The 114,908-nt window shown below is 44.5% G+C and overlaps 1 protein-coding gene across 10 annotated transcripts; it reads right to left on the minus strand.

Annotated features, from left to right (window-relative positions):
• Positions 1–5,180: 5,180 nt before the first annotated feature.
• ARHGAP17 (Rho GTPase activating protein 17) lies at positions 5,181–108,283 on the minus strand. Of its 10 annotated transcripts, XR_008514446.2 has the most exons (22): positions 103,377–108,283; positions 64,926–64,965; positions 63,177–63,281; positions 56,465–56,538; positions 54,619–54,730; positions 54,309–54,385; positions 50,161–50,272; positions 45,580–45,648; positions 45,340–45,421; positions 40,292–40,419; positions 38,614–38,725; positions 37,969–38,050; positions 35,057–35,137; positions 33,024–33,137; positions 29,649–29,740; positions 27,874–28,030; positions 25,246–25,479; positions 21,351–21,520; positions 16,654–17,274; positions 15,487–15,534; positions 13,578–13,626; positions 5,916–6,053 (listed from the first exon to the last, which is right to left on the minus strand). XR_008514446.2 is itself a non-coding variant. In XM_054533668.2 (21 exons), the coding sequence occupies exons 1-20, from the start codon at positions 103,427–103,429 to the stop codon at positions 13,619–13,621; spliced, it is 2,523 nt and encodes an 840-aa protein (XP_054389643.1). In that variant the 5' UTR covers positions 103,430–108,283; the 3' UTR covers positions 5,916–6,053; positions 13,578–13,618. The 10 variants fall into 10 exon arrangements, 8 of the variants coding, with proteins under 8 accessions (XP_024088942.2, XP_054389640.1, XP_054389644.1 ...); XR_010137734.1 differs by lacking the exon at positions 25,246–25,479; XM_054533668.2 differs by lacking the exon at positions 15,487–15,534.
• Between the last annotated feature and the right edge of the window lie 6,625 nt (positions 108,284–114,908).

Genomic DNA, 114,908 nt, shown 5'->3' on the forward strand with positions numbered 1-114,908 from the left:
CAACTCCTGGGCTCATGTGATCCACCTGCCTCGGCCTCCCAAAGTGGTGGGATTACAGGTGTAAGCCCCCACATCTGGCTTTTTATTTATTTATTTATTTTTGTTTTTTACAGACAGGGTCTTGCACTTTGTCACCCAGGCTGGAGTGCATTGGCATGATCATGGCTCACTGGAGCCTTGAACTCCTGCCTCAGCCTCTTGAGTAGCTGGAACTACAGGCATTTGGCCACCACACCTGGCTAATTTTAATTTTTTTTGTAGATGGGGTTTTATTATGTTGCCCTGGCTGATCCCAAACTCCTGGCTTCATGCAATCCACCCACCTCAACATCTCAAAGTGCTGGGATTACAGGCGTGAGCTGCTGTGCCCAGCCAGCTGACAGATTTTAAATGTTCTCACCACAAAAAATAAATGATAATGGAGGTGATGGATATGTTAATTAGCTAGATTTAACCATTTCGCAATGTATACATATACAAAAACATGTCGTATACCATAACTTTTATCAATTTAAAAAACCAGTGAAGTGCAAATACAATTTACAGATGTGCATAGAAACTGAGTTCAGGCCAGGTGCAGTGGCTCACATCTGGAATCCCAGCACTTCAGTAGGCTGAGGTGAGTGGATCACCTGAGGTCAGGAGTTCAAGACCAGCTTGGCCAACAGATCAAAACCTCATCTCTACTAAAAATACAAAAATTAGCCTGGCATGGTGGTGGGTGCCTGTAGTCCCAGCTACTTGGGAGGCTGAGGCAGGAGAATGGCTTGAACCTGGGAGGTGGGGGTAGCAGTGAGCTGAGATCATGTCACTGCACTCCAGCTTGGGTGACAGAGCAAGATTCCATCTTAAACAAACAGAATGACAACAAAAAACCCCAAATTCAAATACAAGTAGAAAGAGTGAAAACAGAACCCTGATGTTTTTTGTTAGGTTGGGGGAGGTTCTTCCTTGTATCAAATATCCCCCTCCCCACATGTCATTTGTGATGATGTTTTGTGTGTGAAGGATAGACCCTAAGGTGACCCTCAATCATCCCTACTTCCTGGGAAGTGGATCCTTCCCCAGCCCAGCCTCCAGATGAGACCCCAGCCCTGGCTGCTGCCTTGACTGCAGCAGATGAAGATCCTGGACAGAGGACCCAGAGAAGCTATGCCTGGACTCCTGATCCACAGGAGCTATGAGAAAATGAACGTGTTGTCATAAGCTACTAAGTATGTGGTCATCTGTCATGCTGCACTGGATAACTGACATGAGGGGCATGGTATGTGAACTCATGTGTGGATGTAAAGGAGCGGTTGGCTGGAAAGGGTGTGGGTGGAGGACAGTTGCCTGCACAGCTGTGTGGGGTCTACACAGCCATGTACCTCCTTTGGAGGGTATCGAGTAGAAGTAATTTGGTTGCCAGTAAGAGAAACAAACCCAAAGAGGAACATTTGTGCCAAAAACAATCAAGCACTTTATTGTGAGCATACAAAAGCAAGAAATGCAGAATGGCTTCAGGGACACAAACCGGGAGCTGGGAGGGTTTTAAAAACCAAGCCCTGCACTCTCTCCCTCTTACCTTTTGTCTCTGCCTCTCCACACATCTGCTGACTTCTCCCTCTGCAGGCAGGTTTTCTCTACTCCACAGAATCCACAGTGGCGGCAGGAAGGCAGCCACAGCTCCATGTTGGGAGACGGGTCCTGCCTGCTGGAGAAGAGACTCAGGGCCCACACCTGAGCGAACCCATGCGGGACAGGGTGGGGCTGGCCACGTGTGCAGCCTACTGTGGGCAGGAGGGAAACTAAGAGGATCCTTGACTTGCTCCCCTCCCTTAGCTGGCAGCTCAAGTGGTCTTGGTCACTTCTTGTCTTCTGGCTGCACCAGAGCCTGTGGCTTCCCCAGACCAGCACATCTCCTCCTCTCTAGCTCCACCGATGAGATACGAGGAAAGTGCAAGCCCTTGGCTGAGAAGCATCCCTATGAGTGAGGTGCTTGCTGCCCAGTCTGATGCAAAACCCTGAGACTGTAGGTCCCAGAGGCCAGAGGCGCTGGAATATGGTGGGGAAATGGTGGGAGGAGACCTCAGGGAGAAACCAGGAGGGTTTGTCTTAAGACCTTCAAATAGGAGCACTTGTGGGACTCACTGGGCTTGGGAGAGCACTGAGAACTGCAGCCCCAACAGAGTAACGGGAGTCAATCCACGGAGCTCCCAGAGAACCAGGGCCATCACAATGGTCCAGGGATGGGGTCACTCCAAAGGCATCTGATTTTTTTTTTTTTTTTTTTTTTGAGACAGAGTCTCGCTCTGTCACCCAGGCTGGAGTTCAGTAGATGATCTTGGCTCATTGCAACCTCTGCCTCCCAGGTTCAAGCAATTCTCTTGCCTCAGACTCCTGAGTAGCTGGGACTACAGGCGTGCGTCACCACACATGGCTAATTTTTTGTGTGTTTTTTTTTTTTTTTTTAGTAGAGACGGGGTTTCACCATGTAGGCCAGGCTGGTCTCAAACTCCTGACCTCAAGTGATCCACCCACCTCAGTCTCCCAAAGTCCTGGGATTACAGGCATGAGCCGCTGCGCCTAATTTTTTGTGTGTGTGTGTGTATAAACACACACACACACACACACACACACATATAAATATATAAATATATAATTTTTTTTTTTAGGAGATGGGGTTTTGCCATGTTGGCCAGGCTGGTCTCAAACTCCTGACCCCGTGATCCGCCCACCTCAACCTCCCAAAGTGCTGGGATTACGGGCATGAGCCACCACGCCCAGCGCATCTGAACTCTTGGAATGACCACAGGGTGGAACCTGGCAAAACCAAGGCAGCCAGGGGTCTACTCTGAGCCTCTGCAGTCTCCACAGTGCTGGGTGCAGGGCAAGCTCCTTCCAGAATGCTAGGTGAGTGCTAAACCGCAGGGTGTAGTGAGAAGAACCAGTGCCTAACCAAGGAGGTTTGGTGCAGGTGGGGGAGCAGGGACAGGAAGTCTGAGCGCAAGGGCCTAGAACTTTCTATGAGAAACTACTGTGTAGAGAAGGGAAGGAAATAATCTGAAGGGCAGATGGCCAGTGCCCTTCTGGACAGCCAGAAATAGCCACTATGGGTTCAGATTCTCTACCTCTCTTGATGGTGGGCAGGCTGGAAATGGTGTACCTAATGTGCAGTGCCAACATAGTACAACGCCTCCAGCAGAAGGAATCCCAGGCCACAGGAACGGGAAAGAAAGAGGATCCAGGTGCCTCTCCTGGCCCTGCCGGTGGGATGCTGAGCCATGTATCCCACCCCAGACAGTTCTGTTTTTTGTTTGTTTTTTTTGTTTTTTTTTTGTTTTTTTTTGTTGTTGAGACAGAGTCTCACTTTGTTGCCCAGGCTGGAGTGCACTGGCTTGATCTGGGCTCACTGTAGTCTCTGTCTCCCAGTTTCAAGTGATCCTCCTGTCTCAGCCTCCTAAATAGCTAGGATTACTGGCACTCGCCACAATGCCAAGTTAATTTTTTGTATCTTTGGTAGACATGGGGTCTCACCATGTTGACCAGGCTGGTCTCGAACTCCTGACATCAAGTGATCTGCCCGCCTCGGCCTCCCAAAGTGTGGTCTTTACCTTTGACACATACACAGAGTCAAATGACTTCCATTGTTTTGAAGTTTGCAGCTGTCAGGGTAGGAAGATTGCTGCGAACAATAGGAGAGTAAAAACTGAATGAGGCTCTTAAAATAATGAGGTATGGTTTGCTGTATTTCAGAATCAGCAATGATGAACACATGCCACATTCTGGGCAGGATGTCAGCATGGATGTTCCTCATCCCCAGGTGCCAACAGCATCTCCTTGACAAGCGCCCACGTCCCTGCTTCCTCTGGAGGACAAGCTCAGGCATCACCATGGGAGCATCTCTGAGGCTCCATGGAGACACCTGACCGTGGACAGCCAGGCTCCTGGAGAAGGTGCTCAACATGGAGCATCAGCCTACACAGAGGATTCTTTCTCTGCAGGGTTTGTTCTGTGGCTAAAGGAGGGTATACAAAATTAACAATACACAGGTGGCACAGGGGAAGAGTGAGCCTTAAGCCAATGAAAATTCAAGATATGGGAGCAAATGGGCTTACAGGAGCATATTTTCAAGGTAATTAATAAGTATAGGGAGTACTTTGAGGGCATAGGAAACTGAGTAAAGATGAAAATGTGGGCTGGGCATGGTGGCTCACGCCTGTAATCCCAGCACTTTCAGAGGCTGAAGTGGGAGGATTGCTTGAAGCCAGAATTGTAAGACCAGCCTGGGCAACACAGCAAGATCCCTGTCTCTAGAAAAAAAATTATTTAAAAATTAGTTGGGTGTATTGCCATGCACCTGTAGTCTCAGCTACTTGGGAGGCTGAGTTGGGAGGATCATTTGAGCCTAGGAGTTTGGAGGCTGCAGTGAGTTATGATTGTGCCACTGCACTCCAGCCTGGGCCATGGAGTGAGATCTGCTTCAAAAAAACAACAAAAGGAAACTGTGGTTCCCCTTTTTAAATCAGGCTTAAGTCAGTTCGTAGTGGAAAGAGGCCCAGTGTCTTCTAAGCAGTGACTTAGACACTGACACACCTAGCAAACTCAACTCAGGGCAGCCAACTCTGGCAGCGTGTCCCACTCTGTTCCCAAGAGAAAACGGCCTTATCTGGACCAAGGGGTCATGCTATCGTGAGACCAGCTGTCCAGAGCCTCAGTCTCGCTTTGCTCCAATTCCCCATAGGTTCTTCCCTAGTACTTCAATCCTGGGAGAGACGGGATAATTTTCACGCCTTGGATAGGGCATGAAAGCACCAGCCATTGGAAAAGGGGCTCTCTACGGCAATTCACAACTGCTGACAAACGCACCAATCCGGTGGGGCTGAGCTCCTGTGAGCTGCCCCCGGGAGTCTGAGTATCTCTAGATGGAAAGAAAGGGATGCCAGCACTGGAAGGACCAAGGGTGCAGCCTTGACCAGAACCTGCACTGAGGATGGCCAGGCTAGGAGGTCTCTGGGGCACCTGATGGCCTTTTTCACTGCTGCAACCTTGCTCTCTGTTTCTTCAAACTCCTACAGCTACAATTAGACCCTCTCCCCCAAGATGTCCCAGCCACAATTCTATCTGGTTGAGTGGCAACACACACACACTCATACACACACACACACACACTCCACAATTTGTCTCCGAGAATTATGAAGTTTTCATATAAACCACAGAATATATTTAATTCAAATTAAACATGAAACTAGAATAATGTTCGGTCCTTATCAAGTAGCAATTACATTGTTTAAAAAAAAAAAAAAAAGAACAGTACATTTCTGCCTAGATTCCGACAATCCAACAAGGCGGCATGGGTCACATCCAGTTTGACGAGGTGACAGAGCCAGCAGTCACCATCCATGGGCATGGTTCTGAGGGGACTGGGGAGACACAGACCATACATGATACAAAATGATTCTGCAGCAAGTCTGAAGGAGAGCGGCCTCCCTCCTAATACATAAGAATGAACGTCCAGGTAGCAGAGAGTAGGCGACTTGCATAACGAGCGCATTTTATTAAATAGATAGTTAACGCACTGCTTCTTACTCACTCCAAGTTCCTGTAGGTGCTGCCCACATTAACAGAGGGACAAAAGCTTCCTACGCGCGTTTCAGCAGGAATACTCTCTCCACTCCAGCTATTTCTTTGTTTTGGATTTTTTTGGCATGATTTCCTTCCCACGTAAAGAAAGCCAACTTCTTCAAGACACAGGTCATTCAGCTTTAGTGGTGGCCTCCAGGTTCTCCTTGGGCCGTGCAGAAGGCCAGGTCCCGCACAGTGAGGCCCTCCTTTGTCCTCCACTGAAAGCTTTTCACTGTTTGGTCTGCAAAGGAAGAGGTTCGCCTGCCCCTGCTCCACTCACCAGGGTGGAAGGGGTGGAGGGCTGGGAGAGGGCTTTCTTCACAGGGCAGTGCTCTCGGTGTCATTGTCTATATCCAGCAGGATGCGGCCAGGCACGTCTTTGCTAGCTGAGTCTGAGTGCATTTCAGGAAAGATGCTGCGATGCGGTTCTGAAACCCTGGAATTGGAGTCTGGACAAAAACACGAGGAGACATGATATCAATGAGGGGTAACCCCCGAGAGGACACCTGAGGGTGCTCTGAGAAGAAGAGAGGCTGGGAAGTTTCAGGGTCAGCCCATGCACACAGGGTCCCTTGCGAGAGGCCTCATCAGCTCTTAGAAGCCAAGTGAAGCCTTTGTGACCCCAGAGAGCAGCTGAGTGGCACAGCCTTGCCTCTGGGCTCTGATGTTGCTTGCTATGAGCCCAGAGCAGCCCTTGGAGATGTAGCTTTTAAAGGATTTGCTTGCTTTGCTGGAGGAAAGGAAGCCTCATTCTTCCCAAGGCCTCTAATGCATGAGATGAACCCTCCTGATGGCCCCTGGGCTGCCCTGGGAAGAGGTCTCTCCTCGAGACTGCTGGGTTTTCCTCCTGTTACTAACACTAGGACCTCACCCTCAGCACCAGCAACATTTGGGCCTGAATTATTTGTTGTGGTTGTCCTGTGCATTGTAGGTGTCACCCAACAGATGCCAGTGACATGCAGCCTCCTCCCTCAGTGTGACAACCGAAAATGTCTCCTGTACATCACAGATCACTGGGGAAGTTTAAACTAAAATGTCTCCAGATGCTGCCGAGTGTCCCCTGGGGAATCACAATCACTGCTGACTGACATCACTGAGGCAGACCAAGTCTCCTGCAAACATTAACGTCCCCTTCTCTGTCTAATACACCTCGAATGCCATTTTCATGTCTTATTATGTTGGCTGAAATTCCTTCAGCAAGGTGGCAAACATATGGTCCTCATGCTGTTGTCCCCCTCTCGTATGCTCTTCCCAGAGGCCAGTGGGTCTCAGATTCATTTATGCATAAACAAATATTTACTGAGCACCTCCCAGGTGCCAGGCACCATTCTACCTGCTGAGGATGCAACAATGAACAAGACAGGCACAGCCTCAATGAAGCCCACCGTCAAGTGGGCGAACCAAGGGGATCCTAATTAAGACAAAAGGGCTGGCTTCTCTAGTAGATGTGGGTTCTGGCAAATTATGAGAGCCTCATTAGGTATTTTCGGGCTGGTGTAAGAGAGAAGAGAGATGTTTTGTAGTTTTGCTTTGCTGGGTTAGAGGTAGCCATGGCAGGCAGCAGTGAGGGAGTGGGAGGAGGAGGTGGTTTGCAGGGGCGTTTCACAGTCAGGCTTGAGAGCTGTTTTCCCCCACTTGCTGTGGTGCAAAATGACATCCTGTCTGTCCTTGGCGGGAGCTAGTTTTGACCATATTTCTGTTCGACCTGCTCCCGTCTATGCAGGCATAGCTTGAAAACGCTGGTTGCACTTTGGGGAAGCTCACTGCTTGGAGACTTGTTCCAGCTCCCACCCCTTCCACCTTCCTGTCCCTACAGTTCTGAGCTGTGAGATCTATTTACTCCCTGGGACATCCTTTTTCTCACAGTTACTCCTGGGTTGTCCCTCAAGGTTTCCTACGCACCACAACTAAGAGAAATTTCTAGATTTATGGAGGTGCCAAGGTGTCAAAGAGTTCAGGTGCTGAATGTCATTTCAGACAATTCAGGCCTTGTGATAACTATAAAACCAATGACACTGTGCAGAATTGCACCAGCCTATGGTGCAGTCAAAGGTGGTCTGTATGCACAGAATAGGGGCTGTCTTGGATTTGTCCTAAGCAGAACAGAAGTCAATGAAGGCAGGGACTGTGTCTGTCTTGTTCACAGTGTATCCTTAGTACCTAAAACAGTGACTGGCAAATAGCAGATGTTCAATAAATTTTGTAGCTGCACACTTGGATGGTTGGATGGATGCATGAAGAGTCATCTAGAGCAACCATCTTTCCAATCCTCCATTCTTACATCCTCAGGCAAAGAAGTAGCTGTGACTTGAAGACGACATATAAGAAAATCACTGCAAATGCAATCCTTTCCCCATTATCTTGGCCCCCAAAAACAGAAGGGGCTACCAGCCCGTGTCTCTTCTCAGCCCAGAGTTTACCAGAAACTATGGAACCGACATGACTTGGCGGGGAACGCATGATGCAAAGGCACTGTGTATACGGATGAGATTTCTACTTGTTAATATCTGTATTCACATGCAAGCTAACGCCTATCAGCCACCAAGCCCTTCTACAGCTGCTCTCTTTTTCTTATACATCACACACACATAATTTTTAGATATGTGCCTCTCTGAATTTTTCTATTTATGATCCACATACATTATTTATTCAAGGGGAAAAAATGTGTTTTGGGGCATAAAGGAAATCCCTTACTCTGCCGCCCACCTGCCCCATCTGGTTTCCCCAGCCCCTCTCTACATGAATCAGTCCCTGAAAGAAACAATGACTTTGTTTACACACAAAAAGTAGAAAGAATTACGGCAACCTGTACAGAACTAGTTTTCAAAAAGAGACTTCATCACAGTAGCTAACATTAAAAAAAAGAAAAAAATTTTTTTTTTGAGATGGGGTCTCGCTCTTTTGCCCAGGCTGGAGTGCAGTCACGCAATCTCAGCTCACTGCAGCCTCCACCTCACTGGGCTCAAATGATCCTCCCACCTCAGCCTCCCGAGTAGCTAGGACTACAAGCATATGCCACCATGCCTGGCTAATTTTTTTTTATTTTTGGTAGAGACAGGGTTTCACCATGTTGACTGGGCTGGTCTTGAACTCTTGGCCTCAAGCAATCCTCCCACCTCAGCTTCCCAAAGTGCTGGGATTACCGGCATGAGCCACCATACCCAGCCTCGGTAGCTGACATTACTATAGAGCACTTACTTACACCAGAGACTGTACTATACACCCACACTTTATCACATTGTCTCACTGAACCGCCACTAACTAATCCTAAGGCAGCAGAAATAAGAAAGGGAGACTCAGAGGCTCTATTCCTTGCCCAAGGTGACACAGCCAGTGTGGACCAAAGAGGATCAAAGTCAGATCGGTTGCACTCTGGCTCTTCACATTACATTTTCCCTCCTCCCCAGAGGAGTCTGTAAATCCCTGGGTGAGGGCCCTCAAAGACATTATCTGAGATCATTGTTTCAGTCTTAAACACTCTGGGGTTTGTTGTAAAAAGGAGAAAATGGTTATTTCAGAAAGACACCTGTAAGAACCTGGTTTGTCTGAAACACCTCTAAATCTTTCTGGCTATGAACTCGTATATTTACTGCACTCCAGGAAGGGCTGGTTTCTGAGCATATGCTTGGAGCTAAGTTCATACAAAAGATACTGTATTTAAAAAAACAAAATAGGCTGGGCGTGGTGGGATGATGGTGTGAGTCCAGAAGTTCGAGACCAGCCCAGGCAACATGAGACTCCGTCTCTATAAGAAAAACACAAAAATTAGCCAGTTGTGGTGGCGCATGCCTCTAGTTCCACCTTCCAGCTACCTGGGAGGTTCACTTGAGCCCAGGAGGTCAAGGCTGCAGTGGACTATAATCACACCGCTGCACTCTAGCCTAGGCAACACATCAAGACCCTGTCTCTTTTTTTTTAAAAAAAAAAAAAAAAAAAAAAAGAGAAACAGAGGATGACCTCCAGTAACTAGCCTCAGCCCAAAGGCAGAACTTGATACAGTTCATCACAGATTTCGGGCTCTGACAAATATAACCCAGGTTCCTTCCTGAACTGAGTATCTTATCCAGGAAACAGAAGTGGATATTTAAGAGCTAGAAGTGGAATGTTATCACTAAGGGTATGGTTCTAGAAGATTTACTTATTACTTCAACAATTTTGAATGTGTGCTTTCAGTTGTGAACCCACCCTTCAAGAAGTCCAAGGTGATTCTGATAGCCACTTTGATTCTGATAGCCACTTTGACAAGTAACAGATGCAAATATGCCCTTGAAAGTAAGCGGTGCAGGCACAACTGCAGGGCGAATAAACTCCCTCCCCCTCTCCACCACCCATCCCTCTTCTCAGACCTAGGGTCTCAGGGAATGCCTTCCTTCACCAGTGAACACTCTGGTTGATTGTTGTAAAAAAGAGATAAAGGTTATTTTAGAAAGACACCTGTAAGAACCTGGTTTTCTTTAAACACCTCAAAACTTCTCTGGCTATGAATTTATATATTATTTGCATTCTAAGAAGGGCTGGTCTTTGAGCATACTGCTTGGAGCTAAGTTTATATGACAAGTATTATATTTCAAAATAAAAAAAAAAGGCAAAAAACCAGACAAAAAAGAAACCTTTTATTGGAGGTCTCTTTTCTGTTTTTTTTTTTTTTTTTTTAAATAAAATATCTACTGTATGAACTTAGTTCCAAGCAATATCCTCAAAGATCAGCCCTTGGAAGGCAGAGAATATATAAATTCGCAACCAAAGAGGTTTAGGGTGCTTTTAGAAAGCAGGTTCTGGCTGGGTGCGGTGGCTCATGCCTGTAATCCCAGCACTTTGGGAGGCCAAGGCAGGCAGATCACCTGAGGTCAGGAGTTCAAGACCAGCCTGGCCAACATGGTGAAACCCGTCTCTACTAAAAATACAAAAATTAGCCGAGCATGGTAGTGCGTGCCTGTAATCCCAGCTACTCAGGAGGCTGAGGCAGGAGACTCGCTTGAACCTGGGAGGTGGAGGTCACAGTGAGCTGAGATCGCGCCAATGCACTCCAGTCTGAGCGACAGGGTGAGACTCCGTCTCAAAAAAAAAAAAAAAAAAAAGCAGGTTCTAACAGGTGTCTTTCCAAAATAACCTTTTTCTCCTTTTTACAATGTAATACCTGTCATATAAACTTAGCTCTAACCAGAGTGTTTAAGACCCAAACCATTATTTTCCTCAGATAATGTCTTCACTTTCAGGATCCTCACCCAAAGATATACACAACTCTTTTGGGAAAGAGGGAAAATGTTAGGGTGATTAAGAATGATGGGGCCGGGTGCGGTGGCTCATGCCTGTAATCCCAGCACTTTGGGAGGCAGAAGTGAGTGGATCACTTGAAGCCATGAGTTCGAGACCAGCCTGGCCAATATGGCGAAACCCCGTCTCTACTAAAAATACAAAAATCAGCCGGGTGTTGCCACACCTGCCTATAATCCCAGCTACTTGGGAGGCTGAGGCAAGAGAACTGCTTAAACCAGGGAGGCAGGGGTTGCAGTGTGCCAAGATTGCATCACTGCACTCCAGCCTGGGCGTCAGAGCAAGACTGTCTCAAAAAATACATAAAATAAATAAACAGAAGAATGACAGTCCAACCAATCTGGCTTTGATCCTCTTTGGTCGAAGTAGAATTGTGTAATTTTATCAGGAACTGATGATTTCTCGTCAGTTTTCTAGGGCTGTGAGAGACTTTGAGTCAACTATTCAGGAGTGATTCTGTTCAAGTCTCACTGGATGTTATCTTGACACAGTTCTGATTATCTACTTATTAAACATAAACTGCAAGTAGAAACAGAAGCCACTTAAATATCCAACTAGGAGTAACAATACATCTGGTTGATGAAACATTATGTAGTCACTGAAAAACATGGTTCTAAAAATTACATTATCACATGAGAACGAGCATATCATGTAAAGTAAAATAAAAGGATCCAAATCTGTCTATGTCAAATAATTATGCTCATGTACCTCCTTGCCTTTTAGAAAAACTAAAAGAAAAAAAGGGGCAGGCGTGGTGGCTCACGCCTGTAATCCCAGCACTTTGGGAGGCCGAGGTGGGCGCATCACGAGGTCAGGAGATCGAGACCATCTTGGCTAACATGGTGAAACCCTGTCTCTACTAAAAATACAAAAAAATAGCTGGGCGTGGTGGTGGGCGCCTGTAGTCCCAGCTACTCGGGAGGCTGAGGCAGAAGAATGGCGTGAACCCGGGAGGCGGAGCTTGCAGTGAGCCAAGACTGTGCCACTGCACTCCAGCCTGGGGAACAGAGCGAGACTCTGAAAAGAGAAGCGAAGAGAAGAGAAGAGAAGAGAAGAGAAGAGAAGAGAAGAGAAGAGAAGAGAGAAAAGAAAAAAAGTAGAATATAAATGGCAGACATTTTCAATTGTATAGCTAGAATTGATTTCTTATTATTTCCATTTCTCAAGAGTTTTAATATCCATGCTTATTTTTATTTATTTCAGACAGAGTCTCACTCTGTCACCCAGGCTGGAGTGTAGTGGCACGATCTCAGCTCACCGCGACCTCCACCTCCTGGGTTCAAGCAGTTCTCCTGCCTTGGCCTCCCAAGTAGCTGGGATTACAGGCACCTACCACGACACCCAGCTAACTTTTTGTATTTTCAGTAGAGATGGGGTTTCCCCATGTTGGCCAAGCTGGTCTTGAACTCCTGACCTCAAGTGATCCCCCCGCCTCAGCCTCCCAAAGTACTGGGATTACAGGCGTGAGCCACTGTGCCCCAGCTCATGCTTATTTTTAAAAAGGCATTACTTCCATGACATAAGAAGGGTGAGAGTTTAAAAAGCAAACACTATGAAATTAGCCAGCAAGGTGTCCAGGCTTATGGCTACTATGTGAGTGATTTGGTCTATCTGTGGTACAGTGGACTAACGCCTCACAGACAGTCTCAGGCTCACTAAATTATATGAATGTATTTGTTATCTCCTTCTGCAGAGCATTGTCTTTTTAACCCATGAAAGAAGTGAGATTCAAAAAACCAAGTGGTGCATCAGAATCAATATATGGATACCTGGGTTCCACCCCCAGTCTCCTGTGTTTGGGTCCTAGAAGGCCGAGTCCGGGCATGTAAGTTTTTAAAACCCTGACATGTGAATCTAACATAGAAATCTGATTAAAACTATTTTCTTCTAGATAAAAATGATAAATAGCAGGCCAGGCACAATGGCTCACGCCTATAATCCCAGCACTTTGGGAGGTCGAGGCAGCTGGATCACCTAAGGTCAGGAGTTCGAGACCAGCCTGGCCAACATGGTGAAGCCCCATCTCTACTAAAAATAAAAAAAAAAAAATAGCCAGATGTGGTGGCAGGCGCCTATAATCCCAGGTACTCAGGAGGCTGAGGCAGGGGAATCGCTTGAACCTGTGAGGCGGAGCTTGCAGTGAGCCGAGATTGTGCCATTGCACTCCAGCCTGGGCGACACAGCAAGACTCCATCTCAAACAAAAAAAAAGAGAGAGAAATAGCTAGGCTTCATTTAGATCCACTGTATATTAAGAACTGTAACTGGCTAACAGAATAACCTTGGACTTTCTCTTACTTGATCTTCAACAATTTAGACAGATGTCACCACTTTACAGATCAGCCAGGTTGTGCCTAGCCTATGTTATACCAAGAGCTGAAATTCTAACTCAGTCAGGTCTGACTCCATAATGTGTGTTCTTTCTACTATACCTCAAGCTTGCCTAATATGGAAAATAATGGAAATTAAAGAAGTAACAAGGCCAGCCCTGTGACCACCTGTTCCACATCTGGGTACACACTTAGTATTCCGAATGACTGCAGCAAGCATCAACAAAGCCAGTCCTCCTTCAGTGCATGCACTATTAGTAGAGATGCAAGCAGGCAGGGTTAGGGTGGCCGGTTAGTAACAGGCATGAGTGCACAAATATGATCATCAAGTAGCAAAAATGCATTGGCCAATCAGGTGCCTTTTCCTTACCATTAAATATTCCAATCTCAGTTCTTACTGAATATGGCAGGTCATACATCTAAATTATTTAATAAAATGTTTAAATTAGAATACTCTTTGCTAAAATCTATTACTTCAAAAATAGCAAGATGTAAACTCTTTTACATGGGAATTAAAACTCTTACTGCTCTCTAGAGTCACAATTAACAGGAGACTCGAAATGACGCCAGAATCCCAGCATCCTCCAGTGCTGGTGCTGAGCTGTGAGAAGTTGGCTGCCAAACCTGCTTGGCAGCAATAATCTCCCCCAAGAATTTATCTTAATCCCATTAGCCTTAACCCAACTCTTTAAAACTCTGATTTAATCCAAGTCTAAAGGAATAACCTGTTTTCAGGAATTTGTCCATCTAAAGTTTTCTAAGTGAAAACATTATGTCATAATAAAGGACCATCCTGTCCAAGGAAGTTATATATTTTTTCCTCCTTGAAAAACCCAATGGCTATACCCAAGAATGGTTAATAGCAGTATGATCAACACTAGCAGATTCAAAAATTCTAAATGTTGGCCTTCTGTGTACTTTCAATGGCAGGCCAGGGGATTTTAAGATAGTACAGGGTTAATTCTGTAATATAAAGATAACTCTGGTAACCTGGAATTTCTTGAGTTAGAAGAATTCATAGCATAGACTGGCTTTTAAACAGCTAGTATCTTAGGGAACCACATTTTTAATGTAAAATTTCACTTATCTAATAATTACAGGCAGTACATTACAGTGTTGCAGCAGATCAGTAAACTAAACTTGTGGAATAAATACACCCCGGGTAACAATGGTATTAAAAAATAGGCGTTAATTCTGGTTTGGAATCTTTCATTTAAATAAAAGGAAATATCTGAGAATAACATTTTGGTGGGTCACAAGCATGAAATTGTGGAATCGCACCCGGGCCTCCTCCCTGTTTTGAAGGCTACGCTCTGGTTTTCCACTTCTGGTTCCTACAGAAAGTCTTACTCAGACCTAAGCTGTGAGCACTCTGGCTAAGGGGCCCACAATAGGCGTAAGGCTCAGGCCAGCTGATTAAAGCAGCTGTACACATAATGGGGGCCTTACGCTGTCCACATGTAGACCCGGCGGCAGACTTAGATGAGCTCACAGTGCCTTTTAAAAAGCTCATATGGTTTAATAAAGCAAAACGTAAGCATGCTAGAATGCAAAGGAATTTAAAATAATTCAGTGTAGGGTATTTGGGGGAAGATTTTTTTTAATTTTTTGGTCTTGAGAATTTAAAATATCAAATTAAGAAGCTCCATGCAGTTAACTTGCACTTAAGACACAAAAATTTAAAATTAAAGCTCAAGACACAAAGGACACAATTTCCTCCCGTGCTGACTGCACCCGGGTCCTCTTTGGTTGGATGCTGGTGAGCCCATCAGTGACAGGTAAATCACACTGGGAAGAGTAGACTGCTGCTAAGAGGCTCACCAAAAAGAAGATATTCCTTTTTTTCTTTTAAAAAGAGACAGGGTCTCACTCTGTCATGCAGGCTGGACTGCAGTGTGCAGTGACACAATCACTACCCACTGCAGTCTCGAACTCCTGGGCTCAAGCAATCCTCTTGCCTCAGCCACTCAAAGTACTGGGATTAGAGGCACGAGCCACTGTGCCTGGCCCCTAAGAAAGAAGATACTCTTCAAGAGCAGCTTGAAATCAGGCTCTTGATCTACTGACATCTACTCCTTGAATTTGAAGCACTGCAGCTCAAAGTGCTTCCGATAAAAATAAAGAAATGTCAATATGCTACAGAATAGATGGCCCATTGGCTGTCAGGGCACACAGTCAAACGGCTGCTCCTGAGCACACGGTCAAAAGCACATATGCAAAACACGGCTAAGCAGGAGCATTTGGAGCTGTGCGGCAAGCTGCTCGGGGCCATTACAGACCTTAGTCCTGGAAACCTTCCCCACCTGTGAGGGCACTAGGAAGGGCATCTATTGGGAAACAAAACAAACAAACCAACATGGCTTTGCTGTTTTCAGAATAAAAGCTCTGATGTCATCAGAAAAAAAAGTTATTAACCATTTATAACATGTGCAAATTATGTATTATATTCCTGAAAAAAGTTATTAAAAGATGTTAGAATCAGTTAACCGTCACCCTTTGGGTTAATGGAAACCTTGGCACATTTTTAGCTGCAAAGTCACTCAATATGGTTGGAAAGCCCAGAGGTATATTTCAGCTTCTTTTCCAAAAGTGCCTCCACTTAGAACAATTTAAACTAGGCTGCTGTAAGAAATTATTTGAGGCCCCTAATTACCATTTTTTAAAACACACTAGAAACCCCCATATCCATCCTTAAATTAAATAATAAATTAGAGCATTTGGGATGGAAATATTCTTGAAATGTTAAATAAAATGGTCATGTTCTAGACTATTAAAAATATGCCATTAGGTAGCCCACTAAAACCTGTACAATCACCACCACTTCCAAACAGGTTCCCATTGGATCTACAGGAAAATCTTGATTCTTCCCTCCCAAGCCATTAGAATATGACAGTGCCCTGAGATCTCCCTTTTGGAGCATTCAATTTGGCATAAATCATGTTTTTTAAAGTTATACCTGAAATTCTGTACTTAATATGAACATTTTTACTCTTAGAAGTACTGTTTAAGCATTTTAATGAGGAATTCACTAAGAAATAAAGTTCATGCTCGTGTTGTAAAATACCTTCCACCTGGAATAAAAGTCATTATGTTTAGAAAAATGTAAACGTACATAGGTCTTAAACACACAAGCAACTATAAGTCAGGGGTCGGCAAACTTAAAGGACCAGGCAGTAAATGTTTCCAACTTTGTGGGCCATAGGATCTTTGGTCACAACTACCCAACTCTGCTGTTTTAGCACCAATGCAGCCACAGACAATATGTTAACAAATGGGTGTAGCTGTGTTCCAATAAAACTTTAATGACAAAAACTGGCTGTAGGACAGGTTTGGCTTGCAGGTGTAGGTTGCTGACACCTGGCATAAAACAAAGCTTAAATAAAATGTAGTAGTACAAAAGCAATGTAGAGCAGATGAGGAAATATGGGCATTGATGGCCTACTTACCTGTTACTATCTTGGAAGCTGTTGGTGCTGTGCTGGTGAGGCTGCTGTCCCCAGCTGAGTGGACACCAGGAGGTTGGGGGGGTGGGGGCACGCTGGGCCGGTTCCTTGGCTTTGGTACTGGTCTCGGTCTCGGTAAGGTTCCAGCATGTGGCTGTGCAGTCTCAGGGTTACCCCCCGCCAGGGTCTGAGGAGCTGGCAGACTGGGGTTCTGTTTTCCTAGGGGCGGAGTACTGGGAGGCGTTGGAGTCTGGGGAGGGGTGTGAGATGGCTGCTCAAGTCCATGCTCACTGGGCAATGCCATGGGGTTGGGAGGGCCCTGGCTATTGGGTTTGGTGTGCATCAGTGGCGTGGCCTGCGTAGGGGGCTGCGGCGGCGGGTGATTGGGAGCTTGGATTGGAGACAGGCTGCTGGAGTACCTCCGGGGTGCTGAGAGCTGGGAGGGGGCGGAGGGCTGGACTGGAGGCTGGCCCGTGTGCTGGGTGGGAGGAGAGGGGCTTCGGGTGGGTGGCTTTGGTGACAGACTGGGTGGATGCTGAGATGTTCCTGAAGAACTCTGGCCCCCGGGGTGTCCAGGAGGTGGGTTGCCTGGTTTCGGAGGTGCTGGAGCGGGTTTTTTAACAGCTGCACAAAAAGAGAAAAAACACCTTTCAGTAGGAACAGCGAGGCAGCAACCAACCCTGGCCAGGAGCCCAAATTTAACCTCGCCAGTAATAAGCTATACCAGCATCATGTACCTCTGATGAGAGGTGGTCAGGAGGGCACCACACTGTGTCTTCCTCCCCAAAACCCATAACCCCAGTCTAACCATCAGAAGAACATCCGACAAACACAAATTGAGGGCCTTTCTTCAAAATGCCTGACCAGTACTTTCCAAAACCATCAAGGCCATAGAAAAGCACAGAAAGATGGAGAACGTGTCACAGACAGCAGGAGACTAAGAAGATATGATGACTACATGCAATGTGGGCTCCTGGATGAGATCCTGGGACAGAAAATGGACACGAGTGGAAAAACTCGGGAAATCTGAACAAAATGTGGTGTCTAGTTAACGGTAATGAACCGCGAGGTGCAGTGGCTCACGCCTGTGATCTCAGCACTTCGGGAGGCCAAAGCAGGCAGATCACTTGAGTGCGGGAGTTCAAGGCCAGCCTGGGCAACGTGGCAAAACCCCAACTCTACAAAAAACTACAAAAATTAGCTGGGCGTGGTGGCATGCGCCTGTAATCCCAGCTACTCATGAGGCTGAGGTGGGAGGATCACATGAGCCTGGGAAGTCCAAGGTTGCAGTGATCACACCACTGAATTCCAGCCTGGGCAACAGAGTGAGACCATTTCTAAAAAAAGGTGGGGGGTGGGGGGACTGGCCCAATATTGATTTCTGAGCTGGGGTCAATGTACCATGGTCATGTAACACATTAACAACAGGGGAAACTGAGTAAGGGGCATATGAGAACTCTCAGCATTATCTTTGCAACTTTTCTATAAATTCAAAATTACTCCAAACAAACAAGTTTATCTTAAAAATTAAGTACATTATGCACATTTGAAAGGGGTTTAAAGGCCTATCGTTTTGAAAGTTCAATAAGAAGAAAACTGTTAACAGAGGCCACCCCAATGACACGGAAGTGCTGCCCTCAGCCCACTTAGCAGCCTCCTCATTAGGGCCCCATGGGAAGACGCAGAAAGAGGCAAGAACAGCCAGGAGGGACCACCAAGCATGACTGGTTCACCCTGATATAACATGACCCCGGACCCCAAGCCACCTTCTCCTTGAGAATTTGATTGGTTTGATTGGTCTTAATAACAGAATTTCTACCAATTCCAGAACCATTTGAGTTAATAGATATGTCCTGGACAAAAGCATGAATAAATCTGGAAGAGTTGCCTTAGAAATATTTCTCTAAAGAGAGCTGAATCACATCACTCTCCTCCCTACCAGCTGAGATCAGGGATGGGAACCTGGTACTGAGGAGGGCAGGAGGGAAAACGACAGATCTGGGGCTCTGGTTTTGGGCTAGGAGGAGTAGGGGGAAAGGAGAGACTTTAGCCTTTTTCAAACTCTGCTAAGATCCTACTGGTTCCCCAAGAAAAAAAGAGAAGGAAATGAAGGAAAGAAATGAACATGTATCACTCTTCACTTATCACCAGTACCAAGTAAGGCCTTTTATATAAATTATGCACATTATAATTTATATAAATTATCTCATTCAAGTCTCATAAGCTCATTGCAGGGCAAGCTCTGTTATCCCCATTTTCAAAAAGAAGAAAACTGAGGCTTGAAGAGGGCCAGTGTTTGGTAATAGGTCACACAGCTAGTAAGGGGCAGAACAGAGCCTCCTGCCCATGACATGTGGACTCCCTGAATGCTTTTTCCTCTTCCTCCTTCCTCTATTCCCCGGCTGCCTGTTCACAGGGCCCAGAATTCAGGATTAAAAAGGGTAAAGTCTCAGTGGCCCACGCCTGTATTCCCAGCACTCTGACTGGCTGAGGCAGGAAGATCACTCAAGACCAGCCTGGGCAACACAGTGAGACCCCGACTCTACAAAAAAATAAAGCAGCCAGGCATGGTGGCGTGTGCCTATAGGACCAGCACTTCGAGAGGCCAAAGTGGGAGGATCACTTGAGTCCAGCGGCTGGAGGATGCAGTGAGCTATTATCACGCCACTGCATTCCAGCATGGGTGAGAGAACAAGACCCTGCCTCTAAAAAACATAAGAAAGGAAAAAAAAGAAAGAAAAAAGGGTAAAGTCTACTCTGCTACACTGGTCTGGAACTTTCAATCCTGGAACTCAGAAACCACCAACCAGCTTACATTAGCTGTACCCCGGACTGCCATCGGCATTTAAAAAAAAGTCTAGTTTTCTGTTCTAAGCAATACTAATTGTAAATTCATACTGAATAAAAGCTCGTTCCTGGCATTTAAGGGTGTGAAGAGGATGAGGAGAGGAAGCATGGGAGCAAAGTGTCAGGGGGAGGGGGCTGGGAGAAACGGAGGCCTTGTGTGAGACCACCTCAGAGGCGCAGGGGGTGGGGAAGGCAAAAAGAATCAAACCCATCCTGCGAAGAAGCCTGGGAGCTGTGATTTCGGGAAGCATGAAAGACTCTGAATGTGGCTATGAGGAAAAGAGTCTTCTTAATCCAAAACCAGAGTCACACCTGGAATCTAGGTACAGAAGACGAACTTCCCTCAAGGATCAGCTGAGATCCTGATAAGATGACAGGGCCCAGAGAGGCAGCCTTAAGAAGGATAAAGTGGGCGTCTGCAACCAAGCAGTGGACCCAAATTTGCCTCCCTGCCTATAATTTGTAGAAATTCCACTAACATTTGTGTAGTGCTTTATAAAGACCATGCTTTTATAAACAGACAGTGAATTTAATCCATTTTTTCTTCTTTTTTTTGGGACGGAGTCTTGCTCCGTTGGCCAGGCTGGGGTGCAGTGGTGCAATCTTGGCTCACTGCAACCTCTGCCTCCCAGGTTCAAGCGATTCTCCTGCCTCAGCCTCTTGAGTAGCTGGGACCACAGGCGTGCAGCACCATGCCCGGCTAATTTTTGTATTTTTAGTAGAGATGGGGTTTCACCATGTTGGCCAGGCTGGTCTTGAACTCCTGGCTCAAGCGATCCACCCACCTCGGCCTCCCAAAGTGCTGGGATTACTGGTGTGAGCCACTGCGCCTGGCCTCTCTTCTTTATTATAGGGATGGGGTCTCACTCTGTTGTCCAGGCTGGAGTGCAGTGGTGCAATCATAGCTCACTGCAGGCTCGACCTCCTGTACTCAAGTGATCCTCCTGCCTCAGCCTCCTGAGTAGCTGGGACTATAGGTGTGTGTCACCACACCCAGATAATTTAAAAAAATTTTTTTTGTAGAGGTGGACTCTCACTATGTTGACCAGATTGGTCTCCAACTCCTGGCCTCAAGCCATCTTCCTGCCTCAGCCTCCCAAAGTGCTGGGATTATAGGTGTGAGCCACCACGCCCAGCTGGAAGAAGTGATTTTTGAGGTGAGACCTGAATGGTAAGAAGAAACCATGTGAAGAGATGGGACAGAATGTTCTGGAAGCCCTAAGGAGGGGATGAGCTTAGTTCATTCAAGGAACCAAGAGCAGAGTGTTTTGAGAGGGGGCAGTGTAAGCTCTGGGCTCAGAGGTAGGCCCCACCAGAGCACAGAGAACCCAGGGTGAGAAGTTTGCATGGAAGCCACTGAAGAGTTTAACCAAGAGACGACATAATCTGCTTGGAGTTTTAAAGCAATTCTCCTGGCTGCTGGGTGGAGAACTGCAGGGAAGACAGGTGGGAGCAGTTCAGATTCTGTTAATCAGGACCTAGAAAGCCTTCACCCCAATTCCGAGGCAAAAGTGCTTCCCAGACCCACAAAGCTGAGAAGTACAGAGGCCGTGGTAGTCTCCAAAAGGAGCGAGGGCTTGGGACACCAGGAAAACGGAGTATTTCTGCAGAACTGACTGTTTGTTTGTTAAGCTTTGTCACGCCTAAGGAAAAACTAAATGTCTGCTTTTCTGTTCTCTATTTTTTCCTTTCTCTTTAATGACTTTTCTCTTGAATGACTGAATTTTCTGCTTGGGATTTTACAATAGACATAGAAAAGATCTGGCCACAAGCCTCACCATCTGAATCCTTGCACTAACTTAAGGAGGTCTGCACAGCCTTCCCTGAGGGCAAGGACGACGATGGCTGCTTACCTCTGCGCAGTGTATGCGGGCTGGGCCCTGCAGCATTGTGAGGTTGGCCCACAGAGAGCTGGTGGGAGCCAGCAGCTGCCTGGGGCTGGTTTTGGCCAGAGGCTATCTGACTGTTGTTTCTCCCTGGTGCTGGCACAGCTGCAGATACAGGGTCCTTCGGTTTGGGAGGACTAAGAGGAGTAAAAGTCAAGTTAGATGTCAGACAATCCCAGCTAGAAAATCTGAACATACTGCACATAAAACATAAGATTCCAAGCAGAGTTTTCACTTTGGCAGGCAGGAAGAGGATATGAAATTCTAACTAGCTCACACTGAGCTAATATTTACTTGGTGCCATATAAAGAGCTAATGTTTACTTGGTGCCATTTTTTTTTTTAAGAGATGAAGTCTTGCTATGTTGCCCAGGTTGGTCTCAAATTTCTGGACTCAAGCAATCCTCCTGCCTCAGCATCCCGAGTAGCCGGGACTATAGGACTATTTATTTTATGAGATTCATTGCATCGGACTGGACTCCAACGACTCTGCCACTCCAGTATCATCAGAGAGACCATTTCAAAGCAACCAATGCGCAGTTTTCAGTTCTACCGTGTTTGGACTTAAATTGGGCAGTACCATGAAAGGGCTTTTACATGTTGACATATACACTGTACAAAACTAAGCAAAAGCCATGGAAAAATAAGTCCCTAAATGATAAAGGGCTTGATTATTATCAATAACTTAGACTGAAGAAGGAGAACTCAGAGGCTAAATGACTACTTGAAGTCCAGAGTTGGTAGTAGCAGGACAGAGATCAGAATTCAGGCTTCCTGTTTCCCGGCCCAGAACTTTTTATACCAAACATTATAGCTCCATTTTGTCAAGGTCACCAAAGAGTGAATAACATTAGTGTAATGTACATAAAAATACCTACAGAATACAGTATAAAAAACAAAGAGCAGGCCAGGCGCAGTGACTCACGCCTGTAATGCCAGCACTTTGGAAGGCTGAGGCAGGTGGATCACTTGAGGTCAGGAGTTCAAGACCAGCCTGGCCAACAAGGTGAAACCCCGTCTCTACTAAAAATACAAATATTAGCCAGGCGTGGTGGCGCACGCCTGTAGTCCCAGCTACTCTGGAGACTGAGGTGGGAGAATCGCTTGAACCCAGGAGGCAGAGGTTGCCGCGAGTCAAGATCGTGCCACTGCACTCCAGCCTGGCTGACAGAGCGAGATGCTGTCTCAAAAAAAAAAAAAAAAACAAAATAACTGACATTCCATTTGTCCTTCTGCGTTAAGACCATTATTGTCTTAAATAATACATTTAGCCTTGATTAAACAAATGGAATGTCACGAGGAAATGAAAATATGTAAATTGGCTGGGCATGGTGGCTCATGCCTGTAATCCCAGCACTTTGGGAGGCTGAGGAGGGAGGATTGCTTGAGACCAGGATTGAAGACCAGCCTGGGCAACACAGTGAGACCTTGTCTCTACAAAAAATTTAAAAAAATTAGCTGGGCATGGTGGTGCACAACTATAGTCCCAGTTGGGAGGCTGAGGTGGGAAGATCGCTTGAGCCTGGGAGATTAAAAGGCTGTAGTGAGCCATGATCACACCACTGCCCTCCAGCGTGGGTGACAGAGCAAGACCGTGTCTGAAAAAAAAAAAAACAAAAAACAGGCTGGGGCAGTAGCTCACGCCTGTAATCCCAGCACTTTGGGAGGCCAAGGCAGGTGGATCACTTGAGGTCAGGAGATCGCGACCAACCTGGCAAACATGGTGAAACCCCGTCTCTACTGAAAATACAAAAATTAGCCGGGCATGGTGGTCCACGCCTGTAATCCCAGCTACTCCAGAGGCTGAGGCAGGAGAATCACTTGAACCCGGGAGGCGGAGGTTGCAGTGAGCCGAGATGGCACCACTGCACTCCAGCCTGGGCAACAAAGCGAGACTTCGTCTCAAAAAATAAATAAATAAATAAAAATAAAAAACAAAATAAAAAAAAAGAAAATAAGTGAATTCACTTAGACTTTTTTCCTTCAAACAAAATAATTTAAACCAAAACAAGTACATGCATAGGGCACAATTATTGACAAGCTAACTTGGAGCCTATGACGTGCACGGGAAGCCCTATGAAGTCTGAAGTCTTAATTTTTTTTAACCCCAAAGTAAACTTTCCCAAGGTGAAGAAAATGGAATTCAGGAATGCACAAAGCATTCAGCATTCAGTTTTAATGGTGAAACAAGATTCCTATCTCATGAACAGCTTCACACACAACAAGGCTCTCCCTTGCTCATTCCAAGGACAATGAGAAAGGAGTTCTTTCAAGGCAAATTCATCTCTCTGTGTGGGAAATAAATGTGTGGATAAACAGCCTGTCCTTGTTTTGTGCACATTTATTTTACTTCATATATGATCATTCAATGTGTTGTGGATGGCCAACGCAGAACATATGACAACAAAAATTTTGGCACACATGTATGCAGAGCTAAGCAGCTGTCAGTTCCAAATCACAAGAGATGCCACCTGAAGTAGCCTCTGGTGGTCATCAGCCTGGATCAATGTGGAGAACTGAATTAATGTCAATTAAATAAAAATCTCAAGTTCTGGCCGGACGCGGTGGCTCACACCTGTAATGCCAGCCTTTGGGAGGCCAAGGCAGGGGGATCACCTGAGGTCAGGAGTTTGAGACCAGCCTGACCAACATGGCGAAACCCTGTCTCTACTAAAAATACAAAAAAATTAGCTGGGCATGGTGGTGTGTGCCTGTAATTCCAGCTACTCCGGAGGCTGAGGCAAGAGAATCACTTGAACCCGGGAGGCGGAGATTGCAGTGAGCCGAGATCGCACCACTGCACTCCAGCCTAGGCAACAGAGTGGGACTCTGTCTCAAAAAAAAAAAAAACCTCAAGTTCAAGGTGACTTTTCTTAAAAGTTGCTATCCATTTGCAGCCCACTCCAGGTGGCTTATCCAAAGGTTAAGCAACTAAAAGAGCCTTTTAAGAAAACCTACCAGCCAGGCATGATGGCTCACGCCTGTAATCCCAGCATTTTGGAAGGCTGAGGCAGGAAGATCACTTGAGGCCAGGAGTTCGAGATCAGCCTGGGCAACCTAGGGCATCTATGTTTACCCCATCTTTACAAAAATAAAAATATAGCTGGGCATGGTGACAAGCACCTGTAATCCCAGCTACTTGGGAGGCTTAGGTAGGAGGATTCTTTGGGCCTAGGAGGCGGAGAGTGCAGTGAGCTACGATCATGCCACTGCACTCCATCCTGGGCAACAGAGCAAGAACACAGTCTCAGAAAAAAAAAAAGAAAAAAGAAAAGAAAAGAAAAAAGAAAAGCTACCATCTTATTTTCCACCTTGGACTCATGGATCAACTGCTCTACAAGACTGAAATCTGGGGGTGTGGAGTGGAGTCTTAGTCACCTCATGTACCTAGCCCAGTGCCTAGCACCTATCAGTGACTCAGTAAATCTGTTTGACTGAATCAATCAATGAATGGGTGAATAAATGCCAGGAATACGAAAATTTAACTAACTTGCCACATTCAAATGCTTCCTGGTTAGCACACTGGATGACAATGAACAGAAGGTACATGAATGCTGACAGTATACATCCAACAGGTGACAGAGGCTAATCACACTATGAGACACCCACTGGCTTCTGGTTTCCAGCACCAAAGCAGTGTGGCAAAGAATGCAAACCAATGTTGCTTTCTTTGGAAAACATAAAAAGAAGCGAGCCATTCATAGTCTTTTTTTCCATCTTTTGCCAACCAGAGGAGTGAAAGCAAATCCGTTCACTCCATGCTGGAGCAGTTCTTTGGGCGTGGATGCCGTGCTCAAAGGCCACCACCTGCAAGAAGGCTGGGGCATCCAGCCTCCACTGCCAGCAGAAGTCAGCCTCCTTACCTGCCATCGCCTGGGCTCGGCCCCTGCTCCAGTATGCCCGCGGAGGAGGGGACAGTCCCACCCCCAGAGCTGCTTTCAGCCCTAGAGCTCTGGGGAGGGGGCTCTGGGCCAGCGGGCACCACGGTGCTGCCATCTGTGGGCGGAAGTGGCGGCTGGAAAGCGGGGGATATGTGCTTTCTATTTAGAGTGCCACCCCGCCGGTGGGCCTGGAAGTCCATAAGCTTCACACCAAAGCTACACAGAGAGAAGAAACAGTCAACACACCACGCGAGCAGACTACTGAGACAGAAGCCCATCGGTCCACATGTGTTAAAACCACACATGGGGACAGCCACCCAAGCTGCCCGGCATGCAGTGAAGCGGCAAGGACCAGACTAATGGCCACCCCTGATACCAAGGCAAGCAACTCCACTCGGCTTCGAGCCTGAGCAAAGCCAATGAACCTGGTACTGTTCAATGTCTTTGATCAATTTGGGTGTGAGCAGCTAAAAGCAAACAGGCAGGCCTCATCTTGAATGACATCATGTTAGTGTGTTTATCCCCATACTTCCTCTGCCTTCTTTTTCCCCCTTTAGACACATGGTCTCACTCCACCACCCAGGCTGGAGTGCTTGGCACTCCAGTGGAGCAATCATAGCTCACTACAGTGCCAAACTCCTGGGCTCAAACAATCCTCCAGCCTCAGCCTCTGGAGCAGCTTGGACTACTGGCACACATCACCATACTGGGATATTAAAAAAAATTTTTTTTTTGTAGAGACGTGGTCTCACTACATCGCCCAGGCTGATCTCAAACTCCTGGCCTCAAGTATTCCTCCTGCCTTGGTCTCTCAAAGTGCTGGGATTACAGGCAAAAGTCACCACATCTGGCCTATTTCCATACTTCCTAGTTCCCATCTCAAATCTGTTTTTGGGGAATGACACAGAAGTCCAGAAGGCCTACCGATGACAGTGTAAGGTTATCACACCACGCTGCCTCTTAACTGAGATGAGATGTAGAAACAATCCTATGTGCTTGTGCAGACTACATCTGAAAGGTACACAAGTCTGGAAAAGCTGGGTGCGGTGGCTCACACCTGTAATCCTAGCACTTTGGGAAGACAAGGTGGGAGGATCGCTTTAGCTTGGAAATTCAAGACCAGCCTGGGAAACATCGTGAGGCCCTGTCTCTACAAAAAACTTTATTTTAGAAAATTAGCTGCGTGAGGTGGTACGTGCCTGTAGTCCCAGCTAGTCAGGTGTGTGAGGTGGGAGGGCTGCTTGAGCCCAGGAGGTGAAGGTTGCTGTGAGCCATGATCATACCACTGCACTCCAGCCTGGGCACATAACCCTGTCTCAAAAAAACAAAAAACAAAAAGACTGGAAAAAATTGTTGCTTTGGGGAAGGGAATGGTGGCTGGATGTGGCTGGATAGGGTGGAAGGAAGGCTGACTTTTCACTTAAGGCCACTGATCTATGAACTTAACAACTTTTTCTTTCAATTCAAAAAGTAAAAAGACACCTGGCTTCCTGAGCTCGTGCTTACTGGGTCAGCTGGCAGGGAGAATACACAAGGCAGGTAACTGAGAATTGTCTGTCACGTGCTAACTAGACTCATGCACTGTATTCTGTAACTTAAAATATATGAAATCTAATTTTGTTACGGGTAGAGTTTGTCATCAGGAAATACTACTGAATGTATGAATGAGGGTTCAGAGAGGTAATATGTCTGCATAGAATAAATGTGGATTTTGGAAGGACAGAATAGGGACAGAATAATGCATTCTCCTTTGCTAGGGGTAAAAAATGCAACACAAAGAACAAGAAACAAACAGCACACTTCACTATAAGATTGAGCAATTAAAATAAGAGCTTGTCACTTCGTTTTAATGTAAAACTATTTCTAGTAATATTATTTCATATACCAAGAAAAGCGTATTACTTCCAACAGGCCTCTTAACTGTTAGCATTCCTATTGAGTACAGTGGCATTTCATCACACACAAGGGACAGGTTGGCATCTAAAGGCACAAATCACAAATAGTCTTAATCACCCTTGAAAATCCCATGAATTGCCCGTAGAAAAGAGTATATAGAGACACACTGCTTCTCATTAAGTTCAACACCGCCGTTTTTTTTTCTTCTAGAATTGGCAAATACTGAGGTTTTTCCCACTGAACATCAAGTTCAGTGGTTGGCTTCCATTGTGAGGCCACATTATACCAGAAGTATGTCTCCTTAAACACCAAATCACTCAACTCACTGTGCCAGGTGGGTGTTCTCACACACGATTCTGGACAAAAGTCCACACTATTAAATTTATTTTCCTTTCTGTTTCCCCCCACTCAAGTACATTTGGGTCAATTTTAACATGTGTATGATGCCGTTCCACTGCAGGGCTTACCAAGCACACCACCAAGTTAAGCTGGAATACATGTGGAAGAAACGTTAACTGACAAGCTACACACTGACTTTATGGTGAGATCAGTGCTTGGAATGACCTACAGCAGAATTCCAGAAACTATCTGGACACCATCAGTCATGGGTGCATGGGGACCACTCTCAAATCCCAAGTCCACTGAGCGATACCAGATACCACAGGTCTAACAACATATTTACTGCTGGTTTGGAAGTGAACGGTCAAATCATACCTTTCCTTCTTCATCAAGTCTCCTTCCATCACCGCCATGCTAGCAGGCCGCTTCCTCTCCAGGGTCCCCGAGTCAGAGTCGTTTCCAGTGTGGAATGAGTGATTAGAATTCGGGGTGGTGAGAGGTACAAATGCTTCCGATACATTAAATTCCACCTCTGCAAGAGGAAAAATAAACAAGTGCATGAGACACTGAGCACAGCAGGCGAGGGAGCTCTAAGACACCCCTCATTGGAACGGGAACCTCGTTCTTCAGTCCACAGCCCTCACTATTTCAAAGTGGAAGCTCCAGGCACTCACATCGCAAGAATGGTCCATCAAACCAGTGGGAAGTAACGTAAGAGGACAAGACAGAGGAAGAAGTATGGGTCAGAATATAAGTTACACACTTTTGTGCTTTCTTTTTTGTGGAAAAAAAACAAATAAAAACAAATCTAGAATCCAGAAAAGGACGATGAGAACAGATCACTTATCTGAATCATTCAAAAAGAGATATTTAGCTGGGCGTGGTGGCTCATGCCTGCAATCCCAGCACTTTGGGAGGCCGAGGCGGGCAGATCACTTGAGGTCAGGAGTTCAAGACCAGCCTGGCCAAGAAGGTGAAACTCCGTCTCTACTAAAAATACAAAAAATTAGCTGGGCGTGGTGATGTATGCCTGTAATCCCAGCTACTCAGGAGGCTGAGGCAGGAGAATCGCTTGAACCTGGGAGGCAGAGGTTGCAGTGGGCTGAGATTGCGCCACTGCACTTCAGCCTGGGCAAAAAAGTGACTCTGTCTCAAAAAAAAAAGGAGAGATATTTACACTTTGATATAAAATAGAAATAAAAGGCAACATCAAGTTCATACTGCCTCTAGCAGTTTTTGCAAGAATCATTTCCTCTAAGGAAATCTTGAGCAGAATGCTAGCATTCATTCATCCATCCCATCTTCACTGGGCAACCTATATGAATGAGGCGTGATTCTCGATGGTGACAAAACAGTAGTAAAGAAAAGATGGGCCCAGTGGTGAGAGAAAGATGGGTATCATGGGGCTTGCACCCCACGGGACATGGCAGCAGCGTTGCTCTGGGGGAAGTAGGTGTGGGAGATCCAGAATTCCAACACTTGCCTGGCCAGCATCCCCAAAGGGGGCCACAGGAACCTCTGTGGATCCCAGGACTGCAACAAACCTAGTTTGAAAATCTATTGCCGGCAGGATGAAATACTAATTCCCTGACACAGCCAACTCAGGCCTTCACCAACTGGCCCCGATCAGCCTTTCCTGCTTTATCTCCTACCTATGGGCAAATCCATAATCTAGCTAGAGAAACAAGCCCTCTTCCAACTGAAAAACTCCTGCATATTCAACATCGCCTCTTCTAAAAACCAATCCCTGGTTCCCTTTTCCCAGTACTTGAGTTTGTCAAATCTTTCTCCATCCACCTATCTTCTAATGTGCCATGTGTTATAATTTATCTGTTCATGTGACCATCTTCTCCAGTGGCCAGAGTTCCCCCAGGTAAGACAGCATGTTTCACCAGCAAACATATGGCACCTAGTGGGTATTCAATGTACACTGACTGCCTATGTTTTAGTGAAACGAAGTGAAATACAATACAATATGATCACCATTATGTCAAAATACAAATGCAATGAACAAAGGCTGGAAAGAAACATGAAAAAGTGAAACCAATTATGTAATCATGAAGGAGGATTACAGATGTATTTTCTTAAGAAGACTTTTTGTACGATTATCACATTGCTTTGGCGGTCAATGAAACTGAAATGAGAATTACCTTCAGGGAAGAACCAGTCGGCATGCTGAATGATGGGTTCAATCACCGCAACCACATGGACGGATGTGGCTGCTGCCATTTCAGCAAGTGTTCTGCAAAGCAAGTTCACAAAATTAAAATACTTCCTGTAGGCAGCATCTAATTTCTGCTGGTTGTGTCAGGGCAATTCAATTATTTTTAAAGGATAAAATATTTAAAAGATGCAAAAATCAAATTCACTGGCCAGGTGTGGTGGCTCACACCTGTAATCCCAGCACTTTGGGAGGCTGAGGCGGGTGGATCACAAGGTCAAGAGATCGAGACAAGCCTGGCCAACACGGTGAAACCCCATCTCTACTAAAAATACAAAAATTAGCCAGGCATGGTGGTGCGTGCCTGTAGTCCCAGCTACTCGGGAGGCTGAGGCAGGAGAATTGCTTGAACCCGGAAGGTGGAGGTTGCAGTGAGCCGAGATCAGGCCACTGCACTCCAGCCTGGTGACAGAGCGAAACTCCGTCTTAAAAAAAAAAAAAATCAAATTCACATGGGTCCTGGTCTATGAATGTGGCCGTGATCACCCAGGAAAAAATGACTCTGGCTTGGCTGCTCCTTAGTGTGCACTGTGATAACAACCACAGTGTCTGCTACACACAGACCCTGGAGGCAGCAAAACCAGTCAGTCAACAATGCTGTGTCAAATGCTGGTTTTAAACTGGTCTGGAACGAGGGTTGCACTTTCCCACTGGAATAGCATCACACATGGGTGGTAGCTATGTTCTAAGACTAAAGATCACTAAAAAGCAATTTTGCCTGCGATGTCACCAAGAACATGCATTGTTACAGTGTGCCTTTTATTATGTTGAAACCTGAGCCTCCCGTTCACACTTAAGGTCGTCATATATGTGGACTAGACTCAAGATGAGTGTTCAGATGTTAATAGTGTCTGATACCAAGGCTCAAAAAGAAGAAAATAAGTAGGCCAGATGCGGTGGCTCACACCTGTAACCCAGCACTTTGGGAGGCTGAGGCAGTTAGGCCAGGAGTTCAAGACCAGCCTGGACAACATAGTAAAATCTCGTCTCTACAAAAATACAAAAATTGGCCAGGTGTGGTGGCATGCATCTGTATTCCCAGCTACCGGAGAGGCTGAGGTGGGAGGATCGCCTGAGCCCAGGGGGTTGAGGCTGCAGTGAGCCATGATCACACCACTGCACTCCAGCCTGGAGAACAAAGCGAGACCTTGTCTCAAAAAAAAAAAAAGAAGAAAGAAGAAGAAAAAAATAAGTAAGAGTTATTATCACTGCTGTCAAGCTCCTGTTTCAGCTGGGAGTCAGAACACCACAAAAGCAAACCACCTGCAAAAGGCCTGACACTTTCTGGCCACCTACCAGGCTTCAGGTTCTTCACCTTGCTTAATTTTTACAACATCCTGTTATGAGGCCTACATGAGGACACTGGGTTCCCAAGCTTGATCCCAGGTCTGACTGCCTCAAACCTCTCCTCTCCTATCACTCTGACCTCTCTTCCCACCAGAATATTTTCACCCACTTTCCGACCAAGTAAAATTTCTTGCTCCTTTCAAATTCCAGCTGAAAACTGAAGCTTTGCCTGTAAATGATCCTTCCCAACCTTCCTCCCACACGGAGTCTGATCAGTCTGTGTGCCTTAAAACCCTGCTGGATTAGGGAGGAACTGTCCTCTCACATCCTTTCCCATTTTTCTTTTAGGAGAGTACTGGAAAGCTAATAAGGGTTAAAAAGGACACAGGCTCTGTACCCAGAACCTGGGCACACCAGTTCCCTGCTGTGTGACCTCAAGCAAATTACTTTTTCGTCAGCATCCTCATCTGCAAAAACGAGGACAACAGTATAAATGTCAATGATTCAACCTCTATTTGCTATATATTTCTAATCAATTTCTCCTTTATGTCCTCTATTCATAAGGTTACTTCTGATTACCAAATGAGATCATCACAATGCCATCAACAGAGTGACAATTTCCCAGAAGCTTTCCAGCGGATCCCCCTGACCCCTCCTCTATTCAATCTACATTTTGCAATGCCAATAAAGTTATCTAAGTGCAACTTAAGACATTCTTCTGCTTAGGAACCTTAATGAATGACTCCCCACCACCCAGAAAATAAGTCCCAGACACCTCAGTAGAATGTGTGAGGCCCTTGAAGGCTCTGGCCTTCCCAGTCACAGCCTCATGTTCTCTGTCTTCAAGTTTCATGAAGCCATGTGACATGCCCATCAACAATGGAAACCAGGCCCTTTCAACAGTGTCTTGGCCCATCCAGGTCCTGGCTGTAGGAAACTGTTAACTCATCAAGGTACAGCTCCAGTGCCATTCCCTAACCAGAGCTTTCCCTGACTTCTCAGCCTGAATTATGTTTCTTTACCTCTGCTGCCGTCATACTTGATAAAGGGGGCAGAATATGCTATCCCAAAATATGCCCCTTAGGCATAGGATTATTTTGAGTTAAAGACACTTGAAAACCATCACATGCAAGAAGAGGGCTCCGATCTTCCTTTTTCATCCTGAAAGCAGGAGATAAACTCCCATATGAAGGATGCCCTCCTTATCCCAGGAGGAAAGAAACATTCCTAACACCAGGGATGGGAAGGCAAGGCTGAGGGAAACCTCCATAAACAAACCTTGCTGAACGAATCCTTATCTTCCTAGTCACTTCTCCACAACTAACTGCCCTAGCCCACGCTCCTTTGTCTGGTCACGTTTTCACAATTTACTTTTTGTCCAACTTCATATACAAGCATTTGGCTCCAACTGCTTCTTTGGATCTTCATTTTCCTATGGGAACTCCAATGTCAGACATGACACTGATGCTTCAAATTCATCATAACATACGTGAAATCCCATTCCCAGTAGTCCCAAGTTACTCTCCAAAGTGATGTGTTTTTTTATTATTGTGCTAAGTAGGCATGAATTAAATGACTTCCCTGCTGGGCATTAAAATGTAAAAATCTGTATGCTTTCTCCTGTTAACCTGTCTTATGTCCATTTAGTTCTCAGGCCCAGCCAGACACCCTAAGAGGGTTGAAGTGCTACCCCTCCTACGGTATCACACACACACACACACAAATATGTGTATTTTTCTCATCACTGTACTGTAGCCACTGAGCTATCTGACTGCCTAAGTGCAGGGGCATTTTGAGAACTGGGACAATGTCTCACACATCTTTGTGTCACCACCAGCTGGGACAGCACCCAGCTCACAGCTGTGTTCCAAGAATATCGGCTGAATGAGAAAAGCAATTTCAGAATACCTTGAATTGATCTTAAACTAGAATGTGTAACCTGAGTTACATTTCTATGCATCCCATCAGGTGGGAAAGAAGAAATTCAAATGATGTGATACAGAGAAAGATGACTTACCCTTCATTTTTGGCCCATAACAAGTTAGGGCCTAACACAATCGCAATGTTGCTGGGAGTCATTTTATTCACATCGCTGGTCTGAGCAAGCTTTGCAAGGAACTTGATCAAATATCTAGGGGTCAAAAGAGAAGGGGAGGGTTTCTCCTCTGAAATAGCTGCTGGAATGTTCTCTTCCTGCCCAGGTGCACAATCCCAGGTTGCTCAGGTGCTAACTGCAAAGGGTTCCTAAATCAGAATCTGGCTCAGGTGAAGCATTTTATACATTTCTTGTGTTCTTTGCTTCAGATAACAGACTAACTAGGGCTTGGAAGAAGAAAATAGGTTAAGTATAAATCTCAGTGATCTGAACCTCTATTGGCTGTATATTTCTAATCAATTTCTCCTTTACGTCCTATCTCTTCTACCCCTATGTGTTAATAGTTATGTGTTATAGTGATATGTGTTATGTGTTATAGTGATAACACATAGTGATAACAGTTATGTGTTAATAGTTATGTGTTATATGTGTTATAGTTATGTGTTAATAGTTATGTGTTAATAGCGAGCTCAATATTTTTAAATACAAAAACAGACACAGTTATATTGCTTACAGGAAACTATATTTGAAAACACTTTATGGTGGAATTATAAAAATATCCAATTTATCATATATACATACCTTATGTATAAGTACAGTCGTATAAAGGCAAAAACGTAAGAACAACCTGACTATCAACAGGGAGCTGGTTAAATAAATCACAGTATATCCATACAGTGGAGGACTATGCAACCATCATTACAAAATGTACTGAGAAGGAAAAATCTCCAAGATGTATTACGCAAATACCTTAAGCTGTCAAGGAAAAAAGGTGAGGGGGAGAATGATGTATACAATATACACTACCATTTGGTTTTTTAAAAAGGGGGTGTGAGAGAAAAAATACGTAGGCAAGTATGTACACATGAATGTATTTGCTTACGTCTACATTAACTCTTGCTGAGAGGATATATAAGAAACTGTAAACACTGGATGCATCCCAGGAGAGGAACTGGGTGCCTAGGGTATTGGAACGGGAGAGAGATTTTTCATTGTATACCATTTGAATTTTGAACCATGGGAATGTGCTCCCTATTCAAAAATCAATTAGTAACAATTACAGAGTTAAATAAACAAAATAAAGAGCCAAACTCTCAACATACTAAGAAGTACTGAGTTCTCACCACATACACTGAATAGAGGAAGAGTATCTGTAATTCCAAGCTGGGTGAGTTAAATTAATCAAAGGGAATATTTAAAAGGGAGTATGTAGCTTAGCTTACTGGGAGAGCCAAAGGCGGAATTTAAGGACAAGTAACATTCCAGGTATATCACCTGTAAAGTATTCTGACTGGTCACTTAATGTCACTCAAAACCAAACAAGGAAAATTTTCTAGGGGGACTTTCTAGAAAATTTTCTTTGTTTGGTTTTGAGTGACTTTATCACCTGGGGCCACGTTTTCCTTTTCTCTATACTTGTTCAAAGTTACATATTAAGTCAAAAGGAAAACAGAAGTTACATTACGGAAGTTTTGTCCCATGGTAAATTTTCTTAAAACCATAGTTATTCCACAAAGCAATATATAATCTCCATTCCTTGAAATTTTATTTAGTAACATGATTTATACTTTAAAATAAAGTAGCACATATAAAAGACATTACAGAATGTACAACTATTGATTAATTTTGCCTTTAACATACTGGATGATTTGGACTCCAAACCCAACATACAGTCACTCAAACTTTTCACAAGAAATTTATTGCTAATAGCTGTAGTGTGGAAATGATAAGCCAACTTACGTATTAATGTCAGGCATGATACTGATGCTTCAAATTCATCATAATATACATGAAATCCCATTCCCAGTAGCCCCAAGTTACTCTCCAAAGTGATGTGTTTTTTTTGTTGTTGTTGTTGTTTTTTAATGTGCCAAGTATGCCTGAATTAAATGACTTCTCTGCTGAGCATTAAACTTATCTTCACTCCAGAGTCATTGTAGCTCAATCATACATACCTAAAGTTAACAAAATTTTGTGGTGGCAACTTCTGACATGTTCTCCACAAGTCTTGAAGTTTTTTGTCTTGATCCTGCACACTGAGAACAAAAACTTTTAAGTACAACAATTTATTAAGACACCAATTAGTAATATCTTATTAATATGCTATGTTAAAAATGAGGCCTCCATTTTGACAGAGAAAGCACAGTTGGAAAACAGCCCAGGCTATGGAAATAAACAGATTTAGAGTCAAATACCAATTAACTGTTTAACTCTGTGCAGTTGGTTAACCTTCAATCTCTGGATGTGCAAAACAGGGTAAGTGTTGATGCTGCTGAACAATTTTGAGGCGTCTGTGGCAAAACCACCTCCACCAATGCTTGGCACAGAAGAGACAAGACACTACTGAAAATTCTGTCTAGAAAAAGTGTGTACTGATGTATGGCTTCACGGAGCCCAAATTCTCCTACCCTCAAGCAGCCCAGCCACAGATCAGGGGGCTGAGCTCCCAGGCACCCAGACCTCTGAGTCTTTCCTTGCTTGCAATACTGCAAACCGGCTGCACACCAAGCAGCCCATTTCTGTTGTGAAGCAACTGTAAGAGCTCTTGCACTCCACAGGCGCAACGTACAAACTTGCAGAGACATAAAAAAGGGGCAGTGAGGAGCCTGTAGAGCACAGCCAACTCTGCCCACTAGGGACCAAGAGTGTTAGAGGGGCCTCTATAACACCACTTTGAACTTGAAATATCCTCCAGAACAGAACCATTCTGGAGAACATGGATAGGGATTAAACATAATTACACTTTAGAGGACAGTCGATGTGTTACTGGGATGGAAGCCCACCCATATCGACAATTCTCAACTATAGAATCAATATACCAACAGATAGACGCCTTCTTTTACAAGTTTATTTCCTTGTAATAAACAAGGAAATCTTTTATTGGGTAGGAGGCTAGCCAATAAAAGAAATCCCACAACTCTCCTCTAACACTGATGTTGGATTCCACTGAATTCTGTCCCATAAACATTAATACTGACAGCAGGCTGGGCCCCAGGCAGGGTTCCAAGGATACGTGATGACTAAGAACTTGTCTCTGAAATTAAAAACCTCACCATCTACCAGGGACAAAGTCTCTCATTCCACAATTACAAAGAAGAGCTCAAATGCGGCCGAGCGTGGTGGCTCATGCCTGTAATCCCAGCAGTTTGGGAGGCCGAAGCAGGCAGATTGCCTGAGGTCAGGAGTTCAAGACCAGTCTGGCCAACATGGTGAAACCTTGTCTCTACTAAAAATACAAAAAATTAGCCAGGCATGGTGGTGTGCGCCTGTAATCCCAGCTACTCGGGAGGCTGAGGCAGGGTAATTGCTTGAACCAGGGAGGTGGAGGTTGCAGTGACCCTAGACTGTGCCACTGCACTCCAGCCTGGGCGACAGAGTGGGACTCCAACTCAAAAAAAAAAAAAAAGAAAAGAAAAAAGCTCAAATGCAAAACCTGGTTAAAGACACAAGTGATGGCCTCACATCCACTGAAGTGTAACTGATCAGAAATAAGTGGCTCTTATTTGATCAGAAATAAGTGGCTCTTATTTGATCATGGCCTGCCTGTAGGGAACACGGGCAATGTCCGTAGACGGGGAAGAGGACAGAACAGAGGTGAGATTTGTTCCTCTTCCCTTAGTGGTGAGGAGTAGGCACTCTGGAGAGGAGGGGAGTCAGCACCATGAGAAAAAAGACGAGGAGGTGGGCTGGCCAGCCAAGCAGAAGCCTCTAGGCTTTTTAAACAAAGCTGTCCTGCTTAAAATCAACTGTTCCTAGACAGACTGAAGCTGAGGGCGGAGGGAAAGGGACAAAGTAGAGGCGTATAGCATTTGGGTCTGTCTGGTTTGAATTCTAGCTCTGCCAATTACTTGCCACTCTCCTGGCCCTATTCCCTCCCAAGCCTCGGTTTCCTCTCTGTAAAATGTGTATCACAACATCATCTGCCTTTTATAATGTTAATTAAAGATTACAGGAGGTAATAGCTACAAAGATGAGCATAGTACTTAGCACAAGAAAATGCTCAGTGAATATTAATGTCATCATTATACAGCTGACAACACAAGATCCACTTATATGCAAATTTTTTCAATAAACATATAGGAAAATTCCTGGAGATCTCTGACAATCTGAAAAAACTCACAGATGAACTGCCACCCCTGAAACAGCAAGACCAACCCCTTCACTTTCTCTACTTCTTCAACCTACTTGACATGAAGACAAGGATGAAGACCTTTAAGATGATCCACTTCCCTTTAATGAATAGTAAACAGATTGTCTCCTCCTTACAATTTTCTTAATAGTACTTTTTCTCTAGCTTATCTATTGTAAGAATACAGTATATAATACATACAACATAGAAAATATGTGTTCATTGATTAGGTTATCAGTAAGGCTTCCAGTCAACAGTATGCTATTAGTTGTTTTGAGGGAGTTAAAAGTATACTTGAATTTGCAATTATGTAGGGTATCAATGCCCCTAATCCCCATGCTGTTTAAAGGCCAACCGTATTATTGCACAGGTGAGCCTGCACACAGCTCAAAAGGCACACTGCCACGGGTCAATATGACCCCTATCCCCAGTTACAGGGCTTTCTTCAACATAAAGGGGGCTGGAAATTTGCAAATCCATTAATGTGGGTACCACTCTATGTCTTCATCCACATAAATAACACAAACTTAAACCAATGCCTACGTGGTGACTTTCCTACACTAATAATTATAATACTTGATATTTTTATTCTAAACATAAATAAGAGCTGAGACATGTATTATTTAACAAATATGCTATTTTAATCTTATGATCCCTGAGAATAAAATGATTTGCAAATAGGGCACAACATCACATCATTCCCTTTAACATTTACAACTCTGTGTTCTTTAAACTTACCTTGCAACTTGTGTCCATTCTTCATACAGATTAAAAGTCATCAAAGGTTCAGGCAATTCCCGTAAATAGGATTTTAAAGCACCTGAAATCATTAACACTCTCTTTGAGTATGAAAAAGGGGTAAGGCTAGGAATCTTGGGACATGTCATTTTGCAAATTGAAATGATCTCAATTACGATCTTCCAAGGTGTATATAACAAATCAGAAGCTGGCAAGAGTTGTTAGAAACTAAAATGTTCATAAAACAAATTCAATCTCTTGCAAAAAAAAAGTTTTAATAGATCAATTACAAATAAAATTAGTTTTAAAGTCATCCCCTTAGCAGACATAATTTCTCCAGGTAGACAGGAATTTGGTGGGGGGAGACTGTGAAAGATGGGAAGAAAATACAAATATGTCTCCAAATATTTGCATTATAAGCTACTCTCTCCTTTAATCATCAAAATAGAAAAACAAAAAAGGAGTAAAGAAGACACGTGTGTACATTACATCGTATATACACTAAGGAATTGTAGCAAGAGGCCACTTCAGTGTTGTCACTTAAACCTATAACTGAAATTGGATTTTAACTGACCATCTGTCTGAGACAGAACCTGCCCACCGCCTTGAGGGTGACTTGATTTGCAGACACTCTTTAGTGCTCACCTGCTACAGCATGGGGGTCTGAATAGAACTCATCCAGGTGAGAAGTAGAACAGTCCAAAGCAGCTTTCAGCTTCTTTAACTTGGAGGCCCCAGCCCCAATTCGGAAAAGGCCCTAAAGATAATGAAAAGCCATCAGCATCAAGTGCAGGCTGGGACACTCAGACTAAGTGGCAGTGTGTTCTGATGGGGATTTCCTGACTTCCGCTCACCTCCTGTCTATGAAAGCGGTGTTACTGCCTGCCCTGCAGGGCTGTCAGGAGGAATGACGAGGGCTGAGCATGTACCCAAGCACAGGGACAGGCAGGAAGAAAATTAATCTAGGCAGGGTTTCTTGACCTCAGCACTATGCACATTTTAGGGTGGATGATTTTTTGTTGGAGGTTGTCCTGTGCCCTGTAGGATGTTTAGCAGCATCCATGGTGATATGGTTTGGTTCTGTGTCCCCACCCAAATCTCATGTGGAATTATGATCTCCAGTGTTGAAGGCAGGGCCTGGTGGGAGGTGACTGGATCATGGGGGTGGATTTCCCTTTTGCTGTTCTTGTGATAGTGAGTGAGATCTCACAAGATCTGGTTGTTTGAAAGTATGTAGCAACTCCCCCTTTGTGCGCATGCTCGCTCTTTCCCTCCTGTTCCACCACATGAACACTGTGCCTGCTTCCCCTTCGCCTTCCGCCATGACTGTAAGTTTCCTGAGGCCTCCCCAGCCACGATTCCTGTACAGCCTGTGGAACTGTGAGTCAGTTAAAGCTCTTTTTATCATAAATTACCCAGGCTCAGGTAGTTCTTTATAGCAGTGTGAGAATGGACGAATACACATGGCCTCTACTACTAGATGACAGTAACACCTCCTCTTCTCAGTTGTGATGATCCAAAATACCTCCAGACCTTGATAAATGTCTCCTGGGGAGCAAATCTGGCCCCAGACAAGAAGCACCAATGTAGGCTGTTAGAAGCGGAGTGGCTGGAAGCAAACACAAGGAGGGCTTCCGGGGTGTTCTTTGATCTGAGTGCCGATTCCATGGGTGGGTTTAGTCATGCAAGCGCATCAAGCTGTACACCTATGATATGTACACTTTTCTGTATGTACGTTCTATTTCAATACAAAGCTTTAAAAAGGAAAAAAAAAGCCTTGCATTTTGATTCTGGCTCTGACCTGGTGTAAACTCCCCGCATGTTGACTTCCTTATTTATACAAGAAGAGTAATAAAAACTCCCTTATTTGGTTCATCGGGGATTTGGGGTAAGAATCCCGTAAAATCAAGTATGTAAATGATCTCCAGCCAAAAAAACTGCATAATACTATGCAAATGTAAACTAAAGCTCCTTAGCCCATTAGTGCGTCATGAAATCTACTGTCACAAATCACAACCAGAGTTTTAAATGAAACGATCAAACAGGACACAAAGAGGTCAGGGTGTACCACAATCAGGAAAGGTAAACATTGTTTTGTAAAACCTTTGTTTCATTCATAGACAGATAGGTATCATAAGGAACAGGGTTGCAATTTAAAATATGGATTGTGGTGACAAAAGCTTGAAAGCCACTGTTCTACACAAAACGGACAATGGCTGTATGACTAAGCGGGGGTGGACAGGGGGCTGGCGGGAAGCATGGTGCTCTGGGCAGAACAAGTGGCATGGAGACTTGGTGCACAGGACCACGAAGCTCCCCTCACCTCCTCCTTCATGCCTGTCTCCAGAAGCAGCATGACACAGGCTTCAATGGGCAGCGCAATCTCGCGCCCGCTCCTCTTCAGGTGTTCTTCTAGGGGAGTCCCAAAGGCTGGTTTTTCCGCCCACTTATCTAGAGCAGCAAATTGTTCAGTTAGACATCCAACAAACTCACGGCATTAACAAGCTATTTTCTCCCCAACTACCCAATGGGCTTTTCTAGCCGACTGGTAGCTGAGGCTGTGGGAAGAGGGGATACATTTGTTCTATTTGCTTTTGTTATTTGCCATCTACTGGAGCAGCAAACTATGGACCAGGCTGGGGCAGTTACTTGTGGAACAGAAGCCTGAGCGCACCTAGATGGCACCAACTCAGGCTGCCCAGAAGCTGCAGTGGTGCACTGCACCTGCACCACACTTCATTAACACACGCCAGCGGGTTTAGTGGGCTGCCTTGCACCAAAAGGAAGATTCGCCAGAGCATACTGTTTCGTTGAAAAGAAATTTATTCTAGCCATGCAAAGCCTTCTAGCTAGAGGACAAGAAATAGATTCTTTGCTATGCAAAAATGGAAATAATCTCTGAAAATTTCAAACACAAGTTAAGCATCTGTCCTACAAGACTGGAGATGGCCAACGTGAACCCTCCACGTTGCAGTTACTCTCCATCAGATGCGACATCTCCGCGGCATGCAGTGCTTCAGAACGCTGCATCCCCAAACAGCTCCGAAAAATTCTGAGTGGAAAGAAATGCAGTATCTGCAGCCCTACAGCAGCTGAAGGCTATGCTGATGGCAGGAAAGCCGTATTTTAGATTATCTTCAGGTCATGAGGCAGCTTAGCACAAATACAATGAAGCAGTAAAACAGAAAGAAGAATTTAGAGAACGGACATATGAATTAGAATAAGAAGTATCTGGTTGAGTTTGGTCTGCCTGTGCAAGCTGCAGAGATCTAGTGCTATCTGAGCAGCTCGCAGAAGCAAAGGAGGGCAAATCAGTTGTGAAAACTGCTCCAGGGAGAAACACTTATATCTTTCCAACAACAGGAAGGGTTCATGTCCTTCTCTGCACCTTTACTGGCCATTGGTCCCTTAGCAGCTCTGCTGTTAGAAAGCTGGGTTGGAAGAAGGCAGTATGTACTCTGGTGTGTCCTCTTACACTCTCTCCCATGTCACAGCAGGGGTAGATTTGCACATGGGGAAGGAAGAAAAATAAAATCCCACAAATCCATAGAACCGAGAGCTTGCAAAAAGGTAAAAATGGATGGAAAGAGCGAGAGGTAAAGACTGAAGAAAGGGGTGAGGGAAAGGAAGGTGGGGGACAAAAATGAGGTGCAGGCCACCAGCCACTCTCAGAATTGTGGGGAGACCTCCTCGTCTCTGGCCCGGCCCCAGCCAGGGAAATTTCCAATAGAAAACGCACCTGGGGGTCTGGACCTTCCCAGAGGTCAAACCTTACCTGAAATACTTTGTCCCTTTTATCTAAAGCAATAATTTACAACACAGGCTGAAAATGGCCACGTGAGCCTTCCACTAGGGGATGCCCTGGAATCACCCAGGGGAGTTCTGCAAATGACACCTGCCATTGCCTTCACCACAAGCCCAACCCTGTAACATTAAGGGGCGGGCATGCTTCAAACCTCTGCTAGAACTTTCTAGTAAACACTGGACAGAGTGTACCCCACCCCCAAGCCTGGTATAATGTTGACAGAGGGTGCAAGTGAGAACCACTGACCTAGAAGCAAGTCATAAGGCAAATTCCACCTCAGGCACTGGCCTCTCAAACAACAGACCTACTATGTGTCAGATACTGCAGGAGGCATGTAAAGTTCACAGAGATCCCCCACCCTCAGGGAGAAGGCGATTGAATTGTGAAGCGAATATAAGACACACATGTAAACACAGAACAGTCAATAACAAGACAAGACATGTTTGCTAAGTCATGGCAGATCGATGGTATAGACAAGGGTTGCAAATGCAATTGTCTAGAGGAGCCGGATAGGTAGCACAGGGGCACGAATCCTGCTGGGAGTGCACGATCTGCCAATAGGCGATAACCACTCCTCCGCACCAAACCAACACTGCCACATGGGAAAGCAAAGCCAATGTTGCCAGATGTTCTTAACTTTCAGAAGCCAGAAATTGGGATTGTTACATCAAACCATCTGGTTTTCACATGATGACAACCAACTTTTAACAATTTTTAATGAGATATGGCTGTTTGCGACTTCTGGTGCAGACTATAAATGCTGGCACAATTCAGGAGGCAAAGTGTTTGCCATTGGCTTCAGTTGTCAGAGAAGGCTTCTCAAAGGAAGTGAGGTTCCATGGAGGGGGTCTCGTGAGACGGACAGAGATTAAACAGGCTGAAACATGGCCAAACACATCTTTGTGAGGAGCAATCAGCTGAGAAAAGATCAGAAATTGTGAGTCTGGGAATTTACATCTTATCCCAAGTTCACGCCAAGGCCGTGAGAGCATGGAGCAGAGTGGGCCAGGGAAGAGAGGATGGCAGAGCCTAGGGTGAAATGGACAGAACCCAGGCATTGGATGGAAGAGAGGAAGGAGAAAAGGGTTCCAAGGTTAAGACCTGAATCACTTGGAGAAAGATGATATGAGGGAGACAAGAAGGGAGAAAGGGACAGTTGCTATGGGGAGAGGACTGGTTTGCTTTTTGAGTTTAAGGTGAGTGCTGTTCATCAAAGGGAACCGATGCTTAAGAGGCTGCAAGGATTAAAATGCAGGTAAGAGGCAAAGCTGTCCACGTAAGGGGATTTCTAGGGAAAAGGGTGCGAGGAAGTGAGGGTGGGAGAGAACAGAGGTGTGGACCTGGACCTCAGAAAAGGCTGACTTCTGGGGTGGAGACAGAAATAGAGCAATATAATCCTTCTTTAAGAAAAATTTTTAAAAAGAAATGGAGCAATGCAGAGTCCTCACAATGAAAGAAGACAGTCGAGTGGCATGAGGAGACAAAAATGAATAAGGAAGAGATGGCCCATGCTGGGTCAAATGCCAGGATCTGACGGGTGGTTGCTGGTCCTTTGAAAACTGCAGTATGCTTTGCTCTTTTTTCCTAAACAGCAGAGGGATTGGCGGTAGACACAAGAGTGCAAAGGATTCAGGGGTAGGAGGGTGGTAAGAAAATGCAGATGGCAGGCAGGAAGGGGTCATTTGAAGTACCCACCAGAAAAAATGAAGGAGAACCAGATTAAACGGGACACTGTGTTCAGGTCACGAAGGTACCAGATTACCACCAACTGACCATGAATGTGACACCAGAGTCCACAGAGGTGAGGGGGCTGTGGGGGGAGGTCACACTTTTTTTATATAGTAAGGACAAGCTAAGTCTTTCTGAAAACAGAGAAGACAGCAAGGAAAGAAGAGACAGAACTAAGATGAGAGGCAGGTACAAGGACAGGCAGAGGTGGGAGGGGTTGAATTGCAACTCGGTGAAGGGTTACCTCAGCAAGAAGGACAAAACGCACTTCCTACACGGGCTGTTCCATCCTAACCTCTTTCCTGCCCCATCCCCGTTCTCCATGGCTTCCTGATGTATTTCTCTAGGGAAAATACCCTTGGGAAAAAAATAGAATGAGAGTTCTAGTCTAGCCTGGGCAATAGAGTGAGACCTTGTCTCTTTAAAACAAACAAACAAACAAACAAAATGCTAAAAAAATCCAATCTCTCATTTTTCCTCTTGTTAATCAACTCTTTCAAATCAGAGTCTCAGCCACTCAAAGGCTAAAATGATGATTTGTCTACTATTTTGTCCTATGCGGGGCCCAGCCCACAGCAGATATCTCATAAATATATTTTCTTGGTGCTCTGAACTTGCCCAGCAAGAGTCTGTCCCTAGGAAGGTGGGAACATTTTCCAGAGACCTCACTCCTTTGCACTGTGACTCAACACCATCCTCCATGAACTAATAATCTTGATTATTTGGGAAGGCAAGGGCAATGGCTGAGAAAATCAGACACACTGCCCCTGAGAATGCTGAAGATCTGACTATATGGTCAGGCAAGACATAAAATTTTATAATTCCATAATCCAAAAATTTTCAGGCACAAAGCCAGAACCTGTGAGGATCTCTTGGAACTTAGGGGGAGAAGAAGTCGCATTCTTGAAGGTGCTGGTATGTATGCACATCCACAAAGCATCCCCCCTACAACACACACAGACACACGCTCAGTCTCAAAATCACAAAGCCACCCCACTCAGCACCTAGCCTGATCCCCTTTCAGCTCAAGACCAATGGTTCTGCAGAGGAGCATAAGCTCCAAATGTCAGGTCTACACCACAGGTGAAATAGATCCAAAGATGGCCGAGCAATTTCTGACTCAACAGCTTGTGCTCATCTCTGCTGGTAAATGCTCTAATGGTAAATCAGAGAGACATAGCATCAAAAGCTTTAGGGAGAAAAAAAAAAGCAGCTTTAGATGCCCAACTTAAAATTCAACATAAGGGGAAAGTTCAGTCTGCACCTAACTTGCAGATAAAATCTGCAGTGTGCTTGAATATGACAGGCGAAATATTAATGCTGATAAGAACAAAAGCTTAGTATAAAGACAAAGGAGGAGTCTGAAAGAAGTGACCACGGTCTTAGGATTCAACCACACTTATTATTAAGTGTGACGTGCGTGATGTGGCATCAAGTACTGGCTTCTCTTTTGGAAAGTCCAAAATATTTTCCCTAGAATGGATGCTCTTGGAGTCACATGGCCAGAATTAAGTCCTGTGGAAAAGGATCATTCAATGCTGGACTTTTTCAAGCCTACAGAAGATGGGAAAACACACAGGCACTCCCAAAGAGGCCAGCTTTCTCTTCAACTGAAGGTTTCAGAAGAACTACAAATGTTGCATTAGTGTGTTAATTTGGGTTTGGAAGAAATTAGAGAATGCAGCAAGGAAGATGAAATTATGCCGGGAAACAGTACCCTCCTAGGCAGAGAAGCTTTATCCCAAGGACGTGCATGCAGAGGAGTCAGGGTGAAGAAGAACCCAGGCAGAGGTGGCAGAGGCAAGAAGGAAGCATCAGCCGCACGCGGGTTACATTACCTTGATGGGCTCGCATTTCGGGGAGGGTCTTTTCTAAGACTGCTAATGCTTTTCTATGGTAATCTGCTTGGGCTTCTAATAACTGAGAACAGACCCACATTCAAAAACAAAAGTAACGTTAGCATCAGATGGACACACACACAATGGCTGAGCAAAACTAAAAATGAAATCTTTTGCAAAAAAGCTAAAATGACTCCATTTTACCAATGCTTTAACATTTTCTCAAGGTAAGGTGCTTACCGTAACAAAGAATTTGCCATATTCCCCTTCTTTGGCCATAAAGTTGTACATGTCTGCTGCAAGTTGATCCTGGGTAAATGGAAGAGAAGAGGTTATTGAAGAAAAAAGTGAAACAAAATGGCATCTGAGAACAATCTCTGTGAGCTCTCAGATGAAAAAGTGATGGAAAATGCCACAGATTAAATGTCCATCAACTGCCTGGTACAACCATACAGAAAGAATAAGGAAGCTTCTTACATGACTGACAAAGAAAGATCTCCAAGATATATTTTTAACACAGCTGGTTAAGAAGCAAAGTACAGAGCATTACTTATTGTGTATTAACATTTGGGTTACAAAAGGGGTGGAATGGCCGGGCGCGGTGGCTCACGCCTGTAATCCCAGCACTTCGAGAGGCTGAGGCGGGTGGATTACCTGAGGTCAGGAATTCGAGACCAGCCTGGCCAACATGGTGAAACCCTGTCTCTACTAAAAATACAAAAATTAGCCAGGCATGGTGGCGGGCGCCTGTAATCCCAGCTACTCGGGAGGCTGAGGCAGGAGAATTGCTTGATCCCGGGAGGTGGAGGTTGCAGTGAGCCGAGATCATGTGCCACCGCACTCCAGCTCAGCTGATAGACCGAGACACTGTCTTAAAAAAAAAAAAAATGCTAGGTGTGGTGGCTCACTTTGGGAGGCCAAGGTGGGCAGATCACAAGGTCCAGAGATCGAGACCATCCTGGCTAACACGGTAAAAAACCCTGTCACTACTAAAAATACAAAAAATTAGACGGGTATGGTGGCGGGCACCTGTAGTCCCAGCTACTTGGGAGGCTGAGGTAAGAGAATGGTGTGAATCCGGGAGGCAGAGCTTGCAGTGAGCTGAGATTGCACCACTCCAGCCTGGCAACAGTGCAAGACTCCATCTCCAAAAAAAAAAAAAAAAGGCGGGGGGGTGGGTGGAAGGGTATGTCATATTTTTATTTTGTTTTTATTTATTTTTTTGAGACAGAGTCTCACTCTGACACCCACGCTGAAGTGCAGTGGCACAATCCTGGCTCACTGAAACCTCCACCTCCCGGGTTCAAGGAATTCTCCTGTCTCAGCCACCCTAGTAGCTGGGATTACAGGCATGCACCACCACACTTTTTGTATTTTTGGTAGAGACAAGGTTTCGCCACGTTGGCCAGGCTGGTCTCAAACTCCTGGCCTCAAGTGATCCACCTGCCCCAGCCTCCCAAAGTGCTAGGATTACAGGCGTGAGCCACCACACTCAGCAATGTCATATTGTTACTGTCACATATGTATAAAAATATGTCTTGACAAAAAAACAAGAAATTAGTAGCAGTTATTATCTATTGGGAGCAATGGAAATTAGGCAGGAGGAGGATAATGGTAGAAGAAAGACTTCACAGTATACTGTTTTACACTTTTTCATACCTTACCTAATGTAAATGAATTACATATATAAAAATTAAATAATTTTGTGAACAGTGACAGGCTGAGTGTGGTGGCTCGCACCTACAATCTCAGCACTTTGGGAGGCTGAGGTGGGAGGATTGCTTGGAGCCAGGAATTTGAGAACAGCCTGGACAACAGAGCAAGACCTAGTCTCTAAGTAAAAAAAAATTTTTTTTTTTTTTTTTTTTTTTTTTTTTTGAGATGGAGTCTTGCTTGCTCTGTAGCCCAGGCTGGACGCAATCTTAGCCCACCGCAACCTCCATCTCCGGGGTTCAAGTGATTCTCCTGCCTCAGCCTCCTGAGTAGCTGGGACTACAGGTGCACGCCACCATGCTCAGCTAATATGTTTCTATTTTTCAGTAGAGATGGAGTTTCATCATGTTGGTCAGCCTGGTTTTGAACTCCTGACCTCAAGTGATCCTCCCACCTCAGCCTCACAAAGTGCTAGGATTACAGATGTGAGCCACTGCACCCCGCCAAAAAAAATTTTTAAGTGACAGATCAGGCAATTAGGTACATATTTCCAATCTTCAAATATAAATATACATAGGAATTACATATATATATGAAAATTTACATGCCAGAAAATATATATGTAGAGAGAGTTTTTTTTTTTTTTTTTTTTTTTTTAATGTAATGACTACTGTTTTTGGCATCAAGGTACACAAATTAACGTGAAGGGCCTCCCATTTATGATAAAAACTTGGCAATGCTAGTTAGAAGTAATGAACATCCTTTTATAATAACTGGGAAAGCAATAAAGTAAATTCCTTGATTCCCCTCAACCCCACCATACACACACACACAAAGAGAGAATGAAGAAAAAGAAGCAAAAAGAAAGAAAAAATCGGAATGCTAAGCATCAATGGAAGCTGGGGATGACCTGGGGCAGATTTGTGCCAGTCTTGGTGACCAAGGTGTCTGAAGCCCTGGGGCCTGGTAAGGAGAAACAAGTACACATATATCATGCATAAAGATAAGATTCCTGAAGAACTGTACTCTCAATGAAAGAATAGATCAGAACAAATGCACTTAGCATCACATGGAAATCATGGGGAAGTATGTCTGTTTTGGAATGGGCTTTAGGTCTGAAAAACATTCGCCAAGAGATTTCACAAACATAGGCCTGCTTTCAGGAGGGTTTAAAGTTTAAATTTACTGACATGTGGTCCCAGAAACCCCAAACTGATTTAAGTTTAATTAAAAATGGACCTGGACTGGTAATACTCTCTGGGAAGTCTCATTTCCAATCCCTGATGGTCCCACAGATAAAGCCCCTCTTAAAATGAGTTCACAATAATTACGAAACACATGAGGAAATAATCCACCATAAGCAGACTCCTACCACTCTCACTGAGAATTTCAGAAAACAGAATTAACAGAAATTACTAAATAAGTATATTTAAAATGATTTAAAAGAAAGAAACACTAGGAAAGAATAATGTAGTATCAAAAAAGGGCAGATTTGAATAATTAGAACTTCAGAAATGGAAAATACAGTCAATGAAATTAAAAACTCAATGTTTTTTGAGTAGCAGATCAAACACAGCTAAAGAGAGAATCAGTGAAACAGAACATAGATCTGAGGAAATTACCCACAAGGTAAGCATAAAGAGAGAAGGAGGCAGAAAATATTTTCATAAGTTTTTACCATTTGAAATACTGACAAGTGTGGAAGTTGAGAGAAGAGACATCAGACCACGATGACTTCCTAAACCTCTACCCAGATTTGTGTGCAGTAAGTAGGCAATAGCCAAGATCTAGGTTAGACCAGATATTAAGAAGACTGCTGGGTAAATGACACTGACAAAGCTACAACTCTTCAGACCACAAATAAGCCAATGTGACATTATTTTAGTAGAAGCATTTATCTGAATATCATCTTTTAAACATAAAAACTTTTTAAAACAAAGGCATAACTTTGTGAGTTTAGTTTTAATTTCTACCCACTATATTATTTTAAACAAGTCATTTAATTGCAGTTAATTGATCAAGGTTTGCTATTTTGAAAAGCAAAGTATGTCATGACCTAAATGAAGTAAAATATAACAGTCTTAATATCAGCAGGAAATAAAAAAACAATTTTTTTAAAACAACGAAAAATAAGAGTAGCAAAAGTCTAAGTCAATCCAGATTTAGACTCTAGATTGTCTAGAGACTCCCCAAAGACCTATTCCCTTTACCATTTCAAATAATTCCACCTCAAATAACATTCAGAATGAACATCTATCTACACAGGTGGATGCAGAGAGAATGAGATCACTTGACCATCTAATTAATCTGTAATTTATGAGATAAAAGCTCTATTTCTCCCAAATTACAAACCAATTGTTCAAGCAACATTTTAAAAATAATCCTTATCTTCTCCAAGGACATATGAGCCATTTACTGTATATGAAATCTTACATTATAGCATTCATTCCAGAAAACCTATACTATTTCACTGATCTATTTTAATGCTTCTTATACAGTTTTACTTCTTTTTTCTTACTTTTGCATTTCTTATGCATTTTTAATTGCTGTAACTTTATTATATGTTTTGCTATGGTTTTCTTTCCTTTTTTCTGACTTCATCTTTAAGTAAGCTTAGACATCTTGTCAAGTTTTCAAAAATATCCTATTTGAGGCCGGGCACGGTGGCTCAAGCCTGTAATCCCAGCACTTTGGGAGGCCGAAGTGAGCAGATCACCTGAGGTCGGGAGTTTGAGACTAGCCTAACCAACATGGAGAAACCCCGTCTCTACTAAAATACAAAAAAATTAGCCGGGTGTGGTGGCACATGCCTGTAATCCCAGCTACTCCGGAGGCTGAGGCAGGAGAATTGCTCGAAGCCGGGAGGCAGAGGTTGCGGTGAGCTCAAATTGCGCCATTGCACTCCAGCTTGGGCAACAAGAGCAAAACTCCATCTCAAAAAAACAAAAAAAAAACCCAAAAATATCCTATTTGAAATTTAAAATGTTTTATTCTGATCATAAAATAATATAGTCTTAGAGAATAAGAAAGAAGAAAATAAAACCTACCTTTCAAATCATTCAAAATATTCTGATAGAAATTATTTAAAACATTAAATAACTTACATTTGAACTTTCATCCCTCATTTGCAAAAACCGAAAAGATACATTTATCAAGGAATTCTCATACCTTGCACTGTTCTACTTTATTTCCAGCTTCATCCATCTCTTCCTTTAGAGTATCTATTTTTGATGGAAGCCCCTGAAAGTTGGTTCCTGAGGATTTGTGAGCTTGGTTCCACCTGCAAAACAAAGGGGTTGCCAGCATCTGAGAACCAGCTGTGTATACTCAACAGCTGGAGGCAGGACCTACTGGAGATAGATCCTTCCCCAAAACTGATTCTACCTGGAAGGGGTATCACTGCCCAGGATGCCAACTTCTCTTGAGCTTATCCTCTAAGAACAGAAGCAGGCAAAAGGAGACTTCAGCTTCCCACCGTGACAGGACTCTCATAGTGCTAGGAGTAGTGGTCTGCTTTGAGCATAACCAACCACATCTTGTCTCACACAAACTCTACTACTGGAGAGAAATCCATGGAACCCCTTTCTTGTGGTGGCCAATCACGGAATCCTTGCCACCAGAGGAGAGCAAGGTGCTCTCCTTGCTCTCTTGCTTTGAGCTGAAATGTTCCCTGTGCCACTGGGAATCAGCTCCTGCTTTTGAGAACTCCTTGTGGCTCTTTCTACCACCATACTACCATCTGTGACCTGGGATTACTTTCAGCAAGTAAAAGCCAGAACTTCAATAGTGTAGCTATGAGGCTGGGTGCGGTGGCTCACACCTGTAATCCCAACACTTTGGGAGGCTAAGGTGGGAGGATCACTTGAGCTAGCAGTTTGAGACTAGCCTGGACAACACAGCAAGACTCCATGTCTACAAACAACAACAATAATAATAATGTAGGTATCAATCCATAGCTATGAAAGCACTAAAAAGAAAAAAAGAAACTATAGTAATAATAGGGGATAAGTGGGAAATAATCATAGAAAACAATGTGTTCTGATTTTCAAATGTGCTTTGACCTTCTGTTTGAAAATGGGTATGTCTGGTGTTGTGGAAAGCTCTATCACTTTAAATGTAAACACAGCTGTTATAAAATGCAGCATGAAAGCCCATGTTGGCCGGGTGCAGTGGCTCACGTATGTAATGCCAGCACTTTGGGAAGCTAAGGTGGGCAGATCATGAGGTCAGGATATCGAGACCATCTTGGCTAACACGGTGAAACCCCCTCTCTACTAAAAATACAAAACATTAGCTGGGCGTGGTGGCGGGCGCCTGTAGTCCCAGCTACTTGGGAGGCTGAGGCAGGAGAACGGCGTGAACCCAGGAGGCGGAGCTTGCAGTGAGCCGAGACCGAGATCGCATCACCGCACTCCAGCCTGGTGGCAGAGTGAGACTCTGTCTCAAAAAAAAAAAAAAAAAGTTAGCTACTTACTAAACTTTCTAGACTGCTGCAGTGCCCCAAAATGCTATGTTCTGCCCACTTCGTGTTCCTGACATGACACATTCCCCCACCAAAAGGCTTCAGCAAGTCTGCCAAAGCTAAACTGGAGATGCTATATTGTGAAAGGAGCATAGATTTCAGAGTCTGACATGTCCAAGTTTGGAGCTCAGCTTTATCTTAACTAGTTATGTGACCTAGTTAGTGACTTCGCCTCTATGCATCTCAGTTGCCTCATCTACAAAACTATCACAAACACTGTCTGCCTTGTGGAACTGTCATAAGGAGGAAAGGCGAGAAAAATACGTGTGCGTGTGCACACACATATGATGTCTGGCATATAATGGATTCCTACTTAAGTATTACCATTTTTTTTTCTCCAGGGAAAAGCAAAAGGAATGAGAAAAAGTGGAAATACTCAATTGTTTCAGCTTCTCCAACACCTACTGTGATTAAGTGAACAAGACCGTGAATGCAAGATGAAGAATCAGTATTAAAATCACCTATGGGATACATGCGCTCAAGATGCAAAACTCCTGTCAGATAAACACCTATAATACTGCTCAACCAACTCTAGTGAGGGAGCATTTGCTGCCTTGTTTAATTAATCATTAGAATATTTTCCTTCTCTTGAGCAAAGATGTATCACAGGGTGGCCTGCACTCCCAGCTACACAGGATTCCAATCACACGTACAGGCCAGGTGTGATGACTCACACCTGTAATCCCAACACTGTGGGAGGTCAAGGAGAGACATTTACTTGTGGCCAGGAGTTTGAAACCAGCCTGGGCAACATACCGAGATCTCGTCTCTACTAAAAATAAAAAGCTGGGGCTGGGTGCAGTGGCTCACACCTGTAATCCCAGCACTTTGGGAGGCCAAGGCAGGCAGATCACCTGAGATCAGGAGTTCGAGACCAGCCTAGCCAACATGGTGAAACCCTGTCTCTACTAAAAATACAAAATTAGCTAGGTGTGGTGGCGCATGCCTGTAATCCCAACCACTAAGGAGGCTGAGACAGGAGTATTGCTTGAACCCAGCATCTTGGTTGCAGTGAGCCAAGATTGTGCCACTGTACTCCAGCCTGGTTGACAGAGAGAGACTCTATCTTAAAAAAAAAAAAAGAAAAAAAAATAGTAGCTAGGTGTGGTGGTGTGCAGCTACTCGAGAGGCTGAGGCAGGAGGATCCCTTGAGCCCAGGAGTTTGAGGTTACAGTGAGCTATGATCACACTGCTGCACTCCAGCCCAGGTGACAGGGAACATCACATGTACACATGACCAGGAGACTGTGGACTTTGCTGTCAGAATCCTAACACTACAATGTATGCTCCTGAAGGCACAAAGCAAGTCATATAGATAATATATGCAGGTCCCTCCCTTATCTGTAAAACAAATCTCCTCTCAAAAGTAGGGAATGTTACACTAACCTCTACCCTGTTCCCTCCAAGTCACATGGAAAGGCCTATGCATTTAGAGTCTAGCACAAAGTCTGGTGCACACTGAGCACCTAATTGATATCAGTTGAAAACACAGATGAACGAATGAACAGGGATTGGTGGGAGAATCAAATGGGCTGACATAAAATGAAAGTAGCTTGATCCCTGGCATGTGGCAAGAGGTAAGTTACTTGATAATTGCACTAGCAGAGTCTTCACCATGTGTGAATTCCTAAATATACCTTTTCTCATCTCAACATTTCTTAAATCAGGACTCATCTTCACAACTGATTTGTACACATTGCAAATAAAGTTTTATTGGAACACAGCCATGCTCATTCATGTATGCATTGCCTATAGCTGCCTTTATGCTACAACAGCAGAGTTAAGCAGTTACAACAGGGAGCAACTGGGTTGCAGCACCAGAAAGATTTACTATCCAGCCGTTTACAAAAGAGGTTTGTCAACCCTTGTGATAAAGTAGGAAACAGGACTGAGGCTGGTGGTGCCTGTTTCCCTATTCCCAACTGTCACATGCCTGTGAAGAAAGCCATGTAAGTCACTGATAGAAACTCCACTGAGGGCCAGGTACTACGGCTCATGGCTGTAATCCCAGCGCTTTGGGAGGCCAAGGTGGGAGGATCACTTGAGGCCAGAAGTTCAAGACCAGCCTGGGCAACACAGCTAGACACCATGCTGTGGCATGTGCCTGTAGTCCCAGCTACCTGGGATGCCGAGGCAGGAGGATCACTTGAGCCTGGGAGTCTGAGGCTGCAGTAAGCTATGATCGCACCAGCCTGGTGCAGCAGAGCAAGACCTTGACTCAAAAAAAAAGAAAAGAAAAGAAAAGAAAAAAAAGCCAAAAAACTCCATCAAGGACAGAGCAGAGGCAGCAGTCCTGCTCTGAATCCTGACAGACTCCTTTGCTGACATCAGTCCCCACATCAGCAGTGCTGATTTGGCTACATAGGTTTACATGAGTTCCTGCCATGTGAGTGCCTCCTTCCTTGGTACTGAAGGTATTACAAGTACACAGGGTTTGTGACACGGCAGGACTCTCATGAGCTGTTAGGGCCACAGATGTGTTTATTCCTACACTCTGAGTTGTGCTCTCAGAACTGCCACCATCCCCTCTTCCGTTAAATATACTCACTTCATTTTCCTTAGATGATTTCCTCTCACTGCTGGCTCACTAAGAACAGGATGTTCTAACAACATCCCCACTGCCACGCTTGGGAGAACAAGGCCTATAGGAGGTGCTGGCAGGCTGGCACCCAGTCTGGGGGTCAAATGCACGAATTGGCGAGCACTTCCATTGTGTCCACTGTCAGTGGTCTTCCTCTCCCCCGTGGTGGGAATGGGACACAATGCTGCATTGCTGGCTCAAGCTGTCTGTTACCTGGCTCTGACTGAATCCCAGTCTAACACCAATCTTGCAAGCTGCTTCCTCTGTTTCTGGATGTTGGGAATCTCCACCTAAAAATAAGAACATACCAAATGGGATGCACTTCAGGGCTTTTAGGTTAACCATTTTAAAGTATTTACAAACGTTTTTTCTCCAAGGCAAAGGATTTTGTACCTTCAATTGACTCCCCTTATTTCCAAAAAGAAGTGTATGTTAAAGCCAGCAACTACTGTTAAAATTTTAACACTCACTGTCCAGCCCACACCACTCTCGGCTCCTCCGTGCTGCACAGTGAAGCACCCACCTCGGCTATGCCGTACAGAGGGTCCACGATCTCCTTCTCAACAAAGACTTCGTGCTGGGAGAGCTCGAGAGCCAGCTGATTCTCAGCATCTCCACACGTCTCCAGCATCTTCCTTTAAAAACAAGACCCCCAACAACGAGCACGTGCTCATTAAATCAGGCACTGGATTATCGTGTGGATCAGTGCTGCTTGCCATACAACAGGAACGCATTAGGCTGCTACCTAACGAGCCTTGAAAATATTATAAATGTAGGATGCTGCCTAAAACATGAGTCCACAGATTTGTGCTTTAAAATAAAAATGACTGTCTCAGGGATGCACTCTGTGTGTGTGGGTGGCAGACGGATGTGTGAACAGTGAGATAACAAATTACTCAAGAATTAGATTCTCAAATCAGGTGAAAGCCAAGTGTTCACAAAACACTCTGAAAATCTTTTAAATTAGACATTAAGTTCATTCCATGTTATCTTATGTCTGCAAGTCCAGCCTCGGCCAGGCTCCCTTTCTGCTATGCAGATGAGCTAGCTGGCTAACACTTAAGGGCCCTGTTACATAAATATCATGTTTCCTTTTAGTTTGCTTGCGAACATGCAGCTGATATCATACAAAGTACACGTGCAGTGATGTAACTCCGCAGTCTCTATCCCTCCCTCCTCCCTCTCTCCTTTCCTTCCCCTCCACCCCTGCAAGCTCTCTATGGGGTTCTTTCGACACCAGAAATGCATGTTGCCTGGTGTGAGGTGGCCATGGTGTCGTAGTCAGGAACATGCTCTCTGGTGCCAAGCTGCCCAAGTCTGAATATAGGCTTTGCTCTTCTCCCACTGTGGGGTCTCAGGCAATTTCCCTGCCCTCTCTGTCAGTATCCTCGTCTGTAAAATGGGAGTGATATTGTGTGTTAACATGCTTCTAAGTGCTGATATGACCTACCTCCTAGGTTGTTTTAAGGATTAAATGAGCTATTACTTGGAAAACACTTATAACCATGCTAGCATGCAGTATCACTCTGGTGTGATGAGGATGGCCATAGAATGTGGAAGCACAAACAGGAAAAACTTCCAGGCTGGAGGGAAGGAGGATGCTGGCAGGTGGGCACAGGTCACCCTCCTCCCAGGGCCCCCAAACATGGAAGCAGACAGGAGAAAGGAATGGTGACGAATGGGAGGAAACTGTTCTAGGACAGCTAGAGAACTGTAGACGCTGAGAAATGGACTGAAAAGTCTGAAGGCCTCATCCTGCTGGGAAGCAGGGCCCATGTCACAGCCAGAGAGAGTAGACAGGGCTAGAGAACAGCCTTGCTGCGGGAGCAGACAGAACGGTATACCTTCCCTCCTACAATAAAAACTGCTTTGTTCTTACTTATATAAATTATTTAAAGAATACATGCCAATTGTAAAAAAAAAAAAAAAGATCCAAGTAATTCAGAAAATACACTCTTTTTAGATAACTACCATGGATGTTTTGGTGACCGCCTGTAAACGATGTGACTCTAAGAACTAAAAGGGTCTGGTCAGAGTTTCTAAATCTGAGCCAACACCTGGAACACAGAAGGGACCACATTCTTTCTGTCCAAGATTAGGGGAATAGGGATTGACCCTATCATTTGCTTTTTTGTTAATGGCCCTTTCTGCCATCCAACTCCAGCCTGACACCTACTAAAAGGAAGATTCTCTAGCAACCTGGTGGCCTTGACCCCACTTTCTCCCAAGGAGCCTCAGCCGGTCTCCTAGCGGATGAGACATGCCATCAACGCTCACAGTTCCTCTCACAGGTCCTACATACACCACCTGGCCCAGCCACTTCCACCAACCTACATGGTGCTTGGCACTCTGAATGCAGCAACTCTTACCCCAGGAGAGAGTCTTCCAGCTGAGTCGATGCTTCTTGCATATTTTGAGCGAGAGCTGTCAGAGGCAGTTTTTTCTGGAAGACAGAAGACAGTGTGTGTTTTTCTCATTATTACTTGATACCCATTCTCAATGATCTTTTTCAGATCATCATTCATTAATTTCTCCCTCCAGGCAAATTACACAGGTAGGAGACAGCCTGTCTGGGTTCAGGTTCTGGTCTCACAGGTATTAGTTGTATGATGATCTCTGTTTCAGTTTGGGGCTATCTGTTGACTAAAGAAAATATATCAAGTACCTAACACATTGTAAGTATTCAGTAAATGTTAGCTGCTATTATTATTATTGCTGTTGTTGTTGTTCTGCTTATTATTATTTTTGTTTGTTTTTTTGAGACAGGGTCTCAGTCTGTCACCCAGGCTGCAATGCAGTGGCATGATCTTGACTCACTGCAGTCTCCACCTTCCAGGTTCAAGCAACTCTCCTGCCTTAGCCACTGAAGTAGGTGGGATTACAGGCCTGCGTCACCACGCCCGGCTAATTTTTGTATTTTTGGTAGAGATGGGGTATGTTGACCAGGCTGATCTCGAACTCCTGAGCTCAAGCGATCTGCGTGCCTCAGCCTCCCAAAGCGTTGGGATTACAGGCATGAACCATCATGCCCAGCCTGTTCATATTATTATTAATGAATCAAAGCACACTATGTTCAAGGCACTGGGGACATGAGAGAGACATAGACCTTGCTCTCTAAATGGTTATCCTGACAGGTATATGCAATGAGTGCTCAATTTCAAAAGCTTTTGCTAGAACACTCATTCTTAAACTGGCTTTTTTTTTTTTTTTTTTTTTGAGGCAGAGACTTGCTCTGTCACCTAGGCTAGAGTGTAGTGGGGCAATCTCGGCTCACTGCAACCGCCGCCTCCCAGGTTCAAGTGATTCTCGTGCCTCAGCCTCCCCTGCTGTGATTACGGGCATGCACCACTACACCCAGCTAATTTCTGTACTTTTAGTAGAAACGGGGTTTTGCCATGTTGGCCAGGCTGGTCTCAAACTCTTGACCTCAAGTGATCTGCCCTCCTCAGCCTCCCAAAGTTCTGGGATTGCCGGCATGAGCCACTGCACCCAGTCTAAACTGCTCTTAATTTGGCTGTCATTCTAAAACGTGGCTTTATTTAAATACCTAAAAACTTCTAGCTAAAGAACCAAACAGTTTTTGTAATATTTTTAAATACAAAGCCACTCATTTTCCTATCAGAGATTTGTTTTTCAGCTGGCAATGACCACAGAATCACCTGATCTAATGTTATAACCGTACAGTCAAGGAACCCAAAGCCGAAGGAGGTTAAGTGGCCCGGCCAGGCATCCCAGGGAGAGGCAGGAAAGTCAGACCTGAGTGCTGATGGCCAGGGCCTCTGTTCAGTGTCTTCCCTACGGGCCAATGGCTTATCTCAGGAGAGGCCTGGCAATTACAAGTGGGCTGATTATAATGTCATAATCTGCTAACAAAAAATGCTTTCAATTCTGCAGCATTTCATGTAATTTCACACGCCCAGTAGAAAGGGGATTCATGTTAAAAACACAGGGTCCACCCGACATGTCACTTGCCTCTTCTGCCTCCAAAGGGCTCCATCTGATACAATCACACATGTACTGGCTTGTACTGGACAGAATATCTCTGCACGCTATACAACAAACTACTAAGAGCAGTGGCTCTGGAGAAGGGAACTGGGTGCCTGGGGAAATGGGCTAGGAGGCACTTCACTGTAAGTTCTTTTGTATATTCTGAATTTTGACCGTGTAAATGTAGAACCTATTCAAAACAGTAAACCGAAATTTAAAAATAAACAGAGGCATTTACCCATTTCCCCTCTCCCCAAATTATTGATTTTTAAATTTTTTGTAGAGACAAGGTCTCACTATGTTGCCCAGGCTGGTCTCAAACTCCTGGTCTCAAGCAATCCTCCCACCTCGGCTTCCCACAAAATTATTTTCAAATAAATAAATAATAGGCTCCATCTGCGCTACAAGGAGACTATTCCCAGCTGCCCCATTTCTGGACAAGGAAGACATGAGAATAATAGGGGATAATTCCTACCTTTTGGTTATGCTGCCTTTCTAAAGGAGGCTAAATACCTATTAAAGATCAATGCAATAATCAAGACAAATATACTGTGCAACTCTGGAACTCTAGGAGTCTACGGAAAAAAAATAATAGAGAAGTCTATTTTGACAAGCATCACTCAAGATGGCAGCTATAAATAGTTTTGCGGTTTCCCTAACCTGACCCCAAAGACACAAAAATCTTGTTTCCTATGTACATAAATAAGGAAACTCTGCTTAACATATGGGCTCATTAATCAAGTATCAACACTGAACTTCTCCACAGGGAGGGCTTTGTGCTTCCTAGAGGTGAACAGCTTTCTATCATCAGGGATAATTTTTTTTTTTTTTTTAAGACAGGGTCTGGCTCTGTTGCCCAGGCTGGAGGGCAGTGATGCGATCTCAGCTCACTGCAACCCACTTCCGGGGTTTTGCCATGTTGCATAGGCTGGTATCGACTCCTGAGCTCAAGCAATCCACCCACCTTGGCCTCCCAAAGTGCTGGGATTACAGGAGTGCAGCACCATGCCTGGCCAGGGATGAATTTTAAATGCTCTAAAGACTTAATTTGTAAAATGCATGCCAATCACACAAAAAGAAATAATTCTCTAATCTAATAATCTGTCTTATCTGACCCATGACAGTTCCGCCATGTCAATGGTGGCTGGGCTGCGAAGGTCACCTGCCCCATGTCTCTCTCTTCCCTTCCATTCTTGCCTCTTCCCATGCAGGGAGCATGTTATGAGGCCTTTGGGAGGTTCCTCCTGTGTTTTCTAGAGCCCTGGAGACTGCTGCAATTTTCTCCATATTAGTCTTCTCTCACCATTGTTGTGGTAACTCCTCTTCCCAAGTGCAAAGTGTAGGTATCCTCAAAGCCCTGTCTTTGGCACTTTTGTTTGACGTTGGAAAAGGAAAGCTAAAGCATTAGGTTTCAGAAATGAGGGCCAAGCACTTTTGCCCCAGCTGCCTGGAATATTCCCACCACCTGCCACTAATTTCCCTCCTTTATAGGGGAGACACCACCTCCTCCAGGAAGCCTCATCTAATTACCTCCCTCTTCCTCTGGTACCCATTCTGGGCCCCCCATAAAACCCTGTGCATGTTTTATTGAGCAACTTGTTTTATAATGATCCATTTGTATGTATCTCCCCCACAAGACCATGAAAACTTACATTTCATTCATTTTATATCTCCAGCACTTGTACAGAGTAGGTGTTTGATAAATATTTGTTTCTATTGAATATATGTCTTGGACTGGGTCTCAAGGAAGACAACAGGAACTAGATAGAACTGTGAGGGACAGTGACATATTTGGGGACTGGTGAGTGTTATGTGGCTGGCACACAGTGTGAATGGAGAGCAGGAGACAATGAAGCTGATAAGGAGAAATGGAATCTGCTGAGAAAGGGCTTAAGTCATCTAAAGAGTGTGGACTTTATCCCAGGCAATGGGAACCAGCCAGTGTCCCTCAGAAGAAGCACTTCTAACATTAAGATACTTCCTGTGTGGAACTATTTCACCAGGCACTACAAAACATTTAGCATCTTGGCCAGGCACGGTGGCTCACGCCTGTAACCCCAGCACTTCGGGAGGCCAAGGAGGGAGGATCACTTGAGGTCAGGAGTTGGAAACCAGCCTGGTCAACATGGTGAAATCCTGTCTCTATTAAAAATACAAAAATTAGCCGGGCTTGCTGGTGTGCACCTGTAGTCCCAGCTACTCGGGAGGCTGAGGCGGGAGAATCATCTGAACTGGGTGGCGGAGGTTGCAGTGAGCCGGGATCGACCACTGCACTCCAGCCGGGCGACAGAGCAAGATTCCATCTCAAAAAACAAACAAACAAACAAAAAACGCTCAGCATCTCGGTTCACCCTCCAAATGCCAGTGGTATCTGCCAGTCCCTATGATGACCAAACTGTCTCTACACATTTCCATATGCCCCCAGGGGTGTAATTCTGGTCCCTGTTAAGAACCACTAAGCCAAGATTTTTTTTTTAGGCAGGAGGATGACAGAGTTGATTTGTATTTCAGGAAATTGACTCTGGTGATCAGGTTGAAGACAGACTGGAAAGGAAATTACAGACAGGAAATGTAGCTCAGGAGGTGACTACAATAGTCCAGGTGAGAGGGAGTCAGGTCTTGCATTAAGGCCAAGGTGGTAGAGATGCAATGGAGATGAGCAATTTAAAATATTCAGAGAGAGAAATCAAAGGACTTGCTAATCAGGCAGTTATGGGGTTTGGAGGATAAAATAAAAGGGAGGCCCAGCACAGTAGCTCATGCCTGTAATCCCAACACTTTGAGAGGCCAAGGCGGGAGAATTGCTTGAGCCCAGGAGTTCAAGACCAGCCTGGGCAACAGATGAGACCTCATCTCTACTATGAAAAAAAAAAACAATTAGCCAGGCTTGGTGGCACAAGCCTGTAGTCCCAGCTACTTAAAGGTTGAGGTGGGAGGATGGCTTGAGCCCAGGAGGTTAATGTTGCAATGGGCCGGGATCGTGCCACTACACTCCAGCATGGACAACAGAGTGAGACCCTATCTTGAAAAAAATAAATAAAAAATAACAGGGAATATAAGAAAGCCCTCCAGTTTCCAGCCTGCATAAAAGGGTGGATGGAATTCAGAGAGTCAACACAGAAGGAAGAACTGATCATGCATGCTAGAATAGACATCTAAGAGAGGAAGTTTTTTGCTTGGTTGAAAATGGCTTAGAAGTCACTGGCATAAACACATCAGTTAGAAGCCATAAGAACAGAGGAGGTGGCCCAGAGAATATGACTTGGAGAATAAGAGAAGCAGAGAACTTAAGGAAACAATGTGAAAAGGGTAAGCAGAGCAGAAGAAGGCAACAGAAGGACAAGGAGCTCCAGGAAGCAGAACCAGTAGGCTGGGTCTGGTTCCGAGGGACAGAGCTTTGCGGCAAGTGTGGAAGCATAGTTGTATGCAAACTTCCATTCCTATGACAGACATGATTGCAGAATCCTCACTGTTGTGTAAGAGTGGAAAAACCCTGCTGCCAGGGTGCCCCATAAAAGTCTGTAGGAAACATAAAAGGGTAACACAGATCATCTGCATACTATTAATAGTTCTCACTTTTGAGACACCTGGTGACAATACAGCAAATCATAGCTTCCCTGTGTGTCACCGAAACTGTCACTTCAATGTTGCATGGGCTCTAAGGTTTACTGCATGCTCATAAGCTGGGAACTTGTAAAAGCAAGGATGGAACTCCCTCATGAACAAAGGCTGCTGTGCTCCACCGGCTCTACCTAGGAACTGAACCCTCTCTGAACAAGTGGACCTTGGAACAGACACCGGATGGCTCTCCTAGAGTCCATCCCTCTTCCTCTCCATACTAGTATCCTGATTTTTCTCAGGGATCTACCCTGGCCTTGATAAAGTCTATGAGCTGGAGGTAGGACCATAGCCCATGCTCTAGGCCTGGGCCCAACTACCTTAAACCAATCGGCACATCCAATCTCCTCACCCCACCTCACCCCCCATCCATGGTAACTAGGGTGGAACAGCAACAGTCAAAAATGGGGAATGTAACTCCATACAAATCAATGCAATGGAACGTGCTTTCAATCTGCCAAGAGCTTGAAAAAGCAGCTTTCTCACTCCATCAAGAAAACTACTGGGGCCAGGTATGGTGGCTCATGCCTGTAATTCCAGCGCTTTGGAAGGCCCAGGTGGGAGGACTGCTTGAGGCCAGGAGTTCTACATCAGCCTGGATAACAAAGCAAGATCCCCATCTCTATGAAAAAATTTAAAAAATTAGCCAGGCATGGTGGTGTGTACTGTGGTCTCAGCTGCTTGGGAGACTGAAGCGGGAGGATCTCTTGAGCCCAGGAGTTTGAGGCTGCAGTGAGCTGTGACTGTACTACTGCACTCCAGCCTGGGTCATGGAGCGAGACCCCGTCAGGAAAGAAAAGAAAATAAAGAGAAGAGAAGGGAAAGGAAAGGCGAAAGGGGAAAGGGAAGGGAAGCAAAAAGAAAAGAAAAAAGAAAAAGAGGCGGGAGGGGAGGAGAGGGGAACTACTGGGAGAGAGGCTCTCTACTCCCACTGGCCACACTCAAGGAACAAGCAGCCCATAGAAGCTGCCAATAGCCAACTTGCCATCATGAGGATGCCTGTCTAGGGACAAAGCAGACACTGAGGGCACAGGAGAGAGAAGGAAAGAAATTGGGTTTTTCATTACATTACTGAAATGTTAGATGAAGCCTGACCTCAAGTCCATCCCAACCTCTGGACTTTTCAGTTAGCAAACCAATACATTACTTCTACTTCAATGTCCATTTAAGACAGGCTTTCCGCTTTCTGCCAGCAAAAGATGCATAACCAACACAGCCATTCTCTTATCAATGACACATGATCGTGGAGCTTTTAAAAGCACCTGGAGAAGATTCCGTGTAAGGAGGGCTTCCAGCCCAGCGATGTCTTAAACACAAAAGAATGCTATGGTCATGCAGTTGTCATGAGCGTGCTGGGTGACAGAAGTCACCAAAGGCTGATCCACTGATGCCACTTACGACAACCAACCAATCCAGGGGTTGAAAAGCCTCAGAGAGATGCAGGAACTGTGGGTCTGAGTCACATCTGATACTCACGTGTCTCCTCTCGGCATCGGTGCCATGCTGGCCCTGGAAACATGCCACCAAGCGCTTATGGGAATGGTGGCATATTGACCGTACTGTGTCCAGGCGTCTCTCAATCTGACAAGGCAGAGACAAAAGAGAACAAATTCATCCTCTTTCTTTTGTGGTGTCTGCATGCTGGTAGGAAAAGCATGGCTGAATCTACGTGCAGGGAAAAGGGATGACCTTGGCTACACCTTGCTATCACATTGAGTGGCGCCAGTCAGTTTACACACTACAGCACCAGAAAAGCACCAGGTCGGACCAGGCAGAAACGAAAATGAATGATCCAGGCCCAGACCCACTGCCAAGTGGAAAAAACCACAGAGATGCCAAAGAGCTCTCTCCAGTTCATGGCAACAGAGCCTTCCACACAATGTACATCAGACAGAAGCAGTAAAATAAACGTTCCACGATTTAACTGCAAGATCTGCGTTTTCAAAATTATTCCTTATTGGGTTTGGGGGGTGTGTGTGTGTGTTTTAAATAAACCTCTAAAGCAGAATGGACAGTCAGCAATAAGAAACACTGACTTAGGGGGCCCACGCATCATAAGCAGCTTCCCAAAATACTATTGCTAGAATATGGCTGTTTATGGCAAAGAGAGCTGCTTTTTACAGGAAGGAATGCCAAAAATGTGTATTCTGATGACTCATGAAGAATGAGAGCAGGCCCTTTGGGATGCTTTCTATTTTAAAGATAAATCAACAAATTCAAAACAGAATACATTTGACCCCAAACCATTTTACGCATCGAGATGGTTTGTGCCTCTTTCTCAAAAGAGCAGCATTTCTTCAGATCCAAGCCCATAGCCCCAGGACTCAGGGCTGGCAGGCAAGGGGAGATTTAGGAGCAGATTCCACATTACCTTCCCCAAATCTTGCAATGACCAGATTTTCAAACATTAGAAAACTAATGCACATTCATTTGCCACCAGAGAAAAGCAAAAAATGAACAAATTCCATAATTTAATTTTGATTCCAATTTCCACTAGAATGTAAACTCCACAAGGACAGAAGCCTTGATCTGTTTTGTTCACTGATTTCTCCCAGTGCCTGGTACGTTATCTTTCACAGAAACAGAAGGTACTCATTTAATATTCGTTGAGAGGACCCATGTCTATTGAGTCCCTGTGCAAGGTATTCAAGAATCAACAGCAAATAAATGCTGGTTCTGCCCCTCTGGGATGCACAGCCCCCTGGGGAAATGCCACACAACTCCTCTAACAGAGACTGAAAAAAAGAGGCAGAAGAACACAGGGCAAATCAAGGGATGTTTCACGTCACAAACAGTTTCTGTGGCTTGCAGTGGCAGTAATAATAACAATAGATCACTAATATCTGGCACTTATCACGTGCCAGGCTGCGTTCCCAGTGCTGTTCCTGCTTAACTCATTAAATCCTCCTAACAAACTGTGAGGTGGATAAGGCCTTTCCCTCAGTTTAGAGAAGTGGAAACTGAGGCGCAGGGAAGTTCAGTAAATCCCTGAGGCCACAAAGCTAACCAGCGCAGACCTGAGATTCGAATCCAGGAAGCTGGGTTTCAGATCCCCTTTTCATCATCATGCAACAAAACTGATTTTGTTTCCTGCTCAAAATCACACTGATTAATTTTATTCTGTTTCTGGTTTAAAAAAAAAAAAGCCCACAGGCCTCAATTCTCACATAGGAAGTTTTTTCCATCCTTTAAACAGATCATTTAAAGGAGACTATATTTTGTTACCTGTAATAGATCTTCACTGAGGACTTCTGTTTTCTCAGCTCTGTGGGAAAAATTAAAAGTTCAGAGTTAGAAATCCAAAAATGAAAGGCAACTCCTAAAATTTAATAATTATTAGCCTGGAGTTTAAAGCAAAACAGGCAGAAATGAATTTAGAAGGGTTGGCAGGAGCAGTTTACCAATTTTGACATCAGAGAGCAATTTAAGCAAAACCAAAGAAAAATAACTAAGCAAAACTTTGTGGGAAATAGCAGCCCAAAACAAGAACAAATGATCCTGAGTAGTGGTTCTCAAACTTGAGCAGGCACAGAATCACCAAGGGCAGTAGGTGCTGATATAAAATGCCATTTCCCAGGTCCCTCTGGAGATTCTATTCTAATTCAATAGACCCTGCATTTTTAACAGCCACTCCTTGCTCACAATTCTATTGCAGGAGGTCTCGAGACAAGGCTTTGAGAAAACACTGTTCTACAGAAGCTTAAACTTCAGTTCACAACCAGAAACATTACGCAAAGATACAAGCATAGACCATGACACACAATAACAATTAGTTCCTCCTTCAAATTTCCTCTCCATCCTTACTTTTAAAAGAAACTAAGTGTTTCCACAACTTTCTCTGCTATGCTTTGAACTACTACTAATTTCATCGACCCTTCCATTAAACCAACACAGTGGCCAGCAATCAGAAGGGGGCATTCCGAGCTGGCGGAGTCTCAATTGTCAGAACATAATTATTTTTATTTTATTTTTTTATTATTATTATTATTAGAAACAGAGTCTCACTCTGTTGCCCAGACTGGACTGCAGTGGTGTGATCTCGGCTCACTGCAACCTCCACCTCCCGAATTCAAGGGATTCTCGTGCCTCAGCCTCCCAAGTAGCTGGAATTACAGGCGCGTGCCACTTCGCCCAGCTAATTTTTGTATTTTTAGAAGAGACAGCATTTTGCCATGTTGGCCAGGCTGGTCCCGAACTCCTGACCTCAAGTAATCCGTCCACCTTGGCCTCCCAAAGTGCTGGGATTACATGCGTGAGCCACCGGGCCTGGCGTGAAGGAAATTTTTAAAAGAGAAAGAAAAAGTATGTTTCAGCTCTGAACAGTGAAGGGAGTCAGGGGAAGGCTGTCAATGAACCGGAAATTCAGAACGGGGATTGTATGATCTTGGCCGGGAACCAATGCCAAGAGCAGGAAAAGCTTTTGGGCCAGAAAGTAAATGAGACCCCTAGAATGACCTCGAAATGCTGCTAAGCTCAGAGCAGTGCCAACTGTGGGCAAAGGAAAGAAGCGCGCTGCTCCTCCAGTCTACACTTAAGGCAATGGCACGTTAGCCAGAACGGGGCATTGCCATGGGGGATTCTAACACTTGTCATCATGGCACTGTCCCAGTCAACCTGGAGGTGCCTACAGGGTGGCTCACTCACCAGTTTCTGCAGGAAACTGGAATGCTGACCTGACTCAAATACCTCCCAGGGCCAGAGGATCAGGGCCTAGAGACAAAGCCAAGGCCCCAGCTTCCAGAGGCAGCCAATTTTCAACTCTATGAAAAGGCTCCACCAGCAGCAGGCCAACATATGCCACCCTAGACCTTGCTTGGCATGCACGGTGCCAGGCATTGCTGAAGAGCCAAACACGGGTAGTCATACCAGTTAGGGAAGGGAAGCAGGACCCCAGCTGACCATGAGGTCAAAGAACCAGACTCAAAAAGAAACCTGACAGTCAGCCTAGCAAGAACACACCTGGCATGAGATTGTCATAGCTTCACCATTAGACGCCCTCATTCCTCTCACCAATGCCTTATCCCTCCTTTAGTAAAATGCCACCAGGGAATGGGTAACTTTTGCCTTTCTTCCCTAGCCAAAACCCCCAAATCTGGACAAGGCCCTGTACACCTCTGACAGAATCCACCTCAACTCTAAAATGACTTCCTTCTGTAAGTACGAGTATACACAGAAAAGTCTCAAGGCCTATTAAAATTTTCACAAGTTCAAAAAAAGAGATTCAACCTGAGAATCAGAACAAATATGTCCTTTTTCAGAGCAAATTATTTTTAAAAAAATAACAGAAGAAGAGAAGAACTTGCTCTACAATCCCAGTGTGGGCTATAAGCAGATGTGGGAAAGTTAGCAATAGCTCAGGGGTATGCTAGAGCCAACTCAGACCAACCAACCATGTGTATCTTTTCCCAGCTCCTTGCTCAGTAACCTCACACTGGTACTTGAAATCAAAAACATAAACAACCGCAAACAATTCAAATAGGAGCTTGGCAGTTGTTAAATAGTTATGAGCACAGTGCTGCAACAGCCACAAAGAAAATAAAGCAAACATAAAAACGAGGCAAGTATTAACTTCAGGAAAAACAAACAGTCCACTGGAAACAGAAAGATAGTCATAGTACTAGTATGCTCAGCTGCAAATAATTGATTGGACATAATATAAATATCAAATAGTAATATAATGAAAAATTATAACTGTATTGAAAGGATGGGGGGGAGCAGAAGCAGAGAGAAAGGGCCCTAAACCCTCATTTATCAGAAAAGAAAGTCAACAGACAATAACTAATTTGATAACCCAAATGACAGTTTACACATATTACTTACAATTATGAGTATGAATAAATGTCACAATAAACTGTTAATATTTCAAAGTACTTGCTTCTGGAGTTGGGAAATCTCAGAGAGTAGGGAGTGAACCCACCGTATTTTGTGATAAGTCTTTTACTATATTATTTGACTTTTTAAACTACATGAATACACAGTTTTGAGGTTTTTTAAAAATAGCATGTTACTTACATTTTTAAGTAGCATGCTTGAGATATGGCCGGGGTGAAGTGTGCCTAACTTAAAGAATCGGTCCAATGTCAAGCTCTACGAATGCACAACAGAAAACATACCTCAGAGTATCCAAAATGTAAAGAAAATCAGTGTATTTCCAGCCATTTTTTTCAAATTAACTGGACCCTCTGCTTTCGTACTTTACGTGAAAAGGTCTGGAGGCTGAAAACTATATTGAATATATTATATGAAAATGTTAATGCACTGTTTAAAAAGAAATTTCCCCTTTATTTCCTGTGTTTGTGGAGGCTATATACATTACATTAATAAAATCAATTTCAGATTTGCAGGCTTAGATTTTTTTTTAAAAAAAAAATCAATTTTAGAGGCTGGGGGTGGTGGCTCACGCCTATAATCCCAGCACTTTGGGAGGCCGAGGTGGATCACTTGAGGTCAGAAGTTCAAGACCAGCCTGGTCAACATGGCAAAACCTCATCTCTACTAAAAATGCAAAAATTAGCTAGATGTGGTGCCACACACCTGTAGTCCCAGCTACCTGGGAGGCTGAGGCATGAGAATTGCTTGAACCTGGGAGGTGGAGGTTGCAGTGAGCCAAGATCGTGCCACTGCACTCCAGACTGGGCAACAGAGCAAAAAAGAAAAAAAAAAGTGTAGGAAAAAATCCAAAACCCAACTAGAGTTCCCCGAGATTATTAAAAGTGACCTATAATTGGGAAGAATTACTTTTAAGTGACAAATCATGACTATGGAGTACAATACACAAACTGGAATGGCTCCCTCACACAAAGATTCCTTTGCTGGCCTGTAGGCTCTGCATCTTAATTTTCAGGACTTGGTACTATTCTCCATCTATTCCAACAATGTGGTCCAAATGACCTGATCTCCCTCATCACTGTGACTGGTCCAAGGCTTGGTGCTTCCTATCATGAACTGTTTTGCAGTGTTCCCCTTTACCAGAGATATGGAAAGTCCAGCAATTATTCCACTATCGGCCAAGGTGCCCATTCAATAGGCCATCCAATAGGCCATGTACATAAGCCACAGAAATGTGCTGGTTTTTACTGCGAAGTGTTATCTTTGGTTGAGTTTTTGTAATTCATTAAAGCAAGGCGGGGGCAAGAGACTGAATTCGTCAAGACATCTATAGACAAAAAAAAAAAAAACCAGTAGACAAAGTGATCCAATCATAAAAAATAATACTTGATAAATCATATATATATATATAATATATATATATGATACAATATATATATATATTTTTAGACAGGGTCTCGTTCTGTCACCCAGGCTGGAGTGCAGTGCCACAATCTCAGATCACTGCAATCTCTGCTTCCTGGGCTCTAGTGATACTCCCACCTCAGCCTACCAGGTAGCTGAGATTACAGGCATACACCACCACGCTCAGTTAATTTTTGTATTTTTAGTAGAGACAGGGTTTCACCATGTTGGCCAGGCTGGTCTCAAATTCCTGAGCTCAAGCGATCTGGCTGCCTTGGTCTCCCAGAGTGCTGGGATTACAGGCATGAGCCACCGCACGCGGCAAGATTTATTTATTTATTTATTTATTTTTTAGACAAGGTTTTGCTCTACCTCCCATGCTGAGTGCAGTGGCCTGATCACAGCTCACAGCAGCCTCGAACTCCTAGGCTTAAGCTATCCTCCCACTTCAGCCTTCCAAGTAGCTGGGACAAGAGATGCGCACCATCATGCCCAGGTAATTTTTAAAATATTTTTTATAGAGATGGATTCTCACTACATTGCCCAGGCTGGTCTCAAACTCCTGAGCTCAAGCCATCCTCCCGCCTCCACCTCCCAAAGTGCTAGGCGTGAGCCATTGCGCCCAGCCTAGATTGTTTTGAATCAGACATTTTGCTTCATGATCCTAAACTTTTTGTATATGGGTTTTTTTCTGCTTTGTCAGAGCCTTCTTTGTGTCCAATATTCTGGGCTTGAAAACACACTTGAACATTTCCTGTCTGCAACTGGAAAAACAATACGAATCAGGAAGGAACTTCCCACTCGCCATTTTACTCTGGGGTTTGTTTTTTCCTATGAAGCTATTCTGCAATTTCACTAGTCACTCAAGCAAGGCTTACACCAGGCAGGATCTTTAATTTACTTTTTGGTAAAGCACAGATTTTCTCCTCGTAATTCTCAAAGCAGCAGTGCTGCCCAGGCCTTGACGGGGTCACTTTCCCTTGACCTGGTGTGGCAATGTCCAACCCTGCAGTGTGGCTAATAGGATGTTTCACTGAGCTCACTTGCCAGGCAAGGAGAAAACAGAAATGTTTTCAATCTGGAGTAGTTCACTGTACCAAAAAGACAGAAAATGCTCAGACCAGGTGAGAGTCAAAGGAAAACTTCCAATTGGTCTGATATTTTCCATCTCTAATCATGGATTTCTGGTAGTTTCCTTCATAAAACATGTACTATGGGAGCCAGGGACTCCCACGCCATGGACACGAATGCTCAAGTCCCCACGATCAATGCAGGCTGTGGTCTTCCAAGCAATGAGCACTACTGTCCTCCTCCCTGCTAGACAGCAGGTTCCACGAGGGCAGAGAGAGAGCTCTAAAGTCATCACTGCTCCCCAGCGGCAAGCTCAGCACCTGCCTGCCACTTAAGAAATACACACTGAGGCCGGGCACGGTGGCTCACGCCTGTAATCCCAGCACTTTGGGAGGCCGAGGCGGGCGGATCATGAGGTCAGGAGATCGAGACCACGGTGAAACCCCGTCTCCACTAAAAATACAAAAAAAAATTAGCTGGGCGCAGTGGCAGGTGCCTGTAGTCCCAGCTACTCGGGAGGCTGAGGCAGGAGAATGGCATGAACCTGGGAGGCGGAGCTTGCAGTGAGCCCAGATTGCGCCACTGCACTCCAGCCTGGGCGACACAGCAAGATTGGGTCTCAAAAAAAAAAAAAAAAAAAAAAAAAAAAAGAAATACACACTGAATGAATGAATGGATGTCTATCACATCTTTGGGAAAAAGGACATTCACAATGTCAAACAAAATCCAATAAAACTAGGTTGAAAAGCAGCCATAGGTGTATAGAACTGCCTTCCACAGTAAAATCCATAATGACTAAAACTGAAGTGTGATATTACCTTTCAAGGTAATCTTTTTATAAAATGGGAAAAAAACAACACAGTTGAAAAAAAAAAAATGTCTACAGAGGGTGGGGGGAGGTGAAATCCAGTTTAAAAAATTTTATGTTAAAAGAGGAGTGAAAGCCATTCCTCCAATCCCATATCCCAAAGGGTACTGTTATGAATTTGTTATATATCCTTCCCAATTTGTTTTCTAAATTTAAGCTAGTGCTTCTCAACTGGAGGCGACTGTGTCCCCAGAGGACATCTGGCAATGTCTAGGGACATTTGTGGTTGTCATGATGTGAGATGCTACTGGTATCTGTAGGCTAGAGGCCAGGATGCTACTGACTATCCTAAATGCAACCCCCCCCCCCAACACACACACTAAATAATATAAAGAATTATGAACAAGGAATGATCCAGCCCTGGATTTGTTTCCTATTGCTGCTGTAACAAATCACCACAAACTCAGTGGCTTGAACAACACAAGTATATTATATCACACTTCTTGAGTTCAGCACTTCCAACCAGGTCTCTCTGGGCTACGATCAAGGTGGCAGCAGGGCTGAATGCCTTCCTGGACACGCGAGGGGAGCATCTGCTTCCTCGCCTTTTCCAGCTTCTTGAGTCTGCCGCATTCCTTGTCCTCCTCCTGCACTGTTGAAGCCGGTACGGTTCACTCTGGGCCTCTCTGCCACAGTCACATCTTCCTCTGACTCTGCGACCTCCCTCTTCCACCGCTAAGGACCTCTGTGATTACACTGGGCCCACCTGGCTAGTCCAGGCTAATCTCCCTTTCCGCTGATTAGAAATTTTCATTCCATCTCCAAACTTAGTCTGCCTTTGCCATGTAATCTAAGACATTCAGAGATTCTGGAGATTGGGACCTGGACATGTTTGGGGAGGGCAGAGCATTACTCTGCCTACTTCAGGTCCAAATGTCAACAGTGCCAAGGCTGAGAAGTGCTGATTTCAAAGGACACACATACACACACATACGTACACACACATACATGCACACCCATACACACACACAGATGTACACAGGTAGACAGAGACACGAGGGGCATTTTTACACGTCAGAACACAGACGTACAACTCTACCACCTCCTTTTTTATGCCTGTACATTAACCTATTCTGTGGATATACCATGTTCGACTTAACTGCACAAAAGCAAGGCAGCACCACCAAACCTTCCAGCCTCATATTCAATCTAATTGAACTGTGGACTGAAGACAGCTCAAGACCGTCAAACCTCCACATCACAAACGGTTCCTCCAAGGCTGTAGGGATCTACTTGAGCCTTCATAATAGCCAACAACAGTAGCAACCATATTTACTGGGTGCTTTCTATGCCCCAGACACTGGGCTGGCACTTACATCTATTCTAATTCTCACATCAACCCTATTGGGTAGGAACCACTATTTCCCCCATTTTACATATAAGGAAAGTGAGGTCTTGAAAGGTAACTTGCCTAGGACCCCAACACTAATAAGTGGGATTGTGGGATTCAAACCCAGAGGGCCTGACTAGCAAGGCCTACACTTAGTTTATCTAAACCAGGGGTCAGCAAACTATACCCGCAGGTTCAATCTACCCACCGCCCATTTTTTATGTCCAGAAAGCTCAGAATAGTGGCTATTTAAAAATGATTGGAAAAAACCAAAATAATAATATTTGGTAACACATGAAAATTTTATGAAATTCACATTTCAGTGTATTATAGAAGCTTCATTGGAACACAGCCAGGCTCATGTGTTTGTGTGCTATCTATGGCTGCTTTTGAGCTTCAACAGCAGAACTGAGTTGTTGCAAAAGACGTCACCGTATGACCTGCAGAGCTCAAAGTATTTGTTATCCAGCTATTTACAGAAAATGCTGGCCAACCCCAGGTCTCTATCAGTAACTCTTGCAGGATGTGGTGCAAACCTTGACAGCTAACTTTTTAGAATCACTTTGAGGATGGGTAAGGTTGGGCTGGAGGTGTATTTTCTCTTCCTCGACATTCTGCCTCATAGGCAAGCAGCAGCTGCCAAAATGAACAGGGGTGGCTGCCTCTGATAATTCAGTCCAAATGCAGAGGCACAGCCCAGTGCTGGTGACACTGGTGACAGGAAGAAATCAGAAGTTATGTCCCTCCTGCACCTACACACCTCCATGCACTCACCTCCTCAAAAACACTGAAGTATTTTAATCCCTGTTTGCTTTCTGGTCTCTACTGATAAACATATTTCAGGACAAGACCTAAATAAACACAGTTCTCTACCCAAGAGTTCAGCAACAATAAACATTTCAGGCTTGCAGACCATACTGTCTCTATGTAATGACTCAGCTTGCCACTGCAGCACAAAAGCTGCCACAGACATTGTATAAATGAACGGACCTGGCTGTGCCCCAATAAACCTTTATTTATGGACACTGAAATGTGAATTTTGCCTAATTATCATACGTCATGAACTACTGTTCCTCTTTTAATGTTTTTCAAGTATTTAAAAATGCCAAAACCATTCTGAGCCTGCAGCAGCCGCATTTAGCCCACAGACCAGAGTTTGCTGACCCCTGATCTATGTACAAGTGAAGTCCATTTTCCCATGAAACTTCAATCCTTTTTAATCACTTCCCAAATCCAAATTCTTCTTACTCAGAAGGGGGATTTCTGCGCTTTCCCAGCTTGCATCTCAGAGGCTGAGAGACGCTGGCTTTTCAAGACTTTGCCAAATTGTTCCTTTTCAATCCTTGTTCAGCCATTCTGGGGCCTTGAGAGCAGGGGCTCATCTTTCTACCACCAAGGGCACCCCCCGCCCAAGGATGGCAAATATGTGGCCGAGGTGCCAACACTAACATCAAACATCAGTGGCTCCCACTGCCCCTGGGCTCACAGGGCTGTTGGTTTTTGGTTTACAATTTCACATGAGACATCACTGTTCTGCTGGCTTTTACATTTGCACACTGACTGATATGTCAATTAAAATGAAAAAATGAAATGGGGCATGGAGAGAATTTTTAATGAACTCATTTTCAATGCTGGTTACCAGGAAATATCTGAATGCATTTTTGAGAAATAAGACAGACTGTAACTAATCTACCAAGAAATTTGAATATTGTATGTAAGGCAACAACATAAACATTACTGCGTGCAACGTGATTTGTATTCACAGTGAAATTACAGAGCCCACCCAGGGCCAGGCAGTGGATTTCATTCTGCTGGGAATCTGATTTTGTGCAACACTGTCACCTCCCGTTACAAGTGTTTACAAAATCCACCTGAGCCTCTGAGCCCAGTTTGGATGCAATAATTTGATTTCATAGTGAGCTGGAGGACTACTGAATGAGTTTTTACTGTTTTATCTCATTAGATTAGCTGTCGTCTTAGATTTCTGGGAAGGAATCTAAAATCTACTTAATTGAATTTTTAAAATAAACGACTCTCTGAAACTTTAAAAATGAAGCAATTTGTTATACCTGCCACAAAGCAGTTTAAAAGCCGTAAGAGAGTTTACAGAACTCTAAAGGGATGTTATTGGGAAAAAACTGTTCCCATGCCTAACACTGAAAAGAAAAAGGATACTTATCAGAGGGAAATGATTCAATAGAAAACATTTTGGCAATGACGTGGGAAAAATAGATCTAATAGTTCTATACTTTGAATTATTTCCCCAAATGATGGTATTTTGCCCACGTATTTACAGCTTCTCTAAGACAGGGATATAACATTTAATTTTTACTTTAAATGACAATAAAAGCCTTCTCAATCTTAACTTAATCTTGATAATATTATTTGAATTCCAGTGACTAAGATGAACAGCTACATTTTACCCTAAATTGAATTGAGGTTTATCATTTTCCTGCACATGTAAGCTTACCCACGCAGCGTTTTGTTCGGTCAGTTGGCTTTTTCCCCTCTGGCACATGAAATGGAATCTATTTGCTATCCCTGCTCTAACCACGTGGCCTGTCTCAAAGCTCCACCACTGATTCTTGCTTATAGCAAAATCTGAAAGAAATCTCCCTTCTGCCACCAACCACCTCAACGGCCTCTCGGGCATTCCAAGTGCCTCATTCCCCAGCCTGCTCCAGTCACTCATGGTACCTGCTTGGACCTGGAGGCAGCTGAGTTTGAGACTTTAAAATTCATTTAAGCAGGCAAAAATATGTGAGAAATATTTTGCAAAATATTGCAGTGCAGACAGTACATCCACATAGAGCTACTGCCTAAGGGAAAGGAGCTCAGGAGGAGTCCAGTTTACTGCTCTGGTGAGGCAGCCAGAGGCTAGGAGGAGCTGAAAAGCCACACAAAAAGTCTAAAGCTAAAGTGCCCAAGGCCAGGCCACACAATATCAGGGGCTACCTCCACACCTCAGCTCTGACTCAGTGCTGTGACTGATGGCTGCTGGGGAGGCGCACAGCGTCTGAAGACAGGTTGTGCAGGCTCCCTTCCAAACTAGGTCAGCATTTGGACTTTGACAAGCTCATCCCCATAAAAACAAGTTGTAAATGTTAAGTTCTCAGTCCAACTTACAAGGACTCATTTAGCTCACAGATTATCTAAGAGACAGCCCTGGCAGGGGCCTATTGAGTTTTCTGAGCCACTCAGAAAAATAGTAAAAATAAAAACTAGTGGAAAAAGATCTAGGAGGTAACAGTGGTTCTTAACCAGAGCTACATATGACAGTCATGGAGGCTCTGAAAATAATACAGGTGATGCCACTTATATGAAATGGCCAGAAAACGGGAATCTATAGAGGCAGAAAGTAGATGAGTGGTTGGCTTTGGGGGTGGGGGGAATGGGGATTAACTATAAAGGAGTATGAAGGCTCTTATTTGGGGTGACAAAAATGTTCTACAATTGGGTTGTGGTGATGGTTACACAACTCTGTAAATTTACTACAAATCATTGAGTTGTACACTTAAAATGAGACATTTTTTGAAATATGTCAGACACAGAAAGATATATACCACATGTTCTCATTCATATGTGGGAGCCAAAAAAAATAACCTCATCAAAGTGGAGAGTAGAATTGTAGTTATTAGAGGCTGGGAAGCATAGGGTGGAGGAGAGATAGGGAGAGGTTAATGGATGGGGATAAATAATTATAGCTAGATGGGAGGAATAAGTTCTAGAATTCTATAGCACTGTAGGGTGAATATGACTAACAATAATTTAGTGTGTATTTTCAAAAATCTAGAAGAGGATTTTGAATGTTCACAATACAGGCACAAACGTTCAAGGTGATGGATATGATAATTATGCTGATTTGATCATTACACATTGTAAACATATCAGAATATCACTCAATACCCCATAAATATGTACAAACATTGCAGCCAACTAAAGATAAAAGGGGAAAATGGGTAAATTTTATGATCCATAAAATATACCTCATAGGCTAGGCACAGTGGCTCATGCCTGTAATCCCGGCACTCTGGGAGGCCAAAGTGGGAGAATCACCTGAGTCCAGGAGTTCAAGACCAGCCTGGGCAAGACAGGGACACCCCCGTCTATACAAAAAATAAAAAACTTAGCCAGGCATGGTGGTGCACATCTGTAGTCCCAGCTACTCGGGAGGTTGAAGTGGGAGGACTGTTTGAGCCCAGGAGGTCAAGCAAGACTTCAGTGAGCCACGATCGTGCTACTGCACTCCAGCCTGGGCATCAAAGCAAGATCTTGTCTCAAAAAAAAAAAAATAAAAATAAAAAAAAATTGAAACAATTGGCTGGGCATGGTGGTGAGCACTTGTAGTCCAGCTACTTAGGAAGCTTAGGTAGGAGGGTCATTTGAGCCTGGGAAGTGGAGACTACAGTGAGCCAAGATCACACCACTGCACTCCAGCCTGGGCAACGGAGTGAGACCATGCCCCCACAAAAACACAAATACACACACATACACACACACCCCTCATAAGGTTGTCAAAAATAATAATACTGATGCCTGGACCCCAACCTAAAACAAATGAATTAGAACCTCTGGAAGTGGGGCCTGGCTTTTTTTTTTTTTTTTTTTTTTTTTTTTAGCTCCTCAGGCAATTCCCAAGCAAAGAGAACACTGAGAACTGCTGCAAGGAGAAGGTTCAGGTAGCAACAGCTGGCAGGCGGCAGAACGAGCAGCAGGACAGACTAGAAGGGTAGCAGCCATAATGCACTGCAGCACCATAGTCTCCACGGTCCCTGTGCCCTAGGCCATAAACACATTTCAGAAGGAGCTGATGTGCATGATTCACAACTGGCTTTACTCTGTGGCCTTCACAGGCAGAGTAAACTCAGTTGTAAAAAACAGAGCGATACCCAATTCTAAGTTTCACTCCCGGCAAAGGATAAGAATGCAGGATACAGTCAGAACTAAGAGTTAGGGCTCTGGAGTCAAACAGACCAGACTTTGAAACCCAAGGCTAGACGTTCACAGGTGCACCCTACTAAGAAACATTTCCTCCACTGTGAAATGAGAATAATCATAACCACAAAATAATAATAATGATACAACCACCACAGTGGTTGTTTAGGAACACCATCTTATGTACTTCATTTAACGTGTTTCATGGCACCTAGTGAGGGTTCATGGAGTGTTAGCTGTTCTGAGAATTACAACAAATAATAACAACCTTCAGATAAATCCCAAGTCTTATCTAAGAATGACCTTTCCAAACTTATCAAGCTGTTCTAGCTTCTCTCTGGAAGAAGTCACAGTCGAGCCTGGACCACACAAAAACAAAAAAGCTAGTCAGAGTTACAGCAGGAGTAGCGCAGGACGTTCAATTAAAACAAAGGGTTGGTTGTGACAACACCGTGTGGGATGGCACCAAAGAGAATCACAGGCAAACAATAAACAGAAACTCAGGGACAGAGTATGTGGAGAGTTAGTAAACCCTGCATCAGAAGCTAGCATCTTAAGCTGCTGGGCTTCCCACCACTGCTAAGGAAGCTATAGAAATACCTGCACCAGCAGATCTCAGCTGAGCATGCATCCACAGAGAAGCGAAAGCCAGTCTCCAAGTATAAATCATCCATCCAAGGATGGACTTACTCCAAGAGCCTCAGATTTTAGATCTTTGTTCATTCAGACGGTATTTACAGAGTTCCCACTAAATGTCAGGAACTGAGAAAGAAAAAAGGAGACAAAAATGATACAGTCCCCACCCTTGAGGAGCTCATGAGAAAAAAAGGTCTCATCCTTGATGAGAGCACTTTGGGGGCACAGATAGAAGAGTGATGAACTGTGTGGCCAGGAAAGCAGGGAAACAGTCCAAGTGGACCTCAGATAAGTCAGGCATGGGGAGAGGAGGTTTAGGGAGGAGTGTGTACTTAGTAGGGTACAGAACAGGAGGTGGAGATGTGGCTGCAGAGAAAGGCTTTGCCTGCCATGGAACTTGGGGGTAACAGGGAGCCACTGATGGTTTTTCAGTAATGGAATGGCAATAGGTTTGAGTTTCAGAATGAAAAGTCGAATAGCAGGATGGAAGTAGAGAGAACTCTTGGAGGCCTCTGTGGCTATCTAGAGGAGAGACAAGAACACAGACCCAGAGCCCAAATAGTCATCCTGGCCAATGACACATACCTATTTTTTCTTTTTTTTTTTTTTTTTTGGAGACAGAGTCTCGCTCTGTCACCAGGCTGGAGTGCAGTGGCACAATCTTGACTCACTGCAACCTCCGCCTTCCAGGTTCAAGAGATTCTTGTGCCTCAGCCTCCCAAGTAGCTGGGACTATGGGCGCACGCCACCATGACTGGCTAATTTTTGTATTTTTAGTAGAGACGGGGTTTCACCATGTTGGCCAGGATGGTCTCGATCTCCTGACCTCATGATCCACCTGCCTCGGCCTCCCAAAGTGCTGGGATTACAGGCGTGAGCCACTGCGCCTGGCCCAACACATAGCTATTTTAACAGAAACAGTACAGCAGAATCTGACTATAAACTACCAACTTGAAAAAAGTACAAGAAAAATTCATAAATACGGTACTCCTGTTCAAGAAAGTAATCAAACATAGAAACTGGAATTGGTGGATCATAACATATGTAATCAAAAAAGTTTTTGTTATTGTTTATTTATTTTTTAGAGACAGGGTCTGTCACCCAGACTGTGGAAAGCAATGGTGCGATCATAACTTATTTTAGCCTCCAACTCCTGGGTTCAGCAATCCTCCTGTCTCAGCCTCCCAAGTAGCTGAGACTACAGGCATACACCAACACACTCATCTAATTTTTGCATTTTTTTGTACAGACAGGTTCTCGCTATGTTGTCCACACTGGTCTCAAACTCCTGGCCTCAAGTGATCCTCCTGCCTCGGCTAAAATCCTTTTTTTGGAGACAAGGTCTAAAATCTTAATGTGCTGGCACTGTAGGCATGAGCCATTGTGCCCAGCCAAAAGAGTTTCTTAACACCAAATTTCCAATACTAAAATTAAAAAAAAATTAATAGTAATATTTTGCATTTATACATTATTTTCTGTTATGAAAGCACTTTCACCTATATTATTTCATTATAATAGGTTGGTGCAAAAGTAATTGTGGTTTTTCCCATTAAAAGTAATGGGCAGCCGGGCATGGTGGCTCACGCCTGTAATCCCAGCACTTTGGGAGGCCGAGGTGGGCGGGGCATGGTGGCTCACGCCTGTAACCCCAGCACTTTGGGAGGCCGAGGTGGGCGGATCACCTAAGGTCAGGAGTTCAAAACCAGCCTGACCAACATGGTGAAACCCCATTTCTACTAAAATACAAAAAAAAATTAGCTGGACATGGTGGTGGGCACCTGTAATCTCAGCTACTCGGGAGGCTGAGGGAGGAGAATCACTTGAACCCAGGAGGCAGAGGTTGCAGTGAGCCGCGATTGCACCACTGCACTCCAGCATGGGCAACAGAGTGAGACTCTGTCTCAAAAAAAAAAAAAAAAAGTAATGGGCAAAAACATGTACCCATATAGGGCAATTTTTATTATCCCTGTTTCGTGGGTGTGCAGGTAGACACCCATTAAGTGAATTACACAATGTGAACTAGTCTTTGAACCTTCAGAAAGAGTACCTTCAAGGCCATGGACCAAAGTTAAATTTCTCTTAAATTTGCAAGCTACGTTCTGGTCCTAGCTCCACCACAAACTAACCATAGCATCTAAAAATACATCCCTTAACCTTTCTGCCCCTTACTTTATTTATATTTGCATCAACATTCTCACAGGACTTTTGAGAGACTACAACAAAATAGCAAAGGAGGGAACATTTTGAAACCTTCCAAACTGGGCTTTGCAAATGTAGGACTGTAACTCCAAAAATGACAAATGTTGCACGGTTTAAACAGGCATCTAGGGCTGAAAATCTGAATAATGGTGGCTCCTCTGGAATTCTACAATAAACACATGTCACAGATGTGGCCCAGAAAGTTCCATGCTTAGCGTGGTGCACATAATGAAGAAAAAATAGTCAGCTGGAAAGTCAGGGCGAGGCAGTTTTTGAGGGATGATGGTAGATTCTGGGTGGGGAACACCCTACATCTCCACTTGCCGTTTTCTAAGGTCAAAGAAAAGAGTGCCTGATGGATGAAAGGACTCTGTAAATACCTTAAAACAGAAATCTGATTGCTTTTTAATGAGGTGTTTTGTCAAAAAAGCTCTTCAGGATAAGTAAGCCTTAACTGAGTGGAGCTACACAGCCCATCAACAAATTCAACCACAGGCTGGTGTCATGCATACTTTGCACTAACTTTTCATTTGGTTAGTCATTGAACAAATATTTTCGGGTTCCCTTCCATGAGCCATCATGAGTAAGATAGGGCCCCTGCTCTGACAGAGCTCAAGGACTATCAAGGAAAATAAGTCATTATCCTCCAGTGCAAGGACGGTTCCAACAGGGAGTGCAGGGTCCCCTGGGAGTTGTCACTATCACCACAGCCCACATTTGTTGAGCTCATATCACATGCTCAGCACTGTTCCAGGTGCTTTGCAAGAATTGAACTCTACGGGATAAGTATTATTACCCCCATGTTACAGATGAAGAAACTGATGCACCCAGGGAACTTAAGTGATTGCCCAAGGTTTCCCAGCTAGGCTCTGAATCTCAGCAATATTACTTCAGGGACCCTGTTCTTAACCACCTAATACATGCTTTACTTGTATTAACCCACCTAATCCTCAAGACAACCATGAGACTGATACCACTATTATAACCTGTATTAGTCTGTTCTCACATTGCTAATAAAGACATACCCACAGTCTCTGTAATTTACAAAGGAAAGAGATTTAACTGACTCAGTTCCGCAGGGCTGGGGAGGCCTCAGGAAACTTACAATCATGGCGGAAGGGGAAGCAAACACGTCCTTCTTCAAATGGCATCAGCAAGGAGAAATGCCGAGCAAAAGGGGGAAAAGTCCCTTATAAAACCATGAGATCTCATGAGAACTCACTCAGTATTACTAGAATAGCATAAGTGTAATGGCCCCATAATTAAATTACCTCCCATTGGATCCCTTCCACGACACGTGGGGATTATGGGAACTACAATTCAAGATGAGATTTGAGTGGGGACACAGCCAAATCATGTCATACCCATTTTAGAGATTTAGAAACCTAGGCACAGAGAAGCACATTAAATTGTTGCGGGTTACAGATATGACAGGAGGGACCTGAATGCAGACCCGGGATATCAGAAAGATATCCTGAAACTGGTGATGGCTTCTGAGACCTACTGGATGAGTTGGAAACCCGGAGGCTGGATAGTACAAGAGCACCCAGGTCAGGGAGAAGAGAGGGAAGAGAGAGCAGGGAGGAGCAGATGCAGGTGACATGGCTGGGGGAGAACCCCACTCCATTTAAGCTCAGGTATATGGGATCTGCGGAAGATTGTGAGCAAACTTATTTGCTGAACACATAAGTGACTAAGTGAAAGTTTTCAGTATCTGGGCCTTGTACTGAGTGGGAGGCAGCGGCAATCGAACACCAGGGTGGGCAGGAGAGCCAAGGGCCAGCCCAATTCTAGGCCATCAGGTGTGCGAACCCCGCTGAAGGACTGCGGAAAACACGGAAAGGAACTCTGCCGGACTCTGGGCCTTCAAATGAGTACCAGGCAGCAAATGTAAAAAAAAAATCGCCAGAAAGGCTGTTACATCCATTTAAACAAAGGAAAACCAGGCTTGGACAATGAACGAACAAATAAAACTGCACTCACTTTACTTCTCTAAAGACCAACTTTTTCTTTTTTTTTTTAAGAGACCAAGGTCTTTGCTATGTGGTCCAGGTTCGCTTCAAACTCTTGGGCTCAAGCAATCCTCCCGCCTCAACCTCTCCAGTATCTGGGACTACAGGTGCAAGCCACCTACTTCTTAATAAGTACACCAGGGATTTCAGCACAACGGTTTTTAACTTCTAAGACTTAAAAAAAATTCCCAACATTTCAGTGAATTTTATTTTTTTTGGGGGGGAGGGAAATAAATATGTCTTCAGTCAACCATCTTAAGTAAAATGTCTCCCATAACGTCTTAAGTCCCTCTCTGCACTGAAGAATCTTCCTACCATCAATAATTTCAGGAACCTACCAGTGGAGTAACAGTTAAATTTGTTGTGCCATAACATGTTATTATGATAGTTGTATTCCTAAGAATTTACCAATGCTCATATTATAAAATCAATTGATCAAATGGCAGGAGGGAGAGTCTTCTGGGGATGGAGCATTCACAAAAAAATTTCTTCAGCATTACCAGGCAAATCTAGCATTTTATCATATCTGGACATTGCTCCAACAGGATATTGGTCTTTTGTTATCATCAGAAGCACTCTTAGTAATGAGAACATCTTATGCATGCACATCTCCTTTGCCACCCACAACTCGGAAAGCAGAACAGAAAAACACCCACTAAAGCATGTTCAGAAGGTGCCCTCCCTCTACCCCAAGCAAGGTGCTAGCTCCGTGTAGGTGGGTGAAGTGGCTAAGAGCAAATATGCAGGGAGTCAAAGCCCCGTTCACCACCTAAGAGCGGGGTAACTATGGGCAGATTACTTAACATCTCTGTGTCTCCATTTCCTTTTCCATAAAAATGGAGATATTAAGAATATCTAATTTATAGAATTGGAAAGATTGAAAGAGATAATATAAGCAAAGTGCTGATTCCTAGAAAGCTCAAAAAATTCCTGGCATGGTGGCTCACACCTGTAATCCCAGTACTTTGGAAGGCCGAGGGAGGAGGATTGCTTGAGGCCACGAGTTGGAGACAAGCCGGGACAACCAAAAAAAAAAAAAAAAATGGTTTTTGTTCTTTGTCTAGAATATGGAGAAATCATGTCACACAAGTTACTCAATCTCCCTGTGCTTCTGGTTCCCACCTATAAAAGGGATAACTCTATACTGACTTCACAGGGTCGGTGGGTATTAAACAAGTCAATACACAACTTGGACTAGCGCAAGGCACCCAGTACACATCCAGACGCATATTCTCTATCATTAGCACTTGGATTAGTGCAAGGTGCCCAGTACACACCCAGACGCATATTCTCTATCATTAGCACTTGGACTAGTGCAAGGCGACCAGTACACACCCAGACACATATTCTCTATCATTAGCACTTGGACTAGTGCAAGGTGCCCAGTACACACCCAGATGCATATTCTCTATCATTAGCACTTGGACTAGTGCAAGGCGCCCAGTACACACCCAGATGCATATTCTCTATCATTAGCACTTGGATTAGTGCAAGGTGCCCAGTACACACCCAGACGCATATTCTCTGTCATTAGCACTTGGACTAGTGCAAGGCACCCAGTACACACCTAGACGCATATTCTCTATCATTAGCACTTGGATTAGTGCAAGGCGTCCAGTACATATCGAGACGCATATTCTCTGTCATTAGCACTTGGACTGGTGCAAGGCGCCCAGTACATACCCAGACGCATGTTCTCTGTCATTAGCACTTGGACTAGTGCAAGGCACCCAGTACACATCCAGACGCATATTCTCTGTCATTAGCACTTGGACTAGTGCAAAGCACCCAGTACACACCCAGACTCATATTCTCTGTCATTAGCACTTGGACTAGTGCAAGGCGCCCAGTACACACCCAGACACATATTCTGTCATTAGCACTTGGACTGGTGCAAGGCACCCAGTACACACCCAGATATATATTCTCTGTCATTATCACTTGGACTAGTGCAAGGCACCCAGTATACACCCAGATGCACATTCTCTATCACAATTATTTCTTTGGCAGATCCCTCTGGCTGCAGTGTGGAATATGTGAGGGAAAGATATGCTGCCGGGTAGGGAAGCCAAGGGGGAGAATCTGAAGAGTCCCAAAAGTACGAGATCCAAGTGAGACGGAGGAGGGCCCACACTAAACAGTGGGTAGGTACAGCAGGGTGCAGAGAGCCACTGCAAAGGAGAAAGGAACAGGACTCGGTGACTTGGGGGTGGACAGGAAGTGAGGGGGAGGAGCTGAGGATGACCACCAGGTTTCTGCCTTGAGGGACTGGCTGGACAATATGTGTTTTTCCTCACTGAGAGAGAAACACTGGGAGGATATGAAGGTACAATGAGGTCAGCTCTGGAAATGCTGGGTGAAGGGACCTGTTGAACACTCAGGTGGAGATATCCAGTTCGCTCTTTTCTAGATGGTTCTGAAGCACAGAAAAGGCATCTGGTCCAGAAACAAAGAGCCTGCTGTGAGGACCAGCAGCAAACACAGATCTGGGGGAGTTCATGCAGAAGCAGACCCTGCAGAGAAGGCGGAGGCTGAGGATGGAGGCCCTGGGACACAGCGGAAGGAGAACCAGGGCAGGGGACAGGAAAGGAGTCCCCAGGGAGGGCAGGGAAGGAGCCAGGAGCGAGGTGCGGGCGAAGCACGGACGAGGGACTGGCTGATGATGCAAACTGGGCCCCAGGCACAAGGACGTCAGGGACAGGAGAGTGGGAGGAGAGGGTCCCGGGAAGCCAAGATGCAGAGCGTGGATGACAGAGGAAGACGCAACGCCCCAGAAGGAAGGGGAAGGCTGAGAAAAGCCTGACCATGAGGAGCAGCCAAAAAGAAACAGGCAGCAGACGGAGGGAGGTGAAAGGTGCATGGCACAGAGGGGAGGCTGGCAAGGCAGCGCCCAGGACAGCAGCACAGGTGGCGGGGCCTTGGACAGAGGGCGGGGTCCAGGCAGGTGGGTGGTGACGGCGACCATGACCACGGGTCAACCTGGGCTTAGACATGGGAAAGGTGGCCATGTCCAGTTTTCTCAGGAAATTAGGAGTCAGGTCATCCGAGGAGAGAGGGTGGGTGTCTGGGGTAGGGTGGAGTAGGTTTCAGAAAAGTGAAAGTCTGGCAAAAGCACTCAGGAAAATGGGACAGAAAACTGAGCCAAGCGCTGGACGGTAGCATTCATTCAGCCCAGCTGAGTTTGGAGGCCATGAAATGCTGGCAGCCCCACACCGCATGACTGCAGGGTCTTTCTGGGCCACGCCCCGAATCCCAGATATGGAAGTGAAGGACCCAAAAAGAGGAACGAATCAGGCTGTTATTCCGCAGAACAGGTGAAAGAAAAAGGCCAGGTAGACAGAGCCTTGGAAGTCAAAGAGTCACCCACATGCCTGACCCAGTCAGAGAAGAAAGGGGACCAAGCCAGGGCGGGAAGTACTGCGTGGGAAAGAGGAGGCTCAAAGGAGAGACCGCGGGCAGAGGGTGGACAATGGACCAAGGCGAAGACCTTTGAGGTGCTTCTTAAACCACAGTGGCGAATGTCTTTCTGGACAAGAGTGCCAGTGCACATTCCCACCGGCAGCGCAGGACACAGCCCCATCCGCACTCCCGGGACAGCAACATCTCATTGTCCCGAACTCTGCCAACTTCATGAGTGAAAAGTGGAGCCTGGAAGCTTTGCATTTCTTCAATGACTTCGAATTTTTTAAAACGGTCTCACAGATTTCCTGGTCATCGGTATTTCATCTGAGAAGTTTCTTTCTGTGATATCTGCTCATTAGAGTGGAGTTCTTAAAATTATTAGAGAGCGTTATACATTCAGTATATTCACCTCTGTGGTGGTTGCTCTCAGTTTTTTCCAATTAGTCATCGTTTTAAATTTAACTTTGATATAATAAAACAGACAGAAGTGTAGTTATTATGTGGTTAAATCTACAGGTGTTTTATTTATTTATTTATTTATTTATTTATTTATTTATTTATTTTTTAGAGATGGGGTCTCACTCTGTCACGCAGGCTGGACTGCAGGGGCACAGTCATGACTCACTGCAGCTCTGGCTTCTGGGCTCTAAGGATTCTTCTACCTCAGCCTCCTGAAATAGCTGGGACTACAGGGGTGTGCCACCTCACCCAGCTAATTTTTCCAAAATTCCTTTTACAGACACGGGCCTCACTATGTTGCTCAGGCTGGGCTCAAACTCCTGGCCTCAAATGACCCTACTGCCTCGCCTCCCGAACAACTGGGATACAGGTGAGAGTCGCATGTCCCACCTACAGGCTATCTTTTATTGTTCTTTCTCCACATTTTTATGCCAAAGCATGCAGTACTTTCCACAATAAGCTATATTTTCTTGTATTTATTTTGCAGTTTTATTTTTTACATGAAAGCTTTAACCCATTTGGAATGTATTTTGGCATAGGGCAGTGAAGTGAAGGCTAACCTGGCTATTTTCCCCAGTGCTGACCTGCTGTGTCACACTGTATGTCCTCACTGTCTCATGATGCCTCCCTAGCACACGCCACCTTCTTAAACACAGCAGGGCTTGCTTCTGGTGGTATCAGGAGCCGTTTCTCACGTATAAGAACACAGCAGAGTGGCTGATTGGACCAAGGTCAGAGACACAGTGAGTAAACAGTACAGACAGGATCTCAAGCCCTCAGACTCAAGTCCAATACACTTTTTACTACAATGCAACTGCCCTAAAGCAGTTTTAAGTTGATTAAGCCCTTATCGAAAAGTTTTGAAAACTGAATTAACTAATCGCCAAGAAAGCCAATTCTTGAGGGAAAGTAATTTGATGATCATCAAATCCCATGACAGAACACACTTCTGCTTTGTGGGGGAAAGGCTCTCATCTAGAAAAAGCGTGTATTTTGGACACAGGCAGAACAACACACACACACACGCACGAGGTGCACATCTGCAAATAACATTTCTCTAGAGAGCAGCTCCCAGCATGGGAACTGTAACTAAGCATTACTCGGACAACTGGCAGGCTTTCTTGAGCTGCCAACCATGTAGATGGCTTTTCTTGAATCCTGGGGTTTATGTCCATGCGCTTGAGGATGTCTGTGAAGTCCATAAGATTATACGCAAATCTGTGTGTGGATGATTTTTTCTGGCAACAGGGGGGTTATTAAAACCTCCACCTAAATCTACAGGCAGCAAGGTTTCCATTCCTAAAGACTGCCCTGAGATTCAGAGGCTACAATTCAGTCCACTGCCTTGTGACCTGCTAACCACCTCTTCTTTAGAAGTGACATTAGCATACTCCCACATATGCTCCATTAAAACTCCTCTTACCATCTCTCAACTTTCTCCTCCAATTCGTTCCTAAATCTAAAGTGCACTGCAATTGTTTTCTCCATACAGTTGGACTACTACAAATTCAGCATTCTGCATTTAAGATCACCTGCCAACCTCATGACACAAAACAGACACAGAATAAAGCTCAAATAGCAGACACACTAAAAGTTGTGTGGTTCGAAAATGAGGAGAAAGTTGCTTGCAAACTTCCATTGGGAACAATTCATATTACAACACTTGTATTTTAGCAGGATTTAAATAGTCCTTATCATGTTCCTGAAATGTCCAATAAAGGTAGAATCATATGCCCTTTACACAATATTCCTATAAACATTTATACAGCTACACACTATTTTGGAGTCTAACCAGTTAAATAAGGGATGAAAAAGAAATCATTGAACTAAATAGCAAAAGCAGAAATAGAAGCATAACACTGATAATATTATGTACCTAAAATAACAAAAATGATCAGTTGCATAGTTTAGTAAATAGGCACTATTCTCAATTTAAAAAACAAAAAAATACGTGGGAAGCATATAAAAGATTGTACCCACAAAGTCATGTGCAATGCTCATCTTGTAGATATCAATTCTCAAGGTTTAGTTCACAGATTTATTAGGCCATAAAAACCTGGGTTTTATTTATTTTTGTACCCTTAGATCCTAGCCCATAGCAGGGACCCAATAAACATCATTTGAATAAATGAGTCCCAACTCAATCAAAATCCTAAATAATTTTTTCTAGAAACTAGAGAAGATGAGATGCCAAAACTCGCCTTTATACAAAAGTAAGAGAGATACTGAAAAAAGAATATTTATTATTATTTTTTAATGAGACAGGGTCTCTGTCGCCCAGGCTGGAGTGCAGTGGCAGGACCATAGCTCACTGCAGCCTTGAACTCCTAGCCTCAAGCGATCCTCCAGCCTCAGCTTTCCAAAGTGCTGGGATTACAGGCATGAGCCACAAACCCAGCCTGAAAAAGAGTATTTGTAAGAGACCAGCTCTACCTGATTTAAAACATATTACAGATCAACAGTTATTAAAACCACACTGATGCAGGCTGGGTGCAGTGGCTCATGCCTGTAATCCCACCACTTTGGGAGACCAAGGTAGGAGGATCACCTGAGGACAGGAGTTTAAGACCAATCTGGCCAAAGCGAAACCCTGTCTCTACAAAAAATACAAAAATTAGCCGGGCATGGTGGCAGGCGCCTGTAATCCCAGCTACTGGGGAGGCTGAGGCAGGAGAATTGCTTAAACCTGGGAGACAGAGGTTGCAATGAACCAAGATCGCACCACTGCACTCCAGCCTGGGTGACAGAGCGAGACTCCATCTAAAAAAAAAAAAAAAGTTGATGCAAACATATACACACACCCAAAGCCATAAATCAATGGAATAGAATAGAAAGCCCAATAAAAGGTCAAAGAAAATATCACAATTATATGTTTCTAAAAAGGAATCATGGTAAAACAATGAAAAAGTGAAGAATTACTGTTCCTTATGTAAATAACATCTACATCAACCCTAACCTGAAGCTCCTCACCTCTTCCCTTGCTCTTTTCTTCAGCCCAAACATGGTGTTCAATGTTCTTCCCAGTCACCGCCCAAGGCTGCTGTCTTAGCCCTGCCGTCATCACGTCTCTGAGCCTACTGCAGTAGCTTCCTATCTGGGTTCCCTTTCCATTCCTCCCTGGTCCTGACTCCATCGGCTGCCAGCTGACTTCCCATAGCACCAACTTTCTCAACCTTCTGCCGAAAAAAGCTCCCCAAGTTCTACCACAGTAGCCCTCAAACCTTCATCCCCCCTAAAACTGGAACAGAAGCTTTTCTAACGATGGAATTCCACGGATGACAACAGAAGCCAATCAACACCGCCTGGCTCTCAAAAGTTGGTGCTCCAGGTCATGGATGGCCATGTATTTTAGTCCTGCTATGTTGGGGTTGTTTGAGGATTATTATGAACCTGGCAAGTACAAAAATGCAAAAGCAATGGGAGTATTAAACTGGTTCTGGCTGGGCGCGATGGCTCACACCTGTAATCCCAGCACTCTGGGAGGCCAAGGCAGGTAGATCACCTGAGGTCAGGAGTTTGAGGCCAGCCTGACCAATATGGTAAAACTCCCTCGCTACTAAAAATACAAAAATTAGCCAGGTGTGGTGGTGGGCAACTGCAATACCAGCTACTCGGGAGGCTGAAGCAGGGGAATCGCTTGAACCAGGAGACGGAGGTTGCAGTGAGCCGAGATTATGCCACTGCACTCCAGCCTGGGGAACAGAGCGAGACTCTGTCTCAAAAAAAAAAGAAAAAAAAAAATGGCTCTAAGAGGAGATATACAAGTAAAATGGAAATTAGAGAAAATAATAAGTTACATTGTGAGAAATGATACTTGATATTCAATGTATAACAAAATTGTCTATTTGGGGCAAAGGTGTCCATCAGCTTATACAGGGCAAATAAAACAAGAGTATGCTGGTTTTAAAGTTTTTTGTTTGTTTGTTTGTTTGTTTTTTTTGAGACAGGGTCTCACTCTGTTGCCCAGGCTGGATTGCAGTGGCAGGATCTCAGCTCATTGCAACCTCTGCTTCCCAGGTTCAAGCGATTCTCATGCCTCAGCCTCCCGAGTAGCTGGGATTACAGGTGTGCACTACAATGCCTGGCTAATTTTGGCGTTTTTAGTAGAAACAGGATTTCGCCATGTTGGCCTGGCATCAAATCTGCCTGCCTCGGCCTCCCAAAGTGCTGGGATTATAGCCATGAGCCACCATGCCTGGCCTTAAAGCTTTTTAAAACTTGGAAGAACCAGCTGGGTGCAGTGGCTCACACCTGTAATCCCAGCACATTGGGAGGCCGAGGAGGGCTGATTGCTTGAGGCCAGGAGTTCCAGATCAGCCTGGCTAACACGGCGAAACCCTGTCTCTACTAAAAATACAAAAATTAGCTGGGCGTGGTAGTGCACACCTGTAATCCCAGCTACTCAGGAGGCTAAGGCAGGAGAATCGCTTGAACCTTGGAGCAGAGGTTGCAGTGAGCTGAGATTGTGCCATTGCACTCCACCCTGGGTGACAGAGCAAGAATTCGTCTCAAAAAAAAAAAAAGCTTTGAAGAACCAACTTACACCTTCTATTGGATGGAAATGCAACCAGGGGCTGTGAATTTAAATACTACAAACACTTAACAAATGGATCTGAAAACAGCATTCACTACCCAAGTGATCTGAAAATAAAAGAGCTGGAGAGAGTTGTTCCCCTGCTAAGAATCACATAATGGTTGCCTTCTTCCCAATTTACAAACAAAAAAATATTAAGTTAAAGGATAAACTCTTCAAGTGTTAGGTTTCCTCTAGGACTATCTCTACCCTTGGAATTCTCTATCACCTGCCAGTTATTAAGATCACTCAAGGCCAGGCACAGTGGCTCAGGTCTGTAATCCCACCACTTTGGGAGGCCAAGATGGGAGAGTTGTTTGAGGCCAGGAGTTGGAGACCAGCCTGGGCAACATAGCAAGACTCTGCCTCCATGAAAAAATTTTTTAAAAAACGATTGCTCACATGTTACATGCCCAGTGGAGTCCTCACTGAACCCCCAGGCACATCTCAGAGACTCCCCTGCTTTGTGCCTGTGCCCACACTCCCTCCATCCAAGCACTCACTGTATCTGGTGAAGAAGAAACACTTCGGTGTATTTCCCCAAAGTACAGCTGGCCATGGTTTCAAATGGTCACTCCAGCCCAAGCATGTGAAAGTATCCAATGACCACGTGATATCCAAGCTGCTTGATTTATACATATTCACACTGACAGGTAACAGCTGATGGGTGCTTTTAATAATTTCTATACATTTATTTATTTTAAGATTTATATTCATTTGAGCACCTGCTTACTCGGTCCGTGATTTATGATTTAAACTCTTTAAGAAGTATAAATTCGGCCAAACCATGTGGAAGAACACTGAGTAACTACAGAAGAAATGCTAATGAAACATTAAAGGAGAGATCAAATTGACTACTAAACCAAAAGGTATCCCTGATAAGGAAGATGTCCAAAAAGAAGAGCTGTGGGAAAGGAGAGGAAGAGAGAAACATCTTAGGATAATCAAAAGGAAGTAGCCAATGTAAATAATCAATAAGCTGTAATTAACACAGAGGAAACACAGTCTCACAAGATGCATGGCTGAAATGAACTGAATATTGTTTGTTTTTGAGATGGAGTCTCACTCTGTTGCCCAGGCTGGAGTGCAGTGGTGCGATCTTGGCTCACTGCAACCTCAGCCTCCTGGGTTCAAGCCATTCTCCTGCCTCAGCCTCCTGAGTACCTGGGATTACAGGCGCCCGCCACCATGCTCGGCTAATTTTTGTATTTTTAGTAGAGACGGGGTTTTACCATATTGGTCAGGCTGGTCTCAAACTCGTGACCTCAGGAGATCCACCCGCCTTGGCCTCCCAAAGTGCTGGGATTACAGGCGTGAGCCACCATACCCAGCCTGAATATTGTTTTTATATCAAACATGCCTATTATTTTATTTGCTATAAATAATAGGCTCTACCTATTTAAAAGACAGTTTCTTATAGAAATCTTAGATTTTTTATAGAATCAGCTTTATCTTCTGAAACTTGTATTAAATCTGTACCTAGTCATGAATGTGCAAGGTTTCATCACTGTATCTGTTGAGGAACATATCTATGAACAAGAATGCTAACTTGTTTATATTAAAGTACATAAATACATCAAAGAATGGCATTAAGGTTTCATTAACAGCACCTAAGATCTGCTAGAATAGATAAAACTGGTTACATTCAGATTATCTGTTTGTAGCTCTGTCTCCCCATTCAAGTCCCCAGGGATCAATTATATTTTTAACCCCAGCCCCTATCATTTGACAGGTTCTCAAGAGACATTTGTTGAACTAAATTGGTAACTGAGCAATGAAATTGATAACTAAACGTTAATTCCATGACAAACAAATGACACATACAGAGAAAACTCATATAAAGAAATACAAATGTAAGAACACATTCATTTTGACCTTAGTGGAAAAAATTTAAATAGATAACAAATTTTTTAAGGACAATATCTAATGCAACTAAGGTGATGGTGAAATGTGATATTCATCATGTCATGCATAATGACACACATTATTGCACAACATCGCTTTCTGCACTACAAACTAAATGATGGCATTATCATCTTAGGAGACAACTTGGCAATACTGTCATGATATATTAATTTCCTATAAATCTAGTGATTCTAACCTCTAGAGAATTAATCATGAAAAAGTAATTTAGAGGTTAGCAGCTATAATCATTAAAATGGTGACTGACCATGTCAAACAGAAGGCTGGGGAATTGTAGGTGCAATCCAGCTCAAGCCAGCTCAAGGCAGCAAAGCCAACTGGAAGACAAATTTGACTCCAAGTGAAAAATAGTGAGCACCTAATTAAGCTAACAGGAAGGATGGCCTCTGGGAAGCAAAGATGAAGTCAAAAGATAATCAAGGTCAGTTCCAGACCAGCCTGGCCAACATGGTGAAACCCTGTCTCTACTAAAAATTAAAAAAAAAAAGTGTTCCTATTTCTCCACAACCTCTCCAGCACCTGTTGTTCCTGACTTTTTAATGATCACCATTCTAACGGGTGTGAGATGGTATCTCATTGTGGTTTTGATTTGCATTTCTCTGATGGCCAGTGATGATGAGCATTTTTTCATGTGTTTTTTGGCTGCATAAATGTCTTCTTTTGAGAAGTGTCTGTTCATATCCTTTGCCCACTTTTTGATGGGGCTGTTTGTTTTTTTCTTGTAAATTTGTTTGAGTTCATTGTAGATTCTGGATATTAGCCCTTTGTCAGATGAGTAGGTTGCAAAAATTTTCTCCCATTCTGTAGGCTGCCTGTTCACTCTGATGGTAGTTTCTTTTGCTGTGCAGAAGCTCTTTAGTTTAATTAGATCCCATTTGTCAATTTTGGCTTCTGTTGCCATTGCTTTTGGTGTTTTAGACATGAAGTCCTTGCCCATGCCTATGTCCTGAATGCTATTGCTTAGGTCTTCTTCTAGGGTTTTTATGGTTTTGGGTCTAACATGTAAGTCTTTAATCCACCTTGAATTAATTTTTGTATAAGGTGTAAGGAAGGGATCCAGTTTCAGCTTTCTACATATGGCTAGCCAGTTTTCCCAGCACCATTTATTAAATAGGGAATCCTTTCCCCATTGCTTGTTTTTGTCAGGTTTGTCAAAGATCAGATAGTTGTAGATATGCGGAATTATTTCTGAGGGCTCTGTTCTGTTCCATTGGTCTATATCTCTGTTTTGGTACCAGTACCATGCTGTTTTGGTTACTGTAGCCTTGTAGTATAGTTTGAAATCAGGTAGCGTGATGCCTCCAGCTTTGTTCTTTTGGCTTAGGATTGACTTGGCGATGCGGGCTCTTTCTTGGTTCCATGTGAACTTTAAAGTAGTTTTTTCCAATTCTGTGAAGAAAGTCATTGGTAGCTTGATGGGGACGGCATTGAATCTATAAATTACCTTGGGCAGTATGGCCATTTTCGCCGTTAGTGGGAATGTAAACTAGTTCAACCATTGTGGAAGTCAGTGTGGCGATTCCTCAGGGATCTAGAACTAGAAATACCATTTGACCCAGCCATCCCATTACTGGGTATATACCCAAAGGATTATAAATCATGCTGCTATAAAGACACATGCACACATATGTTTATAGCGGCACTATTCACAATAGCAAAGACTTGGAACCAACCTAAATGTCCAACAATGATACTGGATTAAGAAAATGTGGCACATATACACCATGGAATACTATGCAGCCATAAAAAATGATGAGTTCATGTCCTTTGTAGGGACATGGATGAAGCTGGAAACCATCATTCTCAGCAAACTATCGCAAGGACAAAAAACCAAGCACCGCATGTTCTCACTCATAGGTGGGAATTGAACAATGAGAACACATGGACACAGGAAGGGGAACATCACACACTGGGGACTGTTGTGGAGTGGGGGGAGGGGGAGGCGGGAAGGATAGCATTAGGAGATATACCTAATGCTAAATGACGAGTTAATGGGTGCAGCATACCAGCATGGCACATGTATACATATGTTACAAACCTGCACATTGTGCACATGTACCCTAAAACTTAAAGTATAAAAAAAAAAAAAAAAAAAAATTAGCCGGACGTGGTAGTGTGCGCCTGTAGTCCCAGCTACTCAGGAGGCTGAGACAGGAGAATCACTTGAACCTGGGAGACAGAGGTTGCAGTGAGCCGAGATCATGCCACTGCACTCCAGACTGGGTGACAGAGAGGGACTCTGTCTCAAAAAAAAAAAAAAAAAAAGATAATCGAAGAGGCAGAATTTCCAGTCTCCTCACCTGACTGAGATGATGGAGGAAAAAGAATGGGACTGACAGGTGACTAGGGAGGGTGTGAGGGCATTTAATGCCCTAGGGCAGGGGTCACATGCTTCTTAGGAACTGCCAGAGGATAAATACCATAGGCGTTGCAGGCCATATGGGGCACTGTTGCAACTATTGAACCCTGCCACTGTAGTGAGTGGCTGTGTTCCAGTAAACTTTTTCACAAAGCAAGCGGTGGGCTGGATTTACCCTGCAGGCCAAAGTCTGGTGACTCATGGACTAGAAGATAGAGGGAAATGAAGCCAATTTGAGGAAGAAGTTCATGGGTTCAATTTTATCAGGCCATGTCAGCAGAGATTTTCAAGAGAGAGATGATAGCATCATTCTAGGGATAAAGAGACCCCAGGGCTGGAGGCATAAAACTGTCACCATGAGGTGACAGTTATGGGGCTGAGATCACCCAGGGGAATGGTCTGAGAAGAAAGGAGACCAAGGACATCTCCGTCGCAATATAACAGTGGATACTCAATGTTACTTCAGATCACTATGGCCCTGGAAAGGAATGAACATTACAATCTAGCCTCCTTTAACTCCTACTTTTTAAAAAGAGGGCTCCTATTTTTGAAGTGGGGCGTTCAGTCCCTTTTCCAAGATAAATAAGTTTAAAGTTTCGAATTTACAGATGAAAATTTCCTAATGGCTAGAAAATAAGGCAGTTCTAAAATAAAGTGCTCATCAACTTCTTTAGATTTTTATTATGAAATATTTTATGTGCAAAAAACATATAGCGTGTATGTAAAGTATAATGAATAATAATAAAGCAAATGTACCCAACCATATCTCAAGAAAGTAGTTCATTACGAATGCCACTGACAAATTACTTATTTATTTAGAGACAGGGTCTCACTCCATCACCCAGGCTGGAGCACGGTGGCAGGATCACAGTTCACTGCAGCCTCGACCTCTCAGGCTCAAGCGATCCTCCCACCTGAGCCTCCCAAGTAGCTGGGGACTACATGCACATGCTACCATGCCTGGCTAAGCTTTTTTGTGTGTGTAGAGACAGGATCTTGCTATGTTGCTCAGGCTGGTCTCAAACTCCTGGTCTCAAGTGATCCTCCCGCCTCAGCCTCCCAAAATGCTGAGATTACAAGCATGGGCCACTGCACCCGGCTCACTGACAACTTTTCATACCACAAGCATTAGTCTCTAAACTATAAATGAAAGCAGGCAGCTCACAGCCAGATAATGCTCACAGATGTTTTCTTTGGCCAACAGTGGGTTTTTTTCTTTTTAGTTGCCAACATTTAAATATCAAGAAACTTCACATGAAAATCAGCATTCTGGAGTATCATCAAAAATGGAAGATGAGGCTTCACTACTCCCACATTCCCCATGGCAGCAAGTGGCTAGAACTGAAGAGCAGCTCTCCCCTTTGAATGAACATGTACTCACCAGTTCACTGCAGTCTTCCCATTCCCTTCTGTCCTATACCCGCCTCCCATTTCACTTATTTATTTTACCCATCCTGGCACTTGGGTTTGTGACCCCTGCTTACATGATTGTGGTTTCCAACCTTTGGGAATATGGGAAATATTATTTACAGTAAAAAAATTTAACAGACTCTCAATAGGTACATAACTAAAAGTAAGACAAGACCACAATCCCTATCACCATTTTGTAATCCAAAAAGTTCTAAAAAACAAGTCTTTTTTTGTAACTTATTTGGCAACAAAAGTTGACCTGAACTGATATTAAACTGTGTATAATCTTTATGCATATCCATTCAGTGGGAATATATGTATATATATTTTGCTATACTAATAATGTTTGGTTATGGGATTTTGTCCCAGACCCCACTGGAAGTATTACATAACAGCAATACACGTGTATTATTACTTTTAGAAAAATCTGAAAAATTCTGAATTCTAAAACTTATCTGGCCCAATGATTCCAGATAAGGGACTGTGGGCCTATTACACTTCTAATCCCTACCTTTAAGAAAATACAAACACAGCGAACAGATGAGAGTTTAACATTTTTACATGGATTTGTACTTCACTAGTGACTACAGCATCTACCTACACTTGAGAAACTGAAACAGAATGATAAAGGTGAAACATCCTGTGGTCTGACAAAAATGCACAGTGCACGTACTGACTGCAGCACCCTAGGTCATAATCAAACTTGGAAGGTTTTGCCTCGTCCACTCTGCTACAAAGGCAATTCCACAACAGCGTAACATGCCGCTTACACATATAAAAATGATGCTAAATGAACATATTCTTTTATGGTTCAAATTTACAGATGAAAATTTCCTACTGGTTCATCATTTTTATAGTTTTAGAGTTCATTTTTTCCCCCCAGTGAAGAATGGATTTTCACTCAACTATAAATACTTCTGGATTTCTTAACATGTAAACTACATAATAAGGCCATAAAAGATGAGACTGAGAAGCTGCTGCAAAGACAAGAGGACCTCTTTCCACCCTGCTTTATGGAGAGGTTGATGGAATCCACTCAGATTGAAGCAAAGCACACATTACCTATCCCTTCTCAGAAATACTATTCAGAGTTCCCCTAGAAAAGGCAGAGTGGGCAGGCGCGGTGGCTCACGCCTGTAATCCCAGCACTTTGGGAGGCCAAGGTGGGTGGATCACCTGAGGTCAGGGGTTCAAGACCAGACTGGCCAACATGGCAAAACTCCATCTCTACTAAAAAATACAAAAATTAGCCGAGCATGGTAGCTCATGCCTGCAATCCCAGCTACTCGGGAGGCTGAGGCAGGAGAATCGCTTGAACCCAGGAGGTGGAGGTTGCAGTGAGTCAAGATTGTACCACTGCACTCCCGTCTGGGTGGCAGAGCGAGACTCCATCAAAAAAAAAACAAAGAAGGGAAAAGGAAAGGCAGAGTGAAGATCAGTGGGAGGAAAAGGACACAGTGGAGTGGGTGAGAGATACAGAATGTTACTGCTGGCAATGTAAGGATAAGGTTTGTTATCATCAAATACTGGAAGGGCTGACTCAGGGAAGAGAGATGAGATTCATTCAATTCAGCAGCAGGGGACTGTTCTGGGATCAGTAGGTAGAGACACATTTTGACTCAGTGTGAGAATTCACATTGCTGGTAGTGGATCCAACTACCTAGTGAGTGGTCCATTCTACATACCTCCTAAGGAGTGGAAGACTCCTAGAGGTCATTAGATCTCCATGATCAGAATTTATAGGTGCTGCAGAATCAGAAACCTGGGTTTGGGTCCACGGCTCTGCCTCTTGCGAGCTTGATGACCTCTTTGATCTCTGGCTTCCTCATCATTAAATCGGAAATAAGTAACATCACCTCAGAGGGTTGCTATGAGAATGCAATGAAATAAATGTATGCAAAGCACCAGCCCAGCAGCTTCATAAGCACAGAAGATGTTTAATAAACATTAATAAACACTAGTCCTTCCCTGGTGAAGAGGCAGCCCAGTTCCTGTACTCAAAAGCACTTGGGAACCAGAGGCAGAGGCCCTGGACCCAAGCCACGCCTCAGCCACTACTCAGTAGCTGTGCAAACTTACAAAGTCAGGTTTCCTCCTCTTTTTTTTTCTTTTTCTTTTTTTTTTTTTTTTTTTTTGAGACAGGGTCTTGCTCTGTCACCCAGACTGGAGTGCAGTGGCGTGATCTCAGCTCACTGCAGCCTCGACTTTCCAGGCTCAGTTGATCCTCCCACCTCAGCCTTCCAAGCAGCTGAGACAGGCACACACCACCACTCCTGGCTAGTTTTCTGTATTTTTTGTAGAGACCGGATTTCACCATGTTGCTCAGGCTGGTCTGAAATTCCTGGGCTCAAGTGATCCTCCCACCTCGGGCTCTCAAAGTGTCAGGATTACAGGCGTGAGCCACCCCACCCCACCCGGCCAGATCTCCATCTTTGTAAGAGAGAAGTTATCATTGTCAGGAGACGAGATCCAAGCCAGGCGGTTTAGTACAGCACTTTGTAAACTAAACAACCATAGAAATGTTATAGACTGTTACTATCAGACCTTTTCAAGATTTTAGTAAAGAAAGAATGAGCTGTTTTTCAACAAATCCAAAGAACTGAAAACATCAGCGTAAGGTACAGGGGAATAAACGAAAAAGAAGGACTGTCAATTTCTGAGTCCTTCTAGACAAGCAGTTGGGTGATCCACAGAAATATTTTGTTCAGCTGCATATACTGTCCCCGTAGTTTAATTTGGATTAAATGCCAGCTAGTTAAAATGCAGATTTCAGGAAAACTCCAAAGGTGGTCCACACTGTGCCTACATTACCATGGCAGCCCCTTTGGTGGGACACAGTCCTCCAGGTCCCCTGAGGCCTTCACATGGCCCAAGTCACTGGTTCATTTTACTGGCCTCACCCTCTAGGCATTTGGGTTTATAACCTTGGGTTATCAAAAAACAACTATCTGTGAAAGCATTCAGACCTCCATGGGAAACTTCAGTCAGGGAAGAAATCAATACCCAAGGAGACACTCCCTATCAGAGCCTCGGTACTAGTCTCTCCTAGTTGTCTCTCAAATTCCTTTTCTCCTTGATACTTCTGTAACTTCAAGGTCTTCATCCCAGTGTACTCCTCCCTCTACTCAAGACATCATCTCCCCAAAAACACCATCAGTGATTATCTGCATCTAAGGGTTTTCAAGAAACAAAACATCTCTCTTTTTAGCAGGACTACAAAAGACACACCATGACCTTCATTTCTTGCCCGATTACTACCCACTACCATCCACTCTCAGTCCACATGGTTTGGGTGCGCTGACTCCAGTCCATTTCTGGGGAAAGGCATGTGACCCAGAAGCATTCAGAGCCAATCCTGGGACTTGGGCCACAGTGACTGCAAGATGACTATTCTTTCCCTCTGAGACTTGAAAGATGTGGGAGTCTCCCAGTGGACACAGTGCCTACCTAAAGAGTGGAACCAAGGCTGGGTGCGGTGGCTCATGCCTGTAATCCCAGCACCTTGGGAGGCCAAGGTGGGTGGATCACCTGAGGGCAGGAGTTCGAGACCAGCCTGGCCAACACGGCAAAACCCCATCTCTAGTGAAAATACAAAAATTAGTCGGGCATGGCAGTATAGGCCTGTAGTCCCAGCTACTTGGGAGGCTGAGACGGGAGAATTGCTTGAACCTGGGAGGTGGAGGCTGCAGTGAGCCGCGCCACTACACTCCAACCTGGGTGACAGAGCCAGACTCCATCTCAAAAAAAAAAGTGGAACCCCCACAAGAAGCCAAATCTGCAGCCACACTACTTATCAGAGGCTCTTTTGGTCACTTATGAGCCAATCAATTCCCATCTTTGCTATGAACTGGGTTTTCTTACAACCACAAGAGGCCTAATCAATACAAGAGATATTTGAAATAAGGGCTTGAAAAGGAAGGCAGAGAAAGGTGCTCAAATTTTCTCCTCTAGGAAGCTTTTGTTACCTCCCTCAATCCAATGACAGCTGGGTTTTGCTCTGTGCATTAGCCATCCCTCTTAAGCACTTATCTCACGTATATAATTATTTTTTGCTTGCCTACCTCTTCCACGTATCTCCTGAGCTCCCTCAGGGCAGAAACCATGCCCGTATTCACCTTTGATTCTTTAATACCTTGGATAACAGGACACAGTGTAGGCTCAACAAGTGTCTGTTGAATGCACGAATCAACAAAAGGCAGGTGGACTAAAAGAACCATCCTACTTCTCTTCTTTGGGACACTCACACCATGAGACCACCTCATAAGCCTTGCCCCTGTGAGTTTCAGGCCGTCTTCTCAAATAGACTTACCCACCCATCGTAAACAAACTGCATCATACGAACTCATTCCTTCCAGGCATTACTAATTCTCTACAAGTCCCTCCCCTGGAAGCTTATAGTGAAAGTACTCAAAGGTCTCCCTTCTGAGGAGAACATCTCACTGCAAGACACCACCTAGAATTCCACAAATTGATAAACCAAAACACGATGGGCATGACATTCACATATATAACTTCTTTCTCCACCTAGATCACAGGGGCAAAAACAAAAAACCCCTTGGCTTTGTAGCCTTCATCTTGACCTAAAAACACCCAGAATCCTGATTCTGGGGCCAAACAACCACCTACTTCCATGCAGTAACAATTCTAGGCACTTTCCGGCCTCCATTTATCTTCCTTAGTCCTTTCTGATTACTTAAGCAGAAAACACACACACACACACACACACACACACACACACACACACACACACATATCTAGGAAATCAACAGCAAGGAAGCAACAGGTTTCCCAGTTAAAAACAGATGTTCTGACTTTGGGTGCATAATTGCCACACCCTTAATAGTTCTGTAATAGCTTCAGCTTCCACTGGCATCTAGCAATAAAGATTTTTAAAGACAGTCAAAGGTCAGGCCCAGAATTACAGTTCCAGCATGAATCACCATCTACTCTATCCACTTCACGTTTTCCATACTTGGGCCCACACCACCAGGGCGATCTAGTAAGAACTCAAATACCGGAATTAACAATGTCTATTGCACCCTGGCCATAGGGTAGGAACCACAGCAGACCCTGGGAATCAAAGGAGACACAGCAAGGACTCTCAAGGTATTTAATCCGATGGAGAACACACACAAGAAGCAGTCACAGCACAGAAAAGCAAGTGCTACACAGGATTACGAGAACGCCCAGGAGAGGCATCCAATCTCTGCTGAAGCATCATAGAAGGCCTTTCAGAGGCAGAGAGACCTTTCCCAGAAGGCTGAAGAATGAGCAAGAGGTGCCTGGAGAAAAGGTGTGGTGGGAGAGGCTTCCAGGAGTTCCAAGTAGATGCTAGCAGGTAAGAAAGCAAGTCCTCCTGTGGAAACTGAAGGTAGGCAAGCATGGCCGGAATTTTAAAATGTGAAGGCGCCAGGCAAGGTGGCTCACGCTTGTAGTCCCAGAACTTTGGGAGGCCAAGGCAGGCAGATCAGTTGAGGCCAGGAGTTCGAGACCACCCTAGGTAACATGGCAAAACCCCACTCTACAAAAAATACAAAAATTAGTGGATGTGGTGGTGCCCACCTGTAGTTCCAACCACGTGGGTGGCTGAGGCGGGAGGGTCGCTTGAGCCCAGGGAAGTCAAGGCTGCAGTGAGCCAAGATTGCACCACTGCACCCCAGCTTGGGTGACAAAGGGAGACCCTGTCTCAAAGAAAAAAAAAAGTGTGAAGGGAGAAGCCTCTAAGATGACCCAGGAGCCAAAGAGACCCTAAATAGCTTGGTAGATTTAAGTTTCAGAACTTTGTATAAAAAGAGTGAAAGTCCCTTACCTGTCACGAACAATGTAAAAACAAGCCAAACTGACTATTTGACAAATGTATCTTGGCACTTACTAAATACTAGTTCCACAATGCACGTTGCTCAGAACACTAACAAGGGTACGAAACTCACAAGAAATTATCATGTGCTTGTAAATTGTTCCTTGAAACATCAGCCGCCATTACCACACGTCTACCTTCCTCTCAGCATTATTTCTTTAATTTTCCTGCAAATAACAGAAAAGTAGGTTTGTCTGGGCTTTAGGGGCAGCGATTAACCCTGAAAATAAGAGTTAATTCTCACCACAATAATACGGTAGGGAATCGAAAAAATTAAATAAGGAAACTAAGCAAAAAGATGGAGGAAATGAAACAGTAAAAAGCAAATTTAGAAAACTCGAGAGGAAGTAAAAGTATTTTCATACACTCAAAAAAAAGAAGTGTCCCACGTGCTTCAGCCAAACCAAACTCCCCTTAACTGTTAAAAACAGAAAATCAAAAGAGCTGTGAGAAATTCATACTTTCATATCTCTTTGCTGAATAAACACTAAATCGGTACAGTACAGCCAGCTGCCCTGAAAGACCTTGAAATATTAGCCTCAGATAATACAGCACATGACAGTCACTTCCAGAAACTCTCAAAAACCACAAATCATTTCTTGTTCTGACAACCTGATCTACCAACTCTGGTCTAGCCTGCCATTTAATAATCAATAACGTTTCTTGTTAAGCACTTCAGCCGTAGCAAAGGAAGATAAAGAAGCGTTTGTTTCCAAACCTAAGGTGAGACTTTTTAAATTGGCGCAAGGCGTCTCCATAATCCTTTTCTGCCAATTCCAAATTTCTAAATGTCAAGAACTGGCAGCAGCAGTCCAGTTCCTAGGAGCCCTGGTTTTGAGACAGCACCACCTCCGAATTCCCTCAAAGGGCGTTCTGAACTCACTGAGCAAATCCGGCTGGCTTTCATGTCCCTCTAGCCATTTCTTGCCGCCATGCACTTACAGGAGAAGGACTCGCAAACAGCGGTGAGCACCGGGAAAGCCTGGGACTGCCGCCCCCCACAGCACAGCGCTCGCCACAGCGTTAGGGATAGAAGTCACTGTTGTTGAGCCCAGGGCAGGGATCCGGGCTGGCTCGGCCCCCGGGAAGGGAGGAGAAGGACCAGGTCTACTCCCCGAGGGCGATGCTCCCGGGGCAGGGACAATGGGCAGGGGACCCCGCGGTGTGGCGGAGGAGGCGGCGGCCCTGCCCTGCAGGTCTCGGGGGCCCGGCGGCGCTGAGAGACAGGCGGGCCACCTGGAGCGCGGCGCTCGGGCCTCAGCGCGGCGCAGCCCCCGGGCCCGTGCCCCGCTGGTCTCGGGCGGGGGCTGCGGCCCAGCTCAGAGCCGCCGGACCGAGGAGGAGCCGTCCCGCCCCCCGCCCTCCGCCCCCAGCCCCGGTGCGACCCCCGTGCGGCCCGGCGCACTCGCCTGCCTACGGTCTGGTTAGCCAGCTGCTTCATGCGGTTGAACTGCTTCTTCATGGCGGCGGTGGCGGCGGCGGCCCGCGGGGCTCGGGCCGGGCAGGGCGGGGGACAGCCTGGCAACTACTACATCGCTTCCCGGCCCAAGCGACGGCGGCGGCGGCGGCGGTGGCGGCTCCCCGGGCCGGCGGCCCCGCCCTCGCCGCGTCACTTCCAGTGGCACCGCCCGCCCGCCCTCTAGGTCTGGCCGAGCCGAGCTGAGCCCGAGTAGAGCCGAGTCGAACCGAGCCGAGGCTAACAGTGCCCTACCTGACACCGGCAAAGAGCTAGAAGGCCCCGGGCGAGAAGGCCGCTAGGCCTCCTCCGCCTGGCCTCCCCGACCCCAACGCTGCCCGGTCACCCTCTCGTTTATTTCAACGTATGAAAAGCTGTTTCTAGCAGGGCGCAGTGGTTCAACGTTGTAATCTCAGCACTTTGGGAGGCCTAGGGGGCAGATCACTTGAGGTCGGGAGTTCGAGAGCAGCCTGGCCAACACGGTGAAACCCTGTCTCTACTAAAAATACAAATTTAGCTGGGCGTGGTGGTGGACGCCTGTAATCCCAGCTACTCAGGAGGATGAAGCAGGAGAACCGCTTTTACCTGAAAGGCAGAGGTTGCAGTGAGCCGAGATGGCCCCACTGCACTCCAGCCTGGGCAACAGAGTGAGACCCTGTCTCGAAAAAAAAAAAAAAAAAAAGAAAGTCAATGTGTGTTTTCCTTAACACACGTGCTCACACACTCATGTCTTCCTGGTTTGGTGGCCTTGGCTCCAGGTAAGCCCCTTCCTTGCAGTGGACGGGCAGCAATGTGGCTTCTTTCATCAGCCACATCTCAAATGTGCTCCTAAATGTCATAGAAAAAGGAAAGAGCTCCCTAACTATGGGATAAAGGAGACTGATGCCAGTTTGGAATTCTTAATATCAGAGAATGAGGGACTTCAAGATCTTTGTAGTGACCTAGGAGAGACCTAGGAAGCATCAGAGCTTCAGATACGGCAGCAAACTAAAAGTTATCGACATCAATTACGACAGAAAGAGGTAAAAATGAGCCTTCCTAAAACAAGAAAGCAAGCACTACAGGATCGGTCGCAGGACCGGCAGCCAGCCCTGGAGTCAGCACATTCAGGGAAGGCTGGAGGTTCCCATCCACACTGCATCCCCTCCATTCCATGTGGTACCCATCATGCTTCAGTATTCCAGGATGCTTACATGGGTTTTTATGACATAATTTCATCATAACGAGAAATAAACAGATAGTCCAATGAAGTTCTAAAACTTGAGTCTCCAGTTGGCCATTGGAAGTGTATTGCTCAGATTATAAAATAGGAGGAACAACTAGTTTTGATGAAAATGAAATCTACAAACTACAAACACCAAATATTAATATCATCAAGGAGCTCAAACAAAAAAGAAGTCAGGATACTGATGACCATCAACTTGAATTATCAGTATTACAGAATGTTCATCAACAGAAATTGAGGGAAATAAGTTGTAAGCATCAAGAAAATCTAAGCAATTATGAAGAAAAGATTGAAGAACTGGAAAATTTGTTACAGCAAGGTGGCTCAGGAATTAGAGTACCTGATCTCTCTAAACTTCAAGAGAAGGAAAACACTATTCATGCAAGCTCTACAAACTGAAAAAGTAGAGTCTACCAAAAAATTGAAGAATTTGAACATAGAGTAAAAGACAAATAAAAAATTATCTTCTGGGGCCAGGTGCAGTGGCTCACACCTGTAATCCCAGCACTTTGGGAGGTCAAGATGGGAAGATCACTTGAGCTCAGGAGTATGAGACTAGCCTGGACAACATACTAAAACCTCATCTCTACAAAAAATTAAAAAAAAAAAAAAAAAAAAAAAGGCCAGAAGCAGTGGCATGCACCTGCACTCCCAGCTAGTTGAAAGGCTGAGGCAAGAGGATCATTTGAGCCCAGGAATTTGAGGCTGCAGCGAGCTATTATCACACCATTGCACTCTTGCCTGAGTGACAGAGTGAGACCCCTAGCTGAAAAGAGGCTGTTGGAAAAAATAACTCTGAGAAAACCATGAAAGGATTGTCCACTGAAGCTAACCTGGAGAGCTCTGCCTTACAGCTAGAGCAAGAGTGTGTAATTAAACTCAGCCAAGAGAAAGACTCTGAAATATCAGCACTCAAAAAGAATATTGAGGCTGGGTGCAATGGATCACGCCTGTAATCCCAGCACTTTGGGAGGTCGAGGTAGGTGGATCACCTGAGGTCAGGAGTTCAAGACCAGTCTGGCCAACATGGTGAAACCCAGTCTCTACTAAAAATACAAAAATTAGCCAGGCATGGTGGTGGGAGCCTGTAATCCCAGCTACTGGGGAAGCTGAGGCAAGACAATCGCTTGAACCTGGGAGGCAAAGGTTGCAGTGAGTTGAGATCTGGCCTCTGCAGGGTGGTCCAGCCAAGGTGACAGGGTGGTCCAGTCAAGGTGACAGAGACAAGGTGACAAGGTTACTGTCTCAAAAAAAAAAAAGAATATTAAACAGATGGACACTGACCATAAAGAAACTAAAGAAAAAGTGCTCCTAAATTTGCTCCAAGAGATTGAAGAGCTAAGAAAATCGCTGCAGGAAAAAGGTGCAACCATTAGATCCCTCCAAGAAGACAATCAGAGACTGATTTGATTTTGTCATCTAGTTGAGAAGAGCAGAAGCAATTGACACAACTTATAAGAGAAAAAGCAATTTAAAAAAAAAAAACTTTTAAAGGAAGTTCAGAGCTTCCAGAGGAATTATTATACTAAAACCTTAAGAAAAAAAGAAAGAAATTTCATAGCAAACCATAGAGGAAAAAGACAGATGTCTTGCATCCATGAAAGAAAAAAAAAAATCTGATAGAAGAACTGAAATGACTCAGAGGACAACAAAGTTGAACTGCCCCTGTGGCTGAGCCTAGAATGGTAGATATTATTATGGTACTAGAATTGGAGGTATTTCAACTGAAAATAATCAAAGGTAATCTTGAGGAGGGAATAAAGTATCATCAAAATATAATTGAAGGTCAGGCATGGTGGCTCATGCCGTAATCCCAGCACTTTGGGAGGCCGAAATCACTTGAGGCCAGGAGTTCAAGAAATCACTTGAAGTTTGGGAGGCCGAAATCACTTGAGGTCAGGAGTTCAAGACCGGCCTGGCCAACATGGTGAAACCCTGTCTCTACTAAAAATAAAATTAGCTGGGTGCGGTGGAAAGTGCCTGTAGTCCCAGCTACTCTGGAGGCTAAGGCAGGAGAATCGCTTGAACCCAGGAGGTGGAGGCTGCAGTGAGCCAAGATCACACCACTGCACTCCAGCCTGGGCAACAGAACAAGAATCCGTCAAAAAAAAAAAAAAACTGAAGAGGCTGGGCACAGGGGCTCAAGCCTGTAATCCCAGCACTTTGGGAGGCCGAGGCGAGTAGATCACCTGGGGTCAGGAGTTCGAGACCAGCCTGGCCAACATGGCAAAACCTTGTCTCTACTAAAAATACAAAAATTAGCCGGGTGTGGTGGTGGGTGCCTGTAATCCCAGCTACTCAAGAGGCTGAGGCAGGAGAATTGTTTGAACCCAGGAGGCAGAGGTTGCAGTGAGCCAGGATTGTGCCACTACACTCCAGCCTGGCCGACGGAGCAAGATTCTGTCTCAAAAATAAATAAATAACCATAATTGAAGAGCAAACACAGAGTAAGATGCAACTGCTTCAGTCTTTAAAAGAGGAGAAAAAAGTAGGAAATGGATGATTTTTAAAACCAGCACAGGCAAATGAGTATCACATACACCCAGCTCTTTTCAGTAAAAGGTGAAGAAATTAGGAATTTGCAAAACACAATAGTAAAAGAATCAAAACCCAGCTGCATGAAACAGGACAAGACATTCAAAGACTCTGAGCCATTTTTCAAGCAACAGAAGTTGAGTGTCCCAATATAGAAAACAGAAGTGAAACGCATATTTAAATCTGAAACTGAAAGATTAGTGAAAGGAATGAAAGAGCAAGAATTGGAGATTAATCCTGAATCAAGGACCGGGGGGGAAAGAAAGAATTGGAGAATAATTTTATAGGTAAAAATAATATGACTTTAAACAGATGGATCAGCTGTCCATCAATGAGGTGGGTCAGGAAAATACGGAGGTGCAGGGCCTTCAGGCTAGAACAGCTTCAGCCTCTGACACCCAGGGCATTGCTCACCTTCAGCAGCAACTGCAAGCACCTGCTTTGGACAGAGAACAAATACAGGCTGTTTGGAATAAGGTGGCTCAAGAAAATAGCTGTCTCAAAAAGGAAGATCACCAAACAATGGATATTATTGCTGATAATGAAACAGGACCCCATAAGCTGCAAGAGGAAAATAAAAAACTGTCCACTAGTAATGGTCAGGAGAAATTTAAAGACACTTTTCAGAAGTCATCATGTCTCATTCTAGAAAAAGACATTGAAACAGATGCATTAAGTCAGAAATGTCAGACTTTAGTGACAATTTTGCAAGCATCCAGCACTGGTCATGAGATTGGAGGTGTTAATGGTAATCCGTTTGAGGAGCTTCCACAAGGACCTAATAAATTAAAACAGCCAGTTTAGAAAATGGAAGTGTGAGCCAGGCGTGGTAGCTCATGCCTGTAATCCCAGTGCTTTGGGAGGCCGAGGAGGGCGGATCACCTGAGGTCAGGAGTTTGAGACCAGCCTGGCCAATATGGCAAAACCCCATCTCTACTAAAAATACAAAAAAAACATTAGCCGGGCGTGGTGGCAGGTGCCTGTAGTCCCAGCTACTTGGGAGGCTGAGGCAGGAGAATCGCTTGAACCTGGGAGGCGGAGGTTGCAGTGAGCTGAGATCGCACTATTGCACCCAAGCCTGGGTGACAAAAGTGAAACTCCATCTCAAAAAAGAAAGAAAGAAAGAAAATGGAAAGAGCAGCTGGTGACCACAGTGGGTGCAGCATGGGCCAGCCCAACTCCAAGAAGAACTTTGTCACCTTCAAGCAAAGCTTTTAACTGACAGTGATAATGATTTTAAACTTCAGATGAACCGTAGTGACCTGATGCAAAAAAAACGAAGGGAATGAAACTCAACTCAAAAACCCAGGGCAGGAGTTAGCACACACGCAACACAGCATCAGGCAGCTCTGTCATGGCAAGGACAGTTTCTTCCCACAGCTGGATATTTTACCCCAGCTCCCCAGAGAAGCACTTTCTTCACATGCCGCAGAATCTCTTCATGCAAGTGAGTCTGCTCTATCGAGTGAGTCTTCTAAATTGCTCCAAGATATTGAAGAGCTAAGAAAATCACTGCAGGAAAAAGATGCAACCATTAGATCCCTACAAGGAGACAATCAGAGACTGTCTGATTCCATTGCTGCCACCTCAGAGCTAGAAAGAAAAGAACATAAATAAATGCATTCAGAAATTCAGCAGCTGAAGGAGAAACAGAATGTCTTAGATGGGTTACTTCGGGGAGAAAACCTTTTCATCAAAGCCAAAAGTAGTAAATTACATTCTTAGAGAGAAAATCTCACTAATAAATTAATAAAAATGAGCTTTTGAGGCAGGCAGTCAGAAACCTGAAGGAGAGAATATCAATTTTAGAAATGCATATGGGTAAACTAAACACGACAATGAAAAAAATAGTAGAAACATCCAGGGAGAAAAAAACAGGCCAGGTGCTCACGCCTGTAATCCCAGCACTTTGGGAGGCCAAGGCGGATGGATCATGAGGTCAGGAGTTCAAGACCAGCCTGGCCAAGATGGTGAAACGCCTGTCTCTATGAAAAATACAAAAATTAGCCAGGCGTGGTGGCAGGCACCAGTAGTCCCAGCTACTCGGGAGGCTGAGGCAGGAGAACCACTTGAACCTGGGGGGGTGGAGATTCCAGTGAGCTGAGATCGCGCCACTGCACTCCAGCCTGGACGACAGAGTGAGAAGACTCCATCTCAAAAAAAAAAAAAAGAAAAAAAAAATATATATATATATCAGCCATTACAAGAGATTAATATGCCAGGTGTGGTGGCTCATGCCTATAATACTAGCACTTTGGGAGGCTGAGGCAGGTGGGTCACACTTGAGCCCAGATGTTCAAGACCAGCCTAGGCAACTACAGAAGTCAACTATAGAAGTCAAAGTCAACTATAGAAGACTTTGTCTCTCTATAGAAAATTTAAAAAATTAGCTGGGCATGGTAGCATGCGTCTGTAGCCCCAGCTGCTTTGGAAGCTGAGGAGGGAGAATCGCTTAAGCCCAGGAGTTCAAGACTGCAGTGAGCTATGATGACGACAATATGACAGCGTGAGACTCTGTTTCAAAAAACAAACAAAAAAAAGTTACAGTATTGGAGGTAAATCTAGTTTTTTCTGCAAATCAAATGAAAAATGCAAGCCAGGAAGCAAGGTTGCAGGTGAAATCATTAAATGAAAAACTGAATATGGGCCAGGTGGGATGACTCACACCTGTAATCCCAGCACTTTGGGAGGCTGAGGTGGGCGGATCACTTGAGGTCAGGAGTTCCAGACCAGCCTGGCCAACATGCTGAAACCCCATCTCTACTTAAAAAAAAATAAATAAATAAAATAAAAATTATGCGGGCATGGTGGCGGGCGTCTGTAATCCCAGCTACTCAGGAGGCTGAGGTGGGAGAATCACTTGAGCCTGGGAAGCAGAGGTTGCAGTGAGTGGAGATCGTACCACTGCACTCCAGCCTGGGCAACAAAGTGAGACTTTGTCTCAAATAAATAAATAAAAATATACAACAAAGTTTAGGAAACACACCAGCTTTCATACCCAGAGGAGCAGATGCCAATCCCTGCTCCTCTGCTGTGTCACTTATGAGGCTGACTGGACTAGGACCGGGTGGGTCAGGGCATGTTCTGTAAAATGCTGCTGCAGAGGTTTTGCCCGTATGTGCACCTCTGCTGACTTCACCTGGCCAGAGTGCAGGAGCTGGGCTGAAAGGCTGTCAAAGCAGTAGATGATTCTCAGAGACTATGAAAGATCAAGCCATGCTGTGTATCTACTTTATCATTAAGTAGCCTTTAGGAAATAGTCATTTATTGTTCTCAGTTTTGCTTTCTTTAATTCTTTTTTTTTTTTTTTGAGACAAGGTCTTACTCTATCACCCAGGCTGGCGTGCAGTGGCGAGATCTCAGCTCACTGCAACCTCCACCTCCCAGGGTCAAGCAATTCTCTCACCTCAGCCTCTTGAGTAGCCGGGATTACAGGCGCCCACCACCATGCCCAGCTAATTTTTGTATTTTTAGTGGAAATGAGGTTTTGCCATTTTGGCCAGGCTGGTCTTGAACTCCTGGCCTCAAGTGATCTGCCCGCCTTGGCCTCCCAAAGTGCTGGAATTACAGGTGTGAGCCACTGCACTCAGCTTCTTTAAATTTAATAAAAATATTCTTAATGATTGTAAGTGTCTTTGAAGGGCTGTAAAGGTATTCACCCAATTAAAACTGTGATTACTTCTTGTGAAAGTGGGTATTTGGTGACATTGGAGGTTGTGGTCAAAGGATACTTCAGGTAGGGTTTATAATGCTTTTTTTTTTTTGCAAGAAACAGGTATTTGTGTATATGTTGGTTAATTAAAATATTAATTTGTGGCCAGGCACGGTGGCTCATGCCCGTAATCCCAGCACTACTTCGGGAGGCTGAGGCAGAAGGATTCCTTGACCCTAGGAGTTCGAGACCAGCCTGCGCAACATAGTGAGATCTCATCTCTACAAATAATAATTTAAAAAATTAGCTGTGCGTGGTGACGTATGCCTGTAGTCCCAGCTACTCCAGAGGCTGAGGCAGAGGATCCCTTGAGTCCAGGAGGTCAAGGCTGCAGTGGGCTGTGATCATGCCACTGCACGCCAGCCTGGGTGACAGAGCAAGACCCTGTCTCAAAAAAAAAGAAAAAAATATATATATTTGTGTTAAGGATCAAATATTAGAAACACCATAGGTGTATACTCCTTACGTAAGAAAAAAGATGAACAGCACAAAAGTACAAGTTGTATAACATTTTAAAAATTAAAGTTCCCTTTTTTGGCTATGTCTCACTCTCCTTTCCATTGTCTAGAAAACCACCTTATTGTTTACTTGTTTGGTTTTTTTTGATCTTTTTTAAAAAAGTGCATATTTGTGTATATGTCAGTGTGTTATTCTCTGATTTGCTTTCTATTTATTCTTATTTTATTATCATCATCATTATTATTTTGAGACAGAGTTTCGCTGTGTCGCCCAGGCTAGATTGCAATGACGCGATCATGGCTCACCGCAGGCTCAACATTGCAGGCCCAAGCGATCCTCCCACCTCAACCTCCCAGGTAGATGGGACCACAGGCATGTGCCACCACGCCCTGCTAATTTTTTTATTTTTTTGAAGAGACAAGGTCTCCCTATGTTGCCTAGGCTGGTCTCATACTTCTGAACTCAAGCAATCCTCCCACCTCAGCCTCCTCAAAGTGCTGGGATTACAGGCATCAGCCACTGTGCCAGCTGCTTTCTGGGAAAAAAAAAAAAAAATATATATATATATATATATATACATGTATATATATGTGTATATGTGTGTGTGTATGTATATTAAAAAAGTGCATATTTGTATATATGTCAGTGTATTCTCTGATTTTCTTTCTATTTATTCTTATTTTGTTATGTATGTATTAGGTATACACACACACATATATACGCATATATACACACACACACACACACACACACACACACACACATATATATCTCACTACGTCTTGGACATCTTTCCAGATTTTCAAATGTGAATGATTTCATCATCATCTTTTTTTTTTTTAGAGACAGGGTCGGTCTCTGTCATCCAGACTGGAGTGTAGTGGCACATCATAGCCTATGGCAACCTCAAACTACCAGGTTCAAGAATTCCTCCTGCCTCGGCCACCCAAAGTGCTGGGATTACAAGCATAGCCACCACACCAGGCCATCTTATTTTTTCTTTTCTTTTTTTTTTTTGATGGAGTCTTGCTCTGTCGCCCAGGCTGGAGTGCAGTGGCACGATCTCGGCTCACTGCAAGCTCTGCCTCCCGGGTTCATACCATTCTCCTGCCTCAGCCTCCCAAGTAGCTGGGATTACAGGCACCCACCACCAGGGCCGGCTAATTTTTTTTTTTTTTTTTTTAGTATTTTTAGTAGAGATGGGGTTTCACCGTGTTAGCTAGGATGGTCTTGATCTCCTGACCTTGTGATCCGCCTTCCTTGGCCTCCCAAAGTGCTGGGATTACAGACGTGAGCCACCACGCCTGACCCAGGCCATCTTATTCTTTCTAAAAGCAGATGTTCATCCTATGCACATACTGTAATTTATTTAACTAGCTCCTATTTGTCAGCATTTGTTTGTGCCCCAAATCCTAGGAAATGTTCATGGGCAACTCCCTTGTTTATTTCCTCAAGGGCCTCTCCAAATCTTTATCACTTTGCTCAGGCATGATCATGCCTTATTAAGACGTTAGAGACCAGCAGTCAAGACCCCCGTACCCCCTTCCTGTATCCCACCATCCTCTCTTCGTTCATCTATACTCCTTCCCTTTTGTTTCAGAGGAAAGGGATCCAGCTTTGCAGTTGAAGGCTAACAGTCCCCTGGACATTATCTATTCAGACTTCTTCAAAGACCTCATTCTACTGATCTCCCATTCTGCTTTGTCTTTCATCTGTCTCTATCCCTAAGCACACGAGCATGGCTGTTTCTCCTGATACATCACATTCTCCTTTCAGCTCCTCCAGCAACCAACCACCGTATCTCTCTATCTTTCTATCTTCTGAAAGAATTCTTTACTCTATATAACTGTCTCATTTTGTATTGACTTCTTTTTGAAAGTTCTACAAAATCTTGTCTCATTTATGCCCCAGGAATCTTCTCACGGCTAAATCCAATGTATATATATTTTTGTCTTTGGTTCACTTAAGTCTGATAAATGTTAACCACATGTTCCACAAAATCATTCTTTAAATTCTTTTTTTGTTGTTGAGATGGAGTCTCACTCTATTGCCCAGGCTGGAGTGCAGCGGCGTGATCTCGGCTCACTGCAACTTCTGCCTCCTGGGTTCAAGCGATTCTGCTGCCTCAGCCTCCCAAGTAGCTGAGATTACAGGCACGTGCCATCAGCCCAGCTAATTTTTTTGTATTTTTAGTAGAGACGGGGGTTTCACCATGTTGGCCAGGATGGTCTCGATCTCCTGACCTCGTGATCCGCCCGCCTCGGCCTCCCAAAGTGCTGAGATTATAGGCGTAAGCCACCGCGCCTGGCCTCATTCTTTAAATTCTTTCTGCCTTCTTCATTTTTAGTGATACCACTCTCCTCAGGTTCCCTTCCTCACACCAGACCCTTCTTTCTCAGTCTCTTTTGTGGCTGCTTCTTCTGACACCTCTTAACTGTAAATATACTCCAAGGTATCATCTTTAACTAACAGGCTCTTCTCATTCTCCCTGCAGTCTCAGGGCCAGCTCATCCACTCCAGTGATTCTGCTTTCACTGGTATGCCAGTGACATCTGAATGTCTATGTCTAACCACCTCATTCTTCTGATGCCACACTGGTTTATCTAATTGTCTGCTGAACACATTTATCAGGATGTCCATAAACATCACAAAGTCAACATGTCTAAGAAGAAGCATCACCAGGCACGGTGGCTCACGCCTATAATCCCAGCACTTTGGGAGGCCGAGGTGGGTGGATCACGAAGTCGGGAGATCGAGACCATCCTGGCTAACACGGTGAAACCCCGTCTCTACTAAAAATACAAAAAATTAGCCGGGCGTGGTGGCGGGTGCCTGTAGTCTCAGCTACTCGGGAGGCTGAGGCAGGAGGATGGCATGAACCCAGGAGGCAGAGGTTACAGTGAGCCAAGATCGCCCCACTGCACTCCAGCCTGGGCAACAGAGCAAGACTGTCTCAAAAAAAAAAAAAAAAGAAGCATTGTGCCTGTAATCCCAGCATTTTGGGGAGGAGGATTGCTTGAGCCCAGGCGTTGGAGACCAGCCTGGGCAGCATAGGGAAACCCTGTCTCTACAAAAAAATTAGCCAGGCACAGTGGCTCATGCCTTTAATCCCAGCACTTTGGAAAGCCGAGGTGGGTGGATCACTTGAGTTCAGGAGTTCAAGACAAACCTGGACAATGTGGTGAAACCTCATCTCTACTAAAAATACAAAAAATTAGCCGGGTGTGGTGGTGCAAACCTGTAATTTCAGATACTTGGGAGGCTGAGGCAGGAGAACAGCTTGAGTCCAGGAGGCAAAGGTTGCAGTGAGCCAAGATTATGCCACTGCCCTCCACCCAGCCTGGGAGACAGAGCAAGACTCTAACTCAAAAACAAAAATTTTTTTTTAATCAGCTAGACGTGTTGGCACATGCATGTAGTCTCAGCTAGGCACACTCGTGTGTGTGTCCAGAGGCTGAAGTGGGAGGATTTCCTAAGCCCAGGAGGTAGAGGCTGCAGAGTGAGACCCTGTTCAAATAATAATAAGAATAGAAAAGTAAAAGAAACTCAATATC

This window comes from Pongo abelii, chromosome 18 (assembly GCF_028885655.2).
Source record: "Pongo abelii isolate AG06213 chromosome 18, NHGRI_mPonAbe1-v2.0_pri, whole genome shotgun sequence".
Lineage (NCBI taxonomy): Eukaryota > Metazoa > Chordata > Mammalia > Primates > Hominidae > Pongo > Pongo abelii.

Bases quoted from the DNA above. Each gene is read 5' to 3' on its own strand.
- ARHGAP17 (XM_024233174.2), bottom strand. From the start codon at position 103,429: ATGAAGAAGCAGTTCAACCGCATGAAGCAGCTGGCTAACCAGACCGTA. The intron at 64,966-103,376 runs GCGAGTGCGCCG...TTTTTCCCACAG, and splicing joins GCTAACCAGACCGTAGGCAG to AGCTGAGAAAACAGAAGTCC. The intron at 45,649-50,160 runs GTATGAGAATTC...CCATTTACCCAG, and splicing joins ATAAAGTAGAACAGTGCAAG to GATCAACTTGCAGCAGACAT.